Source organism: Camelus ferus, chromosome 1 (assembly GCF_009834535.1).
Source record: "Camelus ferus isolate YT-003-E chromosome 1, BCGSAC_Cfer_1.0, whole genome shotgun sequence".
Classification (NCBI taxonomy): domain Eukaryota; kingdom Metazoa; phylum Chordata; class Mammalia; order Artiodactyla; family Camelidae; genus Camelus; species Camelus ferus.
In genome coordinates, this window is record NC_045696.1 from 1,002,746 (window position 1) to 1,141,407 (window position 138,662).

The 138,662-nt window shown below is 60.7% G+C and overlaps 2 protein-coding genes and 1 long non-coding RNA gene across 17 annotated transcripts in view; 2 read left to right on the forward strand and 1 right to left on the reverse strand.

Moving 5' to 3' along the window:
• Positions 1-1,478: 1,478 nt before the first annotated feature.
• On the forward strand, positions 1,479-26,697 carry SLC19A1 (solute carrier family 19 member 1). Of its 14 annotated transcripts, XM_032489572.1 has the most exons (8): positions 5,153-5,172; positions 8,806-8,927; positions 9,514-9,673; positions 10,243-10,482; positions 14,492-15,251; positions 15,322-15,514; positions 17,984-18,125; positions 25,774-26,697. In XM_032489572.1, the coding sequence occupies exons 3-8, from the start codon at positions 9,662-9,664 to the stop codon at positions 26,041-26,043; spliced, it is 1,617 nt and encodes a 538-aa protein (XP_032345463.1). In that variant the 5' UTR covers positions 5,153-5,172; positions 8,806-8,927; positions 9,514-9,661; the 3' UTR covers positions 26,044-26,697. The 14 variants fall into 14 exon arrangements, 13 of the variants coding, with proteins under 13 accessions (XP_032345806.1, XP_032345679.1, XP_032345184.1 ...); XM_032489293.1 differs by lacking the exons at positions 5,153-5,172; positions 9,514-9,673 and adding an exon at positions 4,767-4,781; XR_004323415.1 differs by lacking the exons at positions 9,514-9,673; positions 25,774-26,697 and adding an exon at positions 17,064-17,229 and having other exon boundaries at positions 4,790-5,172; positions 17,984-18,119.
• Positions 26,698-29,182: 2,485 nt separating this feature from the next.
• COL18A1 (collagen type XVIII alpha 1 chain) lies at positions 29,183-75,242 on the reverse strand. Its single transcript, XM_032490134.1, is given in 43 exon segments — positions 29,183-30,907; positions 31,758-31,873; positions 31,999-32,196; positions 32,400-32,645; positions 33,830-33,862; positions 34,161-34,289; positions 34,666-34,739; positions 34,826-34,979; positions 35,550-35,672; positions 35,918-35,961; positions 39,491-39,553; positions 40,073-40,115; positions 40,678-40,746; positions 42,216-42,290; positions 42,598-42,651; positions 42,874-42,900; positions 43,848-43,922; positions 44,173-44,235; positions 44,482-44,508; positions 44,599-44,628; positions 45,146-45,235; positions 45,536-45,571; positions 45,903-45,965; positions 46,359-46,394; positions 46,917-46,943; positions 47,907-47,969; positions 48,159-48,290; positions 49,471-49,497; positions 50,051-50,113; positions 50,903-51,061; positions 51,283-51,336; positions 51,655-51,741; positions 51,848-51,910; positions 53,029-53,055; positions 53,336-53,521; positions 53,918-53,994; positions 57,100-57,229; positions 58,962-59,021; positions 59,798-59,893; positions 64,703-65,247; positions 73,798-74,254; positions 74,256-74,429; positions 74,431-75,242. Coding segments are annotated over 43 exon segments (5,283 nt in total). The 5' UTR covers positions 75,208-75,242; the 3' UTR covers positions 29,183-30,696.
• Positions 75,243-135,919: 60,677 nt separating this feature from the next.
• Positions 135,920-138,662, forward strand: part of LOC116666557 — a 3,377-nt gene continuing 634 nt past the window's right edge. Inside the window, exons 1-2 of one of the 2 annotated variants that reach the window (XR_004323499.1) lie at positions 135,920-136,547; positions 137,168-138,662. The exon at positions 137,168-138,662 is cut by the window's right edge and continues 634 nt beyond it. This is a non-coding gene — a long non-coding RNA (uncharacterized LOC116666557). Of the gene's footprint in view, positions 136,548-137,036 lie in introns of both variants that reach the window. The other variant, XR_004323514.1, reaches the window with a different exon arrangement.

Consider the following 138,662-nt stretch of genomic DNA (forward strand, 5'->3'; position numbering starts at 1 on the left):
ACTCAGGACTCGCACATCGTGCTTTTCTCTTCCAGCTGACAAACCTGTTTAAAAGTTAAATCCGTAAAACGTCTAGATCTGTGTTGTCCATTTGGGGAGCCATTAGTTACATATACTTACATTTAAATTAATTGAAGTGAAGTGAACAGTCTGTTCTGAGCCACACTTCTCATGCTCACCTGCAGCTGGTGGCTGCCTGTTGGACAGGATAGAGACACGGCCCGTCGTCTCTGTCATCAGAGACGTCTGCTGGTCAGCGCTGTTAGGGATGAAAACATTGCAGCAGAAAATTTCCCCAGACTCGGGATGGGCACATATTTCTCAGGATACAGCAAGCAATATTCAGGGCAGAAAAAACGGATAGACTGGACTTAACCAAAATTAAACGCTCTACTCGTTATTTTTCTAATTTAATTCTTATTTTAATTTTTTAGGGTGGAGGTAATTAGGTTTATTTTTTACTTTTGGTGAAGGTACTGGGGGCTGGACCTGGGACCTCGTACATGCTGGGCGTGCACTCTACCACCGAGCTATACCCGCCCCCTCCAAATCTGCTCTTTAAAAGACACCATTAAGCAAACGAGAAGACAAGGCGCGCCTGGGGGCGAACATTAGTAACAACATTCCATGTATCTAGCAGCCGGCTCGCATCCAGAATACTTAGGAAGCCCTGCAATTCACTGAAGAGAAGACAAATACTCAGGTTTTAAACGTGCAACCGATTTGAACAGACACTGAACACAACCTACAAAGACTAGCCGGCAGGTTGGAATACGCGCCACATCACAGGTTTGCCGTCGAGGGAAGAGGCGCCACATCACGCCCACTGCAAAGGCCAGGTGAAGAGCTGACCGCACTGTGTCCACAAGCGTGTGAGGCGGGCGGCGCCGCCGGGCAGGCTCTCGCCAGGTTAAACGTACTCCCACGACAAGGCCCCCAGTCCACGCGCAGGCATCCACTCACAAGAGGGGAAAACGCAACGTTCCCAAGAAGACTCCCGCGCAGATGTCTGCAGCGTATTTTTAGCTACAGTCCTTAAAACTGGCAACCACCCAAACGTCCGTCAAGGAACGAAGGATAAACACAGGCGGCGCATCCGCACAGTGAAAACCACTCAGAACAGCAACGAAAGAACTGCCGAGGGCGGGGCCCTGCCCCGACCCCGCGGGGGCCTCGCTGCCCTCACAGCTCTGCCCCAGGGCCGCGCTCGGGCTTCCGGCCGCGGGGGTGGGGACCGGGCGGCACGGGGAGGGGGCGCTCGGTGGGCGGAGGCGCGGCGCCTGGGCGGGTGTAGGGCGGGGGCCGTGCCGTCGGGCCGCTGCGCGCGGCCCTGCCCGCGGTGCGACCTGCCGCGGGTGGGCTGCCCCTCCCGGAGCCTCCTGCTGGAAGCCCGCACTGCCCGGAGAGGGTGCAAGGCCGGGGACCCGTCTCCCCCCAGCTCCTGGGGGTCCAGGCCCAGCCTGTGGAGACGGGGAAACAGGCATCGGGGGAAACGGCCGTGAGTCGGGGCTTCGAGGGGGCAAGAGGCTGGGGCAGGGAGGGGCCGTGGAGGTGGGGAGGGGCGAGGGGGACGGGGCGCCGGCCCGGGCCTCGGTCGCAGGACCGCGCAGTGCCCCAGAGCCGCGAGGCGCCTTCGGGGAGGGTCAGGCGTGCTCTGGGCTGAGGCGCACTCGCGGCCACGCAGCCTCCACGTGACCTCACACGTACCTCCTGGAGAACCCCGGCCCCCTCCTCAGCCGCAGGGGCCGCCGCCCAGGCTACAGACCCCCGGATCCCTCCTTGCACTTCGGGGTCTGTCTCTCTCCAGGACTCGGGTCGACCGGTGCGCATCCCGGACCCTCCTGCCCCTCCTCCCCATCCTCCCGGGCCTGGTCTCCCCAGCTTTCCCTCCGCGTCCTCTAGTCCTCTGAATCCTCCTCCTGCTTCCTCCCCGGTGTGGGGCCTCCTCACTGGAGGCAGGGCGCCTCCCACCTCCGTGTGCCCCACGCGGCCCCGTGGGACCTGGCTCTGGGGGCCCCTCCTGGGCGGCAGCAGTGGTCCTCGCCGGCGCCCCCGTGTGCCACGCGCCGGACCCCTCCTGACACCACTGCCGGGCAGAGTGACTCATGAAGGGCTCTTCTTGGCGTTTCCTTGGTTTTGTCTTAGTCTTAGAAATGAACTTAAACTTCTATTTGCCAATTTCCATAAAACAGAGGGGAGCAGAACTGCAGTAAATGAAGAGGCTGACGTCGGGCAGAGGGTAGGAGCTCCAGGTGGGGGCAGCCTGGGCTCCCTGCAGGTGCCCCCCTCCCTCAGGACGTGGGTTCCCCCCCCCACCACGTGGTCTCTGTCAGTGGTCCTGCGCAGGCGCGGGGGCTGCGCTCAGAGGCCGTCCTCCAGGACATTCGTTTTTACTGTTTTTGGTCAAATTGACCAGTGCCATGTGATTTTAATTTTTTGAGGAATTATAGTTTCGATTTTAAAAAAATCAAAATTTACTTGCTTTCCAATTAGTAAATTTCTGCTTTTCTCCTCATTTATTTCATCCTACTTTCTTTTGTTCGTTTTCTTTTAGGTTCTGGTTTCTGAGTTAACTGTTGGGTTTCTTTCAACAGCAAAACCAGGACATGATAAACATCATTTAACAGGAATGCTCCTGGGGCGCTTTGTCTGAGGGTGGTGGGTGTCACCGAGGCGAGCTTGACTTGCTCTTTGACCCCATGACTCATTTGGAAGAACCACTGAAATTGTTTATCCAGTCAGGGTGGGCTGCACTTTTTTGTATCGTTAATACTTAGTTTTATGGAGTTAAGACCTGAGAAGGTGGCCTAAGTGATTTTTCATTTTTTTGAAATCCATTTGAGCTTTGATTTGCACTTTACCTTGGGTCATCTTTTAAACGTTTCTATGGGACTTTAGAAAAAAATGTCTTCTATCTATGCGTTCTGCAGTTCATATAAAAAATAAAATCAAAGTCGTTCACAGTGGGATTTAAGTCTTCTATATGCTCACTATGTACGATCTATGTCATCTCCCCTCCGAGGCTGCTGTGGCCACATTTTCCTTGCGTGTTTCTGTATTTCTGCACAAGACGGTGTCACTCTCAGAACTTCTCCACCAGGCCATGTCTGAGTGAGAGGCAGGAGTGCACAGGCAAGTCCCGCCTCAGCGCACAACCTCCAACCAGGTTATCGCCTGTCATCCTCTGGCTGGAGTCAAGTGGTGGTGACCCGCCCCTGGTCACGTGCACCTTCCAAAAAGACCTCTGCTCCCGGCAAGTCTCACCCTGTCTGCTCCTGTCCTGACACAACCCCAACACCAACAGAGGCTCCGTGACCCTGGGGTGGAGGTGAGGGCACCCAGGCATCCATCCATCCCACCCCCACCAGGGCCCTGGAGGTGTCCTGACCCTCACTTCTCTCTTCCTGTGAAGTCGCCTCAGTCCTTCTGATACCCTCATCCGAGTCTTCAGGTACCAGAGATGCTAGCACGGATTTTTTGTGAAAGACGAATGGATGTGCAGGACGCATGACCCTTGGGGCCTCTCCATCCCCGCAGACCAGTGCCTCAGGGTCAGAGCCCAGATCCCTGGCCTGACCCTGGGGCAGACACGTCCTTGGGTGCCTCTGGGGGAATCTTCCTGGAAGGTGCTTGTTGGGGTGCCTCTGGCACTGGTGTGTGTTCATGTGTGCGTGTGTCTATGTGTGTTGGCATCTGGTCTCAGCTTTGCTTCCAGAGGTGATGGACAGCACCGTGGTGGAGGCCTGGGCGGGGAGGGGGTTGGGGAAGGCATGGTCCATCCCACTTGCCTTCCAAGCCACAGGCCATAGACTCCCCGAGGGGTCCTGACACTGGGGTGGCCAGGGTGTGCTGGGCGGGTTCATGGCCCTGCGTCCCTCCAGCACTGAGCACGTCCCTCCAGCACTGAGCACGGGCCTGGCCTGGCCTGGCCCTTCCCCCTACCCCCATCTCTGTCTCTCAGTCTCTAGCCCTCCCTCCTCCCTGATCTCACTCAGCAGAAGTCACCTGGGCTCCTGTTCCCCCTCCCCCTCACTATTGGGCATTTTGCTATTGAGGAATCAGCTCCTTGCTTCTCCACCCACTCCTCAGCACAGCTCAAGGCCACCCCCAAACGCTGTCCCTTGGCCACTGTGTCCTGGCAGAGCTGGAGGGGCCTGGGCAGGAGCCAGAAGCCTGGATGAGTCCACCTTCCACCTCCTGAAGCTTGGGAGGAGCCCCTGTGGAAGACTGGGCACCGTTGACCCCCCAGGAGGAGCCTCTCTCAAAGTTCTCCTCCTAGAAGGAGGGGGGCCCCAGAGCTGGACGCTGGCAGGCCCGCCTAGGTAGCAGTGGGCAGACCCCTCACTGACTTAACCTGCCTCCCTCCAGAAGCCGAGCCCCTCCGTGTCTTGCTGGAGCCCCACATGATCTAATGTGTTACACACCTCCGGGAGCCGATAGAATTCCGAGGCAAACACCCGACCAAATATGGGTCAGGGTGACCCGCAGAGGCAGCTGCGTGGCGGCAGGGGGACTTCTGTCCTGCCTGGCGCAGTGACCAATGTTCCTGGCTTGAGTTTGCGGCTGGCTAGGGAAGGCATGGCTCTAAATGAACCTAAAAGAAAAAGTACACGAACTTCTTGCTCAGGACGGCAGGGCGTCAGGCTGCACAGAAGTCAGGGGGCCGGCACTGGTCCAAAGGGGCGGTCACAGCTCCGGGGTGCCTCTGTCCAGGTCTGGTCCGGGAGGCCTCCAGCACAAGGCAGAGCTGTGACCAGCGACCAGGGCCCGGCGCTGCGTGGGTAGGCCACGAGAGGAGGGCGAGGAGACCGGGAGGGAGCTGCGCGGTGCGGTGAGGGCTGCGGCCGGGACCTTGGACGCTCCGGGAGTGGCAGGCGCCCCGAGCAGGGGCGTGTGACCAGGGGGCGGCGACGGGGTGGGCTGGAGTAGGGGCTGAGTGCGGAGTCGCTGGGGCGCAGGGCGAGCGCGCGGGCTGCTGCGCCGGTCCGATGCCGATCGCGGGGTCAACCGTGCAGAGCGTGTCCGAGATCCTGAGCGGCGTCCGCGGTGACGCGTGGCGGGGGAGGGACCAGGTGAGCCCCCTCCCCCTGCCTCCCGGAAGCGAGCGGCGCGGGGCATTGTGGGCACTGTGGTCCCCTCGTGCACCCAGCGGAGGAGGCCGGGAGCGCACAAGTATTCGGGCTGCGGGGGTCTCTGAAGAGCGCAGGGACGCGCGGGCCAAGGGCGGAGGGGAGCGCGGGGGGAGGGCGGGGCGCACGGGAGCTTTGGGGCCCCGGAGGAACGCAGGGTGCGTGGGCTCTGAGAGCCGGGGTGGGCGCGGAGGCGCGGGCGGGGGCTGCCAGGCCCGGGAAAGCGCGGGGTGCATGGACTCCTGGTGCTGGGGTGGGCGCGGAGGTGCAAGCCAGGGGCTGCGGGGCCTGGGGTGGTCGCAGTGGCGCAGGCGCGGAGAGCTCTGGGGTCCTGGAGGAGCGCGGGGTGCGTGGGCTCCTGTGCCGGGGTGGGCGCAGGGCGCGGGCGGTGCGTGCAGGGGCCGTGAGTCCCACGCGCTGTCTCGTGCTGAGTGGGAACCCTGGCGCCTGCTCCGAGCTTCTGTCACCTTTGGTCCTTGCGCACGTGCAGAAGTCCCTACTGCGCTTCTGGTCTCCAGCCAACTCGTTGTTTCCTGCGCCCAGAGTCTGTAGGTGTCAACAACTTCCCCTTGGAGCAGCCCTTGGGTGGTTGGAGCCAAGCGCTGGAGGTTGTCCAGGGCAGTGGGACACTTACACTCTACCCCCGGAGAACTGTTCCCCAAGTCCTGTCTGAAGTGCTTGACCTGGAGAGTCCAGGGGGTGACCAGGCACACACCTGTGTGTGTGTGTGTGTGTGTGTGTGTGTGTGTGTGTGTGTGTTTGTGGAATTCCTCACCGTGTCGGCCCCACTCTCAGGTCTTAGGATCCGAGTTAGGATCTGGGCCGGCTCAGAAGAACATGCAGATGCATCTAGAAGCTGTTTTGCAGGCTGCCCAAAGTGCAGTCAGATAGTCGTCGGCGCTACCTGCTGGGCGCCCTGCTAAGCAGTGACCAGGTGCCCCCTCCTACGGGAGACTGGAGGGCTCTCCTGCAGCCCCATGAAATCAGCAGGACCCCCTCCCTCTGCAGGTGTGGGATCCAGGTGCCCAGACCCCAGGGGTCCCTGGTGGCATCTCCCCCTACCTCACCCTGATGGACTGTGTCACTCAGCCTCTGCGTCATCTTGTGTTGTCACATCCTTACTTTCAGAGGGGGCTCTGGTGGGTTTAATAACCCCAAGTATTAGAGTTACCTGTGCTGGGCAGACATGACCAACACCTCCAGGGTGCTTTAAACCTGTGGGTTGGGTGTCCAGAGCAGTCCTGCCCGGAGGATTTTAGTTTACTCTTTGGAACACAGAACTTTGTTATCTGATCTGGGCAGGCGGGGCTTAAGGCTTTTCTCTTTCTTACTAGCAATGTTAACCTAAGAGAGAGGTAGCTGCTTAAAAGCACCTAATGAGAGAGATGGTGTTTGCTTTTCTTTTGATCTTGGGCCTCAAGCCTTCCCCCGTGCTGGGGGGCAGGGCCAGGGGCACAGCTGGTGCTCCCCCCAGGGCAGGTGCGGGGGGGGGGGTGATCTGAAGCGGCCGGAGGTTAACTGTCGGAACTTTCTCCTGATGGTCCTTGTCCTCCCCTTGACCCTCCTGGCTGGCCAGCGGTACTTCCGTCGGTTGCCCTGAAGAGGCTTGAAGGAGCACAGGGCTGGGCTGTGGTCAGGACACTTGGGGTCCAGCCTGCCCTGCCGCCTGATGCTCCTGAGCTCGGGCACCTCACTCGCCCCCTGTGCTGTTTCTGCGGCGGTGAGCACCTGGCTGGGTGCCTCCACCTCCCCTTCCCGGGCAGCATGTGTGGAAGCGGACTTTAGTCCTGGCTCTGGTCGCTGACCACCTCGCCTGCAGAGCTGTCACTACACTCACCTCACGTGAGGCAAATGAATGAACAGAGAGATGATTCCGGAGGCCAACAGTCGCCACCTGGAATGCGGGCGGAGACCCCGGCTTCTGCGTCTGCCCTTTCTCTGCACCCCCGTCGTCCCACCCCAGGTCCCCACACTTGTGGCCTTTCCTCCTGGTGGTGCAGGGTGAACAAGCCCTGCCGTTTCTGGGTGGCAGCCCGTGCTACTGGGATGGGGCTGAGCCCCTCCCCGTGACCCTGTTGTCCAGCCCGTGGGCACACAAGCTGGCTGCCCCCGACCTGTTTTAGAAGTTTTGGAAAGCGCGTGCAGCGATGCCGAGCCAAGTGTGGGTGACGCGTGGGAGAAACGCCCGCATGTCCCGAAGTGGCCCGAGCCTCCTGTCCCTGGGGTGTCTCTTTAGTTCAAATAAATGCCATCGCTCCCAGCTTTACGTGGTGGCGCTGCTGTGGCCACAGTGCCAGCCACTCCAGCCCCACTGTTCTCTCTTATGTGGTGCCTGGTGGTGGCTTTTCAGCCCGTGAGGGTGACCGGGGTCTGCCTCAGGTGCCCCTGCAGTGGGGCCTCATCGGCGGGGAGCCAGGTGGAGCTGGTGAGGGAGACCTAGGACCGTGACCCTGCCCCCACCCCACCCCTGAGTTTAGAGGAGGGCCTCCTGTGGGTGGAAGGGACAGGGTTTTTTTAAACAACACTCAGGAAAAACTTGAAGCAGGAATGAATGAAAGGGGCCATTTCTGCAGGGAGCCCCTCGAGGGCCTGGCCCCTTCCGTGCTTCTCAGCGTCCGCCCTGCTGTTCTGCCCCCCGGCACCGGGCAGGATGAGGCTCTGGGGGTCACTGGGCTGGACACGGAGCTCTAAGTTCTCTAGGACAGGCAGCTGCCTTTGACCAGGGCGGGCATCTCCACTCACATCCTTGGAGGGTGGGTCCCTGGCAGCCGGGCTGAGGGAGAAAGAAGCCGAGGGAGCTTCAGTCCCTCCTGGTGCAGTCGATGCACCTGGTGGGTGTGCCTGCCCCTGAGGGCTTGGGGGGAGCTGCCTCCCTGCAGAGACCTCTGCCTGGAGCCCATCCTGAGGCAGCGGTTCCTTGAGCAAACATTTACAGAGATGGCGGGTGGAGGGCTCCCCACGTGTGCCTGCCTGGGAGACTCGCCAGCCAATAGGCTGCAGCCCAGAGGCGAGACCCGTGTGCACGTGAGCCCTGGGTGAGCCCTCGGCCCTTCGCATCCTGTGATCCAAGAGCAGAGGCGGCCAGGAGGCTGGGGGTGGGGGCGCCCTCCTTCCTTCCAGCTGTCTTGTGACTCAGGAGGAAGGTGGGGAGCTCCTATACTGAGCACTTTATGGTCAGGTTGCAGGGATGGGACTGGACAGACAGCCTGTGAGGTCCAGCGCTTGATGGGGTTGGCCCTGAGATGGGCTGGGAGGGAGGGAGTGCAGCTTGCAGGCTGACCTGAGGAGCCGGCTTTGGGTGCCCCAGGGGAAGCCCCACCTCCTGCCTGGCTCCCTGGGCGTCTGCAGACACTACAGAGCTCCTCGGCTGGTACGGGGCTCCCTGGCCCTCGCCCGGGGTGGTTCCTTGCGTATCCGTGCTTCTGGGGAGTGAGGTGGTCTCCACTGCATGGTGGTGACCCTGGGGGATCCTGGGGCCCGTCTGAGCCTTGGTGGGGGCAGGCTGCGTGCTGGCCGGAGATACCAGTAGGTGGAGCGCCTATCACTGAGCAGCCGGGAGGCCCGAGGCAGCCTGTGTGGGCGTGCCTGGGGCCGTGCTGGGGCGCAGAGTCTGTCCGCCCAGGCTGTGCCCCAGACCTTCAGACAAGCTTCTGATAGGCTGTCACTGTTGTCTCAGAAGCACCGCCTCAGGGTTCAGGAGCCGTCAGAGTCCAGGACGTAGCAATGAAGATGGCAGTGTGCTTGCCTGGCCCTGGGCTCTGGGACTGCTCCCGCTGCCCCGGGATTCGGGGGCACCAGGTAGGGGAAGTTCCCATCGCCCCAGAGATGATACCTTTCAGGGCCAAGTGCAGGGGACCGGGAGGGTGGGACCCCCTCCTGGGGACCCTGGGCTTGGTAAGTTCTTGGCTGTTCACCCCAAGCCGAGTGCTGGGTGCTCAGCTGGTGAGTGCGGGTTTCCCGGCGTCCAGAGAGCAGCACACCTGGGAGCACAGGGTGAACGTGGGGGGGTCCTGGGGTTGGAACGGTGGGCGGGGCGTGTATGCACCCTTCTCTGAGGCCACGCCCCTCCAGCCGTCTCTGAAGCTCCCAGGGGCTCAGAAACACAGGCCAAGGAAAGCAAACTTCCGAGTCTCTGCTGGAGCCGCTTGGCCTGTGTGCCCTCCGGGGGTGCGGGGGGAGGCGGGTTCCAGCCCCTACCTGGCTGGTGCTTCACTTGGCCCGTGAGGACTCAGGGGCTGTCCTAGGACCCTGTAACTCCTGGGCCACCGTTGCCCCCTCACGCCTACCCTGCCCCTCCTTGTAGCCTCAGGGACAAACCCACCAGCCCCGGCTTCTTGGGTTTTCCTGTTGTTAACCCCCCACACCCGTTTTCCCTGAGTCATAGAAATAGACACGGGAGTGCAGAAGGAGGAAGCGGTCCTGCTCATCTGACCATAGTTCCCTGTACTGAGGCCCGGGCCTGTGTTGAAGTCGTCAGACGCTGGCGTGAAGTCTCGCTCTCCATCTGTGGACCTGGGAGGCCTCCGCCCCCAATGCTGACCCGGGTCTGTGACCAGGAGTGTGCCCACCAGGCGTCCCCGCAGGGCCCCTTCCTGCCGCATCCTCTGGGCCTTCCCGGGGGCGACAGCTTCTCCAGCTGCTGCGTCCGGCACTTGGACGCGCCCTGTGCTGTGGCACTGACGCGGGGACCCCGGGCACCGGAGCAGGCTGACAGACCTGGGGAGGGCAGTGTGCGCAGCCCCGCAGCCTCGCCCCTGCTGTGAGCACTTGAAATGAGTCAGGTGTTGCCAAGGAACTGGATCTCGATTGTGTTTGGTTTTTAGTAACGTAACATTTTCTGGCCTCACATGGTTGGCGGCTGCCATCTGGGGAGCCCCTGGAGGTGGTGACAGCCAGGTCTGTGTGGACCTGGCACCTGGACTGTTAAAAGCCCCGGGCTGGGAACGGGTCTGGGGCCTGGGGGCCCTCTCGCCCTCTGGCATGTTGGATCCAGATTGAATGACAGGGCGGGCGGTGGGTGGGGAGCTTTCAGCGGAGTTTCTGGGGAGGCGGGTGGGGGGAGGCGGCTGTGGGCTGTTTGCTGAGCTCCGCTGACTCTGCCTCTTCTCTCCAGGTCCCGCGTCCCCTCCCGTCTCCCGCAGTGTCGCGCCGGGGGCCTGGCGGCATGGCGCTCTCGGGCCAGGAGGCGGAGAAGCAGGGCCCCGCAGAGCCCCGGCCGGGCCGCGAGCCAGAGTCCTGGTGGTGCCTGGTGTCCTACCTCTGCTTCTACGGCTTCATGGCTCAGATGCGGCCAGGGGAGAGCTTCATCACGCCCTACCTCCTGGGCCCCGACAAGAACTTCACGCAGAAGCAGGCACGTGGGCGCCGCGCTGGGCGGGGGGCGTGCAGGCTGCAGGTGCTGGGGCTCCACGCCAGCCCCATGGTCACCTTCACCCCAGGCCGCTTAGAGCGAAGGCAGGTCCAGCAGAGGAGTCCGTGGGGCTCTGAGGGACGAGCAAGAGTGGTGCCCCCCACGGGCTGGCCTGCCTGCCCAGAAGCCCCCGCCCGCCCGCCGGGCACTTGCTCCCAGCAGAGGCCGATTTGCCCAGAGAGATTACCGAAGGGATTTTCCTTCTGCTCAGCAGCAAGGACACAGGGTCTCACTGAGACCTGACTAACAAGCCCACGCAGGACGTGAGTCTCAGGTCGCACGCAGAACAGAAGCAGCTCAGGCGGTGTCCCCGCTGGGATCCGTCTCCATAAAATAAAACAGAACAGGACTCAGCGGCTGGTGGTTGATGGAGCGCACGGTCAGGGCTCCGGTCCGAGTCCCGGTCACCACCCTGCTTGTCCTGCCTGAGGACCCACCCGCGCCCCATGGCGGGGTCCCTGGCTGCCTGTGCCGTTTGCTCCCTGGGCCACACACCCTCGCCCCCAGCTCTGTCTGTCCCCTCCCATGTGGCCACTGGTCCCCACACCCCATGTCCTGGCGCTGGACCCCACCTGCTGGGCCCACCTGCCACCTGAGTTCTCCAGGGGGCCCCTGCCTGTCTCCGTGGCAAGAGCTTAGCCCCCAGCCCTCAGCAACCCCAGAATTAAGTCACATGGAGGTGCCGTGCAGACGAGGCCTGTCCCCTCTAAGTCGCCCTCGTGGGAAACAGGCTCCCAGCTGCATGTGTGTGAGTGCGTGCCACCCCCGGCCAGCACAGCTGCCAGAGGGGTCACTTCCCAGGTGAGCCCGGGTGGGGGGCTCTGCCCATCAGCTGGGACAGGCAGGGCCCTCGGGTTGCCTCCTGTGCCCCCCAGGCCCTGGCCTCCTCTTTGGAGCCACCGTCCCTCACACCCTGGCTCACCAGACAGCCTGTGTCCCTGGAAAAGTGCTCTGTCCTTAAAGGGGCTGTCATCCCACCACTGTGACTACTTAGGAGTGAGCCCGAGGGTGGCGCTCTGATAAAATAATACGGGAAATCTCTAAAGCAAAAGAGCGACGAATCCTGCCTTCCTGCCGTCTCAGGTCACATGTTAGCTAATCAGGTAGTAGGTTTCAGAAATTAAGCCGCCCACCAGGCTTCGGACGTGACCGTAGGGGCGGCCACGGCCGGTCCGGGGGGGGGCCTGGTGGGTCCGGGCCACCGCTGCCACCTCACCCACACGGGTTCGGGCAGGTCCCGCCTGACTCTGGCCTGGTGGCATCAAACCCCAAGGGGCCCACCCTGTTCCAGGGTCCCCAGGGGCCTCCAGCTCGTCCTCCCCGGGCAGCGCCGCTGCACGTTGCTGCCCTGTGGTCCCCAGGTCGAGCCTTGCTGCCTCTGTGGCGGGCGCCCGGCTTCTGACTCCCTCGCGCCAGCGTGGCGAGGCGCTGTTGGACTGGTGCCCACCTGATGGGCAGCAGAATGGTCTCTGGCCACTGGAGGAGCTGCGTCTCCTTGACTTCTGCCCCGGTCCCGCGTTCCCGGCTGCCTCTGGTGCGTGGCCTCCACCGGCCTCCCCTCTCCCTGTGGGGCTCCTGGCACTGGCGGGGTCGGACTGCACGTGTGCGGCTGCCTCTGGTCTGCACCAGTCCCCTCACTTTGCGTCAGGAGACCCCTTTGCTGCAGCTTTGTGTTTTAATTCAGCCAGAGTTTACTTCTGGTTTGTGCGGAGCCTTGGCCTCCCCAGCTTCACGAAGCACCTCCCGGAGGGTCCCAGGCTTGCTGTTGCTCCTTTGGACCTGTGATGCGTCTGCATCCAAGCTGCTGGGTGGACTCCCCAGCCCCACGGGCCCGCCTCCACAGTGGCCCTTCCATTCCTTTCTGGCCCGCGGCTGACCCTCCCCCCATCTCTGGTGGGACCATGGGGTATCCTCGTGGCAGCCCTGTCCTGGCTTGCTCACTTGTCAGGCAGGATGCAGCGCCCCTCTAGGTGCCCCCAGGTGTTGGCTCGTGGACACCGCTCCTCTTGGAATTTGGATCCTGTGCCCTGGCCCTGCCTGCTCCCTTCAGAACCCCCGGCACCCCTCCTCCTGCCCTGAGCCCCACCCCAACTCGTCCTGGCTGCCGTGTGCCCCTGCCGAGCCTCCTGACTGAGGCCGCCTGGGCCCCGATCTTGGCACTGCTCCTGACTTCTGCCTGTCAGCCCGACCCGACCTGTCCAAACAGCGGTGTTGGGACCGTGGCCCAGTGATGCAGGGCGGAGCCAGTGGGAGGCCAGCCTTGTGCCACTTGACAGACGCCGCGTTCCCCAGGGTCTTCATGGGCACCGTGCTCCCAGCAAGTCCCACAAGCGTGATGTGGATCAGACTCCCGCCTGGCCCGAGGCAGCCAGCCCCAGGAAAGCAGATCAAGGAATGCAGAGGAGGGAGTGGGGAGGCGGAGGAGGAAAACTGGCTGGCCTCCCGCGGCACTGACCCCATGGTGCCGACCCCGAAACCTTGCAGCTGAGCAAGCCATCTGCCAAGAGGTCTCACCAACTGAGGGGTTGTCTGATGTTCCTGGAATTTTCCATAAACAGGGTCCAGCCCTGCAGCTGGCCCCGAGGCTCTGGGACCAGAGCTGAGCAGTCAGCTTCCCGCGAACCCCATGGACCTGCCCCGAGGCTGTGCCGGATGTCCTGGGGGCCTTTAGTGCTCAGTGTTCTGGGGGCCGCAGCCTTTCAGGTCAGCCCTGCCTCCTGGTGGGCCCGTGGGTCAGGAGGCCACCTGGCAGAGGGCCTGGGCAGGAGGGCAGGCTGCCTTGCAGCCCTGCAGGCTGTCAGGTGGGACCCGAGGGAGGCCGAAGCCTCTGAGAGCCCAGGGAGGCCCAGGGCTCACCTGATGCTACCCCGGGGATCAGGGCAGGGTCAGGTGGGGTTAGGAAAGGTAGGTGGACCCCCCAGGGCCTCGGGAGGAGCTCTGAGCACAGGGCACCTTCAATGTCCATCCCCTAGAAATGGGGCGAGGCCGAGAACTGTGCCTCTCCTGAGCTGGTACTGCTGCTTGCAGAGTGGGCCTGGGGTGGTCCTTCCCAGGCCACCAGGGGGACATCTGGCTCTCGCCCTGAGCGTGTCTGGCTGTGCTCCTGCCCTGCATGCCCAGGAGGGAGTGTCCTGCCAGGCTGGCTCCGTCTGTGTGGAGAACTGAATGGTCGAGGCTGTGGGCAGCCCCCCTGGCGAAGCCAGGAGTCCTGGCCCCATCAGGACGTGTGTCCTAGTTTGCCTGATGAGGTGGGGGCAAGGGCCCAGCCCTGCCTGCTGTGTGGCCAGTGTGGGGCGGCTGTGGGGCCCTTCTCCCAATTGTCCCCTGTGCCGTCCCTTCCTGTCCTCTGCCCTCTTTTCCTCTGTCATTCCTTCCCCTCCTGCGTGTTCTGCATGACCCGTCCCATGAACTCACCCTTTGTATTCCTGGCCTCTTCACTGCCCCTCGCTTTTGCCTCTCCTCCCGTGACCGAGGCGGCCGTGTCAGTGTGAGCGCGACTTGGTTATGACTCTGTTTTCCTTGCTGTTAGACTCATGTCGTTAGGTGAGATCACATCATGTTTTCGTCTCATTAAGACAGCTAAGCCTGGATTCGCACGATAACACGTAATTACCAATGATTCGCAGGGTAATTGCAAGCTCTCTGTAGGCAATTGTGTCCTCACTCTGCGTGGTTTACAGTGGGAGTCTGCAGGTGTCAGTACTGAGCTGCTGTGTGAGAAGCATGCCCATGGGGGTGGGTTCAGGGCAGAGCGTGGTTTGGGGGTCAGGCTTTTCCCTGGCTGCCCTGGACGGCCTGAAGGGGCTGCACATTTTCAGAGGCTGGCTCCCGTGGTGTAGTTCTGGCAGGGGGCTGCGTGCAGGGCACAGGGGGCAGTGGGGTGTGGGCGGAGCTCTCACGTGGCAGGTGCCCGGAGCGGCAGGGCGGGGTCACGAGCCTCCGTGCCACGCAGGTCACCAACGAAATCACGCCGGTACTGTCGTACTCCTACCTGGCTGTGCTGGTGCCCGTCTTCCTGCTGACCGACTACCTGCGCTACAAGCCGGTGCTGCTGCTGCAGGGCCTGAGCTACGTGTCCGTGTGGCTCCTCCTGCTGTTCGGCTCGTCTGTGCTGCACATGCAGCTCATGGAGCTCTTCTTCAGCGTCACCATGGCTGCCCGCATTGCCTACTCCTCCTACGTCTTCTCGCTCGTGCCCCCCGCCCACTACCAGCGCGTGGCCGGCTACTCGCGGGCCGCGGTGCTGCTCGGTGTCTTCACCAGCTCCGTGCTGGGCCAGCTGCTGGTCACTGTGGGCCGCGTCCCCTTCTCCACGCTCAACTACGTCTCGCTGGCCTTCCTCACCTTCAGCCTGGTCCTTGCGCTCTTCCTGAGATGCCCCAAGCGCAGCCTCTTCTTCAACCGCAGCGTGCCCGCCGGGGCCTCGCCCTCCGAGCTGGACCAGATGAACCCGGGCCCCGGCCAGCCCACGGGCGGCAGGCCCGGGCCGGCTGCGGCCTGGCGGGACTCGGCCCTCGCTCGTGTGCTCCGGGAGCTGGGCCACAACCTGCGGCTGCCGCAGCTGCGCCTCTGGTCCCTCTGGTGGGTCTTCAACTCCACCGGCTACTACCTCATTGTCTACTACGTGCACATCCTGTGGAACATGGTCAACCCCACCATGGACTCCACAAGGGTCTACAACGGCGGGGCCGATGCCGCCTCCACTCTGCTCGGTACGCCCACCCGCCCCGCCCGCCCCGCCGCCCCCGAGGCCGGCCGTGACGCGCTCGTCTCCCCGCACAGGTGCCATCACCTCCTTTGCGGCGGGCTTCGTGAAGATCCGCTGGGCGGTGTGGGCGAAGCTGGTCATCGCGGCGGTGACTGTGGTGCAGGCCGGGCTGGTCTTCCTCATGTACAGGACGGACAGCATCTGGCTGTGCTACATGGCCTTCGTGCTCTTCCGCGGCTCCTACCAGTTCCTGGTGCCCATCGCCACGTGAGTTGGGTGTGCGGGCGGCCATGCGGGTGGCCGTGCGAGGGCCTGGGGCCTGGCCGAGTCGAGCAGATAGAGGTCGTGTGCTGTGTGTATCGAGAGGCCTCCTTCCAGAAGATTCCGGGGGAGCAGCAGGAGCGTGTGCTGGGCAGCGTGGAGCGGCGTCTGGGCGTGGTCCCAGTCAGCCGGGAGGAGCATGAACCCTGGGCGCCCTTAGCCAGGGAGCCACTTGTCCACAGCACCTCCTGTCCCAGCCACTGTAACCTCACGGCTAGGCAAGGAGCCTGGTCCATGTGGATGTCCCCTGTTCTCCCCCCGAGCCACTCACTGTCCACAGGGACCAGACTTCGGGAAGCCCTTCCTCCCAGCCTCCGGGCCCTGCGTCTGAGTTCCCATCTCAGGTAGCCCTGTGGCCATTTTGAGCCTGTCCACTCCCACTCTGGGCACGGTGGCTCATGCCCAGGAGTGACTGGGTGACCCAGCTGGCCTTCTGCCCAGGGCAGCTCTTCCCCTGATGCCCTTGCGTTCCTCATGCCCCTGGGGGCAGTCCTGCACCCGCCCAGGGACGTCCCAAGAGCTGCCCGCTGACCTGCCTATGCCTTCCAGAACCTTCCTCAGCCCACGTCCAGCTGACTCCCTGCTCTCTGTGTGACTCCCTGAACCAGACCTCTCAGACAGCTGCACACGCGTGCTTCACGTGTTCACACCACACGCGTGTGTTTATCTCTCACGTGTTCACGTGCAGTCTTGTACACAGCACACACGCTCACACTGCCAGCACCTGGCAGGTGGCCTGACTCCCTTGTGTGGCCTGGCCTTCCATCCTCCCCTCCTGTCCACCTTTCCCCCTGGCTTTCTCAGCCTGTGAATGTCCTGGAAAGCACTTCCTTTGGTCACGCACTCCCCTCTCCTGTCACCGTCAGCCTTGTGGGAGGGGCGCCAGGGCCCCAGGTGTTCCACTCCCTTCTCTCAGGACCACCTAGTGTCCTGACTCCTGTTAACTGTAAGCACCGTAGGTGTGCGTGGTGGAAAGATCAGACAACGCAGGAAAGGTCAAGTAGGACACAGAAGAGATCAAATGGGACACAGAAAGGCATAAAGACGACGCGTCCTCCTCAGACCCGGGTCCTCACGCTGACACGCGGGGGTCGCTCTGCACCCCTGCCCCGCACGTAGCCGCGTGGCTCCGTCCGGAGTGCGTGCGTAGTCGGGCCTCTTGGTGATGGACCTGCCCTGATAGTTTCCTAGGACAGACGACACTGAAGCCACTTCCTCTCACCTACATTTTCCTTCCCAAATTCTGATAATGGCCTCAGGCGGGTCCTAGCAGGTATTGGTGAGGTCAAAGGGCATGCGCTTTAGAAGGAGGGTGGCAGAGATGTCGCAGGTGCCCGCCCGGCCAGTGCGCAGCCCCGGCGGGTGTCGGAGGGTGGCCGGGGCCAGTCGTCTTTCCTTAGTGACAGCAGGGCTGGCTCCCCGCTGGTGTCGTGGCCAGTTTGTGCCTGTGGGTTCTTCTTCTGCTGAGATTCCTTTTTTCCCTGTTTATCTGCAGTGTGCTTATCTCCATATGTGGTAGGAGCTTCTGTCACAGACGTGACCCAGTTACTGTGCCCTCAGTCCCACTTCCGGGCTGGAGGAGCACCATCTGAAACCACGTGTGGGTGGCGTGGTGTTCTGCCTGTGCCGGCGGGACCTGGTCCGGCTCCGGCTTCCCGGCAGTGAGTCTGTCGTCGGGGCCCCTGACCCGCTCTCTTCTCACCGTCTGTTTGTCTGTCTGTGACCCTCATCCTGCCTTTTTGTGTATTTCTTCCCCCCCCCCCCACCTCCGCCCTCTCCACCCCAACAGAAGCTCCTTGGCCTCGGTCGTTCTCTTTAAAGACTTCCTTGGGTATTTTTGTTCGTTTTTTCTTCAGAACTTTAGAACATTTGTTGTCCGGTTTGTTTTTTCAGGCACTCTGGGGATTCTAATTCGAAGTACGTTCAAATGTTAATTTCTTTGCTGAGGACTGGAAGCTCTGAGCATATTAATTCCTCTGGCTTTCCTTCTTTGTTTTCTTGTTCTTTCCCTAATTTACTGAATCATTTAACGACAAAAGACTTTGATTGAGGAATTTTCTTTGTGCTCTGTCTGTGCCTGTGGTTCTGCTGGTATCTTGCTCTCACGAGGGTGATTTTCTGAGACCTCTATAGTGATTATGATTTACTCCGTCCCACAGTTACTAGGGGACTTTACCCATCTTCCCAAGGTTGCATTTTGGACTTGGTTTATGAGTTGTTGTGGGAGAGGTGCCCAGCTGATCTAACCAGTCACCCGCAGCCTCAGCAGGCTGGCTGATCACTGGACCACACGGCAGTTCTCGCAGCCACTGGCGGCTTGGGAGTTTCTCTCCGAGCTGGGTTCCTCTGCGCCTGAGGTCGGCCTTGCCCCTCACTGGGCTGGACCCCTGACCACGGCCTGCTCTTCCTGTTCAGTTTTCAGATCGCGTCTTCTCTTTCTCAAGAGCTCCGTGCGCTGGTCTTCGGAGTCAACACATTCCTCGCCACTGTTCTCAAGACGATCATCACCCTCATCGTCTCGGACAAGCGGGGCCTGGGCCTCCCAGTCCACTCTCAGGTGAGCCCCAGTGTCGGGCTCACTTCCTCCAGGAGGGCAGCCTCTGGGGGGATGTCCTGTCCTGGCCTGGCCTCTAGGGGCCCACACAGCCAGTGGTGTTGCCTCTCCCCGGCACCCAGACCACAGATCTGCTGCAGTATGGGCATCTCCAGCTGGACCCTCTGGCCTGAGTGGGAGCAGGAGCAGGAAGGGAGAAGCCCCAAGCAGGGAGGGAAAGGTCAGGGGCAGGGGCCACAATCTGGCTGCTGCAGTGCCGGCCTGTGCGGCTGCTGCCTGGGTCCAGGCAGGACATGGTCGAGTTCAGTTAGGACGCTGGGGCCTCCGAGGCTGGCCCAGGGCAGGTCCCTCGGCAGGCACGCTCACTGGCCCTGGGTGTCCCCCACACGGGCTGGCATCCCGCCGTGCTGCCCCAGCCCTTGTCCTCATGCCAGGCCTCTGCCTGGGACGGGCCCTGGTGCTCGTGACTGCCGTTTGTCTCCTCTGTGGAGGGCCGGCGAGGGTGGAGCTGGCGAGGCTGGCGTTGATGTGTGTGGCCCCTTTCCAGGCCCTTCGTCTGACCCTGGGCAGGTTCTGTGCCTTCTGGAGAGAGTTTGAGAATTCCTGTCTGCCGTGATACTGGGGGGCACTCACTGTGTGACTCCAGGTGGCTACAGCCAAGGCAGGACCTCTCGGAGTGCGCTGGAATTTGCCAGCGGACAGGCCCACGGCAGGGCCGGGCCCGGGCTCCCCAGGGGCCATGCTGCCCCACCCTCCGCTGTGGGCGCGGCCTCCTCTGCTGGGAGCCTGGGCCTCACAGGGGCTCAGTTGACCTTGTGGAGAAGTCCTGGCCTCTGTCCAAGGGTGCCAAGTCGTCCCTGCCTTGATGACCCCAAAGCTGGCCAGAAGGGGAGTTCTGAGCAGGAGAGACCCTCTTGCTTGGAGCCGGCTCCCGGGGCAGGGTTTAGAGGTGCCTTTCAGGGAAAAGCATTGCAGCCTCTGGCCCTCCGTCCACGCAGGCAGGCAGGTCAGTCCTGGCTCTGCTTCTCCGGGCTCACCGTCCCCAGTCCCCAGGCTGGAACCGGGGACTGTCCAACCAAGCAGGGTGGGCAGAGCCCCCCGTGGCCATGTGGGCTCGGGCCACGGTTGCGTTTGCAGCTGCGCCTGTGGGGCAGGGGCTGTCCTGAGGGCACGGCCCTGCTGTCCAGGGACGGTGGGTTGGAGTCTCCTTCACAGGGGAGACAGTGCCCTGGCCGGTGGGGCCTGGCCTGGCAGCTGTCCGGCACACCGGGGGCCTCCCTTCCCTGGGGCCCCCAGTTGTCTGGGCTCTGGGCCCTGGGGATCCGAGAGGCCCAAGGCTGGGGAGGGTCTGGAGAGCTCTTCCCCACGGCCTGGGCTTCCTTGCCTCCTGTCCCTGGCCCTCTTCACGTGGCTGCTTCTGGCCACATCGGGTCAGGTTGACAGCAGTAGATTGATTTTTCTCTGGCTGGTTTAGTTTCCCAGTTAAAAGGTAACTCCAGAAGTTTGTTTGTAGTTAGAAATACTGGCGGCACCAGAAGGAAGGGTCATCTCGCTGACCTTCCCTTGTGCAGAGCTATGCGTGTCCCTGTCCCTCCATCCTCACGGGTGAGAACGGGGCAGGTGTTCAGACCTGGAGACTGGTGGGGACTGGGACGGAGCATGTGGAGAGCTGGCCTGGGGTGGCTAAGCTTTATTTTTGGATCACGATAGGCTCACTGGCAGTGTGACCGGGACACGTGCCCAGCCTCCCCATGGTCACGCCCTGCACTTCTCTGGTGCGAGCACTGCCGTCCCTCCTCACAGGGCCCCTCAGGCTCCCGTCCGTGGCCACACCTGACCCACCCCGCGTCCTCCGGGCCCCGTCTCTATGGTGGTCTCATCTCGAGTGCGGCGTCTGTGGATCCTGCAGTGGGTGGATTTGGGGCTGCCTGTTGCCCACTCCCCTCGACGTGCACGGTGTGCCCCCCCCCCCCCCGTCTCGGTGCTGCAGGGGCTGGTTTACCGCTCCCTGCAAACAGCTCTGGGTCGGGGCTGGGAGGGTAGAGCCGCTCCTCACGCTTGCTTATGGCTTCTGTGAGAGCCTAGGTCTTCGTGCGGCCAGACGCCCCGGCGTGCAGACGCGGGCTCCCACGGTGGCTGCCCGTGTTTTCAGATGCTGCAGACTGTTTTGCACGGCAGCTGCCCCGTCGTGCGCGTTCTCGTCTGCGTCTGTGTTGGGCGTTGTCGGGTTTCTGTTGAGCAGTTTGGGAAGCTGTGGGGCAACGTTTCCTGTGGTTTTAGGCTGCTCTTCCCTGGGGCCGCCGACGCCCCACCCCCGCCGCTCTTCCCTGGGGCCGCTGACGCTCCCTCCACCCCCCGCTGCCGCCCAGTCCATTCTCTTGGGTGAAGTGTTTCTTCACTTCCCTGCCGTTTCCCAGTTGGGTCCTTTTTTCTCTCGTGAGTTTTGTGCACTGTTTATATGTTCTGCATGCGAGTCCTTTGTTGGGTGTGTGGTTTGCAGACGGTTTCCCCCGTCCGTAGTTGGTCCGTCTTCACGGTCATCTGTGCAGCAGCTTTAATTTGATGAGGTCGGAGTTACTCATTCTCCCTCTTTGGGATCTCAGTTTTGGTGTCGCACTCAGTGACTCTGCCTGGCCCCGGGTCCCACACGCTTTCCCTTAGTTTCTCTGCAAAAGTCGTGTAGTGTCACATTTAAGCCTGTGACCGATTTTAAGTTCACTTTTGCGCAAGGTGTGAGGTCTGCATCCGGTTTCATTCTTGGTGGGTGTCCAGTGCCTGCGGCGCCGTCTGTTGAAAAGCCCGGGTGCTTTCCCACCGCTTGTGCGCGCCTGTTCCTGGCTGCCCTCCACCCCGCTCCGCTGAGCAGGGGGGCCCGCCCTGTGCCCCCCGCCCCCCTGCTGGGGGCAGGGGCTCAGCCCTGAGACCGGGTGCCCGGGTTCTCCAGCTTTTACATTCCTTTTTCAAAATCATCTTAGTTGTTATTGTTTCTTTGCCTTTTCCTATAAGTTTTAGAGCCATCTCGTCTGCATCTGCAGACCTCCTTGTTGGGGTTTTGCTCGGAGCCGCACTGAGCCTGCGTCAGTTTGGGGAGGGTGCTGCGCTGAGTGCCCCAGCCTGTGGCCGTGGTGTGCCTCTCCACTTGCTCGGAGCCTCCTCGGTTTCTTTCAGCATCTTGTTGTTTTTCATGTGCAAACACTGTACTGCTGTGCGTGTTTTGTTAGATTTATACTTGAGTGTTATTTTTTGAGCAATTGTAAATGGCACGGTTTTAATTTTGAGCTCTATGTGCTGGAGCTTCCATGACAAAATGCCAGCCTGGGCGACTCAAACAGCAGCATTTACTCTCTGACAGTCGGGAGGCTGGAAGTCAGAGGTCAAGGTGTGGGCAGGCCTCGTCCCTCCTGAGAACCTCCTCCTCAGCATGCCGGCCGCCGTCCCCTCCCTGTGCCCTCGTGTGGCCTTTCCCTTGTGCGCACAGGCACTCCTGGTGTCTCTCTCTCACAGGGACACCAGTCCTCCCGGATCAGGCCCCACCCTTATGACCTCATTTGACCTGCCTGTTTGCAAGCACAGTGCGGGCTGGGGTTCCAGCAGGCTAATTTGGGGGTCACAGTTCAGCTCACAGCAGTGTCCAAGTGCTCACTCTAGCGCGGGCAGGCCTCACTCTTGCACTGTTGTGCAGACATTGCGTTTTTACAAATTGAAGATTTGTGGCAACGCTGCATCATCAGATGAGGGTTAGCTTTTTTTAGCAATTAAATATTTTTTATTAAAATATGTGCATTGTTTTTAGACCTAATGGTATTGCACACTTAGTAGACTATACAGCAGTGTGTGCACAGCTCTCATCGTGCCCCGGGAAACCAGTCTGTGTGCCTTGCTTCATCGCAGCGTCTGCTCTGTCGCCGTGGCCTGGACCTGGGCCCGCAGCGCCTCTGACGCCTGCTTGCCTCGGACATGCTTCGGCGCCTGTGTCTTTTCTCGCATGATCTTGCTGAGGTCACACCGGTCACTTCTAGGAGGTCTCTTCTGAGTGCCCTTCGTGTGTTTTTCTTGCGTGACTGTGCTGGCTCGAACTTCAGTTGTTTCCTTTCCTCTGCTCGCTTTGGATTTGCTCCGCTCGTCTTTTTCTAGCTGAGACCAATGCCTTGCGACGCCGTCCCGTCTGATACGTGTGTTTCGTTGCCGTTCACGTCCCTCCCAGCCTGGCTGAGCTGCAGCCTCTTAGATTTTGATACGCTGCGTTTCACTTCCGCTCACTCAGCGTGTTTTCCCCTCCTTCCACACTTTCTCTTTGGCCTGTGGTGGTTGCGCAGCGTGCTGCGTGGTTTCCAGGTGCTTCCACGTCTCCCTGTGATCCTGCTGTTCCTGACTTCTGCTTTGCGACCAGAGAACAGTCTGTGATTTCAGTCCTTTTCATTTGCGGGGGTTTGCTTCGTGGCCCGGGATGTGCTCTGTCCTGTTACGTGCTCCGTGGGCACTTGAAGACTGGGCACTGCTGGTGCGGGCGGCATGCCCTGAAGCTGCTCGGACCCTGCTGCTGGGGGCGCGGTGGTTTGCTCTCTGTCCCCGCGGGTTTTCATCTGGTCTGCTGCTGAGAGGCGGGTACTGACTTTTGCATTTGTTGTCGGGAACTTGTCTGTGTCTCCTTGCAGCTCCGTCACAGTTTTGCTTCGCATTTTCGCAGCTCTGTTTGCTGCGTGCACACTCGGCATTGCTGCGTGCCTTGCTGCATGGGGCTCTGCCTGCGGGTGTCTCCTTCTCTGTGAAATCTGCCTGATGCTAATATAGCTGGTCTGCTCTCCTTTGATTAATGTTTACATGATGGATCCTCTTCCATCCTTTCACTTTTAGCCTAACTATTGTATTTGAAATGAGCTTCTTGCAGACAGCATACGGTCGCCGTGTTTTTTAATCCACTCTGCTAATCTGTTATATAAGGTTTATTTAGACCACTGATATTTAGTGTGGTTGTTAATGTATTAGAACTTATGTTTGCCGTTTCATTTTTTGTTTTCCCTTTATTGCCTCTACTTTTGTTTCTGTGTGTGTGTCTTTCTCTAGGTTATTCACACATTCTTCAGGATTTCGTTTTGGTTTCTGCGTTGTGGTTTTGAGTGTATCTCTTGGAATAGCTTTCTTGGTGGTTGCTTTCCGTGTTAGATGGCCAGTTGGAGTGCAGTATTGAGGCCTCGCCTTTGTGTCACCTTCCCCTCCACCGTGCATAGTCCGAGTGTCTTCCTTTCTCCACATGCCGTCAGAGCCACCTGAGGCGAGGCTGCAAGCTTTGCTTCAGGATCACGCATTTAGGAAACCGGAGAGGTGGGCGTCTGTTTACCGGCAGTTTTACTCACTGTGTTCTTTCTCCTTCCTGATGTTTCAAGCTTCCTTACTATTTTCTTTCTGTTTAGAACCTCCTGTAGCCATTCTTTTAGGGCAGGTCTGCTGGTGACAAATTGCTCTCTTAGTTTTTCTTCATCTGAGAATGTCCTGATTTATTTTTAACACCTGAAGGACATTTTCAATGGAATAGACTTCTGGGTTAACAGTTTTTTTTCTTAACAGTGAAAAATGTGTCATTTCCTTGTGACCTTCCTGGTTTCTGATGAACAATCCACTGTCATTCTAATTTTTCCCCCCAAGGTGTCATTTTTTTCCGGCTACTTTCAAGATTTTTCCTTTTTCTTTTTCTTTGTGCTTCGCTTTCAAAATTTGAAATGGTATGTGTTGGTATGCTTTGTTGGGGGGGGTCCTGTTTGGGGTTCCTTCAGGTTCTTGACTCTGTAGATGCATGTCTTTTGCCAAATTTGCAAAGTTCTCAGCCACCTTAGGTACTTTTTCAGCCCCCTCCTCTTTCTTCTTGTTTTACTCCCATGACACAGTGTTACGTCTCGTATCATACAGTCCCCTAGAGAGTGAGGCTCTTTTTTTCTTTTCTTTTCTTTTTTTGGTCTGCTTTCTCTCTGTTGCTCAGACTTGGTGATTTCTATTGTTCTGTCTTCCAGCTCCATGCTGCTGTTGAGACCATTTGCTGAGTTATCATTTTGGTTATTGTATTTTTCAGTTCTAACTTCTCCTTTATCTCTCCTATTTTCTGAGACTTTTTTTTCATTTGTTTCAAGCATGTTTGTTATGATTTTTTGAAGCATTTCTATATAGCTACTTTTAAATCATTCTCAGATACTTTAAAAATCTCTGTCACCTTGGAATTGATGTCTGCTGATTGTATTCCATTCACTTAGAGGTCTTTGTGATTCCGACTATGCTGAATGACTTTTTTTATTGAAACCTGAACATGTTGAGTCCTATGTCACGAGAACCTGTTATGAGGTGTTAATTTCTCTGTTTTACCTGGCTCTTTCTGACACTGCCCTGGCGGAGGGGAGGGGGGCATGCACCTCCATACAGCCAAGTGGTGGGGACGTCCCGGTCCCCTGCTCCGCCCTCCTCACACTGAGGGGTGGGTGGGGGCTCCTCCTTCCTGCTGGTGGGGATGGGAGGTCCAGCCCCCACGTGACCTCCAGTGACACCACTGGGGGGAGGGGCATTCTCACGGTGGCTGCCGGCAGGTGAGTCCTGACGCTGCCAGGGGAGGGGCACCACCTGGTGGGAGTGGAAGTCCGAGCTCTCCTAGTGGTCTCTGCAGGGGGAGCACTCCGTCTCCCCACCAGGCCGTGACCACCTCTACCCGACAGGGGTGGGGGCTTCATTATAGCCTGGGTCGTGAAGGTGGGGTCTGGCTGGAGTAGAGTGGCTCCCGGCTCTCAATGTCCTGTCCTGCTGGGTGGTGTGGTCCGTCTTCTGGTCCTTTGGCCAGAAAGAGCTGCTTTTGTTGTTTTTCTTCCTGTGTCTGGCATTTCTGGTTTGCTGGCTTCCTTGGACCCTTTTAAAATACACGCAGCAGAGAGAAAAAAGCCCAGGGAACACAGTGCTGTTGCCCCGGGCTTCCGGGCCCGCGCTGGTCTGCCCCGCCCGCTCTCAGCATCACCTTCTCACGTGCGTGCTCTGTGCTCTTACCTGGTTCGGGCGTATTTGGGGGAGGAACAGACAAGACGCGCCAGCTGCATCCTCCTGGAAGCAAAGTCCCCGATGGCTCGTTTCCTGGTTTTTCTTTTGAAAATGAACTTTCTTAGAGGGGCCAAGCGTGCCGGTGCGGAAGGGCTCCGGGAGACCACCAGGGAGCAGAGGTCTGGGGCTGTGGGCAGGACTCGCATCCAGTCTGGCCCACAGGCAAGGGAGACCACCCTGGACCCCTGCCCCCAGCGGCCTGAGGACCGGGAGGGACGTTCCTGTGAGCAGCGCTGGTGGGCGGCCTCACTGGTCAGGGTGGACGTGGCTCTGTGCAGGCCGTGGGGCCCCGGCCGGGCGACCTGGGCTGCCTGTCCTCCACCAGACTGCACTGTGCGGGACGTGCCCACCTGCGCGGGTGTCCGGGAGGACTTGGCCCCAGAGCAGAGCACACGTTGCTGTCAACAAATTGATCACAGTGCCCTGGGGCAGATCGCAGAGCACTGGGTGTGCGGACCGCTGAGCGAGGGGACGGGCTGGGCCTGCTCCCGCCCCCATGACCCCCGGCGCCCAGCCTTGTGTCCCCACGGCCGCTGAGTGGGGTCTGGTGTGTCCCGCCCTCACTTCGCCCTCTCTGTTTCAGTTTCTCGTCTACTTCATGTACTTCCTGGTGCTCTTTGTCGCCTACTTCTTCGCGGCCCTGCTGGTGGGGCTGCAGCACCTCCGACGGGGCATCCACCAGCCCCTGCCGCCAGCCCAGGAACTGAGGAGCCCCGTGCAGGAGAAGGCCGTGCAGGACGGGGCCCTGGGCAGCCTGCAGCCCGGAGCCCGGCCCCTGGCCCTGGAGGACGGCGTGGAGGCCGCGGGGCCGGCCTCCCCAGAGCAGAGCCAGCAGCCTGAGGCCAAGGCCTGACCCTGACCCACCTGAGCTGCTCTCCCAGGCCCGCCTGGGCCGCCAGGTTCCTGACGCCAGAGGCAGCCCGAGCTTGGGGTCTTGACCTCTGAGCCGACACATCCCTGCAGCCGGGTTTTTTGTCATCGTCCAAATTCCAGTGTTGAGATGGTGGAGCCAGTGACTGGCGGGCCCCGAGTGGTCTGTCCCCATGGCCCCCACCTCGAGGGCCACCCACCTCAGTGGGGAGCCCTTGGCTGGTCCCGTGGCAGCCTGAGCCTGGCAGCCCGAGCCTGGCACCCCGAGCCTGGCACCCCTCAGCCCTGGCTCTCACCCTGGCCGTGGCCCACCCGCGGCCAGGGATACTTGGCCAGCTGCCTGGCCACCACTGGCTAGTTTGCTGTCGCTGCCTACATGCAGCCAGTAGTGGGGCTTCACGTGCCCACCAGGCCTCCCCGCCTTGGGAGGCAGATCCCACTTGTCCCCAGGAGCAGGCAAAGTGGTCCCAGAAGCCAGCCTGAGGACCCCAGCCCCCCACAGGGTGTCCTGGGCCCCGCAGGCAGGGGGGAGAGCCCTGTTCCTGGGCTCATGGCTAAACTGTGGTGTTTCTAGTTGTCCAGGTGCTTGCAGTTTAAATGATTCTCTGTTCCTTTTTTAAAAAAACTTATATGAGAACCCTCGTTTGGCGTGTTTCTCGGGGAGAAGCCAACATGGGGGGTGGTGGTGTCTCCCATTGGTGGAAAGCAGCCCAGTCTCCTTGGTCCCCCTCTTCCCCTCAGGCCCCCTGTCCCTCCATCGCACCTGACGTGGGTTGACATGATTTGCCTCAGATGCCCAGAGGGGACTTGCCGGTGCCAATGGGCACTGCCGCAGGGCCTGGAGCCAGCCCTGCTTCCTGAGATGCAACACAGCCTGCTTGTCCCCAGATGCGTCATTCGGGTTCCTAACTCCACGTGGTCCATCGGGAGGCCAGGAGAGGTCCCCGCCCTGCCCCCAGCCACAAGCAAGGACCCACACCCTGTCCTGAGCTGAGCCCTGCCTGTCCCATGACCTCAGCCCTCGTGCAGGGCAGGGTCCCCCTTGGGGTCCACAGGACAGGCGCTGCGCCGAGTTCAGAGCAGGACCCTTGGTGGAGGAGGGGCTGCTGGACCTGGGTCATCTGGGGTCAACTTACGCGAGGGGGGCATCTCGGACACCCTGTGGGTCCGGAAAGAGGCCCAAGTCACGGCCAACAGTGGGGGCTGCGCAGGGCAGGTGCTCCCTAGGCTTGTGCATGTGGGCTTGCACAGCTACCCCAAGGCCCTGCTGGAAGGGGCCACGCGGAGTCCAGGGTCCCAGCTCCGCACCCCTCCATGCCTGGAAAGCTGGCAGGGCTTGATGGGGAGGGGGGCTCGCCTCTGGCTGCTGACCGCAGGAGGCGGGCTCTGCTCTGTGCCCCTCCCCCAGCCTCCCCCACCCCCACACCACCAGCACCCTCCTGGCAGCGGGTGGTTGGCGCCGGGTCCTCCAGCTCCACCTGCTCCCTCTGCAGCCTCCCCACCACCGCCAGGGCCCCGCGCTCGGCCTCTGCCAAGCCGACATTTCTCTTGCTTCCGAGCTCCTAGTGCATCAGTGCCCACGACCTCTTGGGGTCAGACACGTCCTGGGCCCCAGCGAGCTGCAGCAGCCGTGGGGGGATGCGGCGCAGAGTCTGGGAGCCCAGGGTACAGACCATCTGCATGGCTCTGACAAGCCTGTGAAGACTGCTAGCCACCCCCAGGGGAGACCCTGAGAGAGAAGAAGGTGTGTGTAGGGCACATCCATGCACATGTGTGTACACCCATGTCTGTCTCATGCCGCTGTACACCTGCTCACATCCGTGTGCCTCTGTGTATACCCACGTACACCAGCACACCCCGCTGTACGTCGCACATCCGTGTGCCAGCGTCCCTATGTAACAGCCGTGTGCCAGCGCCCCTATGTAATCTGTGGGTTCTACAGCTGAGGATTCAACCAACCACAGCTTGAAAATACTTTTTAAAAATTCAAGAAAGTTTCAAAAACCAAAACTTGAATTTGCCATGTGCTGGCCACTAAGTACCTGGCCTTTACATTGTATTTACAACCATTTACGTAGCATTTTTATTGTATTAGGTATTGTAAGTAATCTAGAGATGATTTAAAGTGTATGAGAGGACATGGAAACAACGTAAATGTCCATCTGAAATACTAAATATTAAATACTAAAAATAGACTTACCCTATGATCCAGCAATCCCACTCCTGGGCGTACACCCAGAGGGAACCCAAATTTGAAAAGACACCTGCACCCCAGTGCTCATAGCAGCACTATTTACAACAGCCAAGACATGGAAACAGCCTAAATGCCTACTGACAGCTGACTGGATGAAGCAGCCGTGGTGTATGTACACAATGGAATACTACTCAGCCATAAAAAGAATGAAGTAATGCCATCTGCAGCAACATGGACCTAGAGATGATCATACTGAGTAAGTCAGAGAGAGACAAATATCATGGTATCACTTATGGGTGGAACAACAAAAAAAAGTGATACAAATGACCTTATTTACAAGACAGAAGCAGACTCACAGACACAGAAAACAAACTACAGTTACCAAAGGGGAAAAGGGGGAGGGATAAGTTGGGAGTTGGCAGATACAAGCTACTGTGTACAGAATAAATGGGTCCTGCTGTCCAGCACAGGGAGCTGTATTCAATACCTTGTCATTAACCATAAGGGAAAAGAATCTGAAAACGAGTATGCATGTGACTGAGTCCCTTTGCTGCACATCAGAAACTAACACAACATTGTGAATCAACTAGACTTCAATTTTAAAAACTAGGAAAAAAGTATGTGGGAGGCTGTGTGTAGGTTATATGTAAATACCACACCGTTTTATATAAGGCCTTGAGCACCTGGGGTTTTGGCATCCACGGGAGTCCTGGAGTCAGTCCTCCAAGGATACTGAAGGAGAGCAGTTTACCTGAACACCGTGCAAATCCACACGTATCTGTGTGTACCCGCGAGCACCTGCACACCCGTGCACGCCCGTGTGTACCCGAGTGCACCTGTACTCCTTCTGTAGGGTCGCCCGGCTGGGCTATCCGGGACAGAGGCTCCCCGAGTTTTCGTGACATGAAAACTGCTTGCAAACCAAGCATCAGGGTAAACAGTCATTTTTATTTGGAGCCTGTTTGAAAACCACACACACAGTTAACATGACCAGCCCCTCCAGTGTAGTCACAGTGCTCAGACAGCACAGTCTGGGCTCTGGCCACCCCACCAGCTCCCCCAGAGCTGCCTGCATGCACCCTAAAATGTCCCCTTCATTCTTCCCAAGAGAAGGACGACCACAAAGATTTTCCTGTCACGCTGGAGCAGCAGTCGTGAGCAGGGGCCTGGGCACAAGCAGCCTTCACCCCGCCTGCACGGGGCCCACCCGCAGACGTGGCCCCTTCCTGTCCCGGGCCAGCTTTGACCCCTCCGTGCAGCCTCGCCCATCCTGAGGCTCTGCTGGGGAGGCCCGGGGGCTGTGAGCCATGTCCAGGCGGGGCACGTGTGGCTGTCCCCTTTGTCTATGAGGTTTTCTGAGCTCCGTGTCCTGCAGAGGTGAACCTGAGATGCTGGCGCCAAGCCCAACAGAGAGCGGTTTGGACCCAGGGCTTTTGGGGTGCCCAAGTTTGGCCCAGCTGGGCCCCAGGATGTGCTCCTGAGGAAAGCTGGGCGGGTGCTGAGCTGGGGGTCCTCGCCCTGGGGGAGGAGAGCTGTGTGTGAGGTCAGGGTGGGGCACTGCCACTCCCTGGTTCACGGACCCTCCAAACTCCCCCAGCACAGCCAGGGTGGGGGTCAGGCCCTTCACTGGGTGTGGCCACAGGGGTCACCCGAGAAGCCAGCATGGAAGAGAGGCCCGCAGACAGCTCCATGTGGCAGAGCTGCCCAGGGGACACACAGGCTCTGCTCCCAGCAGCGTGGGGGGGGGGCAGGGGTTGGAACCCGGGGTCAGCAGTGGGGCGCTGAACTACACGAAGCTAAGAAAAGGGAGTCCGTCTTCCCTCACATGCAGTGACTGAGCTGTCCTGCCGCTTGTCAGCTGGGGAGGGAGGGAGGGCCCCTTCTCTGCTCCTGCACAGCTCCTGGGCCTGGTGGTGAGAGGGAGGATGGGGGCTGGGGGGCAGCTCCCAGCACCTCCTCACGGCTGTTCTGCAAACAGGCCTGAGATTTGTGCGTGAGGAGGAGGGCGGGACAGGATGCCTGGGGTGGCCGAGGGCCCTGCTGGGCACCCGGGAGGCCCTGGGTACACGCCTCCCTGGGTGGTAGGTTCGAGTCGGCCTCCTGCAGAGTGAGGGCCAGGTCTGCCCCTGGTCCAATCATGGCTCCACCAGCACCGAGGCCCCCGCGTGAGCAGCCTGGCCAGGGCCCCGGGAGGGACGGAAGAGTCTTGGCACCAGGCTGTTTTAAACTTTTTAAGAAATACACTCTTTGGCTTCCTTTTATTTCTTGAGGGTTACATGGAAGGTGAACCACACAGGGAAGTGTCCCAGCCAGGTCCCTTCCCTGGGGGCGCCGGCGAGGCTCCCTGCCCTGCCAGGGGGCACCTCCGTGTCCCCGGCCTGCCGCCTGGCCTCCTCTCTGGCCATCTGTCTGTCCGTCCTGTCCGCTGAGCCAACAGAGGCCCTACTTGGAGGAGGTCATGAAGCTGTTCTCGATGCAGAGGACGACGAAAGCGTTGTGGCAGCCCGCGGCCTTCTGCTCCAGCAGCCGACCCGCCAGCAGCGAGGAGGCCTGGCCGGTGGCCGTCCTGGCCTCGGTCCGCCACGTCTCGCAGTAGCTCTCGGTCAGCCGGCGCCCGCTGGGGTCCGAGCCATGCCACACGCTCTTCTGGGGCCTGCAAGATGCAAGGGCCTCCGTCTCACCTGGGCCTGCCTATCCAGGGTGGAGGCCACCCTGGGCAGAAAGGGCGTCTCCCAAAGGTCGTGGTTTGGCTGGATGTAGGGCCGGTGGGAGGGCAGGAACTCGAGTCAGGCCCCCTGGTCACTGGGCTCTGCCTCCCAGATCATTGCCCCCCCCGCCGCTGTTTCCAGGCACAGCTTGGGGAGCAGGGCCCGGTAACCTCTACGCTGGCCCTCCCGGGCCGGGCAGCCTTGGCTTCAAGTGCCTGTCCTTGATAAAGGCCACCAGGCGAGCCTGGGGTTCCCACCTCCGACCAGCCCCTCAGACTGGGAGGCCCACAGCACGGCCCTGGGCAGTGCTTCTCTGGGAAGGCAGGACCACAGGCGTGTCCGACGCCCCGAGCTGCCCCTGGTGTGGGGGAGCAGCTGCCCTCACACCTGCCAGCAGAGGGATGAGGGGGTGAGGCCGACTGCAGGGCGCCTGGCCACTGCCGCCAGCACAGTCAGTGCAGTGCGCGTGTTCCCTGACCTGTGAACAGCATCTGAGGGATCTGCACAAGTACCGTGCGGTGACGTTCACAGGACAGACAGGGGCTTGAGCCTGCCTCCCGGCAGCAGGTTGGGGCGTGTGCCGGAAGGCGGGCTAGGAAAGGTGTTTCGTAGGACACCACGAGCAGCGCCCTTCACTCTCCCTCCTGCTCTTCCGGGTTCTCTGGTTGCTGAGCCTCAACTGGGTACCAGGCGCCGGGTCAGCCCGGAGGCTCCAAGCCAGCAGTGCCATCCCTTTGCTCAGGGCTCTGGAGGTCCCGGGAGGCCCGAGCTGCTGTGCGCACACGGCAAACCTACCAGGCGGGGTGCTGCAGGACGTCTCGGCCGTCGAAAGAGAAGATGCGGGCGCCCGGCTTCAGCTGGCCCCCGGAGCCCGAGAACAAGGCCTCCCAGCTGGGAAACAGCGCCTCGTCCTATGGAGGGAAGTGGGGGCACCCACCTCTGGTCACCTCCACGTGGGGGCTCCGCGTGGTGCCCAGGGAGGGGTCCTAGGACCTGACCCCAGGCTTCTGGCCCAGCGGGGTCCCCGCACACCCACCCTGAGGTTGACGATGGGCACGGCCGCGCGGTCGGCGCGGCGCACGACGCTGTAGAGGTCCTGTAGCCGCGAGGACAGGAAGGCACGGTAGGTGCCGGCCAGCCCCACAGCGCGCGCCTGCTGGAAGCACTGGAAGTCGGCCCCGCGGATGCCGCGCAGGCCGCCTGACTGCGGGCTGTTGAGCGCGACCAGGTGGAGCTGCGGGGAAACCACGTGTCAGCCCTCGGGGGGTCTGTCTCCGCTCCACCACCCAGTCTCCCAGGATGCGAGCAGGGCTGGACCTCGGGGGCCGAGCCCAGCCCCAAAACCCTCCCCGGCTGCTCTGGGGTCCAGACTCTCCACCCCCAGCGCCATGCGGGCTAACAGGCTGGCCAGTGTGCGCCCACCCGGGGGTCACTCACCACTGGCTGGAAGTCCTGGTGGGTGTGGGTGGGCGAGCCTGTGGGGTGTGCCGGCTGGCGGTGCACGTAGGAGCCGTGGTGCGGGGCTCCGGGGTAGGGCTGCGGGTCCGGCAGGCGCGGGGGCTTGGCTAGGGTGTCGTCTGCCCACCAAGGCCGTGCCGTCGGGTGAGGGAGCTCCCGGCGGGGGTAGGGGTTGCCCTCATGCAGCTGCACCACTGGGGGCTGCAAGGCGGCCACCTCGTTGTCCTGCAGATGGAGAGGTGGACAGCACCATGGGACCAGGCCTCCTGCACCCGCATTGGCCTCACAGAGCGGCCTGTGGTGCCCGGCCCCAGTGCTCCCTGAATTCACCTGCACCCTGGCTCGTGTGCCCAGGTGGGCACAGGCTGGACTGGAGGTGGGGAGCTGGGAGCTGTACCCTCAGACCCTGCGGGTGCCCGAGTGTTGAGGGGAGCCAGCCTGTTAACACCTTAGTTGGGTTGGATGGCCCTCTGCTCAAGCACCCTGGGTCCCTGGCTCTAGAAACAAGCTCCTAACTGTGGCCAAGGGGGCCTCTGGGCCAACCGCGTCCCCCGGCCTCGTGGCCTCCTCCTGCTGCAGCCACGACACCCACAGACCCGCTCTCAGCTGCTTTAGCCTTCACTGGTCCTCACTTCAGACAGGTGGCCTCCACCTTTCCCGCCCCAGCCCCTGTGGCCGCCCCCCCTTCCCCATCCGGTCCTCCCCCCCAGCACCCGCAGCCTCTGACACCACGTGACTTCCTCCCTGCTACCTGCATACCTATTACCTGGCACCTATTACCTACTAAGAACTCCTAACGCACTTTATGTACGTATATAAAACGTTCACACTTAGTCACGATATACTTTACACAATGTATTACCCACGTTCCTTATCACCATTAGTGCCCATTTTCCCCAGTGTCACCTCCGTGGGGCAGGGGCTTTGCCTGCTTCAGGCATGGCTCTACCCAGGCCTAGAAGGGCGCCCAGCAGACGGGAGGGGCCCAGGACTGCGTGCTGAGCGAGAACGACCCCCCGGGCCCCGTGGGCAGGCCGGCTCACAGAGCCCCCGACGCCCACCACCCAGCCCGAGCCTTGCTCCCGAGCCTCGCTCCCGAGCCATCTGAGAAGTCGTGAACTCCACTCAGAGAAGCCACAGCAGTGGGATGTGACGCCTCCTTAGGGAAACTGGGGCATCCCCAACACCCCTTCCTCCACCTCCCCCCCCCCCCAGCACCCTGAAGGGTCCACCTCCAGGGGAGGGAAGGCAGGCCAGGACTCAAGGGAGATGTGGCTTTGGGCCCAGTATCCTCTCGCCCAGGGAGGGCGATGAGTGTGGTCTGCGCACCCCTCTCCCCGGCAGGGCGCCCCACCCTGGCCGGGGGATGCCCGCCTCTGATCCTTGTGGAAAGCAGGAAGGCTCCTTACCGTCCCAAGCGGGAGGGGCGTGCGGGCCCCCAGCTGGAAGAGAACAGAGGGCAGTCACCCCAGGACCTCTGGCCCAGCCGGCGCCACTTGCCCCCTCTGTCCCCCAAGGGAGCCAGCGTGGCTGCGTCCCGGCCGGCACCGGGCGCATGGTGAGTGCGGAGAGGCTGGCTGTCGCGCTCGCCCGGCCCTGCACCCCTCGCCCACGCGCGGGGCCGCCCTCCTGGACGCAGCCCTCTCTACCTCCCATCTTCTCCGCACCCTGTGCCCCAGGAGCGAGGGTGGGAAGGTCCCCCCACTTCTACGTGCAGGAGAAGCTCTGTCCAAAACTCACCAGAACCTTCCGGAAGCCATTCCGGACCCGGACGTACAACTCCTCCCTCTCAGCCACAAAGATGAGCCAGCCCTCCGGCACCTCGGGCACCTTGTCTAGCATGGTCTGGTATGTGGCCCAGACCCTCACCTGCTGGAAGCCCAGCCCAATGGGGTCCCTGCACAGAGGCGGCCCCTGGGCTCACGGGGGCGGGGACTGTACAGGGACAAGGTCCTGACTGAGTGGGGGCATCTCCTGACGAGGAACATTCCTGAAGACCTCAGTGGCTCCTTCTTCCTTGCCAGGCTGTGGGGCCCCCGCCCCCACGTCCCTGGGCCACCACGGCCTCTGCACGGTGGCCCCATCCGTGGAGACACCCTCGCTTGCCCAGCTCAGACCCAGCCACCCCGGGCTCCCCACATCCGCTGTGGAAGCCACGTCTCAGGGCCCTTGTGCTCCACTCGCAGACTCCAAAGGGAGGCTGCAGGCGGTGAGGGTCCGACAGGCAGGATAGGCAGGTGCTTACCCCCGAGGAGGCGCCCATGGAGCCAGGGGGGCCGGGGGGCCCGGGTGGGCCGGGGGGCCCGGGAACGCTGATAGCTGCGAGAGAGGCGCCAGAGGTGGGAAGGCCGGCCCGGCCAGATGAGGCTGGAGGCCAGGACCCACCCCACCCCCGCCCAACTTACTCTGTCTGTATGGGCCCGGGAAGGAGGGGGGTCCTGGGGGCCCTGGGGGGCCGGGGGGCCCAGGAGGTCCCTGGCGTCCCTCGTAGCCAATGCCAGGGGGCCCCTGAGGCCCAGGCGGGCCAGGCTGGCCTCGGACGCTCTCACCCTTGGGACCCTGGGGTGGAAGACAAAACCCGCAGCACTGTCACCAAGTCCCTGGGCTGGGACAAGCAAGCTTGATGGTCTGGGCTGCACCTGCCACGAGCCCTGCAGGAGCACAGCCAAGCCCCGATCCCCTCCCTGCCCACACTGGGGCCTGGGATATCCGGCCTTCCCACCCCGCACGTCCTCTGCTAGGACAGGACCCTGGGATGAAGAGGAGGGCAGCCCAGCCCCCCAAGAGGTACAGCCCCAAGGGCCCTCCTCCTCCTCCACCTCCAGACGGAAGCTGGGCCTACAGTTCCCTGAAATCTTTCAGGACAGTGGGTCTCCCCGAGGGGGTTCGGTGGAAAGGCGCAGCAGCAGCAGGAGACAGGAGGCAGCCCCAGGGCGCCCGGTCTGGGAGGGCAGGCACTGTGCCCCCCCACGCAGGCAAAGAACCAGAAGGGGGATGCTCAGGGCCAGCTCGCAGGCGGACCTGCCCTGGCTCCACACCCAGGGACCCCAGGGACCCCAGGGACATGGGCGCCGGCACAGGCCTGGGCCCGTGTGGGGGCGCCTGCGGGGGCCTGGGGCCCAGACTCACCGGAATCCCAGGGTGCCCTGGCGGGCCAGGGGGGCCAGGCACACTGGAGCCGAAGAAGCCACCGCCCCCGGGCTCGCCTCTCTCCCCTTTCTGTCCAGCGACCCCGCGGTCACCCTTCTCCCCCTATGGGTGGAAGTGCTCGTCAGGGACAGCCCAGCTCTCTCTGTCGGCGTGGGCAGGGGCAGGCTGGAAACTCCTGCAGCCCAGGCCTGGCCAGCCGTGCGGGACCCCTCGGCCTCCCAGTCTTCTGCCACATCAGCCGCATTTCCGAAAGGCTGAGCCCTCCGGGGCCCACGCAGGGCAGACACGGGAGCGCTCCGCAGGCAGCGGCCCGCGCCGGGCTCAGCCTCAGCCCGGGTGCCACCCACCTTCAACTCGGCGCCCAGCGGCAGCAGGTCCAGCGGGAACTGCCCTGCAGGGGGGAGATTTGGGGTGGGGCCTCAGTGAGGCGCCCTCCTCACCGCCTCGTCCACCGACGCCCCCGCATTTACCTGAACCTCCGTTTTTCTCTGTAATTCCCGCATTTCTGCATAGAGATCCCCTGCACGCCCTGTTACACTTACGCCCCGCTACTTGATATTTTTTGGTGTTTTTGTTAATGGTGCCTTTTTCGTTTTGGTTTTATAACGGACACTTCCCCCATTTACACAGGGGAGCACAGTGAACAACTTACATTTACTGTAAAATGACCCCATGGACGGACACACACACAAACAGGAAAAAAATGTCTCCTCCCGCGCGAGACGCCGCCTACAGTGTCACGTCAGCTGCTTCTGGGGGCCTCTGCGTCTTGTAACTGGACGTCGCTGCCTTTGGCCCCTTCACCCAGCACCTCGCCTCTGGGAACCGCCTCATCTTTTTCCAAATGGTGTCTTTTTCAAAACATCGTCTGTTTTACGACTGGCATTGCTTTTTGTGAACTGTCTTGTGACCTTGCAAAACTGATTCAGTAATTCTAACGGTTTATCCGCACATCCCTTCGGGTGGCTGACGTTCACAAAGGTGTCGTCTGTGAGAACACTGGGTTTGTCTTCCTCCCCGCCCCGCGGGCTGGCTGGCCGTGCACCCGCGGTGACCACCGGCCGTCCCGCCTCGGGCCGCAGGCCACGGGGAGCTGGCGTCTTTCCTTCATCAGTCCCACAGGAGGGGCGGTGGTGTTACCCATCTTTCCAAGGACCTAACGTTTGATTTTTTTGCTCGCTTGACATTTCCTATGTGCACCATCTTCATTCACTTCTGATCTCCACGGCCTCTCCCGTTGTTTTCGTGGAGCTGGATCCGTTTTCCACCCTCCTGAGTCGGGTACTTACAAGCTCAGGCCATTTAACACTGTCACCTTGTAAACAAAGAGCCACAACTCGTGCTCCCTCCAGGTGGGGGCGCGACCTGGGCTCACCCTCCTCCCACGACCTTTCCCCAGAGACCCCCTCCTCCCACACCTTTCCCCAAAGGTGCAGGCTGGACCGCTGGCGGAGGAGACCGCTGCGGGGCGGGGACCTGGGGACCCCCACCCGGAGCTCCGCCTCGGCTGTCCCAGGGAACCCCATGCCCGCCCAGGGCCCGCCCAGCTCGCGTGCCGTGGCCAGGGGCTCCATCCTGGGTCCTTTGAAGGAGCGAGACGACCCCACTGCCACTGCGGGCCAGAGTGAGGGCTGAGACCCTGGCCGCACCCTCACCCTTGGACACGCCCTTGTCCTTCGCTCCGCTTCCAGGTCCCACGGTGGTCTCCTCGCCCGCGGGTGCCTGTCTGGTGGGCACGTCCCACTTGTGTGTTTGATGCCGGTTTCCTGCACTGTCCCTCGTGGAACGACAGGCTCTGGGACGTGCCCTGTGCCCGGCGCGAGCCCTGGATCCCCCGTGTGGGTGCTGGGGCTGGAGGCCCAGGTGTCTCCTGCTGTTCAGATCCTCCCCCTGCCGACTGACCCGTCCTTTAGTCCGCTGCCCTCACTTTCAGAGAGCTGGGTTACAACGCCCTCCTCGTGCACGACTTGTGTGTTCTTCCTTTTGCTTTTGTGTCTTGAAGTCATGTTGATAGCGGCATATACGCTTAGAATTGCTGTGCTCTTCTGGTGGGTTTACCCCTTCACCATCATGGGCTTTTAAAAATTCCTGGCAACAACTCCTGTCTTAAGATACAGTTGTCTGATGTCTCAGGAGCACACGCAGGTGCACGTGCTCGCACGTCCGTGCACACTCACGTTTGCACACTCACACACCGACACACATTCATACGCGTTCTCACACAGGCTCCCTTCTCATCAGATCAGTCACCCCCTTCGCCCTCCTCTCGCGTCCTTACTGGGGGGGGGGGTCTCCTGTAAGCAGCACGCAGTTTTGTCTTCGTCCTGTTGGCGACATTTGTCCTCTAAAAGGAGAAGCAGCCGGCTCGCGCGGAACCTGCCCACTCACAGGTCTGGGTTAATCAGCCACCTCGCTCCCCGTCTTGTTTGCTCCACCGGCTGTGCTCCTCTCCCTCCCCTTTCTTGCCGTCTTTGGACTCAGTTTTCCCTACGCTGCTCTTCCTCCCCATTGGGGGCACACTCCTCTCCTCCTTGGCTGGTCCCGGAAGGGACAGGTGCGTCCCTGACTCGGGTCTGATGTAGTGAGGGTTTCTGCCTGTTTGAGGCGTGGCCGGGGCCTCGGGGATCCGGCCTCCCTGCCGCGTTGCTGAGCAGGGCCACAGGGTCGCCCTCTCCCTCCCGCTAGCCCGCCCCTGCGTCATCTCACCACCTCCTTCTCCCGAGGGCCCTCGCTGTCCCCTTCCAGGCTGGCGTCCTGGCACGGCCCCCTGGCTGCCCAGCTCCTCGTCCTTCAGAAGGATGTTTTCCCTGCACGTGGAATTCTGAGCCAGCAGTCACCGCCGCTGACCTGTAGCTTCACGCCCTGGCGCCCCTCGCCCTCGTGAGCGAGCAGCTGTTGGTCGTGCTGACTCTGCGTGAGGGGCTCCTGGGCTCTCTCCTCAGGATTGGAAAGCTCGGCCCCGATGCTCTTCTGTCTCACCCGCCCGGCCTGTCCTCACGCCGGGACCGTCTGACCTCCGCCAGCTGGTCCCACCTCCCTGAGCGTCACGACTCTGTGCGGGCCCCTCCCCTCCTCGGTCCTGCCCCACTGCCTGGAGTCACACCGAAGCCTCGCATCCAGAGCAGCAGTTCTCAGTCCTGGAGTCAGGCCCGACTCCTCCCCGCGGGCTGCAGCTCCCCGCGGCTGTGCCTGTCGCTTGCTTATGTCTGAACGTCACTGCCGTGTGGAGTCCGAAGACTCCGTCCGCTGGGGTCCCGGGGGGCCCCCCCCCGCCCCACTTATTACTTATATGAGATCCTAGGTCCTGGAGGAGCGCAGCTCCCTCGAGCGAAGGGTTTATTTCTGCTTCCAGCTGCCCGGAGGGAAAACGAGGCTTCGGGCCTGCCTGCTGGTCTGTCGGGCCGCCCCGGCTCTGGGTGCAGCCCCCGCCCCCCGGAGGCCGCGGGCCTCAGCCACACTCTAGTCGGGGGTCTGTGGGGTCAAGCTCCTCCCCGGGTCCTGCCCGGCCACTGCTCACCGGCAGCACAGGCAGGATTCAGTGGGGGACCCCTGCCACCTCAGGGAGCATCCGAGGTGCTGGGAGTCGATCCGGAAGCCCCGGCCCAACAAGGCTCCTGCGCGGCCTGTGGGGATGGATGGGCGTCCCGGACCCGCGACACACGGGGTGTCTGGTCTCCTCTGGGAGGCACACCCTGGGGCCCAGCCCTGCCTCTGGGAGGGGCGACGGGACACCCTGCCCGTCATCACCTCAGCCCCAGCCCTGGCCCCAAGGCTGTGGGGCCACCAGCACGTCAGGTCCCCGTGAGCCCAGAAGGGGCCTCCTTCGTCCAGTCCAGGAGGTGGGCGGGCAGCCACACACGCAGCCCCACAAGCCCTTGGTGTCGCAGCCCATCACCCAGGGCCACCCCCAGCACTCTCACCTGGGGGTCCGGGCGGGCCCACTTCTCCTCTGTCACCCTTCGGTCCAGGAGGTCCCTGGTATCCTGGAGAGACAGACACACCAGTGCCTGTTACTCAAAGTGTGACAGGGCCTCCGGGACAAGCCCTCCTGCCCTCAAGCACCCCCGACCCTGTGGGCACTGTGGGCACGGTGGGCCTGGACCAGGGAGGGGGCGGCACGTGAGCTCAGGGACGCTCAGAATCAGAGCTCACGACCAGCAGAAGTGCCCGTGGCTGCGCCCCAAGGGCTGCACCCTCTGCTCCCACAGGCCAGACCACTCCAGCAAGGAGGGGCTCAGACAGCAGGAGGGGCTGTTTCTGCCCTTGCTTGGACAAGGAGCTGGGGCTGGACTGTGGATGGCAAGTGGGTGGCCGTTCAGTGTCCACTCCCGTTCATGGTTTGGCCTCCTGGAAGGCGGTGCTGTGAGGAACCTGGAGACCTAGCAATGGGGGCTGAGATCAACTGGGAATGGGGTGCCTGGGCCACCAGGGGCTTCAAGTCCTGGATCCGAGCTGTGGTCAGAAGGGCAGACCTGCCCTCTCCAGGCCCCAGGAGCCCTCACCTGGCAATCCCGGGGGTCCAGGGCGGCCAGACTCCACGAATGCCTGCGAAGACAGGCCAGAACTGGTCACTGAAGAACGCCTTGAAGAGTAAGGCCACCACCCACCCCAGGGTCTCTGTGCCCAGATGCCCCCAGCACCCTCTGCAAGGCCACACAGGCACCTCCCACCCCGCCAGTGCCCTGTCCCCCAAGACAAGGGAACAGGGAAGGGGAGGGAGAGGATGAAGGGGTTTGGAGTCGGGAGCCCTGGTCATGATATGACCTGCCCCATGTGGTCACTTCTCGTCACTGAGCCCTGTGACACGAGTGTCCATCCCCAGGAGCCCATAAAGCACTCCCTGCACAGCCTTCACCCCCTGGGGGCTTGTCTTTGAACCAGCTGCCCACCAGCTGCAGCCCACAGGCCCCACCACCCCTCCCAGAGGCGGGTAGCCACACACGCAGCCCCACCAGCCCTTGGTGTTGCAGGGATGCAGGCAGGGACGCAGAAGCCAGGGCTCAGCTGCCCCTGCCTGGGGGTCGGCCCTCCTGGGGTCAGCGGAGGGGACACAGGGCTGTTCTCCAAGGGCCCGGGCAAGGAGTGTGGGGAGGGCGTGGAGACTTACGTTGCTGTCGTAGACAGGAGTCCCGGGGGGGCCCGGGGGCCCTGGGGGCCCAGGTGGGCCAGGCGGACCCTGCGCAGGGGAAGAGAAAGCTCCGGTCAGTCACGTTCACAGCCAGGCCATCGACACTGCCCAGGATGGCAGGCACGGGCATCCGCGCTTCTGGCAATCACAGCAAAGTCAGAAAACAAAATCGAGGCTGCGTCCAGTTTACTCTGTGGTCACGGGCTCCCCGAGGACAGAGCTGTCCCCGTCCCACTCCCAGATTGGAGTCGGCTCATAATGTCCCAAGGGAGGCAGGCAGGAGGCCATCTGGGCTGGACGCGGCCTCGGACACGGCTCGTGTGGCTCCTGACTGCCAGCTGGGGGAAGGTCAGCTGCGTGTTTCCAAGGTAAGAGGGGGCCCAGGGGGCCAGCGCTCGCAGGCTTTTCACGTGGGAGCGTGAACCCCACGGGAACTCCACCAGTCATTCATTGCTCATGGAAAGACAAGGGACAGCTGGATTCAGGTCGTGTCAGAACTCCTTGCTCTGAAAGTAACGGCTTACCCGACGAAGAACCAGCACATGTGATGGAAGGTGCCATGGGGAACACGGCCCCGGGACCTCCCCCTCCCTCATGGCACTCGCTCTCCAGGCCCCTGGGCACCTTCACTGCCCACCTGCCCTGTGACCACTCCCCACGGTGTTGTCCACTGCGGCCAAGGAGGCGGAACGGAGGTGGGAGCTCAGGCCCATGAAGGAGCCAGTCCCAGAGGACGTGCTGACAAGGGCGTGCGCACAAGCAGCCTTTCACGTTCTGCCGTCACAACACAGAACTGCAGGAAGGATTCGAGACCCCATCTTCCTGCTTGACAAAAGTGGCCTAGTCTATCTCCATCTCAGAACTGTACAAAACGCTGCGTTCCATCGAATTTTCACGAAACGACAGCCCAGATTCATTCAGTCCACCAGGAGGAGGGCAGCCTCGGTGAAGGACCAGCAGTGACGGAAGTACCGGAGAGCCCGGCCTGCAACGCCAACCTCAGGACCCCGCGTTGCTGGGGGCTGGGCGGGAGGGGGGCCGGGGGAAAAGGCTCAGGGAGTGGCGGGTGGGCCCGCGGGGCACCTGGAGGGGGCATCCTGAGTCTGGCCAGCGCCGTCTCGGGTGGAGGCGGTAACGGGTGTCTCATCCACTGATGTTAGCAAACGAAGACCCTCAGCTCAAGGGTGCAGTCTCCGCGACTTACAGGCGGTGGAGGGGATCGCCCCACAGGCAGACGGCTCCCGCCCCAGCGCCCACGTGGGCTGCAGGCCCTCCCGAGAAGACCATGCTGGGGCTCTGTCCGGTGGCCCTGGGCCACGCGCACGTGTGCACGTATGTACGTGTGCACATGTGTACGTGCGCGTGGGGCCTGCATGTCTGAGGACCCGCAGAGCCGGTCGCACAGAGAGCCGCTCAGAAGTGGCCTCCTCCAGGTGAGCTCTGGGACCTGAGCTGCTGAGGCCCAGCCCTCTGGTCTGGGGTCCTGCCCCGCCCCGCCCGCCCTCTGGGACACTCACCCTCACGCCGAATCCCACGCTGGCATCTCCCGGCTCCCCCTTCTCCCCTTTCAATCCGTTCATCCCGGGGCGACCCTGGGGCAGAGCACAGTGGGTGGGAACTGCTGGGTGCCGGCCAGCACCGTGGCTGCGGGCCCTGGGGGGCTGGCCCAGCAGCTCCTGCCCCTACCCAGGACACTGCCGCCTCGGGGTGTCTGTCCGTCTGGGACCCGAGCTGCCCGAGTGGGGCTGGGAATCCCTGGCCTGAGTTTGGAGAGAGCTGTGCTTGGGGGTTGGTCCCTGGGAAGGACAGCAGGGGGCCTGCAGTCCACTCCGCTCCGGGTCCACTGTCCCCCCAGCCTGCGCTGCTGCCCACACACAGCACGAGAGCCCGGGAACTCACCGGCCGTCCAGGGAAGCCGATCTCTCCCTTGTGCCCTGGCCGCCCATATGGGCCCTGCAGGGGGAGCCAGGTTTTAGGTTAGCGGAGACCAGCCCCTGCTCCGGCGGTCTCCCTCCCGACACCTGCCCCCAGGTCTGGAGGTGCAGCTGGGATGCAAACTCGGCCGCCCACGCCCACCCGGCAGCCAGAAAGGAGGTGGTGCCCTCGGCAGCCTCGCGTGTCCTTTCACACTGACGCACATGTGTGTGCACTATGGGGAAACCCAGGCCTACTCACCGGGGGTCCTCGAAAGCCAGGCTCACCCTGAACAGAAAATCAGAGAACCCATTAGGTCACTGAAGGCTATCCCGCACCGGGCAGCCCCCAAGGGGTCCCTGGGTCCATCTGGATGCCCCCAGTGGTGCCCAAGGCACTGCCTGAACCCAGGGAGGGAGGGCCACAGCACAGGAAGAAGGCTCTGGGTTGGGGCACGTGTCCTGGGCACCTGCACGGGGCACACGCTGGGGGCCCTGAAGCCTGGGGGGCCGCTCCTCAGGGCCCGGGCTGGGGTGTGTGGGCCCCGACCTCAGACATGATGCCAGGTAGGGCTGGCAGAGTTCTCTACACTTGGGGCCCCACACAGGCCTGCCCCCCAACAATCCTAGAGGGCTTTGGGGCCCCCTGCAGGCCTGCCCCCCACAGCCACCCGATCCCAAGTCCAGCTCCTCTGCCTGCCTGAGGGGTCATCTGCTGGGGTCGGGGGTCCCAGAGCACAGCCCCCCAGGAACCCATTCCCAACCCCACCATGCTTGGCTCCCTCCTGAGGTAGGAAGGTTGACACGCCCACCCCCAGAGGCCGAGGGCCAGCCAGACAACACAGGGTAGTGGGGGAGCTCCCAAAAGGTAAGGCCCAGGCCCAGGAACAGCCCAGAGCCGCGGCTCCCGAGAACCCCCAGCTTCTCCGCAGGGCAGGCTCCGCCGACAGGGGCAGAGGACCACCACACGGGGCTGGTCAGGCTGAGGCCAATGTGAGCGGGCCAGCTCTGGGGCCCTGAGGACCCTCCCAACAGGGTGGTGGGAGAGGACAGACAGGGACAGGCGAGGGCCCAGGCTGCAGAAGGTTCCGGAGCTGAGCTCAGCTGAGGTTCTCATGCACGGGCGGGAGCTGGCCCCTCTCGGGAGGACAGACACCTCCGTGCTGTTTCCAGGGCCCCCAAAACTGTTGCCCTGCCCTGGACAATGGCACAAGCTCGGCCCAGACGCCCCCTCACCTTGGCTCCCTTCTGGGCCAGGGACGTTGCTCTCCCGTCGGGGCTGAAGACCATGCCCGGCTCACCCTTCTCACCCTGAAACCGGGCAGCGCGGGTCGGGGGGGTCAGCTCTGGAAAGAGCGGGTCCTCCCACCCCTGCAGTAACCCATGAACTCAGGGCACCGATGCCCCAGAACTGGAGCCGTGAGCAGGGCCCCCCGGGTCAGTGGAATGACCAGAGGAGAATCCACCACAGGCCCCAGGCCCCTCCCCCACAGCAGTCACCCGGCGGCCCCTCTGGGCAGGCAGAGCGGCTGCCCCTAAGCAGACGTGCCCAGCCCCTCACCTTGGGCCCCGGGGGGCCCTGCTGGCCTCTGGAGCCCAGGTCTCCCTTTGGCCCGGCAGGTCCCTGCAGAGAGACAGGGTGGGGCTGTGGGCTCTGCACAGCCCTCAGAGGGCTACCTGGAACGCGTCTGCCTGGTCCCGGCCAGCTCGGGCAGAGAAGGGTCAGTGACCCCCACCCCTGCCTCAGACATGTGCCCCAGAATCCTTGCTATGTTGGGGGGTGGGTCTCTGCTCCGGAGTCATGAGGTTCCTCAGTCTGAGAAGCAGACCCTGCTCCCGGCGAGGGTGGGGTGGGGCTGGAGGTACTTACGGGAAAGCCTGCAAACCCCGTGCGGCCCTGGGGGAGAGAGCGACAGCGACAGCAACAGTCAGACCTGGCCGGGGGAGGCCGCCCAGCGCGCCCAGCGCCGCCCAGGGACGCTCATACCTCGGGGCCCGGCACACTCGCCACCGCCCTCTGTCCGCCAGTCGGCAGAGGCACACAGCCACAGACAAGAAGGAAAGGAGACCACGTTACAGTTAGAACTCAACTCCCTGTACGTCACCCACACACAACACAGAAGCCAGACATTAAATGTGAAAGTCAGTTTTGCCATCAACAGCCTTTTTGACTTTGGCCTCAGGGTCCCTCGGATGAGAAGTGGACCCACCCCTGGGGGTCTGCCTCCCACACCACAGAACTAGCCTGCGACCCTGGGACCAGGGAGCCAGTCCAGTGTCCCCACCTCGCCATGCTGAGCATGGGGGCCGGAGGGGACACATCACATCCGGAGCAGGGTGACACGCAGACAAACAGCATGACCCAAGGGCAGCTCAGGAAGGCCTGGCTTCGACAGCCAAGAAACCCCACAGAACCAGCAGATTGGGGCCCCGGTGTCTCTGGGGGTTGCCCCACGGGGGGCGGCTGGTGGCCCTGACTGCAGCCAGTGCTGGGGGTCCAGGCTGAGCGAGTGCCCACCCTGCAGCGTCCTTACATCCTGCTCCGACACGTAGACGACAGGCCCAGGGGGCCCGGGGGGGCCGGGGAGGCCTGGCTGTCCCACTCCATCCTTCCCTGGGTCGCCCTGGAAGAGAAAGCGTTTTCCGTGGGGGATGTGCTGTCACGGCATTTCTGGCCGGGACCCCAGAGCCCACCCAGGAGTTGGACAGAGCTCCTGGTACCCACAGGGTGTGAGGAGGCTCCTGGGGGCTGAGCACAGTGGCCCCAGAGCGCCCCCTCACCCCAAGCAGGGCAGGCTCTGAGTTGGGACCCCCCACTCCCAGTCTCTGAGGCCACGTGAGTGGGTGTGGGGGGTAGGGCAGCACCCTACGTGCCACCACGCACCTGCTGCCCCATCTGCGGGCCCCCAGGCCCCCAAACTCACTTTCTCTCCCTGGGTCCCTTTTTCTCCTTTGGGTCCCTGTGGAGACAGGAAGGAAATAGTTCGTCAAACACAGAACACGGCCCTCCCCCCATCCCAGCGGCTCCAGGTCCCCGGGACTGGCCCTCAGTGAACATGTGGAGTTCTTCCTTCACTGACCAAGTGGGACCTAGGGTGGGGGTGGGAGCCATGCAGAAGACCCCTCTGGCAGCCTGGACCCCGACTCCTGTCCCATGGAGCTGGGCTTGCTGGAGCTTGTGGGGCACAGAGACCCAGTCGGGGGGCCCTGAGAGGACACAGCGTGCCAGCTCTCATCCAGGCGTGGTGACTTCGGGGGTGTCGCCCCCAGCAGCCCCTGGTGGTCACTCACCTGGGCTCCAGCCGCGCCCTCTCTGCCAGGGAGGCCGGGAGCTCCGTCTGCTCCGACTTCTCCCTGCAACAGACACGAGGGGAGCACGCGTATCAGCCTCGGCCCAGGGAGCCACGGCTCAGGGAGCCACGGCCCAGGGAGCCGGCCAGGCGGGGTTTCTGCTGGCCTCCTCAGCAGCACCGTGGGGGCGGGGGAGAGGGTGGGGGTCAGGGGGCGCCACTGCGGAGCTGCACGGGGAGGAAAAGTGTCCCGTGGGAAAACCTGGGGACCTCCAGAGGGGACGGGGGACAATAGGAGAAGACAATGGTCCTGACATAGACTCATCTCTGTTTACTGTGGAGCCAAGGGGGCCACAGCCCAGCCAAGCCCACCTCCCTCAGCCTGGGGCCCCTCCCCACCCCCCAGACCAGGGCTGCCAACATCTGCCCATTTTCTGAACAGACAAAGTGTTCTTACCTTGGTCCCTGGTGGCCCTGTGGCTCCAGGATCCCCCTAGAGTGGACAAAGGGCTCTGTGGGGCCACAAGTGCTGCCCACCCCTAGGCGGTGCCCACTCCTCCTCCGGGTAACCACGCAGGAGGCCCCACACCACAGCTCCCACTCAGACCTGGGGGCCCCGGACCCAGAGGACATAAGCTGCCGGGGGTGGGGATGCTGTCCTTCAGGGATGGGGTGGGAGCAGAGCCGCCAGGGAGCTGGAGGGCCCAGCAGGCAGCCAAGAGGAGCGACCAGACCCTTCTGCAGGGCCATCCACTGCCCCAGCTGGGGCACCCTCCCTAGACCCCTCACTCTCCCCAGGTCGGCACACACCTCAGATGTGTGGAGCCAGGGATCTCCATTCATGCGGTTAGAAAGATGGGGTGGCCACCCCCCCCAAACCAAGCTCTGGGAACTATTTAGACTTTCCCGTATTTTGCAAATTTCCCACGAGGGGCTCAGGGCCACCGGGAGGCAGCTCCTGGCCGGGACAGGGTGCAGCAGCGGGCACGCCCGGGGTTGCTGATCTCTCACTGACCTTGACTCCGGGCAGGCCGGGCGGTCCCTGTGCAGGCAGAGGAGGAGGGCCCACGTCAGTGCCGCCCCTGCCCCGGGGGGCAGCCTTCCCCACAGAAAACAAGGCCCCTAGTGCTCGCAACTCTCAATCGAAAACAGGGAAAAAACGAGTTTGCCAACAGGGGCCTGCACACCCCAAAATCCTACCAGACACCGCCTGGAGCCCCAGAGGCGGCACGCAAACTGGCCGCGTGGGGGCAGGCGTGCTGAGAGTCACCCCGACACAAAGACACTTTCATTTCATTTAGCTAGAAACAAACACATCTGAACACTGAGCGGACAGGAAGCCACCTCTGGCCCCCCCGGGGCGCCGGCTGGTTCACCTCGCACTGACGCCAAGAGTGCCCATCCCCCCAGAGGCCCCAGAGCAGCACGCTGACCGCTCCGGAGGTCCAGGGGCACTGCAGCGGTGTCCTGGGCCCTACAGGAGGGCCCCCTACCCGTCCCCTGCCCCCTGCAGGGGCCCAGCCAGACACTGGCTCCAGGTCCCCCCACATCCCTGCTGGGGCTGTGTCGACCCCCCCGGGCTCCTGAGGGGAGGAGCCCTTTCTCTGTCCTTCCTGGGAGTCCCGCCCCCGGACGCGCCCCGTGCGCTTCCGTCTGGCCTAAGCCCGGTTATTTCGGGATGTCCAGCGCTCAGCTGAACCTGTCCTGACCAGTGTATGCGTCAGCGGCGTGACAAACTGGGATTCCACAGGAACATCCCCACGTTTTTTTAATTAAAATTCTGATCGGGGTGAAACCAGGTAACAACGTGCCCAAATCAGAGCCAAAAAGAAAGCTGCACTGGTTTTCCCAGGAAGGTCCACCTTCAGGGCCCAACCTGCCGCTCATTCAGCTGGACCACCAGCTGCAGTTCCCAAAGGCGGCTCGGGGGGCGGACAGGGCCCGGACGCGGGCTGCTCCTGGCTCCCGCTGCTGGCCAGTCCCAGGGACAACCCGGCCCCAGTACCTGCGGCCCGTCAGCACCTCGGGCTGCCGACCAGAAGGGTCCCCCGGAGCCTTCCATGTCGTCCTGCAGGAGAACCCACAGGGACACTCGGGTCTGTGTCTCTGGAGATGGGAGAGACCCTGCCAAGGCTGCCAGTGGCCCACGGCAGACACCAAGTCGTGCCGAGCAGGGTAGATTCTGGGGGGGGTGGTGGCCACTGCCCAGCAGTGGGGGTCAGTGGGTGCCCAGGGCCCAGGAACAGCAGGTACTCACAAATCCTGCAGCGAGTCCTGGTCCTGGAGGCCCGGGGGGGCCCGGGGGCCCTGGAGGTCCTGCTGGTCCTGGGGCTCCTGCCAGGCCGTGCTCCCCAGGAGCGCCGATGGGGCCAGGGTCTCCCTTACTTCCCTGTGGGTGGGAGAGAATGTCACTGCTCCGGGCTAAACCCCGGGCCCCTGCGCGTTCTTACAGGCACCTCATGTCTGAAAAGCCAGGGGGTGAGCAACACACCAGGAGCCGTGCAAACCCGCAGCAGCTCTTCCTTCCGGCCTCCCAGCTTTATCCACTTCACCGGGGGCGCCCGCAAGACCCAGGGACGGGGGCGGGGGCCCGACACGCCCCTTCTGGGCAGTCAGGGTTCGATGTGCTGGGGGTGGGGGGGCGAGGCCGGGGCCCGGGACCCCGCTACCACGAGGAGGGGCTGGCAACTGAATGTCAGACTGTGACATGGACCCCGGCCTGCGTATCTCATTCAAGAAACTCGAGTGGTCTTTTCCAAGTCGAGTTACCGTCACACCTGAGTCTCTACTTGGGGTCCAGGGTCTCCAACTAGAAGTGGAACCTGGTCTCACCTTTGCTGAATTCCACCCCCACCTATACCTTCTCCCTCACCAGTGTTTCTTGTTTACCCCCCAAAGCTCGTACCGCTTGTGAGCACTCGGGTGTGACCACACACCGGAGCTTCTACTCTGCACCTCGCCTCCCCTTCAGGCCCCTCCGGACCTTCTAGCCGTCGCCCTCCCCCGCCTCCCCACGGGGTTTCCCTGGCGGATGGGCCTGGAGCTGCACCACCTCGGGCAGCTTCCCTGGTGACAGCCCCTGTCACTCCCGGAGGGTTCTGGTTAGTGCCCACCGGTCCAGCCCACGGGGGGGTCTGGGTTCCCCAGGGGCCTCAGGGCGGCCGCGATGGGAGGGAGCAGATGCAGCCATGAGGCCCTGCACCGAGGTGGCCTCCGCAGGGCCAGCCCTGAGCGAGCGCGCGAGGGACCCGCTCTGGAGCGCCCCGGGGCGCGGCAGCACCCGACCCCCTCCAGCCCCGGGACCTCTTCACCACGCAGGGTTTGCTGGGCTGCCAGCTTCTGAGAGCATCTGGCCTCGTTTCATCCGCAGATCAAAACAAGAGGACACAGTGTCAGGACAAGCGTGTTGCCAGACGCCGGGGCGACTCCCGGCCGAGCCCCACCACCGGCGCCAAGGGGAGCTTGCTCTCTCGGCCGCCAGCCCCTACCCCCGCGCCCTCGCGAGGCACTCCCACCCGCTGGGCCGTCCCCGCTTAGGGACAGGGCAGCAGCAGGCCACGTGTCTGTACCTTGGGTCCTGGGGCGCCCACCTCGCCCTGCGGGAGGAGAGGAGAGTTACCGCCCGTCAGACGGAGATGCCGACGGCCAGAGAAAAGGAAACAGCGTCTCAGTTCACCCCGACCCACGAGGTCACGTTTCGCCTTATACCAACTCTCCCGCCCAAAAAAGGCTCCGAGTGTCCCCTTTGGCCCTGGCGCACCCCTGGCTGTCCCCCCTCACCCCCACTTCAGCGGGGGTCGGAGGCCCCTCGAGCTCCGTGGTGCAGAGCAGCGGCTCTGAGCAGAGGCTTCACTCGGAACAGCTGCCTCTGCTGAGCCCCAAACAGCCAGGCCCTCGCGGAGGGACCGCAGGGAAGCGCGGCTCCTGACGGCTAACCGCTGGGAACAGCACCAGCGAGGTCCCGCTTTCACAGGGGCCTTGGCAGCCGGCTCTAAGCAAGCGTGGGAAGCCCCAGGCAGGCTGTCGGGGCCACCGCAGCAGTGCCAGCGGGAGGGCGGTGGCTGCCTGTCGGGGCAGAGCGCTGGCGGCCCTGGGCGGCACCACCCTGCGGGGTTTCTGCCCCCTGGACGCCCGGGGGGGGTGACTTACCAGGTTGCCTTTCTGGCCGGTCTCGCCTGGTTGCCCCTCTTTTCCTGGAGGACCTGGGGGTCCCTGGGGAAGAAAAAAGCAGAGTGGAGGGCCAGATGGAACTCCCCCGCCGAAAAGGATCTGCAGGTCAGCGGATTGCCCGCACGACCACAGGTTTTCTGGACGAGAGCCGGAAGGTCCCCAACAAGGCCCAGCGTCCCCGGCTCCCAGGAGATCCGCCCACGGTGCGCGGTCGAGGACCCTCAGACAGCGCCCTCTTTTCAGTTTAAGTTGCCAATCAAACCGGGAGGATGAGAAGGGCTGCCAGCCCCGAGGGGAGAGGGCGGCCTCACATGATGTTGGGGCCGTGGCCCTCACTAAACAGGTCTGCGGGCCTTCAGCAGGGGGACCCATGTGCCTGCAGAACTTTACGTCCAGAGCACCTCACCGGGTGAAAACCGGGCCACACATGGCTGGTTCCCTGGGCCCCCGTGACAACAGTGAGCACCTGCGGGCCCCGTGAACAGTGAGTCAGCCAAACATGGGCTCTGTGCAGCGGGGCCCACCCCCACCCCACGAGAATCACCCCTGGAGGTGGCCTCTACCAGGTCAGCTGACCACCCAAAGCCAGGGAGGCGAGCGGCCTTGCATCTGGGCACCAGCAGGTCCACAGCCAGAACCACAGGGCTGCCCACTCAGGCCCAGAGATGGGAGTCCCCCATGAGGATGTAGGGGCAGTGGGGAGGACTGGGAAGTGCAGAGGTGGTAAGGGAGGCTTGTGCCCAGACAGGGGAGGGCCCCACGCTCACTGCCCCCCCAAACCTGGGTGAGCCCAGATGCGGACAAGGGCCAGTGAGGGGAGGCAGGCCTTACCGGGGGCCCAGGAGGCCCGGGGGGCCCATCTCGCCCAGGCACTCCAGGAAGGCCTGCGGGTCCGGGGACATCCGAACTGTTCATCCCGAAGCGGCCCGGCTCTCCGGGCAGGCCTGGGACGCCAGGGGGCCCAGGGGGGCCGGGGAAGCCTCGAGGGCCCTGGACACAGAAGAACACAGAACAGTCACTACACGCAGCACAGCCAAAGGATGACCCCCTCCTGCCAGGCCTCGTCCCCCCACGGGGAGCACTGGTGCCCTGGGATGGCGGGCAGCGGCCACAGGCTGAGGGTGACCCCCTGCCGCCCGGCCTCGTCCCCCCACGGGGAGCACTGGTGCCCTGGGACGGCAGGCAGCGGCCACAGGCTGAGGGACACTCACGCGGAGGCTCTCCGGGTCGCCACCAAAGCCGGACCCCTCCATGTCAATGAAGGTCTGAGGGGAAAGCCCAGAGTCCTGTCACCAGGAGCCCAGACCGTCCCCTGCTCAGCCTGCGCCCCTGCACTGCCCCGTGGCCCTCACCACGCAAGACTTTCACAGTGAGAATCAACGAAGTGACCATGGGCTCCCCGGCCAAGAAGAAAACACCAGAGGGAAGGCAGGCAAGGCCCCGGCCCCTCCCCGAAGTCAGAGGCAACTGTCCCAGTCCTGGACATCCCGCCCCGGGAAGGCCAGTGCCGGATCTGAGCACGGCGGGAGGTCCCTCTGCAGGGGACAGCAGGCAGACCCTGTGGTGGAACAGGGAGGGCTCACCAGCTTGTCGTATCTGAAGGAGGGTCCCGGTGGCCCTGGAGGCCCTTGGGGTCCTGGGGGTCCCCTTGGCCCAACCCCAGGATCCCCCTGGAAACAGAAGACCCTGGTCACATCAGGTGCACGACGCCACCTCAGGTCAGCAATGGAGACCAGGCACGCGCCCGCCCCACGCCCAGCCAGGTTACTCTCTCACCTTCTCACCCTTGGGGCCCACGTCCCCTGGGGTTCCCGGGAAGCCCTGTGGCCCAGTGTCTCCCTGTAAGACAGAGGCCAGGCAGCTTGGTCAGGAGGAGGCCCCTCCGTCCCCTCCCTGGCTGAGCCACCAACGTGGGGCTCCGTGCCCCCAGAGCAGTGCCGAGCAGACAGGGCTGGGCCCTCCCAAGGCAACTAGGACATCGTGGGGGTCGCAGGTGGGCACCACCGATCTCGGAGACGTGAGGCCCCCCAGCGGGGTGACTACAGCGTCCCACAGACACCCCGCCGGAGGGTGGACGCTCTGCCCATTGCATGTGTGTGCGCGCCCACGTGTGCTGGGGGCACCATGGACTGCAGTGCTCACGCGTACACTGCCCGGGTGAGCGGGCAGAGGCCGCACGGCCTCAAGGACCTCAATGCATTTGAGCCTCCACGCCCCGGGCTCCTGGACCGGAGGCTCCAATGCACCCTGATTCAGCGAGCTTGGTAATCCTGGGTCCCGGACTCCGCGTGCTCACGCGCACACGTGCACACACGTGCGCTCTCACTCTGCCCGGGCCCCCACCACGCTGAGCAAAGCTGCGTCCTCAGGTACGAAGAGGCTGGGGCGAGCCCCGTGTCAACACACAACCCCCCCTCCTGACCTCCCCGCAGGCCCCCCGCCCCCCGCCACTGTTCTCTGCGCTGTTGTTCCCCAAACCTCCGCTGGAACCTTCCTGTGTAATTTTTTTGTTCCTTGGAAATAGCACTTCGATCTTTAAAAATCTGAACTGAGTGTTTTACGGTGTGAACTCTCACACTGACGTGCCCGAGACGCCGCCTGCGAGCACCTCTCTCCCACGTGTCGTGCCCCGACCCCCACGTCCATCTCTGTTACAGGCTTTTCTCCAAGAGCCTGGAAGCTACACCTTTTGTCTGTCTCCTTGGCTTCCTGGGAGTCCGAACATCTCAGCACACATGCATAGCTTGGTATTTTTCCATCAACACTTAAACTTCTATTTTCTTAACAAATATCAAGTTGCATTTTCAAAATGGCTTCACTCTGAAATCTCTCAGTGCGGTGAGTGTGAAGACACACGGGGGGTGGGGGCCGGGGCCGGGGCCGGGGGTGTGGGGAGAGCCTGAGGGTCTTGCAGGAATGTCACTTACAACTGAGGCTCTGAAAGAAAAGCAACTTACAGGTCTCCCATCTTCGCCGGGGTCACCCTGAAGGCGGGAGAGAGACCATTAGTGCCCAGCCTGAACATGGAAACGGACCCCCACCCCAGGCCCCTCCGCAAAATGACTCCCCCCCGGAGGGCGGCTACGCGCACAGAGCTGGAGCACCTTCCGTCCGGGCGCTGTGGTCTGGGTCTGTGCCCGCTGGCCCTGAGCTGGCTCCGCCTGGACCCCGACCACCCTCCAGCTCTGCCCCGGGAATGGAGCGGCCAGGATCCTGCTGCCCAAGCGCCCACCCCCACTGGACAGAGGGGAGACGGGTACTCACAGGCTCGCCATCCCTTCCAGGGGCGCCATCTTTCCCCGGTGGTCCTGGGGGTCCAGGGGGTCCCTGGGGCCCGGGAACAGGCTGTGCATCAGGGCTCTGCACCACTGGTCCCGCAGGACCCTGGGGACCCGCCGGGCCGGGCAGACCCTGAGCGCCTGGCTCCCCCTTCTGACCCTTCAGGCCTCGCTGGGGACAAAGAGGAGAGGGTTCAGGCTGGCAGGAGCCACACACCTGTCCTGGGCTGGGCATGGGGTGGACAGGCACGGGGACACACGCAGGACATGCAAGGTGGACATGTTCAGCGGACACACGTGGGCACTGGCGGGGGGGCTGCCTGCCGTCCCGCAGACCCGTCTGATCATGGGTTCCCCGTGCTTCAGCCCGGGGGCCTCCCCAGCCCTGGACACCTGGTGGCTGCAGTGCTCATCACGACCCACCACAACCCACCATGCACCGGGTGTGGGAGAGGGCACAAAGGACACTGTGAGCCCCAGGGCTTCAGCGGGGGCCCCAGTGGGCAGGCCCAGGACACCGACCACCCTGGGGTCCCCGTGGTCCTGGGTCACGGGGAGGTGGCCTCACCTCTTCCAGGCTGCCCCCAGGGCTCCACACGCTCCTGTCCCACGCGGTGACGGCGCCTGAGCTGGGGAGGGTCTGAGCTGGGGGAGGCACAGGTGGCCATCAGACCCCAGGGTGGCCTCCGCTCACCGCCCCTGCTCCCAGGGCTGCCCCTGCCCATGGCCCGGTGCTCAGTCCCAGCCGGGCCCAGAGCAGGCGCCCCAGCTCCCTCTGCCTCACACACTCAATCACTCCTCCTCTGGACGAGTCCTCAGAGTTCGGCTGCTCCCATCACAGCCCTTCTCCCCGAATGCCACATGTCTCCCGAGAGCCAGAGCGTCCGAGAGCCTGACTCGCCTTCGGGAAATGCAGCAGCGTTCTGCGTGGTGACCTAACACACGCAAGTCTCCCGCGGGCCCTGGGGACCTGCCAGGCCCGGCAGACCCCCTGCGGCTCCTCTTGGAGGGGTGACGGTGGGGGTTTCAGGACCCGTCGAGGGTCTGCCCGCGGGCCAAATCCACCCCTAGCCTGAGCTAAGGGTGGTTCCCACAGAGCTGTAAAAGCAACGGAACATGGAGAAGAGCGCCCGCAGTATGGACGCCCGCAGTGTGGACGCCTGGCCCGACACATCGTCCTGCTCGCCTCCCCTCCCCCGCCTGCCGGTTCACACCCGACTGGGTGTGGTGTGGCATCTTCCCCTTCGCGATGGAGTCGAATCTGGGGCTCCCCGAAAGCTTTCCTCCAATAGTGTCAGCTCTGCTGAGTCAATTACAAGCCAGGATTCACGCCACTTTTAAACGTCACGTGCTCCTGGGGGCTCTCTGCCCTCGCTGAGTCCTGGTCCTGCTCTGACAGTGCTGGACGCTGAGCGTGGGGGCTGGACGGGACACGAGGCCCTTAAACCGAATATGGATGGGCCACCCGCGAGGGGCACACCTGTGGCCGCTCCACGGGGGGACACCCACCACTGCCTTCGGCCAGCGCCTGCCCCCGGGCACTGCTCAGTGAGCCAGCCTCCTGTCAGTGCCTCCTGGGTGCCCAGCAGCCCCAACCAACCCCGGCTGCACCCACCGCGGACCCACCATGCATCCCCAGTCGGCCACCAGAGGGCAGCCCTGCCCCGTGCCCGCGTTGGTGGAACCCTCCCAGGCCTAAATGACCGTGATTTAAGGCAAATTTAAAATCCCTGCCCCAAAGAGCATCTAGAACTGCAAACACATCGCTCAGAGAAAGCAAAGACCTAAATGGACAAAAGGAGAGAGGCCCTGTGTTCTGGAGTCAGAAGACAGCGTTGCCGGCCGCCCAAGACCGTCCCCCAAATTTACCTCCAGCATCAGCAACACTCCAGTCAAAACCCCAGCACGCCATCTTGCAAAACCTGACAAACTGAATCTAAAATTCCTGTGAAAACGCGGACATGGAGCACCAGAGCAGGTCTGCAAAGGAAGAGCAGAGCCGGAGGCCTCACAGCGCCCGGTTTCAGGGAGATTACAAAGCCAAGCGATGGGACCCTGAGGAACAGCTGTCAAGACGGTCAGACGCGCCGCAAACAAAGCAGGGTCCGGAGAGGGCCCGCACACGCGCAGTCCTCAGCAAAGGCACGGATGCAACGCAGCAGGCAAAGCATGGCCCTCCCGGCAGACCGGGCCGGAGCCCCTGGGACGTGGACCCAGCGCGGCGTGTGGGGCCACGTCCAGGGTCCAGGCCTGAGAGGAAGCCTCACCCTGTGGGACAGATGTGACACCAGCGTGAGAGCCTCATCTAACTGCACCAAAGCCAAGACCTCACTCTCCTAGGTCACTGCCCACAAAACGACGAGTCAGCCCACAGACCGAGCGTGGTGCAGGAGGCCTGCCTGCCTCGTCCGACCAGGCTCCGCTTAGCTCGACGACCTCCAGGTCTGACACAGCGCTGTCCGTCAAACACACTCTGATGAAACCTCCAAACAAAGGCGAACAAAAAATGACCCCAGACCCGTCAGGCAGCCTCCCAAGGGCCCCAGATGGCCCCTGAACCGGGACCCAGGCCGCAGGGCACAGCGGGGCCGGGGCAGGCGGACCCTGCGGCCCGGGCGGGGGCGTCCCTCACTCAGGATGCTGGGGACCCGGCCGTGCCCTCGAGAAGCGTCAGATACAACAGGCACACGTCCCCGAGCACTGATGGAAGGACACAGGGCACGAACAGCGGGGACCCGGGGACAGCGAGCAACTCTCTCCTGTTCTTTCCTGCTCCTGAGCTGGCCGCACTGACACACATTGTTTCAGTGATTCTAAAAAGCAGTACGTGCTCTTCTCCAAAGTTACAAGAAGTCCGTGCAATCTCCTAAACCTCTGGCGTGAGTGTGGCAGACAGAGCTGTGCAGCTGTCTCCCTAAGCCCCCCGTCCCCTGGCTGCTGGGTCAGATCTAACCCTGGCACTGGTGCGCAGGGGCCTTGGAGAGTCGTTCACAGGTCACACCTGCTGAGGTCAGGACAGGAGAGTGTGTGGAACCCCGTCCTCACATCAGGCCCCCACACAGAAGAGGAGGCGGGAGAGGTGGTAGGGAGATCCGGAGGGTGAGAAGGCCTCCACCTGCCTGGGCTGCTGGGCCGGGAGCTGGGGGTACGGTGGCCTCTCGAACCTGAGAGTGACCCCTGGCTGACAGCAGTGAGGTACCCAGAACCTCTGTCCTACAGCCATGGGGGGCGGGACCCTCCATACACCTGAAGGCCAGGAACCCGATCCTCCCGGAGGGAAGGCAGCCCCAGGCGCCGTGTGGGCCGACCTTCCACTCGCGACAGCGAGGCAACTTTGTGGCCGCCTGTCACACGGCGACAGGCTGTGCGCTAAGGCACGTCCACCTCCACTGCGTCCCGGGCTCCGAGTCCATAGGGGCTTCCTGGCCCCAGACACCGGCCTCCTCGCGGCGGCCCTGGGCAGAGGCATCCCTGCACCTCCTCCCTCAGCACTGGCCTCACGTCCGGGGACTCCGCTGCCCCCAGGCTGGGAAGGGGCGGCACCCTCAGGCCGGTCCCGCCAGCCCCTCGGAGGCAGCAGAAAACACAAGGCAGCGAGGGGTCAGGTGGGAGCAGACCCCGAAGTCCGGCATGAGTGTGACGGGCGGGAGCCCCTCGCCTGACACACAGAGACACGGACACACGCTGGGCACACACTCCGCGCACACGCACACACCGCCGAGGCGCACGGCATCCCCGGAGAAGCTTTACCTCCTAACCAAGACGCCGTGGCTTCCTCCTCGATTTCGTCAGTTCTGGTCTCTTCCTCGCTGCCAACTCCAGCCAAGGGTGGAGAAGTGACCGGGGGAGCCTCGGGGAGCCTGGGTTCCAGGGGCACGCCCTGCAGGACAGAGGGGAGAACAGCTCTGTAGCTCAGTGGCGCGGGTGGCCCGTGAGGGCACGTCCTGGTGAGAACGTCAGGTTCAGATGCATCTGATTACAAAGTGAAGTATTCACGTATTTTAAGAAAGGGAAGAAGAAACCATCAGACTGCTCCTTAGACAGAAGAGACCAGCACCTTCCAGAGCTGTGTTCTTCTGAAGGGCTCATGGGGGTGGGGTGTCCTCGCCCCGTGAGCTCCTGAGCTCCGCGCACCTGGAGGAATGGACGAGCCCGCCCCCCACCCGGCCCCTCAGAGACCCTCAGGAACCCTGGCTCCTGCCCGTGGTCTGGACAGTGAGGGGCAGACGGTCATCTCCATCACAGACGCCCACAGACGGAGGGAGCCGCCCGCATTCACCGCACAAGGGAAGCTGTGGCCGCGACACGTGCTTGGTGAGGACCATGACGCGGTGACTTCTGCCCACCCCCGACCTGAGGGGATGAGGCCGGCTCTGCTCTGAAAACTGGCTTCCCTGTCCCCAGAGGCACGTGGAGCCTCGAGGACGTGGGCACAGGTGCACATTCCTCTGTGCAGTGAAGGTGCTTCTGCGACCACTGCTCCCCTTGTGGCACGGGCTCCCTGGCGACACTGCTTGGGAGACAGTGCGGGCCTAGGTGCTCGGAACCAGCATCCCTGTGAGGCCGTCCGAGGGCTCCCAGAGCCGGACACCCAACCTTCCCGCTACAGCCACAGCCCACCGATTCAGCGAAGGTCCCCGGGGCCTTCAGCTGGTCAGCCAGGCCAACACCCCAGAGAAGGAAGCCCGCTCACTGCAGCCTCTGCCAGGTTTTCTGAAGCAGGAGCTGGCCAAGGATGGCTGGCAGGTCAGGGTGCGGAGGCTGGGGGTGTGTGACAGGGACCCCACTTGGCCTCTGACCTCCTCCGTCTGCTAAGAGAGGCCCTGTGTCTGCAGCACCTCACTCCTCGGCATCGCTGGGCACCACCGTCCCCGTGGTTCCCCGCGTCCAGATGTGCTAGTCTGTGCGGAGGCTCCTGGGTGCAATGGTTGAGGACATGCTGGCCACGAGACCCAGGGCAGGGCCGCTGGGGGCATCCACTCACTGATGCCGTGCAGGGGGCTGCCAGGCACCAGAGCCAGCACCCCAGCGCTGCTGCCCGGAGAGCTGCTCCGGCCACGGCAGGGCCAGGGAGCCTCTCCTCAGGTGCGTGGAGGCCGCCCACTGTCCGCCCCAGGGCAGCTCAGCACCCGGCCCGTCACGGCCCCTCGACGGCCAAGCCCTGGGAGGAGGCGACATGAGCCGGGTGCTGGGCGGTGGGCGGGGGGGCAACACGGCTGTCCAGCGGGAGGAGGTGCCGTCCCTGTTGTACCCGAGATGCCCGGCCCTGCCTGTGTCCCGGGGGCGTGAGCTGCAGAGCAGGGCAGGCCTCACCTCCTGCCCGTCAGTCCCTTACGGCCCCGCAAGCCAACGAGAGATGCAAACACAGGTCAAGGTCACCCCAGACACCCAAGGAAGGTCCCGACCAGAAACCAGATGGCAAAGAACGTTCCCTCGAGCAGCCGAGAAGGTGCACCCTCGACAGCCTGAGGCCGAGCTCCCAGCTGGCTTCCAGCCGGGGGTTTGTCTTCGTGACACAGGGAGCCCTCAGGAGTCCCACGCGTGTGCGCACACACATGCCCGACCGCGCTCCACGGGCGCCCGGAGGGCGGTCTCGGCCTCCTAGCACTCACCGCCTCCTCCCCGAGACGCTCCCGGGTCCCCTCGAGCCCGCTGCCGAAGTCTCCGGACACCTGCAGGGTTCAGGAGACAAGCCGGTGACCAAAGCCCCTCGCAGGGCCCGGGAGCCCAGGACGGAGGGAGGCCGGGGTCTCGGGGGCCATCAGGAAGGCACGTGCCAATCAGACGGACCAGAGTGGCCCCTTGGAGACCAGTCTGGCTCCTGGCCAGACACACAGGGCCACAGAGCAACGCCTTCCTCTCTTGTCACCCTGTTCCTGGGACGCTGTTCTGGGACACGGCCAGGGAGGAGAGGCCCTGCAGAGGGATGCACCCCTCACGTCCCGCCCGGTCCGTGCACGTGGCTGGACAGCCTCGCTCTGTTCCTAACGCTGTGGTCATGGGGCACTGCTGAGATCTGAGGTCCCCCGGGGACACGGCCTTCCTCCTCCTCACCTGTCCTGCACACCTGAGAGCCGGGGTGTTCCACGCCTTAGGCCCCATGTGACTACACTCAGCACACGTGCCCACGCACACTCACGCACGTGCACACTCACTCACACGTCTGTTACCGACTGTGTCACCCGCTGGCTGTTTGAGGGGTGGTTCTAACTTAACCTTCACTCTGTGTCCCGTGTGTGCTTCTAAGTGGGAAGTTCCAAGCAAGGGAAGCTCTTTCTGACGTTACAAGGTAGATAGAAACCTGACCCCGGGTTACACGGGCCTGGAACGCCTCTTTCAAAGGAGGCCTTTCCAGTCCCATCACCCTGGGGTTCCAGGAAAGGCCCCACCCCCAGCTGTGTCCCCGCCAGGGCAGGGAGCCCTGCTCGACTGCAGCAGGGCCACTCACCCCGTCGTCCGCGTCGTCCCGGTCGTCCCCGTCCTCCGGGCAGTGCAAGGGTCTCACTTGGGGGTCTCCGCGCACCCGCAGCTCTGAGATCAGCCCCTGAACGCAGAGGGAGAGAAAGGTCCCCAGGGGGCCGGGGGCAGGAGGCACAGGGTGCAGGCGGCTGGCAGCCGGGCCCATCTGAGGGCGACTCCAGCAGTGACGTCACTACTCCCTCGTCACCACTGTCAGCGGCACGTGCTCCCAGCCCCGCGCTGGTGCCAGGACCCGGCGCTGCAGGCGTCCGTGGTCTTGTTGCAGGGGAAGGTGTTAGGGGTGTGCGGTGCACCCAGGTAGGACAGTGAGACCAGGGCGGGCGGATGGTGTCCCCGCAGGCCAGGAGGTAGACGCGCTGAGTCGGGGGAGACCAGCCTGTTGTTACACCTGGGCCAGCGCAGACGCTTGTGTCCAGAGCCTAGCCTGCCTGGCAGGTCCCTCTCGTACGCTCATGCCCCGCCAGACGTAGCTCCATCCTGGCCTCCCCCAGGCTCCTTCTAACCCGAAGGACCGCTTTGGGTGGGTGCTGAGAGAGCATCCAGCAGGCACGGGGGCCCCTGGGCCCCGGGTAGACCCCAGGGCCAGAAGCCTGGCTGCAGGTGGGAGAGGCCACCCGGGTCTGGAGCTCCGGTCTGCAGAGGGGCAGTGCCCCAGCCACGAGGAGGGGATTCGGCCAAGGGCAGTGGCTGCCTTGTTCGACAGGTACGTGTCCTTCCTCCCTGGAACCCTGGGATGCTCCGACCACCACGGAGGGCGTGTGGAGGGTGTGCGTGGGAGAGCACGTAAGTGTGCGTGTGCGCGAGCACACGTGTGGGGAGCTGCAGGCCAGGAGCGGGAGTCCTGCAGTCAAGCCCCCACCCTCCTGTGTGGGCAGCACCCTCCCCCCCACCGTCCAGGCTCCAGGAGCGCCCCCGCCCACGGGGAGCGCAGGCCACACCAGACTGAAGAACGAGGGTGGCCTCTGGGCTCAGGTGGGTCAGCACTCGCTTCATGCTTGGGATGCAAATTCTCAGCCCACCCAGCTGTACTGAAAGAGGAGCAGGGCGGCCCCAGGTGACAGTTACCAGGCCTGAGAACCCCAGGGAAGTCCCGAGGGGCCAGATACTAAAGTTCTAGAAAGCCACACTCTGAAGCTCCCCTGGGGGCACCTGGTCTGTGGCCGTGACTGGGTGGAGGGCACGAGGCTCCTAGCAGGTGGGGGTCAGGGTGCCCGACATCTGTGCATGACTGTCCCCACACAGACACTGTCCATGAGGCTCTGAACTTCCGGCAGGCCAGGCCCACTGCAAACGCAGGCCAGCAGGGCTCCGGCCCCCAACACCGCCTGCCTGTGCAGCCGGAGGTCTCCCGAGGACACGGTGAGCTGGGGAGATGCCAGGTGCACAAAGGCCACGAGGGCCCTTGGCCCCTTGCAAACACTGACGGACTTGGAACCAGATGTTATGAAATCCAGACCGTTTGAAATGTGTCCCGTCACTGCCCTGCTAGGGCGACTGGTCTTAAAAGTTGTGTGCAGACGATCAGAGCCTGAGAAAGCCCATCTCTGGTCACTGGTGTTGGGGCCACCTCCCAGGGACCTCGGCTCTGGGGACCTCCGACCCACCCCTCCTGCTCCGTCTGGAAGGGCTGTGTCCTGGGTGGGAGCTGCTGCACTCCTGGGCCCACCTTGCTCCTCCCTCCTCTGCTGGCTGACCCCCGGGTTGGCCCTACCCCAGCTGTGGGCCACACTGTCACTGTCCCATCTCCTTTACACTTCCTGTACCAGCCTCGACGATTTACGTGAAACTCTCTTACAAGCACCTTTCCCCCCATTCCTCCGTCCCATTAAGTCAGGAAATTACACAAATGCTGCAGCACTGTGACCAGGTTACACTACTGGTACGTGCGGCTCCAGGTGGCCGAGAGCGCCAGGGACAGGGACCTTAGTGCCCCGAGCTGCCCCTCAGTCAGGAACAGCAGGTCTGCCGTGGCTGGACTTGGGGGCCACAGAGGGAGGTCTGGGGGCAGGGTCAGAGGGGGCTGGCACTTTCCCTGCCTGCTCCACACGACCAGTCCCGGCACCGAAACTGCCCAAACCCAGCGCGGCTGGTGGGCACCCTCTTGGCTTCAGGGGTCCAACTGGCTCACTTCTTACAGAACGTGGCCAACAAAGCCACCTGCTAAGGAAAACTCGTAGCCTCCAGCACCCTCGTGACAGAACAAAGCAGTGCGCGGTCACGGCGAGGCGCACGGCCGCAGTGCAGGCCCCGGAAGGCCAGGCCACGACTCTCGTCCCCAAGCGCCTTCCTGCCCCTGGCCCAGGACAGGGGGTCCCAAGGGGTCTCAATAAACAGACAACTGAACCAAACAGAACCTGGGTAAAGAGGAAGGTAGTTCCATGTCAAGAAAAGTAAACAAGAAAGAGGAAACAGGGACACTTTCAAGAAAGAGAATCAAGTCAAAAAAATTGAACTACAGAGTACGTGAAAAAGTAAAAAAAAAAAAAAAAAAAAAAAGGAGTTTGCTGACCACTGAAGAAGAGTTGGAAGCAATGTTCTGAGCAAAATGTTGCAATGACTGGGTGGAATTAGGGATTTCCCAACAGACACTTCTTACCAAACTGACTCAAGAAAAAGAATGAACCTTGAACAAGGTCGCGCAGACGTTGTTCTGGTGGCAGAACACAAAGGACCTGCAGGGACGTGGGGACCGGCGCTGGGCTGCGGGGTGGGCTGCGAGCTGGGCTGTGGGGCCGGGCGGTGGGTGGGCGGCGGGCCAGGAGGTGGGCGGGCTGAGGACCGGGCTGCGGGCCGGGTGGTGGGCGGGCGATGGGCTCGCCACTCGTCTCTGCCAAGGCTTACAAACCACACACGGGAGCGACTCTCTCCCAAGAGCCTCGCCTCAGAAAGGTGGACCAGCCTTGTGCTAAACCCACCTCGTCCCGGACCCCCACCTCGGAGACAACATGGTTCTCCTCCCACCTGGCCAGCAGTCTGACCGAACACCCACAGGGGTTCTGAAGCATGAGTGTGCGGGGCCGTGAGGAGCCCGGCCACACGGCTGGGAGTGGCACACGTGAAATGTGCAGCAGCGCCCACGGGGGCCCAGCTGGAGCCAGACAGAAGGGCCTGGCAGGCCTCTGCTTCTCTCCTAACCTTCAGCAGTTTTTCTGGGTGTCTTCTCCAGGCCGGATTTAACCACATAGACACTTAAAATGTCCCAATGGTTTAAAAAAAAAAAAGACAAGGTGAAAAAGCAAATGAAAAACTGGGAAATAAAATTTGCAGCAAGCGTGAAAAACAAACGATCAGTGTCTTTCATACGTAAAGAGTTCATACAAACCAATAAGAAACCGAACCCATTAAAACAAACACACACAGAATGTAATAAACAGGCCAGTCACAGAGGAAGAAATACAAATAGCCAGTAAACACATGAAGTAGTAAAGTCTGCCTTCACTGACAACCGAGAGATGCAAGCTAGAGCACGCAGACAGGAGAGCCTGCACTTCCTCTGGCAAACTGTGCTTTGTACAGATGACACCAGCCTGGCACAGCCGAGAGCAGAGGCACACTGGGTGTCCTCGCTGCATGGTGGGGTGACCTGTCAGCGCCGTGAGGCAGGCGCCCCATCCCCCCTTTCCTGTGAAAGACACACAGATCCCATGGGGCGTTTTCCACCTCAAAGAGGCTGGGAAATCTCGCAACAAATCGCCAGTAAACACAGCGCTGCCCAGACAGCAGGGCTCTCTGCCTTTTCTCCAGCTTATCATGTTTGAGGATCAAAATGGAAACACAAAGAGGCCCAGTTTGGTACCAAAGTCCTGCTGGCTCCCAGACCCCATGGGGCAAAGTTCCTGCCAAAGGTGAAAGGTCAGCTGTCAGAACCGCGTCACCCAGGGTTTAGAACAACTCTGACCAAGCAGTCTTTGTCTGGGCGATAATTAGCCTTCTGTCCCCGGGCAGACGTCCCCCATTTGCACACACAGGGACCCCTGTCCTGACAGCCCGGCAGGGGCGTGCTAGCTGCAGACTGGCCGCAGTGTTGGAACTTGAGGACGTGAGAATCAGCGCCGCTGAGGGTGCCCACGCGCGACCTCCAGGAGGCGGGATTCCAGAGAAGGGTTCCAAGAGGCGTGGGGGCTGAGAGCCCAGGAGAAATACTTCACTAGGATCGGGGATCTGCCTGCCCCCTAAATGAAGGCAGGGCCAGGCTGAGGGGGAGGGGGCTCCCTGGGGACATTGTGGAGACAGCCACATGCCGGTCACTGGCGGGGAGATTCTGCCCATGCTGCTCTGAAGGGGAGGCCTGTCCCGGGGCTCACTGGCCATGGGGCACCACACAGCTGGGCAAAATAATCATCAGCACGACTGAGGCCAGCGCGCGGCATGAACCCCCGGGCCCGCCCGGCAGGCGTGAGCCGGACCCAGAAAGGCCCCCACTCGGTGCTCCGCTGCTGCTGACCCGAAATTCTTACTTTTCTCTGTGCACGATATGAAGCTGAGCCTGGACCCTGCCCCCCGCTCGGTGATGGTGCAGGGTGGGGCCTGGAACCCACGGGACGCTGCACACACGTTCAGACACACATGCGCACACAGGGTGGGGCTCCTGATGGTGGCAGGGGTGGGTACCCAGTTAAGAAGGTGGTCCAAGGGGCCACTCGGGCTGGCTGGGGCACAGAGAGGCGGGAGCATCAGTGGTGTACAAGACCCGTGGAGACCCTGCGCTGGTGGCAGAGCGGTTAGCATGGCTGCCTTCCAAAGACCTGTGGGAGCTGGGCGGCCTGAGGGCCCAGGCCCTGACCACAGGCAGGCTCACTCCATCCTGTCCCCGGAGCCGCCCTTGTCCCCATCGCCAGCCCCTGCCCCGGGCGCGGATAGCCATCGCGATTACCTGGAACTTGTCGGGGTCCGCTCGGCCAGCCTGAGCCACGAAGACGCGGGCACCGGGCTCCAGCTGCAGGCCGCGCAGGGAGCGCGCCAGGGGCTCGCGCTGGACCAACTCGCAGTCCACGAAGAGCGCGGCGTGCGCGCCGTCCACGCTGAGTGCCAGGCGCGTCCAGCGCTCGTCCAGCGCGGGCAGCGCGAAGCTGGCGGCCGTGCGCGTGCGGGCGGCGCCGGGCTCCGTGTACAGCAGCTGCACCTGCTGCTGCCCGCCGCGCGCCGCCGCCAGCTTGACGCCCACCGAGACCACCGCCTGCGCCGCATCGGTGACAGCGAACAGCACGCCCGCGCGCGCCGAGGCCGGCCGCACGCGCGCCAGCAGCGAGAAGTCGCGGAACAAGGCGCCGGGCAGGAGGCTCTCGGCCGCCTGGCCGCCGCCGCTCTCCGGGCCGAACTCGTAGGCGGGCCCCACGTCGGGGTCGTGCACCAGGGCGACCTGACGGGGCGGGGGCTCCCCGAGCAGCTGCTGGAGCCCCACCTCGAAGCCTTCCCTGTCTGCAGGAGAGAAAGACACCAGTGAGGCCGCGCGCCACGGCGGAAACCGAGGCGGGCTGCCCTCCCGCCCGCACCGTCCTGCTCCCCTGCAGCGCCAGCAGGGACTCGGCGGCTCCCCACAACCCGCGTCCATCCAGGCGCTGCGCAAGGATACGGCTGCCTTGAGCCCCGCGCCCTCCCGCACCGGCTCAAGGCCGCAGGTGGGGTACAGCAGATCCTCGGAAACCAGCGCGGTGGGAAGCGCAGCGGCAGGCCAGGCCAGCTCAGCGACCCGACCCCATTAGCACAAGGAACCCACGCACACCCCACATTCAGACCCACGGCTCACTCCCATCCTCTTGCTGCAACCCCACACTCGTGCTTGGACGCCGCCCCTATCCCATGCTGGGACCCCGCCCCCATTCCGTGCTCGGACCCCCGCCCCCATCCCATGCTCAGACCTCGCCCCCATCCCCATGCTCGGCACCCCATGCTCGGACCCCGCCCCCATCCCCATGCTGGGACCCCTAGGAGAAATGCCCCTGGCACTGGTCCCCGCACCCCCGCCCACCCCAACCCCACCACACCCCAGAGAGACTGCACACAGGATGTGCCCTGAGCTGTGTCTACACTAGCAACAGCCCCAAATGAACAAAACCCCCAGGAAGGGAGGTGGTGAGCGGGGCTGCGGTTCTAGGGGCCCTGTTTAGCCCGTGTCTTCCTTGTCTGCTCACACTCGTCACAGCAGACCCCACCCAAGCCCCCAGTCTGGGGGGGTTTTACCCGGCAGCGGCTGCCTCACAAGGCTCCTGGGAGGTGGGGCTCCTCGCTGCCTCCGCCCACAGCAGATGCCACGGCCACCTGACCAGATGGGGCTGCATGATGGGTGACCCAGGAGGGCCCCGCTTTCCCCGTAACCAACTGCTCACACTCCCGGCCCCATCCTCCCTCTCCAATACCCGATGGGCTCTCCTCCCCCTCCTCCTTGGTCGTCAGAGTCCTGGGGCCCCCACCATAGGCGCCCCCTCCGCAGTGTGGGCCCAGGCTCGGCTATGGTGCCCAAGCTGACCGAGCGCCTGGACCTGGCTGAGCCGTGGGTGCAGCACAGGGTGGGCTGCTTCCTAGGCGTGCAGGGGCCACTAGCAGCCTGCATCGACATCCTGGGGGTTCTGACGATCTCTGGGACCAGGGGTGTCCAAGGTTGGGGGGGGAGGACGGGGCCTACCTCCCTGTCTGGGGCTGAGGCCACTGCCAGACACAGGAGAGGGATAAACCCAACTCAGGGAGAGGCCTGCCCACCAGCGCCCTCCCTGAATACCTGTGCTGCCAGGCAGAGCTGTGATTTGGGGCGTGGTCTGGCCACGGGCCCCACAGAGGCCTCTCCTCAGAGGACCTCACCCACAACCTTGGAGGCGGGCACACGGGGAGATGCCCTCCTGGGAAGCGGCTGCTGGCGTGTGGCTGTCCTGAGGAAGGCTCGGCTGAGCCCGAATGTGAATGTACTCGACGGTGTCAGTGTGTCAGCACGCGTCAGTGTCAGTGGGCACCCGGAGCCGGGTCCCAAGTGTGGGGTCAGGTGGGTCTGGTCCCTCCCGGGACAGAGCAGAGGGGACAGGTGCTGACCCCGCCTTCAGAGCCCCGGCCGTCCATCAAGATGCTGGCTGCTTTGGGTCCCTTTGCGTAAGGAGGGCCCAGGGCCCAGGTGGCCGCCCAGGAGAGGCTCTGAGATCTGGAAACAGGACTATCGCCAGCCTGGGTGCCAGTGGCCCTGGCGTCCCGACTCAGCTATCCCCAGAGTTAAACCTGGATGTGCCTCAGCACCGCCCTTCCTCCCAGGCAGCCTGCACTTTTCCAAATCAATTAAGAACGCGAGACGCAGCAGCCGCTGACATCCTGGGCTGGAAGACAACAGCGCATTCCAGGGGCAGCCCCAGGGACCCCAGAGAGGCCTGAGCAGCTCCTCTCCCAAGTTCTCCGGTTTCCGCTCCACAAAATTCTTCATGGTTCCCTTCGGGAGTAAGCGACCGAATGCCGCGGCCCTAAGATCACCGGTCCACCCTCCGGTTACAGGCATCCCGAGCGGGGCCGTGGGCCCCCCGCCCGCCAGCCTGGCAACGGCTCTGCCGGAGGCGCAGCCCCCAGACCACGGAGTCGGGGCGTGCCTCGCTGAAGACAGTCTCCTTTCAGCAAACAGGCCAGCCACGACCAGGGGGGCTTGAGCCCGGGTCCACAAGGCTGGTTCAGCATTTGACGATCGATTCCCGTCGTCACATCAACAGGCTAAAGAAGAAAAACCACACGGTCATAGCACTAGACGCAGAAAAAAGACTGTATAAACTCCAGCATCCATTATGATGAACGCTCTCAGTAAGCTAGGAATGGAGGCTGTCTACAAAACACCTGCAGCTGGCACCATACTTCATGGTGAGAAGCTTGACGCTCTCCCGCCGAAACCAGGTACAAGAAGCAAGGCGGCCCTCCCACTGCGTCCTTTCAACATCCTGCTGGAGTTCTAACCATCGTGAGACAAGAAAAGGGAAGGAAAGCACACAGACTGTGAAGGAAGAAATAAAACAAATAGTTTGTAGACGACATGAAAACCCAAATGGAGAAACTCCAAAATGATGGCCTAGAAAACACTCCTGGATGAGCAATGACGGGGGGTCGTGGGGCACGAGGTGACTGTACAAAGCCAAGCATTTCCCTACAAACCAGCGATGAAGCCAGACACACACACCACTTACCCCAGCAGCCCCACGATGACATGCTTGCTTCCACCTACAGTGGGTGTAAATACAACAGCCGCCTGCACAAGAGCTGCACGAGGAAACCTGCGGGACTGATGAGCAAACCAAAGAACTACAGGGATGCGGAGGGGTCCCACGTTCACGAACAGGACTCAGTGTCGTCCATGCGGTGCTGCTAAAGGAACAGGCGAACAGACGAGTGGAACAGAACAGAGAGCCCAGAAACAGACCCACTGGAACACAACTAGCTAATCTTTCCTAAAGAAGCAAAGGCAATACAACGCGGAAAAGACTGGCTTTTCAACCAGTGGTGCTGGAACAACTGGACACTACGTGCAGAAAAAGCAATGAATCCAGACACAGACCTCCCACCCTTCACAAAAATTAACTCACAGTGGGTCACAGGCCCAAATGTAAAATGCAAAACTGTACAGCTCCTGGTAGGTAACGGGGAGAAGCCCTGGATGACCTGGGGTTCGGCAGCGACGTTTTAGACAACGTCACAGACACGACTCACAACAGGGCTGACATGCGAGGCTTCCTTAAAAGGAAAAGCCTCTGTTCTCCAGAGGACACTGAGGAGGATGAAAAGACAAATCACAGGCTGGGAGAAAATATTTGCCAAACACCGGTTAGATAAAGGACTGTTAAGCCAAATGCATAAAGGACACTTAAAACTTTAAAATAAGGAAGTGAGGAGCCCAATTAAAAGTGGGCAGAAGATCTGAACAGACGCCTCATCAAAGACAGCTGGACGCAAATAAACGCACGGAAAGGTGCTCCACGTCCGACGTCGCCGGGAAATGCAAATTAAAAAAATGAGTTACCACGACCCACCTCGTAGAAGGGCCAAAAGCCAGACGCCGACAACACCCAGTGCTGGTGAGGACGGGGAGCCACAGGAACCCCCAGGCCCTGCCGGTGGGAACGCAGCACCGTGCAGCCTGCTTTGGAAGACAGCTGGGAGCTTCTTACAAAGCTAAGCGCACTCTGACCGTAGGACCCAGCAACCAGGCTCCTGGGTGTTTCCCCAAAGGAGTCGTGCATGAAAACCTGCACACAGACATTTCTAGCAACTTAATTTGACAAAACTTGGAAGCAACCAAGATGTCTTTTCCTCAGTAGGTGAACGGATAAATAAACTGTGGTCCATCCAGACAGTGGAATGCTATTCAGCACCGAAAAAGAAGGGATTAAGTCAAGAAGACATTACTAAGAAAGAAGCCAGTCTGAATAGACTACAAACGACATGATTCCAACTTTACAACACTCTGGAAAAGGCAGAACTATGAGAGAGTGAAAAAAGAAACAGTGGTCTCCAGGAATTGGGGCGGGGGAGGGAAGAGCAGGTGGGGCACCGAGGGTCTGCAGAGCGGTGAGAACACTGTGCGTGGCACTCACGGTGGCCACATGTCACGGCACATCTGTCAAACCCGCAGAGCGTACAGCGTCAGGAGTGAGCCCTGGTGTGAACCATGGGCTCTGGGCAATGCCGCGCCACTGCAGCTTCTCCAACAGCCACGAAGGCCCGTCTGGCGGGGCTGCTGGTGGCGGCGGGCAGGAGGGGTTCGGGCACTCTCTGTACCTTGCCCTCAAGTTTGCTGTGAGCCCAAATCTGCTTTTAAAAAAATAAACTCTTCTTTAAAAGTCAGACAAATGATAACAAAAAGTAAACAAATATTGCACCACCGCTATCAGATACAACAGAAGTCAAGCTGAAACCCATTGAGTGGGACAGAGTGGAGGGCAACTTAACAACCCACAGGTGCACGACGCTCCAGGCCCCGCCAGCCGCGCCCGACCACACGTCGGAAGGAAGTCTTCGTTGTCCGTGCAGACCCCAGCCGGGGCCTCTCCCACCCCATCTGCCCGTTAAGATGGAACGTGGCCACCTCAGGGAGACAACCTGACTACGTGCCTGGAGGAGCCCCTCCAGCGCCTTCCCACTCACACAGCAACCGAGTCAGGGCGGCTGCGGCCGGGGCCCTCACCTCCACGTCCCAGAGGAGACAGAGGGCAAACACCCCACAAACACCTAGTCTGTGAAGCACCTCAAACGGGGAGGTGACCCACGACCCTGTGGACGTCAACACGCTTACAGCACGTGCGTCTGCACACACGTGCAGCACAGCTCACTCACACCTCGGGGAGTATTTCTGATGACCTAGAAGAGAAGACCATCCCGGGCGTCTGGATGCCGTGAATCCCCGACTGGGGCGCGTCACCCAGCGCCCAAAGCTCTCAGGCCTTGGGCCATTAATGCACAAGTGAATGGACAGGGGACAAAGAAATCGGGAGGGTGGGCAGGGCCACCGGCCCTCTAGTGACACAGGGAGACTCCCAGACACGGGGCAGACAGAGAGGAACTTTCAGATACACAGAATGTGATGCCACATCCGCAGAGTAAGAACACACGCACGTGTGGGTGTGCGCACGTGCATGGCACACACACTATGGTAGCAGAGTCACAGGCCCCAGAGGTGTCCAACCCGTGACATCCAGACCTGTGGGTGTCACTTTCCTCAGCAAAGGGGACTTCGCGGAGGTGACCGTGGTCACGGCCCTTGAGATAAGGTCACCCACTGTGACCACACCCTAAGCAGGGAACCTCTCCCAGCCAGGACAGAGACACGGCTGGCTTTGAAGGTGGTGGCAGGGCTCTGAGGTGCCTCCAGATGCTGGAAAAGGCAGACGTGGTACCAGGCCCAGGGCCCAGGAGGGACGCAGCCAGCAGATAGCATGCTTTTGGCTCAGAGAGGCTGATTTCTGACTTCTGACTCCAAACGTAATGCATTTGGTGTTGTCTTGAGCCACCGAGCGTGTGGTCACTTGTTACAGTGGCCGTGGGACACTCATACCACGTCTCTGCAAATCCAGAGACGCCCTGTGCTCAACAAGGGAGGCGCGGGAGCTGCGTCCAGTGCAGCCTCCTGTGTGGCCTGGGTGCGTGTGTCACCAGCTAGTTCTGGGATAAAAACCTCACACAGGGAGAAGCAGCCAGGATGAGGTGAGGGGCAGAGTGGCCCTAAGGGGTGGGGGAGGTCATCTGCAGGTTTGCAGGAGGAAGGCTCCTCGGAGCGCTGGCCTCTGCGCACACTCCCTCCTCAGGACCGAGGCCGCCCACTCTCTTTCGGGAGGGGCCTCCCCCCACGACCCCCACACCCATCCTTCTGACTCCTTGATCACTGGGGGACAGCCTCCTGCTGGCCCACCCACAGGTACACCAGGGGACCTGGGACGTGTTCCCGCCCTCCCCTGTGTAGGGCCTCACTCCCTTTTCTCTGGGGCCTGGGGGACAAGAGACCCTGCCCCAGGTCCCCCAGAGTGTGCTGCTCCCCACGGCACCATGGCGGGGCAGGCGAGCAGGACACGCAGAACCTGACCAGGACCCCCAGACGGGCCAGGCCTGCAAATGCAAGCAGGGAGGGGGCTCCGCTCAGGGGCCCAGCCCCACCCGAACACAGAGCGCTGTGGGGCCCAGGAGGCTGTGGCCACGTGGTGCTCGGGGGTGGCACGGGGGCTCCCTCCCGAGCCCCAGCCACTGGCTGTGTGTCCCACCAGCCACATGCGGGTGCCAGCCCCTCCCCCTCACTCTCCTTGGCAGGGGCAGGGAGGGGGCAGATGGGGGGACTCTGAATGGGCTGCGCAGAGCTGGGCTTTATGGGCTGGTGTGACAGGACTAGGTGACCGTCCACATCCCACCGTCGGGGGACACCTCTGCCCTGGGGTCGGCCTGCAGGACACACGCAAGAGGGACAGAGGCGGTGGTGCCATGTGAGTAGGGGGCAGCTCTGACTGGGACCTGAGAAGGAAACAGCACCCATGGCTCGGGCCTCCCGCCCCCCCACTGTGGCCTCCCTCCCCCACAGGCCCCGGCACACGGGGTAGGGGTGCCTGGCCCAGCACAGGAGATCAGCAGTGGGTGGTGCCCCTGCCGCGAGGCCAACCCTGGTCCTCTGGGACCCTCCCCAGCCAGGCCACATCCAGGAGCGGTCCCGGGTGTGAGGAACATCTGAGCCAGCTGACAGAAGAATCCCCAAGCCTTTTGCTAGGAACACAGCCTCCCTCACAGGCCGAGGACCTAGCCAGTGTGTGCAGATGTCCAGTGAGAAGTCCCCTTAGGGCCACTGCGCTGACTGGGCCAGCTGCGGTCAGGGAAACTCCACGCCCCGCGCAGCCGCGCCTGGGCCTGGCCGCGTGAGGACCACCTCGCACTGGCTCCCAGCCCCGTGCCCACTGTGGCTGAGCTCCCCGCCAAGAGGACCCGGGCTTGGCCAGAGGCCCAGCAGCAGGGTGGGTATGTGTTCAGGGCCCTGGGTGGGCAGGCCTGGCCCTCCCCTCCCTCCCCGCCTCACCCTGAGGAGGAGGAGGCGCTGGGCTGTGTAGGAGCTGCCCGGAGCCCCTTTACATGGGCCGGGGGGCCCTCCTGGCAGGACACCTCACCCCTGCGGGGCTAACCCTGCCCCCACGCCAGGCGGGGACGCAACACAGAGGCTGGAGGAGGCCCGTGCTGGCCCAACCTTCGGGTGTTCTGGGGACCGATGTGTGTGGGATGTGGGGACACGTGACTCACTACAGCCCCCCACCCTCTGGGTGAGGTCAGTGCCCATGTTACCAATAGCCCTGGGCCCCTCCCTCCGCACACACCGGGCCCTCCCAGAGCAGGCCCTGCATGAGTGTTTCCCCAGGATGCCCTCCAGGCCACCTGGCCCCACGCAGGGCTCAGCCGCCATCGCCTGCGAGCAGAGGCCACCGTCCCTCCTCCCACTCCACTCCAGCCTTGGTTTGCTTCTTCCGAGGGGTGGGCACACCTGTCATGGGCACTTGTCCCTGCCCCACCCCTACCTGGGCACTGGCGGCCACCTCCTCGCTGTGCCCCTGGCCTGGCCATGGAGTCACCCACACACATCCCCCAAGGGCCCTGCAGGGTGACACCACCTCTTGGGGTCCAATGAAGCCACCCCAACCCCACCAGCCCAGCTCCAATGCCCAATGACTTTGGGAACCAGTGACCAGGTCAAGGCTGCTCCCCATGACACCACAAGGGAGGGAGGGGGACATGCACAGGCCGAAAAGGACGGGCCAGGCCTGCAAGTGCAAGCAGGGAGGGGGCACCACTCAGGGACCCAGCCCCCCGAGGACGAGGACGCAGATGGAGCTGGGTGGGGGGTGCTCGGAGGCTGCTGCTGCTCTCCCCCCTCCACTCCAAGCCACATGGTGATGGGGGTGCGGTCCAGGTGGACGCAGCTCCCAGGGAGGAACGGCCCTCCCGCTGCCCTGGGGTGGAGAGGCTCTGCTGCTCAGGCACTGGCTGGGGCGCGCCCCGCCTGCGCTCCACAGACTAACTGCTGGATGGTCAAGACCTCGACCTTCAGAGCAGCAAGCTGCTCCCTCCCCTTGCATCCGGCCCTGCAGTCCCCTCAACCGACCGTGCAGGCTGGGGCCACAGAAGGGATTCAGACGCTGCAGCACAGTGGCTGGGGGCAGCGGCCAGCATTTGGTGGGAATCCCGGCTCCTTTGGGAGTTGGCGTCACCGTTCTGTGCCTCAGTTTCCCCTGGTGACGGGAGCGCACTGAGCTATCTAAGAGTCATGGAGGGTCTGCCATTGACACACACGGAACCTCTGGTCTCAAGCATGCCTCCCACCCTCCCCAGACCTCAGCCTCCCCCTGCAAAGTAGGCATCACACCCCCTGCAGGCCCCTGGGGTAGCAGCAACACTGGGGGCCGGGTGGGGGTCCTCTGTGCCGAGTGCACACAGCCCCGGCCGAGCTCGTCTGGCTGGGCCAAGAAGAAAGGCAGATGGACCAGGCCGGCCGGTTACCTGCAGCTGGCCCAATGAACACGCAGTGCCCGTCCTCCCGGGCCGGGAGCGAGGTGCAGGTGACCGGCAGCCCGCCCCCGTCCAGGTGGCTCCAGCACGCGTCCTCCAGGGCCTCGCAGAACTGGCGGCAGGGCGGCGGGGCGGGCAGCGGGCTGGCGCTGCAGGGGGGGGCCAGCAGCAGGCAGAAGAACCAGGCCAGGAAGCGGTGGCAGTGGGTCTGGAGCAGCGCCCCCCAGGCCCGGGCCGCGGCCTGCACCTCCTCGCCGCTCGCGTGGTGGAGGTGGTTGGGCAGCCAGGCGCGCCCGATGCCCAGGTGGCCGCAGACCGCCAGGGAGGGCGGCAGGGGCAGGCAGCGGCCGGCGGCAAGGCCGACAGGCTGCCCGGCGGGGGTCAGCGGGTCAGCCCCGAGCAGCGTGGAGCTGTTAGCGAGACCAGGCCCCACAGAGGCAGCCACGTGGGGCAGCCCAAGCACCAGTGCCCCTGATCAGAGCTGAGAGGAGGATGTGAGACAGCTTGGCGGGGGGCCCCGAGGAGAGAGCCGAGGGGGCAGCGTGCGCGCCCAGGGAGCCCATCACCAGGGGAGGCGGAGGCGGCGTGCGCTCGCGGACGTCGGGGTGCCGGTGCTGCTGGCCTAGGGTGGGCCGCCATGGGCAGGAGTCCTTCGCTGTCCAGATCCCAGGGCTGCCCCAGGGCCTGCCGGCTTCCCCAGGGAGGGGCCCCGCCTGGCGCGGAGGAGAGGGAAGTTCTACCTGGCGACGGCGGGGGCACCAAGGTCTCCCTGAGTGGTGCCCAGGGCCCGCCTGGGGAGGGCGGCGGCTGGGTGGGCACTGGCAGGGTGCTGGCCTCGGTCCTCTGGGTGTCCGGAGAGCTTGGGGCCTCACTGTTCAGCCAGAGAGCGATCCAGTTCTCCTGGGGGGCGCTGGGAAGTCCAGGGGTGGTGAGGGGTTCCGTGGGCGTCACCAGAGCGGGCGTCCCCGCGCTGCTGGAGCTCTCGGTGGGGGCGGTGTCGCCCCACAGCCGGACGAAGCTCCGGATGCCCTGGGCCACGCTCAGGATCTCGGCTCCAACGCCAGCAATGTTGTCCCCCTTTGCGTCCGGGCTTGCGGTGGGGGCTGTGGGGGCTGGGGAGGTCCAGGCCTGGCCCGCCTCCAGCATCTCCAGAGGCAGCTCAGGGCTGGCAGGGGCTGTCCCCTGCTCAGCGGGGCCATCCTGGGGGACCACGTGCGTGGTGGTGTCCTCTGTGGGCGGCACAGGCGAGCTGCCAGGGGGCACAGAGGCCAGTGCAGCCGTGGGCTCAGCAGACTTAACGGACCACAACCATCCTATCAGGTCAGCCCGGGCGGCCGCGAGGCAACAGATGAGCAGCAGCAGACCCCAGGGGCCGCGCCAGCCGCTGGGGTCGGGAGCCATCGGGCTGTGTGCACCGCAGAGCAGGAGCAGCGGGCCGCCTCTGCCGTCCGGAGGTGGGGCCAGCCCGCTCCGCCTCCCGCCCACAGGCCGGCAGGCAGCTCCCCATTCACACATCTGGGTGGCTCCTCCTCTTCCCTCTCCCTCCCACGGGGGGAAGACAGACAGGAGCCTCCACCCAAGGTGCTGGGCACACTTGAGAACCTCTCACATCTCCTTAAAGCAGCTGCAGACCCCTGGGGCCAAGGGGCACAGACAGCATGCAGTGGGGGGTCCCACCTCCCTCCCCTGGGGCTGGAGGAGGCCCTGGGCCTCGCAGACTGCCGCCGAGTCCCTGCGCAGGCGCCTGGGCACAGGGGCTCCCAGCCAGCACCCTGGTCAGTCCCCTGGGGTGGGGCAGGGGCTCCTGGGTGCTCTGAAGCTTTGAGGAAGAGCTCCCTCCTCTCTCTGCAGCCTGCAGGGCCTGGCACCGAGAGAAAGCGCCTGGCACAGCCCCACAGGACATCTGCCCTGGGCAGGCCTGGGACCCTCAGGACACCGCGCGAGCCCCCAGCACACCCCGCCCATGGCCCTCTGCACTTGGAGCCGCTCTGACCGAGAACAGCCCGGAAGCCTGGCCATGGGCCACCACTCTGTGGCCAAATTGGAACTGAAGCAGCTCGACTTGCGGCAAGTCCGTCCTCCTGTCCCAGCTGTCCCACCAAGTCCGAGAAGCTGCGCGGGCGCTCGGTCCCTGGCCCCCGGGGGCCTACTCAGAGCTGCCCAGCCCCAGCCGGCTCCCCTGCAGACGCCCGGCCTGCCCTCCCTTCATCTCACCGGAGACCACCCGCTGGCTGGGAGTGTTGGCCTCTTTTCCTGTTTCACTCCTCAAACACACTCAGAGGCACGGGTCCTCTGTCTCCATCGGCTAGAACCCTGCTCTCGGGCGGCCACACCAGTGTCAGAGTCCTCACCCGGGCCTCCAGGCCTGCAGGGGTTTCTGACTGACTCCTGAGAACCGGTCCAAAGGCCCAGCGCACAGGAGCAGCTGGGAGCCAGCATGAAGCCAGAGTGAGATCACGGGTCTCAGCAAGACCGACGGTCCCAGACAGACAGACGTCCTCCCCGCTGAACCCACACCTCAGAGCTTGGCTCGGGGGCTGTGCAGAGGCCACAAGGCGGGGCTGGGTGAGCAGGCCCAGCCTGCAGGCCCTGGGCGCCAGCTCCCTCCAGGCGTCACCCGGCGCCCCTCCAGGGCACCCCGCTCCAGGTCAGCCAGGCGGGCCTGCAGCTGGACCCCTCCCGCTGTGTCCCAACTCCTCCCCTCTGTGCAACCTTGGCCAACACAACTCTTCCATCCAAGACGCTGAAAGGATGCTGCCCTGTGGCCTTGAGCCCTGCAGGCACCTGCTTCGGGGTTTGGGGAGGAGGCCCTGGTCGCCCGGCACAGCCTTGCCTGGGACTCCGGGCTGTGTCCGCATCTGACTTTGATGGCTGCTGCCACCCTCGCCACCCAGCGCCCACCCTCAGTGCTGCCCCAGGAGCTCCCCCCCACCCCAGGAGGGGCCCCAGGCGGCCGGGGAGGGGGGTGGGGGTGGGCTTTCCCCACAACCCAAGGACCCCGGGGGCAGGGCCGGCTTGAGCTCCTTCCCAGCCTGCCCACCCAGCAGCCCGTCTGTGAGGCAGGGCCCACGCACCACGGGGCTGGCAGCACTTCTGGTAAGGAAGCCACGGCCGGGAGTCCAAGCTCCAGGTCAGAGCCCAGGAGAGGCGTCCACGCTTGCCCAGCACCTGCTTGTACAAACACCCGTGCCCACGCACTCACACGCTCACACAGCCTCTGCCACCACGTTCCCCGCCAGACCCCACGTGTGCCCCACGCGCCAGCCGTCCAGTCCCCACAGCGTGCCTCCTCCGGGCTGCGGCCGGGGGTCTCGGCTGCCCCTCCCCAGGGCTGGTCCTGGCAGTGAGGGCAGGTCAAGTGAGACAGCCCTGAGCACGTGCCCCCCAGCTCAGGACACCGAGGGTGCCACTGATGAGTCATCCAAGGGGCAAGGCTTGGCTGCCTGGGATCAGAACTCATGTCTCAGGACAGCTGAACACTGTGTCCCCTCTCAAGAGAAAGGCAGGGGGCACCCCATATGCCAACATCTGCGTCTCAGCGAGGACTTTCCCCGTCATCAATCCTCCGATCCCAGAATTCTTGGAAACGCCCAGAAAACAGTCTCTGCTATTCAGTGCCGCTAATGTGATGTTATGCCTCAAAGTCTCCGGAAAATCTCAGGACAGAAGTTCCAAGGGCCCTTCCCCTCTCCCAGTATGTACGGAAGAAGGAACTCTGGGCCACTGGAGGCAGAGCTGCTGACACACCCAGGAGGGGCCCCCCTCATCCACCCTGTGGTCCAGGGCCCTCGGGCCCCGGGACCACTCAGAGGGGCGGCCCTGCATTCATTCGTGCAACTCCCCATTCTCGGGAGGAGGGACCACGTTCCCGCAGGGGCTCTGAGCGCCCACCCCACGACCCTCCAGACCCTGCCCTTCCTGCCCACCTTCCGGAGGCCAAGGTCACCTCCAAGCCCTTCTAGAGCTTCAGCGTCGACCTTCCCTGGAAAACACCTGCGCAGCTCGGCCCCAGGCCTCCACTCCCACCAGGAAGCGGCCTGTCGAGTGCTGCTCACTGGAGCTCCCTGCACACGCGTGCACACTCACGTGCGCACGCGTGTGCCCGCACGCACAATATGTATGCGCTTCTGCACACGCTCACGATGACATGCAGGCCAGAGTGCACACACAGCACACTCACACATGCAAAGACACTCCCACACGTGTACACGCTCACATGCTCGCTCACACACACAGTGGCACCCAGAAAGCCTGTGGTGTAGACCAGGCTCCCGGGGCGGGCTGTGGCTGCAGCAGGCCCCGCCCCGGCCCAGCCCCTGGGGACACAGGCCGGAGCCTCAGGGCCCTGGACGGAGCTCCCGTCCAGGAGGAGGGGCCGGTGGGCGCTGGCTCCTCTGGGGTCTGTGCTCATCGCGGAGGTTGAATAACCTTCCCGAGTCGCCCGTGGGGACGGAGGCGGGGAATCGGATTCCGAGCGGGGAATCGGATTTCGCGGGAAACCGTCTGAGACCGTTGAAAAGCAGGTAACTGGGAAAGAGGCTGCATTTCTGAAAGAACTTTGTCCTCCCAGGTCCGGGCCCAGAGAGCCCGCGGACGGGCTGAGGGAGCACCGCAGGCCCCGGGTGGGGGGCCCGCACCCCTGCCCCTGTCCCCCCTCGGTCGTTCCTTCGTTCACTCACTCATCCACACGCCCTGAAGAGCCAAAAGGCCAAAGGGAGGACTCAGTTGAGACGCTGAGGGACACACAGGCCACATTCCTGAAAAGAGCCCCTTGCGAGGGAGGTGCCTGCCCCCACGCCGTGGCCTGCCGCCTCCCCCAGCCCTCTCCCCACCCCACATCTGAAGGGGGTCAGAGAGGCGCATTCAAGTGCACTTCGGAGTGTTTCCAGGTGACTTGTGCTGCCCACTCAGAATGAGAGCTCAAGACCCTGCCTCCCCTCCCCTCCTTCTCTGCACCCCCCCGCCTCCCCCTCCACCCCTCCCAGAGCAGCCCAGGCCCCTATTTCTAGCGTCCAGTGTCCCTGAGGCTCCTCAGGCCAGGATTAGAAGGGAGAGAGCCAGGTCCGAAGGCCCCTCGCCCCATCGCCTCCGGCTGGGACCGCCCGCCCAGCCTGGCTCTGTGCACCCTGCCCGTGGTTCCCATCCCCCAGGGAGGGCCCCAGATGCAACTGCCGTGGGACCACATCCTCAGGCACCTCACGTGTGCTCAGGTAACAAAGCAGTGCCTAATCATGACCCCCACAAGCACCTGCAGAAGGACCACCCCCCGGAGCAGAGGAGGCGGGTGCGAACGCCGCCGTCAGACCCCGGGACCCTGGCGGCCCCGCGCAGCCCTTCTCTGGCCTCCAGGGCCCCTGCGCAGGCCCCCTACAGACGGCCGGCTGCCCCGCTCAGCCCGTCCACGCCTTCCCGGCTCCTGGGTGACTCCAGTCACTGCGTGGTAACCTGGGCAATGGTGTCGGTGGGGCAGCGGCCCACAGCACACCTGGCTGGGCCTGGACACACCCCTCAGAAGCCAAGGGGGAGGGGGTCCCTGCACATGGTGTCAGGGCGGGCCCTGGTGGGCCCTAGCCAGGAAGCCTGCTCTTGTGGGGCCCGAGGACTGTGTGGCCCCCACGGGAGCCATGCTCTGTCCTGGGCCCTCCAGCTGAGTGTGGCCACGAGGGTCCAGCAAGTCCATGCATCTACCTGGGCCTGGAGGACCCTGGGGGCGCTGTCCCACCTCGGAGAGGCCTTGCAGGGCTCTCCCTCTGAACAACACCCCAAACCCACAGCCTTCTAAGTGGGCTCCCTCTGGTGGGATGGAGCCGACGGCCACCTGTCTTTCACACTCCCACCTCGGGCCTCACCGAGGGACCCGGGCGCCATCCTCACAGGACCAGTCTCTCTGGCTCAGAGTGCTGCCCACTCCAAGCACTGCGGGGCTGAGGAGCCGGCCACCCCCCTGAAGAGGTCCCAGCACCCAGAACTTCCAGAAGGTTCTGCCTCGGGCAGCTGTGAGACGCGCCCACCTCTGCCCCGCCTCCCGACGGCCCTACCCTACGCCAGGGTTTGTCCTGTCTTGTTGGCCGGTCTGCTTCAGATTCCTGAATAATGTGGTCTTTTATTTTCATTTGTTAGAAGCACAAAACACCCACATGTGCGCAGAGAAACTCCGAGGGACGCAGAGGTGAGCTGCCCGGGGCCGACGGCCTGGCTGCGCTCTGGGAGCAGCCTGCTTCGCACAGCTTACAGGACCTCTACCGCGGGGCCTCAGCGTCCAGGGCCCACGGCGGACATCTCTCCTGAGGCCCCTCCAGCGGGCCTGCCCGGGCTGCCCACACGCGGCCCAAAGGCGGCGGGACAAGGGGTTGGAGGAACCACCGCAGCCACCGGCCCGCGTCCTCCGCCCCACCCCGCCCACCCCTCGCCAGCCCCCGCCCCTTGATGCCCCCCTAGCCAGCAGTGTCCCTCACAGACCCAACCCAGGTGGCCCTGGGGGCCGCTCTCCCTCGGGGACCAGAGACTACAAGGCCTGAGAGCAGCCAGCCAGCCCTGGTAGGTGTCCCCGAGCCCCCAGGGAGCCGGCCTGGGAAACCACGGTCCCAGCACTCCCAGCTCGGGGACAGGCTCTCCAGGGTGGTGGCACATCCAGGCAAGATAAGTCCACCATGGGCACATTTCCAGTCCTTTCCAAATGGAAAGTGACTTTTCATCTTTCTGTGGTGCAACTGGCTTAGAGTTGTCCAGAGCATCTGAATGTTTGCCCCAACTCCGCATGCCATGGTGACTTTCTCGAGCCACAGTGGTACTGGCCGCAGCTCCTGAGATGCCTGTGGAAGGCTCTGCTGCTGTAGGGTCTGACGGCATTCTGGCTGGGTCACCTCACCAGCCGGGCACCTCGCCAGGTCTCCTCTCCCAGCCTCTGCTCCTGGCCACGACCCGCCCCTGGGTTGCCCTGAAGACTGAGTGGCACGAGGTGGCCATCGGGGGGAGGCTGGGCAGCCAGGGTTGCAGGTCAAGGCCACGGGCACCTCCCCTTCCTGGGGGTGTCGGGCATCCGAGGACCCGCCTGGCCCCACCGCCAGTGAGACCGACGGGGACGTTGCGACACTGTCTGATGTTTAACCACCAGGCGGTCCAGGCCCCTCCCGCTCATCCTCAGGTGTGGTGTAGCCCGTCTCCCCCTGGTGGGGGTGAGCAGAGACTCCGTGTTCACCTCTCCCCCAGGGGCACCGCCCTCCACGGAGTCCCCCAGCCCTCCTGAGGGTGGTGACCCCGCTGCCTGCACGTAGCACAGGGTGGGCGGTGCTTCCTGGTGGCAAGAAGGCTGTCCCGGCCCCAAACCCAAATTCCTCTACGGGGGTAACAGAGGCTCCCAATAAACACCAAGCATTGCCCAGCACTGAGCTGGGTGGGTGCTCCCATGACCCCACCGCTGGCTGATGGTGACACACAGGAGACCCTTTGGCCCCCGCAGAGCTGGCCCTTGGAAGGTGGAGGCTTCTTGCTGGAAGGGCCACCAGTGGAGGGGAAAGGTGGTCGGATGGCAGAGATCCTGAAGGCAGATGCATCCTGGGGAAAAGGCACCTTCCCTGGGCCACCTGATGGCCACCAATGGAAGGCCACACGGAGGCTACACGGTCCTGTCCAGGGCACGCACCAAAAGCCTGAATCCAAACATGAGGAAGCAGCTGGGACTGTGGGCCATTTCACAGAGCAGCTGGCCGGGCTCTCCGAAAATCTCCAAGTCAGGTGAGACGGAGCCAGGGGGTGTGCTCTAGAGTAAGAGGCCGAGAAGCTACGGCACCAGGTGCCACGTGGTGCCACATGGTGCCCCGATGCTCCCTGGCCACCGAGCAGAGGCAAGAGCCGACTTCGTAAAGGACGTTACTGGGGTACTGGAGGCTGTCTGGACATGACCCGTTTGTCAGGGGGCAGGGAGGAACCATTGCGGGTGTCGGCGCAGCGATCAGGACGCCACCACTCACTTCACCAAGGAAAGCGTGTGTGCACCTGCACGGGCTGTGCGCACGCGTGTGTGCGCAGATGGGGCCGTGTGGACAAGCATGCACACGGTCACTCATGTACGGAGTTGCGTGTCCGTGGGCACAGACACGGAAGGCGACGAGAGCACCTGGGTAACAAGGTGGTGGTGTTACAGGTGAGTCAAGGTGAAGGACGCACCTGAGCCAACACTGCACCAACCTTCCTGCAGGTTTGAGACACTCTCCTAAGGAAGTTCGCAAGGGAGGTGGGGGGCTCCTCCTGACGTCCTCTTGGAATAGCCTGTCCATCAGCTTGGTCTGCAGAAATGCAGGTGACTCAGCAGAGGCCAGGAAGGACGGCTTCCCAGGCACCAGTCCTCATCCGGGGGGCTGCGCGTGGGCGTCAGCCCTGCTGAGCCTTCAAACCCCCCTGGCAGGTTGCCCGGAGGGCCAGGAGCCGCACGCCACCTCCCCTCTTCCGACATCACCAACTTCTCTTACTCGACGAAATTTAGGTTCATTTTCGCGAAACAAAAGCTCTAAATGTGCAGTCAGACTTTGGACTCTATGTGAATCATCTGAGCTCCACCCAAAGCAAAGGGGGTATGTTTACAGGCTCTAAAAACTTCTCGAAGAACTGAGGGTTCCTCTACTTCGTTCTTTTTCAAGATCGGCTGTTCTGGGTGCCCTACTCCCCGTGAATCATTCCCCGTGGACACTGGGGATCGGTTTGCCAATTCCTACAAGACACCAGCTGGGACCTGACGGGGCTGCATTGGCTCTGTCGGCTGTTTTGGGGAATGATGCCAATTTTTTTAAAATTGAAGTTTAGTTGATTTACAATATTGTGTCAATTTCTAGTGTATGGCACAGTGATTCAATCATACACGTGTATGTTTGTTTTCATATTCTTTTCCATTATGGTTTATTACAGGATATTGAATGTAGTTCTCCGTGCTAGACAGTAGGATTTGTTACCTATTTTATATATAGTGTATCTGTTAATCCTGAACTCTCAATTTATCCCTTCCCACACCCTTTTCCCTCAGTAACCATAAGTTTGTTTTCTACGTTTGTGAGTCTGTTTCTGTTTTATAAGTATAAGTTCATTTGTATCATTTTTTTTCAGATTCCACATGTAAGTGATACCATGATATTTGCTTTTCTCTGTCTGCCTTTATTTAGTATAACAATCTCCAGGTCCATCCATGTTGCTGCAAATGGCATTATTTTATTCTTTTTTATGGCTGAGTAGTATTCCATTGTGTACATACACCATATCTTCTTTATCCAGTCATCTGTCAGTGGACATTTAGGTTGTTTCCACGTCTTGCCTGTTGTAAATAGTGCTGCTGTGAGCATTGGGGTGCAGGTGTCTTTTCAACTAGAGTTTTCATCTTTTCAGGATATGTGCCCAGGATTGGGATTGCTGGATCAAATGCTAAGTCTGTTTCTAGTTTTCTGAGGAAACTCCATACTGTTTTCCGTAACGGCTGCACCAAACTCCACTCCCACCACATTGGGAGTGGGTGTAGGAGGGTTCCCCTTTCTCCACATCTTCTCCAGCATTTATTATCTGTAGACTTTTTGACGATAGCCAGTGTGAGGTGGTACCTCGTTGTAGTTCTGATTTGCATTCTCTAATAATTAGTGATACTGAGCATCTTTTCATGTGCCTGTTGGCCATCTGGATGGTATGTCTTCCTTGGAGAAATGTCTATTTCGGTCTTCTGCCCTTTTTTGGTTGGGTCGTCTGGTGTTTCGTTGTTGCTGTTACTGAGTTGCATGAGCTGATTCTGTATGTAGGAAATTAAGCCTTTGCCAGTCACAAGGAGTGATGCCACCGTAACGCCGTCTCCCAATTCATAAACATGGAATGTTTTCCATTTACTCTGATCTCCCTTATTTTCCCTATACATCATTTCTTAGTTTTCAAAATATGTATTTTGCACTTCTTTGTTACATTTATTCTTAGATATTTTACTTTTTGATGGTTTTGTAAATGAAATTTTTCCCTTAATTTCATTTTTCAGTTGTTCATGGCAAGTTACCAAGAAACACAACTGGTTTTTTATGTTGCTCTTGTATTCTGCAACCTTTCTGTGTTTATTCATTAGTCTGAATAGTTTTTTACTGGATTCCTTAGGACTTTACATGTGTAAGATTGTGTCACTTGTGAAGAGTACAGAAGTGCTGAGAGGGGACAGACGTCCCTGTCTGGTCCCCGATCCGGGGCGGGGTGGGGCAGCCTGTCACTGGGGAGGGCGGTGTTAGGCCGGGGCTTTTGGAGATGCCTTCTGTTGGCTTGAGAAAGTTCCCTTTCTATTCCTAGTTTGTTGAATGTTCCTACCATGAAGAGGTGTTGGATTTTTCCAGCGCCTTTGCTGTGTATATCGACACGACTGTGTGAGTTTCATTTTTTATTCTTCTGACTGACATGGTGTAGTACATTAACTTTCAGACACTAACTTGCATCCCAGAACAAAGCCCACCGGTCACCGTGTGCGTTTCCTTCTGCGTTGCTGGATTTGGCTTGCCAGTACTTTAAGGATTCTTGTGCTCGCGTCATGTGCGATATTCGTCTGTGGTGTGCGCGCGCGCGCGTGTGTGTGTGTGTGTGTGTGTGATGTCTGTCTAGTCTTGGTAACCAGGTAATACTGGCCGCACAAAGTAAGTGGGCAAGTGCTCCGCCGTCTCTTTTCCGAAAGAGTTTGTGAGGAACTGGTTTTGATTCTTTAAATGGTGAGATTCAGCAAGGAAACAGGGCCTTCTTCATGGGGAGTTTTTGGATTATTAACTCAATCTTTTCGTTTGTTACGGATCTATTCAAACCATCTATTTCTTACAGAGTTTTAGTAATTTGTACCTTTCTAGGAATTGGTTCATTTCATCTAAGTTATTTAGTTTGCTAACATACTGCTGTTCATAGTATTGGGTCAGAACACTGTGTAAGGTCGGAATAAAGCTGGAGGAACCACGCTTCCCAATTTTAGAACTTACTACGATGCTAAGTCACCAAGACAGCACATCACTGGCACCAAGGCAGATAGATCAATGAAATAGGATTGAGAGTTTTGAAATAAATTCCCGCATATAGTCAACTGATTTTTGACAAGCACACCAAAACTATCCAGTGGGGGAAAAACAGGATTTTCAACAAAAGGTTCTGGGACAATCGGACTGTCACAGACAAAAGAATGAAGTTAGACCCTTATCTCACACCATATACAAAAATTTAACTTAAAATGGATCAAAGGGCTAAATATAAGAGCTAAAGCTGTTAAAGTCTTAGGAGAAAACATGGGAATAAATCTTCATGACCCTGGGTTTGACAAAGGAGTCTTAGATATGACACCGAAAGCCTCAGCAACAGAGAAAAAATAGGTAAATTGGACTTCATCAAAGCTGAACACTTTTTCACTTCAAAGGACACCACAATAAAGTGAAAAAAAAAACACACAGAATGGGAGAAATTATTTGCAAATCACATACCCAGTAAGGGTTGTGCGTCTAGAATACAAGAAGAAATCCTACAACCCAACAATAAACAGACAAATCGTCCAGTTTTTTAAAAACAGGTGGAGAACTGGAATAGACACTCCTCAGTGAAGCCCTACCATGGCCAGTAAGGCACGAAATAACGCTCGCTGCCATCGGCCATCAGGGAGGCGCCACTGAGAACCACAGCGAGACACACTTCACACCCACTAGGATGGCTGGAACCAAAAAGCTGCACCAAGCGGTGGACTGACGTGGAGAAGTCACGCCCTCATCCTCTGCTGGCAGAAGTGTCAGACGGGGCAGCCACGGGGGAAACAGTCTGGCAGGTCCTCAAATGATTAACCAGTTACCCTACGTCCCAGAAATCTCCCTCAAGGTGTATACCAAAAAAACCGAAAGCACATCCACACAGAAACTTGTGCACAAAAGTTAATAACAGCACATTAGCCCAAACGTGGCACAACCCAAGTGTCCCTCAACTGCTGAATGGATGCAGGAAGGCGGTCCATCCGCACAGCGGAATATGACTCAGCCATGAAAAGGACCTTGAAATCACTGTGCTCAGGGAGAGAAGGCAGACACAGAGGTCACATACTTACAATCCCGTTTACATGAAATATACAGACAAGGAAATCCACAGAGCATAGATTACTGGCTTGGTTAGAGCTGGGGTGACAGCTAAAAAGGTTTCCTTTGTCACTGAAGGGTAGTTGCTGTACCATGCTGTATGTTTCAGGAGTCGCAATTTTTAAAGGTTGTACACTTTATAGTTATTATTAAAGACTGGCTGTGCCCCAGGGGCACATTATACCCTTGTAGCTGACTTTGTGCCTAGTAGCTTGCAGGCTCTCACTCCCCCACTCCTGCTGCCACCCCCCCACCCCCCGCCGGGAACCACTGATTTGTTCTCTGCGTCTGTGAGTCTGCTTCTTTTTTGTTGTATTCACTAGTTTAGCTGTATTTTTTGAGATTCCACACATAAGTGATGCCATACAGTGTCTGTCTTTCTCTGTCTGGCTTATTTCGCTGAATACAAAGCCCTCCGAGTCCGCCCGTGTAGTTGCAAACGGCGAAATAAAGGCTGCTTTTTCGAAGTGATAGGAATGTTCTACAACGCACCGTGTGCTGATGGCTACCCACGTCTCTGAACATACTAAAAACCACTGAATCGAAACACTGGAGGTTAGCGAGTTTATGGCACGTGAATTATAGCTCAGTAGAACTGTTGGGAACAAGAGCTGAGGGGACTGCCATGCTGTTCAAACCGCACAGTCCTGATGGCTGCTTCATTTGCATTTATTTGTTAGTGAGATTGATGTTTTCAACACATTCAATGAAAGTATTTCTTTCCTTTATAAATTCCTAGGCACTTTTACTCATTTTTAGGACTGATAAAAGGGAGGATTTGCAATTTTTAAAAAGCCGAGGATATGGACACTGCTGTCTTTGCTGCTAACGGTGTTTTTCAAGCTTGCCACAAGCCTCTCACAGAACACAGGGCCTCACGTTTAAGGGGCTTCGAGTTCTCCAGCTCACAGTGTGCGCACCGGGGCCTCTTGTGGTCCTTGACGCCCTGCACCCCGCTCTGCAGCTCCTCACTGACACTCACCGGTGCTCACTCTGCACGAGGCGGGTGGCTGTCACACTCCGGCCCTGGGGACCGCCAGCCTCTCTGCCATCCTGCACCATGTCAGGAGCCGGGGTGGGAGGTGGGCACCCACTGGCCGGCGCGGGGAGCAGGGACCCTCCCGCTCAGGGCCCAACCCGGAGCCACATCCCTGTGCGTTAATTCTTCACCTGGTTCGTGGGGACACAGTCCCTTCCTTCATTCAACAAATACATACTGAGCCCCAGCGGTGCGCCCTGCCCTGCTCTCGGTGCTTGAGACGCGTCAGCTGCCGTGCAGGAAGTCCACCGTGAAGTGGGCCCAGGAGCTGAAGCAGGCGGGGGAGCAAAGGACACGGGGAGCGACGGCCCCGGACACGCGACAGAGATGGCGCCTCTCGGAAGACGACAAGCCAGGGGAAGCGGGTTCCCCAAACACGGACACCGAAGTCGTGTGCAGTGACGTGCCTCCCGCTTGGGAGGGCCAGACACCCGCTCAGCCACCTAGGAGGGGACAGGCAGTCCTGCGGGCCCGTGGGGAGGACGGTCCCCTTTCCAGGAGTGCTGAGGTCAGCCAGGCTGGCGTCGCTGTGAGACCTGGATTCCTCGGCAGGTGCAGAGTCCTCTAGTGTCTGCACACATTGGGGCACCGGGGAGCCAGCGTTTCAGATGAAAGCTCTTGATCCAAGACATTAATATCTGACTACTGTTCCACTGAGCGCCCGGGGACCTGGCACCACAGAGCGTCACATTCCTTAGTGACAAGGGGAGAAAGGACACTCTGAATGTGGGTCCATCCCCTCAACCTTACATGCCGGCACAGGACAGCCCCAGCCCCCGGGACCTCCTAAAATCCACAAGAACACGTCAGGAGCCGGGGCTCGCTGCCAGGTAGGGTGGGTGGATGGGGTTCAGGCACCACAAGGGCCCCCCACCAGCCGGGAGCTGGGCTCCTCGGGGCGGGGCTGCACGGGGAGCAGAGAGGACAGAGAACCCGCAGAGACCTTCAAAGCAGTGAGCAGCCCTATTACTTTTTAAGGGCCTGGCGGGTTGCTCATTAACTGGATTTTTACTGGGAGGCTGGAGGGCAGGCTCACATGGGGGGTTCCCACGGGGAGGGGTGGGAAGTGGCCGGCCTGCCCAGCCTCCATCTGTGAGCACCGGGCTTTGGTCTGGTTGGGGTTGCAGGTCAGGCACCTCTCACGTGCCGACACCCTGAATCCACCAACGCCCCAGCCTCCCTGCAGGACTGTGGCCCCAGGGCAGATGAAGGCAGGCTGGACCCGGGCGCAGTGGGGGCCCCGGATCCACTCCTGACCCTGGATCACCGCACAGGCGGCACCCGGCCGGCTCTGTGCCCCCATCCGCACAGGAACCACCCAGGGCCAGCCGCCCAGCAGGGAGGAGGCCCCACAGCCAGCTGCCTCGGCAGAGCCATCCCAGACCCTGGGCAGACCCGGCCCCAGCCAGCCTCTGCGGGGTTCAGGAGCGGCGCACCCCACAGGGGCCAGGCTCTGGGGGTCCCGGTGGGTCCAGGCAGGAGCCCAAGGCTCCAGGGGCTGCAGCCCCCTCCTCGTTTCTCAGCGTGCCCTCCAGGAAGGGGCTGCAGACTCGGCAGGGTGGGCGACCTGGCCTGGGCGAGCTCGTCCACCGGCGGGTCGGCCCGCACGCCGCTGCCTGATGCCTGCCGACCCCAAGCCACCAAGGAAGTGGGGGCCGGGGGGAGGAGGACGTGGGGTGGCGACACGCTCACAGGGAGCGGTGGTGCCGTGCTGACCGTGACGACAGAGGACATCCGGGTGCCATCTTGTCCCTGTTCCTGTCGCACGCCCGTGAAAGTTATAAACGCAGACTCACAAGCAGGTAAAATCAAGCAGAACGAGAGGAACGCGCAGGGGCGGGCAAGGCCCGTGGTTTGTTTCTCACAGTCGGGGGGGCAGTGCCCAGCGGGGCCCGGGCCCAGGGCAGTGGGCCCAGGGGGCCGTGGTGGGTGCCCAGGCCGGCCCAGCCCACGCAAGGCCCCACGAGGATTTGGACGACGTGGTGAGCATGCCTCCCCAGGACAGCCGTGACCTGGGCCCTCCCCGTCCGGACCATCCTCCGGGTCAGTCCTGGCCCAGCCACCCCCTACCCCGACCCTCCATCCCCCACCCCCAGGCCTGGGCCCGGGGCCCCCTCCCCCCCTGAGCGGCTTCTGGCCGGGGCCTGAGTGCGTGCGGGGCTCTGTGGGGTGGCTGGGGGGGCAGGTGGGTGAGGCTGGCGGCCAGGCCGGTCACTGTGGACACACTGGTCCGAGAGGGCGTTTCTTGTCCTTTCTGCACTGCTTGGTCACTGGGTGGTGTGACCCGCAGGCTGACACATCCATGTCACGCCCCGGGGGCCAGAGAGGCTCACAGGATGGCAGGACCAAGTGTCAGAGACACCACAGCATGTTCGGTGTCCCCAGAAGACACGCCCACGCCCTAACCCCCCACGCACACGGCCTTGTTGGGAAGGTCTTGCAGGCACGGTCAAGGATCTCAAGATGCGGTCATCCCAGCTGGGCCGCGGAGCCAGCAATGAGGGGCCTGGACAGAAAACACAGACACGGGAGGGGCCACGTGGAGACGGAGGCAGGGGTAGGAGCGATGTGGCCGCAAGCCAGGGACGCCTGGACCCCCAGGAGCTGGAGAGGCTGGAAGGACCCTCCCCTGAAGCCCCGGAGGGGGCGCAGCCCTGCGACTCCTTGGCCCCAGAGCTGGGAGAGAATCGGTTTCTCTCATTTTAGGTCCCCATCATGTGGCGGTTTGTGACGGCACCTCCAGGAGCCCCCAGGGTTACCAGGGACAGGGGAGCAGTGCGGGGCAGGCCTGTGGGAGCGGCAAGCCCCCTGAGCAGAGCTTTCCCGAGCCGTCAGGGCGCACTGAGGGGGCTCTGCCCAGGGTCTCGGAGGCATAGACTGCCTTCTGCTGACGCCTCCTCCTCCGAGGAAAATAAAGCCTTCTTTGTTCCCTGTAACACCGCAGGTGGGTGTCAGGAGAGACACAGAGGGGCGCGGGGGCCTCCCAAGGGCGGGGACTGACGAAGCTCAGCTTCCCCCGAGAGAACGGGGGTCCAGACAGACCCTGCCCCAGAGTGGAGACCCAAAAGGGGGCTCCCCCGAGGATGGTCTGTTTAGCCCCCAGGGCCCGGCCACAGGAGGAGGCAGGACAGCCCCCAGGGTGCCCATCCTGGGGTGCGGTGAGGACGCCCAGCGCAGCCAGCAAAGCTGACCCATCTCCTTCAACGCAGGTGCGATGCCCCTCCCGGCCCCAGCCCTGCTCCTGCCTTCCCAGCACCCAGGGCTCTGAGGCTGCACTCGGGCCGGGGGCCCTGGTCTCCCGGGCCTGGAGTGGAGTCGGCCTCAGGAGTTGGGAAAGCTCTCAGGTGAGTCCTACGGGCAGGTGGGTGGAAAATAAAATCACAGCAGACCCTGGCTGCCTCCAGAGGACGTGTGAAAAAGACCCCAGGCCTTGTTGGAAGAGACTGGCCCTAGTCTGGAGCCTGGGTACCCCAGGCCGCTCTCTGAATGGGCCACCCACTCAGGGGCCCACCTCATGGGCTGAGAAGCCAAAGGGGAGACATCAGCGCCCCTAACCCCCGGGGGCTTCTGGATGCTTTGCAATCCCACCCCCCACCCCCACCCTACCAACTGAAGGGCACCTGCTTGGAGATACATCAGTTCCACCCAGAATCCAGGGGCCTGGCTGGTCGGTACGCTGGTGCCAGAACAGTCAGGAAACAGCTGGTCTGGGCCACGACCTCCCTCTCCACCCCCAAGATATCCCGAAAACCAGCGACGGGCTGTCAGCCAGCCCACCCCGCGGGCGCCTGCTTCCTGCCCTTCCAGGGCTGCTGGCGACAGGGACGGGTGGAAGGACAGGCCCGGGCTGGGGGTCGGGGCCACCAGCCTTCACGGGGTTGTGCAGACGCTTCGGTCCAACTTTGCTTCTCCCTGAACACAGACCGGACGGAGCCCATAAACCCCTCGCAGGCCCGTGTGCACGAAAGCCCTTCAGATGCCAGGCTCTGTGCAGACAGACTGCCCGCCAAACCCAGAGCCTCTCTGGGTTCACGTGCCCAGAACGGTCCCAAGTAGCAGTAACTGAGGAAAACTACGCTCCGCGTGGAGACGGGTTTTGTGCGCAGAGGACACCTTGGGTCCCCGAGCGCAGGGCTGTCATGCCAGGGACCAGCCACCGGGGGGAACCGCAGACCCGGAGATGGGAGACCCGATGGGCGATGGAAACAAAAGGCTTACGTTGTCAGATTCTTTGAAGTGTCAAAGTATCGCACATGTATTGCAACGCACAAGGGCGAGGACGCAGAAGCCGCCAGGCCCTCCCTCCCACGGCCCAGCGACCACTCACTCCCGCTCTGCCCCCACCCTTGGTGACTCTGAGCCCTACAGGCCGCCCTGAGGGGACCCTGCTCTGGCCCGCTCCCCAGCCCACCTGGCGGTGCCGGTACCGGGCCCCCCAGCATCTCTGGTCTGTGCGCTCCTGCTGCTGAACTGACCGACGGCAGGTGCTCTCCAAACAGGGGGTCACCGGGTCAAAGAGACAGGCTCCCCGAGTTTAGGTAACAGAGAGGTTGCAGTCATTCCAACAAGGATGCGGCATCCACATGGCCCTGGGCACCGCCAGCCCCCGGCGGGGCGTGTTTCGTGTTTCCCTTGTGCGGGATGCGTGTGGGACAAACATGCAGTCTGCGGGGCCAGAGGCAGGATGGGAGCAGGCAGAATGGTGCCTCCCGCCCCCAAGACAGGCACATGCTGCCCACCTGGGGCCTGTGACCATGTAGAGTATGTGGCAGGAGGGAATTAAGATGCAGGCAGATTAAGGCTGCTGATCAGCTGATCTTAAAATAAAGAGATTATCCTGGATTATCTGGATGGGCCCCCATACTCGTAAGGGTTCCTGAATGGGAAGAGGAAGGCAGAAGTCACAACCAAAGGGACGGCCCCATGAGAAAGACTGAGCTGGTCTGGTTGTCACCAGCTCTGAAGGTGGAGGGGCCAGGAGCCAAGGATGCAGGCGCCCTGAGAAGCTGGGAAAGGCAGGAACAGGTTCTCCCTTGGAGCCTCAGGAAGGAGTCAGCCCTGCCCACACCTTGATTTTAGCCCAATGAGACCTATGTCAGACGTCTGATCTCCAGAACGCTAGGAGAACACTTTGTGTGTTTTAAGCTATAAATCTGTGGCCATTTGTTAAAGCTGCTGCTAGACCCTCATCTGCTCTGCACTTCCTGCCGGCTCTTCACCTCCATCCTGCACCTGCATCTCCAAGTTCGGGGGCCCCTCCCCCACCTGGACCCCATTCCTCCACACTCGGGGGTCCCCCCTCCATCAGGGTGGCTCAGGCTGCAGGCTCCCCCTTTCCTCAGGGCACAGGCTTCCTTCTGTCTCGGCGTTGCACGCACTTTCCTCTGCTTTGTTCTCATTTTCCTTCTGCATTTACTTTCTACTTCCACGCAGTCAACCCTCCGTCCTTCCCCCTTGCCCTCTGAGGGTCCTTTTTAGCTCCCCCCTCCCCGGGAGGCCACAGACTGATGCCTGAATGACAATCTGCCTTCAATTCCCTTCATCACCTGGGGGCCTGGGGGCCATCGCTCCACAAACTGTGGACCAGGACATGCTTCCCCTAACCTGTCATGGCCAATACTTTGCAAAAATGTTATGTGATGCGGAATACAGGAGTGTTAACACACAGGGACTGCTCAGTGTCCTGTCCCCAAACCGCCCAGGAGCTCCAGGCTGCCATCAGGAATTTGTTTCCAGTCCTGCCACATGCAGGGGTGCCTAAGTCATTTTCTTCCAGCTGCATGGACGGACGTGCCCCCCGCCACTGGGCAAGCTAACTGCTCCCTCTCTCCAGAACCACCACTGCGGCCCTCCCTCCTCCTGGGGAAGCACTGTCTGCAAACCAGACCCACCAGCCCTAGGGGAGAGCAGAGCCCAGGGCTGCGGCTGGAGGGGCCGCAGAGAACCGGGAGGAGAGGGGAGACGTCAGCGGGCGGGGCAGGGTGGGTGGGCTCAGGAGATCCCCCCCCCCGGGTGTGTGTGTAAGTGTGTGTGTGCACATCTCCCCCCCGCCAGAACTCAGGCAGCTGGACCGGCCCAAACCTGGAAGGGGACAGTCCTTCTCGGCCCAGAGCCGCTGGGGTGGACGCCAGGAGACAGGTGTCCACTCTAACTGCCCTTCCTGGAGCAGCCTGGACAGCGGCTTGCGTCCACCACCGCCTCGGCCCAGACTGTCCAACAAAGACGAGCCTTTTGCCTAGTTAACAGCCCTTCTTCTTCCAGATAAAAGTTGAAAATGGGTATTCCTCTAAGCTTCAAAATTACAAGAGCTGTGATCTGCAGGAAGTTATACAAGTGAGCATCAGGCCGCTTAAGGCAGCTTGTTCCACTGGGGCGCCAGGCACTGCCCCCCCGTCCTGACCCCGCGTCACTTGGGCCGCTCCCCCCACCCCCGCATGGCTGGACGTGGTCCTGGGCGGAGGGTGGAGGGCGGCTGCTCCCACGCCGCATCCCACTGGAGGAGAAGGACCAGGGTATGCGTCCCTCCACACCGCCTCCTTCCGGGGGTCGCTGCTCAGACCAGTCCCCACGCGTGCAGCCCAAGGAAATCAACTGACGGTTAACACCAGCGTCACCCAAGAGAGGACAGGCTGCAGGGGGCACTGCAGGTGGGCTGCAGACCAGTTCCCTCTGAAACGTCCTGTCTCAGAGGACGTCGTGGTCTGCAATGCCCCCACATCGTCCTGGCTTAGAGGGCACCCCCAGAAGAGCCGGAGGCCCCAACATGACCCACACTGGGCGCCACCCAGCCCAGGCCACCACCTGCTGCAACACTTGGTCAGAAAAAGGCTGAGGCAGACAGTCCGAGCTGCTCCCTCTGGGGGCCTGTCGCAGGGCAGGCTGAGCAGGAGGGACAAACCTCCCACTTGGACGTGTCACCGCCGGCCTGGGGTCAGAAGGGAAAAGCTCCTGGTCTCCAAGTGAGACAGCAGTTTCAGGAGCCGCTGCACCTGCGTCCTGCTCCCCGAGGCCAGTGTCAGGGGGCAGAAAGGCTGCCACGTCCTCTGGGTTCCCGAGTGCTCCCCCGGGACTGGGGTCCCCAGAGAGGGCCACCTCTCAGCGCCTCTCAGAGCCTCACAGCCACCCCGCGGCCAATGCTTGTGACACTCAGCCACCGGCAAAGCCCATGGGAGCCAGGCCTCAGGAACAGGCCCTGCTGTGGCCCCTCACGGGGTCGGCCCGCACCGCTCCCCCTGACCGGCCCTTCTCAAGTCAGCCCAGGACGGGAAGCCACAGAGGCCTCAGCCACAGGGCCTCCTCACAGGTGCTGGGACCAGGCCTGTGGGATGAACCTGAATCCAGCCTGGATGCCGTCTAAGGCCAGGGCGTCGGAGACCCGCCCACCTCCAGGCAGACGCCTGGGCCCCTGGACGGCCCAGGGGAGGCCCCTCACAGCTCAGACGGCCTCCGCCTCCCTCAGGACCCGGATGGTCCCATTCACACCCGGCAGGTAAGCATTCGTGATGACCTAGGAGTTTCAAGTCTGTTCAGAACACACCTATGAAAGTAAAGGATACTTTAAATTTTAAGAGATTGAACAAAATGTTCTGTTCCATCAGCCAAACTTCCTACCGACATCTGAACAAATTCAGCATGTTTCTGCCTCCTGGTTCTTCTGCAAGACTCAGAGCTCAAAAGAAATCAAACATTAAAGAGAGTCCACGACCCCTTGCAGGACGCAACCGCTGGAGCTATTTCCTTTGGCTGAACCGTCAAGTCAAGTTTCAAAGAGGATTAACATCTGTGAGGCTGCTGTTTTTCTCGAGAACCTTTTGGCGTTTTCTCACACAGTCCTTATGGGAAGGGGGCCCAGGACCCACCAGGGGGCATTTCTGGGGTGTCCTTAATGCACGGTTGGCATCTCTCTGGAAGTCGGGCGGGCGGCCGACGAGGTCAGTCTGATCAGTGCAGTTTCCGTCCACGGAGACGTGAGCGAGCTGTGGGCAGGAGGGGGCAAGGCTGCATCCTTCCCCGGAGGCACCTCGGGCGGGGCCCACGGGGCAGCGCCGAGCCACCAGCCGGCAGAGAGGGGTCCTTCCCAGGTGACCTGCCCCAGGGCTGCTCAAGAAGGGTGACGCCCTGTCGCGGGCGCAGCAGGGCCTCCGGGGTGGGGGGGTGCCTCATGGGAGCCCACCCGGAGATCCACCGGGTCGGCCAAGCTCACAGAGGCCCCTCTGGGCGCCCCCTCCATCCCCAGGGCTCCAGGCCCGGCAGGCCGCCCTCCCACTCCGAGGCCGTGTCCCTCGGCGCGGGGGTCTGGAAGCAGAGTGGGCACCGGGCTCTTGGTCTGCGTCTGGTCCAAGTAAACCTGACAGCAACCCGACTGGACCAAACTCCCCAAGACAAGGGTGGGGTCCCCGAGGCCCTCCGTCACGCCTCCCCCCGGGGACCCGCAGGGCCAGTGGGGCATCATGGGCAGCCCTGTTTTCTCACCTTCCTCCAAGGCCCACCTCTGGCCCCTGCCGGCCCCGTGTTTGTGCTGGGCCTGTGTCTGAAACTGCTTCAAGTAACAAACACTGACAGCCCAGAGAGCCGCTGGGGCTCCCCCGGGTCTGAGGGAGAATTCTGTGGGGCTCAGAAACGTCCCCAGCACAGCCGCTGGAGCCCTGGGAACACGACCAGCCTCTGGAGCACCGGGAGGCCTCCATCAGACCGGGTCCCCCTCTCCTTGTGCCATCAGGGCCTGGCCTCCAGCCCGGGTGGCCGCTGCGCGGGGTGGGTGCTGTGAGCAGCGTGAGCTGGGGGCGCCGCACAGGGCCAGCGCACAGCGGAGGGGTCTGTAAACGCCCCCCGCCCCGCCGCCCTCGGCCCCCGCCCGAGCTCTGCTCTGTCTCAGGCCCCGCCCAGGCCCGCCCGACAGCCCAGATAAGCTGCTGTGAATGGAATGTGACCTCCTCCTCCTGGGGTGTCAGGCCCCAGCCTAGCAGATAAATCACCTGGAAGACAAACGCCTGGGCGTCTGCAGGACGGACACACAGCCCCTGCAGGTTAGCGGACCTGGCGGGTGTGGCCGTCCCCGCCGGCTTCAGTTTGCTCATTCGGACCTCCCGTCTCAGTCCCCAGGCTGCCAGGCGGACCCACCTCATGGGGCGACCACGTGGGGTGACTGCGCACAGAGCCTCGTGTCCCTGGCTCTGCAGCCCAGCCAGACCCACTGACCCAATGCCTACTTGACGGAGGGCTGGGCCAGGGCTTCTGTGGAAGAGTCTGCAGCCATGAAGGCCATAAAAGGTCCCTCCACGTGGTCTCGGCCTTCCTCCTACACCGAACACAACCAGACCTGCGGCCGGGATGAGCCATCTCCACGTCCCTGGGCCCTCAGGGGCCCAGGAAGCCCCCCAGGCCCTCCATCCATCTCTGTGACCAGACCAGGGTAACCGAAGGGCCCCTGGCCTGCCTGAAGCCCAGCCCCTGTTCTGCAGCCTGCAAGGGCCCAGGTGTGGCTGAGCCCAGGGCACTTCACCTGGCACCCCCTCCCCGGCACCCAGGCAGGTGGCTGAGGACCCCCTTCCTGCCTTGTCAATCACTTCAAACTGCCTCCCCAAGGTGGGGCGAGGAGTGATCGGAGCTGTGGTGGGAACTTCCACCTGCTTGGAACTTTACCTGGGACCCAGCACGGAGGGTCCTGGCATCCGCAGGGACGTGACCATACCCCCACTACGTGGTCACACTGTCGCCCACCCCGGCACCAGTGTGAACTCGACGAGCAGGCCAGCAGCCAGGGCCCCAGGGCAGCAGCAGCCACATGGCTCAGAGAGGGTGCGGAGGCCGCGGCCGAGCGCTGCTGACAGGGTAACAGACAGGGTAAGCAGGAGATACACCAGCAGTGCATCTGGCCCAACAGAAGAACCACCGACACAGACAGCTGTCGAGGGGACAGCTGGAGAGGCCGTGGCTCCAGGCTCCACCTGCCCCTTTCCCACTCTCAGGTGCTCCATCAGGCCTGTGGGTCCTAGTTGCCGGCTCGTAGCTGGTTCATGGGCTCAGAGCTTGAAGCTGGAAATAGATGCTCCGGCCGCATCATGGGACCCCAGGGAGGGAAAGAGGGGATCTGGGACTGAGCCCCCCGGACGCAGGTCCGGCCCACAGGGCCTGCCACACTGCACACAGTGGGCGGACGAGTGAACGGACAGGTGGATCATGAATGAACGGACACCCCGAGCCAGCCCTGCGCCAGGGAGCCTCCAGCTAACCTGCGCTGCCCTCTCCCACACAGCGCGCATCCTTCCATCCGTGTGCACCTCTGTGAGCTCAGGGCCAACGGCAGAGGACAGCCCCCCGCCACTCCCTGCTGTCCCCCTGGGTCCTCAGAGAGGCCGCCGCCCACTGGGGAGGCTGTTCACACACTTGCCGGCAGGATTTGCAGAAGGAGGCCCTCTAGATCCAGCCTGGGGCCTTTTTAAGGGAAAGCCACTGTCCTGAGTCTGCAGATGGTTCAGCTACACAAAGTGCTTTCAAAGCCAAAGGACCCATGCTGGAGTATTATTCAGCTGTTAAAAAAAACTCAGCACGGACACACGACGTGGATGAGCCTGGACAGGATGGTGGCAGTGAGAGAAGCCAGACACAGAGGGATAAACACCAGGGGATTCCATCCACATGAAGCGTCCAGAGCAGGCGAGTCCAGACACAGGAAGCGGGAAAGTGGGAGGCAGGCTGGGGAGGGCGGCCGGGGAGGGACGGCCAGCGGGGGTGGGCTTTCCCGACGAGGTGAGGGCTGCATGACGCGGTCAACGTACGGAATGTCACTGAACTGCTCACTTTAAAGTGGTTAGTTTTACGCTATGTGAATTTCACCCCAACAAAAAAAGTTAAGGAATCTGGTTGTCCCCCAGCGCACATAAAAGAGAGCACATGACACTCGTGGAAACTGCCCACCCCGTGTCCTCGAGTCTCCTGACCTCCAGTCCTGGCCGCTGGCCACGCCCTGCCAGTCACCACCTTCCCCAGTCTGCTCAGCCCATCCAGAGAGGCCACCCCATCCCACAGCACATTCCCAGCCCTGGCCTCTCACCCACATGCTCCTGGAGCCCTGAGGGACAAAGCAAGGCAAGATGCACTCTCAGAAGTGCTCCTGTGGGAACAGTAGGGGCAGTAGGAGGGCTGCATGGGGGAGGTGGCATGGGCATGTCCACCTGCGCTGGCTCTGACCCAGGAGCCCTGGGGTCCTCTGGCTCCTGGGACAATGCCAGGAAGCAGCCACAGAGGCCAGAGTCTGGGAGGCCCTGAGGCCATGAGTCACTGCACCTCATTGCTCAGTCGTGAGCTCATCACTCAGGTGCCAGGCTGCGCTCCCGAGGCCGCGCCCTCTCACTTTCCTGTCAGCCCCACGGCTTTAGCCACGGCCCGGAGCCCCAAGCCAGCCGCAGACAAGCCAGAGCCAGTGTATGGAGATGGAAATCAGAGCCCAGATCCTAGTGGTCCTCAGGTCACGCGGCACGTGAGCAACTCCACTCGGACACGCCCTGCCGAGCTGGCGGGGCCCCAGCATGCAGGCTGGCAGGCAAGGCCACGCCAGGCGGGCATGGGGCAAGAGGAGGCCTGCCTGGAGGAGGCGGTTCTCTCACCACGCAGCACCCCAGCGGCAGGCCGGGATCTGGGGTCTGAGTGGCGAGGCAGTCAGGGGAGCAAGGAGCCCCTCGGGGCTGTCCTGAGTGAGGGGACCCCTGCGCCCGCCTCCTGGGGTCCCCGCCCCAGAGTGAGCAGGGCCGTGGGCAGGAGGGGCATGGGGCCTGCCATCCCTGGAAACGTTATGCACACGTAGGAAGGAGAGGGACGGTGGGGAAGGGAGGCGACACTCTGATGTAAAAGCTCTGGTGAGAAGGAAGCAGACAAGGGAGGAAACACCGGGACGGGAAGTTCTGTCGTTCCCAGCTCATCCCACAGTCACACGGCGTCCGAGGGCTTCAGCGGGCCAGCCCTGTACGCGCCCCGGCGAGGCCCTGCTTAACCCGATGCGCACTCAGGCACCGTGCACACGTGCGCGCGCCCTTAGGCGCCCAGCTTTGGAAAGAGGTCACGCGGCGGGGCAGCGTTCTCCTCTTCCATGCCCCCCAGCACAGGACGGAGACGCCTGCTCGTGCGTCCAGCGCCCGTCACACCCTCCTACCTCTGCGCAGCCCCGGGCACCTCCTCCACCACCGGGGCCGCCGAGTCCCTGCAGCTCCCCGGGCCTGGGTCCTCCCGCCCCTCGGCCTGTGGCCGCCTGGGCCGCCGGACACTTGGAGGAGGAGGGCAGAGAGGCGGCGCTGAGCGGCACGCGTCTGCAGGGGAAGGAGATGCGCCGTGAACCCACGGCCAATCCAGGGACGAGCTGTCACTGAAAGGACGTGGTACCCGAGCCCGGCAGAGAGTAGGAGGGGCTCACACACGCAGGGAACCGGGAGCCCTTGCTGCTCCAAAATCTGCCCCAATTTCAGACACAAGTCTCCACTCGACTGTTCATGGGGGCACGTCCTCCCCCAATTGCGGGGCCCCGTGCACAGTAGGTGCACAGAGAGGGAGGAAAGGACACAGGAGGAAGCCCAGCCTCCCCCCCAGGCCAAGCGTAGAGGGACCGACCTCTGGAAGGTGACCGAGTGCTTTGGAAAGACGTGGTCAAAGACCAGCGGCTTAAGATGAGTTGCTCTCCATCCACACACGGGCAAGGCACCTGCAGAGACGGGACGCTCTCGCCTGATGTTAAAGAAGCGAACGGGCCCACGGACGACGCTCCCCGGCATTCTGGAAGGACAGCGCCGAGTCGGGCGGCAGGTGCACTGCCACCAGGAGCCCGCAGGCAGCCCCACTGTGTGAGCTCCCACATGCGAACAGGAGTCCTGGGGTCTGGGCGTCCTGGATGCTCACCAGCCCCTCAAGTCATTAGGGCTGAAAGTCAGACAGAACCAAGTTCAGAGCAGCGTGCGCCAATCCCTTCCGGGGCGGGGAGGAGCCCTCCTGGACCACGTGCGGAGCAGGGCCCCCGTCACCCCAGGCTCTGCACCCTCCCCCAGCCAAGGGGCCACGGCCGGGAGAGGCAGGGAGGCAGGACATGCTGGGGGAACTTCCGGCGTCAGCAACGGGACATCCCGCCCAGGCCCCCTCCCTTCCCAGGGCCCCTCAGCGCCGTGAGGCGAAGAGCGCAGGAGGGACCCTTCCAACAGAGAAATGAGTCTGGAAGACGGGAGAGCACAGGCAGGGCCGGGACCACACACCCACGCTGGAGGCCCGGCGTGGGGATCTGGGGGCCAAGAGCCACACGGCTAAATCCTCCCCACAATGACGGTGAGACTGACAGCGTCCAGCCACAGCCTCTGGCATCTGGGAAGCCTCGAGTTTGTGGCTGTCATCACTTTAATCCGCACGGGGCCTGTGGCCCTCTGGTGAGCTCATGCGCGGAAACAAACTCACAGACCAGGAGGACGGTGACAGCGGCGGGCCGGCCCCTCACGCTGCCTCTGACACCCGGCCTGAGCCCCTGGATTCAGGGCACTGGGGATCGTGGCCGGGTCTTTGTGGTTTCCACCTTGCAGTTTGGAAGGACAGGGATCCGTGCTCCGCCCACAGCTTCCCCTGGGCTGCTCTTGGGCCTAACAGTTCAGCCTGGGCCCGCCCGACGGCCTGGCCAGGCCACCACCAGGGGCTGCAGGCCCTGCCCACGGGCCTCAGGGACGCCCATGAACTGAGCGGTGTCCCATCCAGGGCCAGTGCCGGCCACCTCCTCCAGGCCCCCACTGGGATGCTGGGGTTTTCAGGGGCTTTCAAGGGGGCTGCCTGGAGCGGCCGAAACGGATGGTCAGCAGGTGGGAGGCAGGAAGGACAGCCTCGGGCCTGGTCAGACCAGTGGGAGACCGGTGTGTCCGAGAGCAGCAGGCCCCAGTGGATCCTTCAGGGCCCAGCCACCCCAGGGTAGCCGTGGGCAGAGGACGGCCTCTCGTGCCTCCGGTACAAGCAGGTCCCCAACTCTGGGGCCCAGAAGATCTCGCAGGCCCTCCCAGCCCCTGTGATGGGCACTGCCTATTCCCGGAGCCGGCAGCAGCGGGAGCTCCATGTAAAGAGGCACCAGACACAAGGGGCCAAGCTTAAACAGTGTGAGCCCCGGTCAGCTCCGAGCAAAGACGCCGCCTACCACGTCGGCTCCCCACCCCGAACTCCTCGGGAAGAGCCGGAGGAAGGACGGTTTCTAACCAAATGCAAACATGCTCAGCTGAAGAGGAGAACCTGCCTCCTCACTGTGAGCGACTTTCAAGTCTGCTAACTACAGATGGTCTCACCTTCAGGAGGGGGCGTCCACTGGACACCAACCAGAGTCGTGCCCAAGTCCCCGCCAGCCTCGCATTCAGGAGGGGGCACAAGCGAGGCACCCCTATCGCCACCCCCACCTCTCGGGTTACAGCAGGGGCCACCGGACGGGGCCAGGGGAGGGGAGCGTCACCTGACTGAGGCCCCAAAGGACGATCAGACAGAGGAGGGCGGGGCCGACCCATGCGGACCTCTGCCCCCTGGGAATGAAGTCAGGACTCTTTGCTACTCGGCACAGCCTTGCTGCTCTCACGCACACTCAACCTCAGCCTCCCACCCTCACCTCCTTCTCCCCCCGACCCCATCCAGCCACTGCTGGCCCTGCAACCCCGGGCCCGAGGCCATCACTCCTGGTTCAGAGGCACAGACCCCAAACCGACCAGGCCCAACCCCGGGTGGGCCTCTTGTCAAGGGCCGCTAAGTACGCGGCACGGGATTGGACATTCAGGTTAGGACGAAGCGTAAGGGCTGCTGCCAGGGACAAAGTCTGGTTTTGCCCAGAGCCTGTCTGTGCATCTGTCCCCAGGGAGCCTACAGGGCGCTGCGGGGACCCACACAGGCACCAGCTAGGCTGATGCCGGGTAGGACCCAGTGTAGACAACACTGGGGGCCCGTCTGGAGCCGCAGGAGGGGCCAGCCTTCCAGGGTGGGGCCACACTGGGGACAAAGGCCGCTCGGTGGTTCCTGGTAAAAGGCACGAACGTGCAGGCTGGACCACGGAACCCTCGCCACGCACACCTGCCCACTGAGGCCCCGGGCCCGGGGGTGCTGGGTCCCCCTCTGCTGGAGGCCAGCACACTGAGGCCTGAGGGCTGCGGGCCTCCACGCACCTGCCCTGCCCACCCCCACCACTGGCCCCAGAAGGTTCCGGAGAGCAGGAGGACCGGGGACCGGCGCTCCAGGGCCTCGGGAGTGCCACCCACGCCTGCCGTAATCCTGTTGCCAGGATATGGGCGAGGAAGAAAGGCAACGGTGCTGGATTAGTGTCTAGACAGTGTGACCTTTCCCCTCCTTCTCCAGATACAACTGGACGCGGATCGCAGCATCATGCGCTGATAGCGCCAAGAAAGGAGGAAGGTGTTCAAGGTGCCCGTGGGGACATTCTCGAGCAAGAGGACCATCCATACCTGTTCCGAGGCCTGTGAGCGCCAGCCCGGGGCAGAGCCGGCCGCAGGTGCACACAAAGGGGCTTTCATGTGAGGGGGCCTCGCGGCCTCAGTTAGTGATGAGAGAACTCGGACGTCGAGGCTGCCAGCCCCTGGCTCCCCACAGGGGCCTTCCGCTAACTGTGTGCTGCCCACAGTCCCTGGCGGGCCGGGGACAGACAGCTGCCCCCCACGCCCGCTCAGCACACGTCCCACCCTGGCGTCCTCCCTCGCCTCCCCCCGGGGTCGGGGGGCACCTGAGCAAGTGAGGCCCTGTCACCAGCACACGGCATGACCTGGGGCGTATGCTCTTTATGTCCAATTTCATTCTCCTCCAGAAGATGGGTTTTAGTTCTTCTTTGCACCCATACAAGCACCTGAACAATTCCTGTTTTGAGTCAGCCCCACCTGGGCCCAGCCCCCAGGCCGCAGGACGGGTTAAATGTGTGTGAAAACAAGAGACGGTGAACAGAGACGGCGGGGGGGGGGGGGGGGGGGCCTTCTCTTCCCGTGTCCCGGACTGTTCAGGGTTTCAAATACTAACTGTGCCTTCCTGCTTGCCTTGCTTAATCTTACAAAATAAAGTTGTTTTTAAAAACATGAAATTTGCACTATACAGCCGGAGGGGCCCAGATCCCTTCCCTAAAGACAGTGCCCAGCGATGGCTCGGGGGGTCCCACCGGCCCGTCCTTCAGTACCAGCCTTTCTGACATTTATCTGGAGACATAAATCTTGAGAGAAACTCTCGTCCTTGGTGCAAAATACAGTCGGTGCCACCTGCAGCCATGCCCATACCCAGGGCACAGACGGGGCCAGGTGGCCGCCCCAGACAAAGTCAGAGCCCACCATGGGTGTCCCCGCACCCCCAGCCAGCCGCCAGTCCCAGGAACGGCCCGGCCCACACAGCGGCACCTCAGTGAGTCGGTGGGTGTGACGCAGGCTGGCGGCGGAGGTGGTGTGGCTTCAGCTAGGCTGCCGTGACCACAACTTACAAGGACCTAACTAACCGAGAGCAGATTAAACCTCGGCCTGGGCGCTGTCTTCCCTGACACGAGCTCCCAGGTCCTGGGAGAGCTAGAAAGTTCACTGGGGGCGGAGTTGGCACATGTGAAGACTGAGGACATGGGTGGACGGCAGGAGGCAGCAGGCCGGGGGACGGCACACGGCTCAGACTCCCTGGCACAGGGAGGGTGGCCGGGCCAGGACCCGGCGCTCTGGGCGGGGTCAGCACAAGGACACCCGGTAAGGAGGTCGTGGGGACCCCAGGCCCCAGCACGTGGACAGGTGGGGCCAGGACCACCCAGGGGGCTAGTTAACAGCCACAGGGAAGGAGACCTGGAGGCCCGAAGGCTTGGGCAGTCACAGCGAGCGACCGTCACAGCTGGCGCAACAATGTCCGACCAGGATGCCGCCGCACAAGGAGCGTCTCCTGCAGACCCCTGCCCTCAGCACAAGGAGCATCTCCTGCAGACCCCTGCCCTCAGCCCAGGCCCAGGGTGAGGAAATCCGCTCTCCCGACATCAGGGCTGCCCCTCACGAGGCGGCCTCGTAAACTCACGTCCTGGGTGAGCGCGGCCGGGAAACAGGAGCAGCTCCGGCCCGAACGGCCCTTCCGAAGGGGCACATCAAGGCACGGGGACTGTTTCTGCTGGAAGACGAGGGCAAAGGTCAAATCACATGCAGCGGGTGACACACGCAGCGGGTGACACACGCGGAAGCACATGTGGGTTCTAGAACGTTCTGCCAGCCAACTCAGTCCCGAGGAACGGCACGTGTCCACCGAGGAAACGGGCGGAGGGGGTGCAGAGGGTGAGGAAAGGGGCGAGAGAATACCGGGGGCCTGGCCGGGGGCCAAAGTCCAATCAAGTGGGCGGGTGGGGGGCTCCAGCTGTAGAAGTCAGCCACTCACTGTCTGCTAGCCAGTTAGGACTCAAAACCCAAGTCAACCAGCATGGACTTGCTGAGCGGGAGCTGGGGCTGAACAGACCATGGGGACCAGGCCGTGAAGGACGACGGGGTCCCCCAGAACCATCAGGCCCTGCCCAAGGCCCTGGATCCCAGCAGAGCAGTGTGCCTTGCCCCCCCCGCCCCCCCCACCCCTGAGGAGGAGCCGCTCAGACTCCCCCAGAGTCCCCTGAGGCGCCCGCCACGAAGTGACCTTTGGGCTGGGCCAGCCCTGATGCTCCTGAGATGGCCCACAGGCCTATATAGGGCCCGGGGGGGCCTGTCCACTTCCGCGGGTCAGGGGACAGGGTCCTGGGCAGAAGACCCCCCTCGCTCCCGCCAGCAGCCCCCACCCCCAGACGCCAGGCCTGCGGGAGCCAGGCTGAGCTCTCAGCCACATGCTCTGCCTGGATGTCCCTCTGCTCATGTCAAACGCAAGACATCTCAGAGAGGCCCCTGTGCCAGAGGCAGCTGACAGCATCCGACACATGGAGGCAAACGAAGATGCAGGTTACCCGTCAGGACCCCGTATCACAGACTGTCCAGTTTGGCCGTTTTCGTAAGTTAGCCCAGTCTGGCCACCAGCTCCCACTGGGCATCAGAGGTCTCGGCACCAGATAACTAAAGGCCCACCACAGCACCCCAGGTGGCTGAAGGCTGATGAGCACTGGTCCACTTGACAAGCACTGAGTCCTGTCCACCTGCTCAGCACCTGGTCAGCTTTACTTTACAGAACTCTTTCTGGGGCTCACTGGGGCACTGGGCTGCACCGGGCCGCACTGGGCCACACCGGGCTGCACCAGGCTGCACGGGGCCTCACCGGGCCAAGCTGGGCTGCACCGGGCCACACTGGGCTGCACCGGGCCGCGCTGGTACTTTCTAAGAATGTGCTTTTGTGCCACTCGCCTCATTCTCCAAAAATAGAACAAAGCGAGTCTCTGTCTGACCTTGTAGACAATGACACCTGCCCCCGCCCTGTGAGGGCCTGGCCGGCCTTGAGTCCCAGGAAAGCCCCCAACACACGGCCGCCTCACCCGCAGGCCCGTCCAGGCACTCTCCGGCCACCCACTGGCATGGCCTGACCCCCGCTCACTTGCTCTCTGCCTTCCTCCCCTGTCCAAGCTTCCTGTCCCTTCACTGGGGCCCGAGACAGCCCCTCGGCAGCCGGCCGGAGCCCGGCCCCAGCATGTCCAAGCCCCTGGCTGCCACCCGGGGGCATGCGGAGGTCATGCTGGGTGCCTGAAAACAGGGGTCCTATGACCGCTGAAAGGTTCCTAGGACAGGGTCGTCTAACTTCTGCATGGAGAGCCCACAGCCCAGGGATGCTGGGTGCACAGGACAGAGAGTTGACCCTTGGGCCTCAGGGGTCAGGAAGGATACTCCAGGGGTCCTGCATGGGGGTGGCGGTCCCAACGCCTTAGAGCATATCAGAGGTTTCACACTGCGGTGAAGCAGCACTTCGCAAGTGAGAGCGTTTGCCGTTCCCATAACCCCACCCCTTTCAGAGACCTGACCACACATTGCACAGTGCCCTGGGGCTGCCGGAGTGAATGGCCACAAGGTCAGGGGCCTGAAACAACACAGTGGAGGGTAGGGGTCAAAATCTAACCCCAGGTGTCAGCATGGCCATGTTCCTTTCCGGAGCCTCCAGGGGAGGGCCCATATCCTTGGTTCCAGGCCTGGAAGTCGCCTGTGTTCCTCGGCTCGTAGCCCCTCCGAAATCTGATCTCTCCCTGCAACCTCCCTCCTTGTTCTGCCCTGAACTTCCAGCCACCCCTGTCCTTTACTAGGACCCTGGGCTACAGGCGAGGCCCACCTGGATAATCCAGCATCCTCTCCCCAGCTCAGGAGACTTAATCCTATCTGCAAAGTCCTTTCCACCACGTAAGGCAGCGTTCGTGGGCTCTGCGGATTAGGACGCGGATGGCTCTGGTGACTGACGCTCAGCCGACCATATGTCACGGGAAGTAAAGTTTAGATGGGGGATTTTTATCTAGGTTCTTAAAGGTGGGCAGTTAGGTGTCAGGAAGGCCAGCTCACCATCTGCCTTCTCTCTCACTGGCAGGCAGGGCTGCTTTCCGTCCGGGAAGCCGATTCCGGGAGGCCCTCGGGCTTCTGCAGCAGAGGGGCCGTCCACATGGGGCCAGGCAGAGGTCGGAGTCTGCAGGGAGGGCAACCCCTATCTGTTTAAAATGTCCGGTTTCCCACAATGACAGTAAAGACTGTGGCGGCATGGGTGCTTTAACTTCCTTGTTTGCAAACCTCCGTGACATTTAATTATTTCCACAAAACAAGGTTCCGAGGGTAACCAGTGCATCACCAGTTCTGAGTCCGCTCCGGCCAGACCCGAGCCCCTGGGGCTGGATGCTCATTTTAGCCAGAGAACAGGAAGGTCCTAGCTGTCCCAAGGACACTGGTGACCTGGACCAAGATGGGCTCCCCCGAGAGCCACGAGGGGACAAGGCTGAGATGCGAGGACCCAAGACAATCAGAGGTCACCGCCGAAGTCGGTGCACCACGACCCCACAGCGCAACGTGGGCCAGCCCCAGGACGCGGAGAAGGGAGCAAAGTGACGGCCAGAGGTCAAAGCAGGGCCAGAGGGCAGGCCCTGGAGGGGCACCTGGGCTCAGAAAGGGCCGCCTCCTCCCCGGGGGCCAAGAGGCTGAGGAGCGGCAACTGCCGCTCAGTGCCAGGTGCAGACCTGCCCCACGGGGCGGGAGGCTGTTTCGTTAAGACAATTTTTCACAGCACAAGAAGCCTCTCCAGGCCCCACAAAGGGCTGCTCCACAGGGCCCCTGCCGACCTGCACCTGGGTGGTCCAGCCCTCTCTTATGGGACCTGCCTTTCAAAACCCTCCGGCCGCGTGTGGGGGGAAGAGGGTCTGAGTCCGGCCCTGGAGAGCGGTACCCGGCGGCCCTAGGATGGAGGCAGTGGTCAGAACGGCTGGAGGCCAGGTGGGGAGACCCCGAAGCGTGGACGGGTTGAACGGTGGCTCCCCTTCCTTCTGGTTGGAAGGCCGGGTGACTCAGGGCAGAAACGAAGGCGTTCAGTCTGCTGTCCTCTGGGCAGGCGCCCCCGGACGGCACCACATGCTGGGCCCAGACTCACAGCGCAGACGGGGCGTCGATCCAGGAGCCGGCCTGGCCTGCAGAAAACAAGAGGCCAGACGTCCTCGGCCTCCTCACAGCCCCGTGGAGTCTCAGTGGGAGACTCTTTCAAAATACAGCAGCCTGGTAACAAGATCCAACAGGCAGAGGCAGGTCTGCGCCACCACCCCCACGCCCCGATCCCCCCGTGGGACGCGTGGGTGGGCGTGACCACGCCGGCACTGGGGCCGGGAACACTTGGAGGACCTGAGGGCCGCGGGAGTGAGTGGGCTGCTTTGTCTAATGCAAATGATCATTTCAGCAGGCACAGCCCGTGGCCAAGTAAGACTCTCACAAAACCCTGTTCCGGTCACGCGGACCCGTTTCCCACTCCCGGCATACACCAGGTCCTCCTCCCAGGCCCGGGCCTGACGGCTGCGTTGGGCCGTCCCCGACAGGGTGCTCCCCAGAGCCCAGTGAGGGGCTGTCAGGACACATCCCAGGAAGCTCCCTGAAGGAATGTCCCATTCAGTCCCACAGACCAGAGACAGAGGCACAGAGGGTGAGTAACCTGCCCAAGGTCACACAGCGCTCAGAAGCAGAGCTGGAATTAAAGCCAGGAGCCTGGGCTGCAAACCCTCCCCGCAGATGGTGTCCCATCCATAACCACAGAGTGGCGGCCAGACTGCCTGCCAGCCGTCATACTCCACGATTTAGCGACCACACACTTGTCTTCTACAAGGACCAGCTCCAACTCCACGCCCACTGAGATAGACTGAGGATGGTGACAGCTGCAGGTAGCACGTGGCACCCAGCCCCGCACAGCTCTCCTCGCACAGCCCTCACACCCTCCTCCCCCGCGGTCCCTGAGCCATGATGGTCACGCATGTCCCACCTCAAAAGGAAAAGGCCATAAAATTAAGGCGAAAACAACTCCGCGCTCTAAGACATTCCACGCCCGCAGTTAAAGCCTAACCACAAACCAGGAAACTATGCCAAACATGCCCCCCGAGCTGTGACACCGTGAGCAGACGCGCCGACGGGGACGCTGCGCAGGACAGAGCAGGAAGGCAGAGCAAGGAGAGACACAGAGGCCAAGCAGCGCTCGAGGGCCCTCACTCAGAAGGGAACGAACTCCAGAGTGGAAGTCCTCTGCTGAACAAGTGAGCCGGCTCTAGAAGGTGACAGTGCGAGGGTCCTGGAACATCGCCCCCCTCCCGCCAGGGCCCGTCCCCCAGCAGCACAGGCCGGCGGCCAAACCCTCCTGCCTTGTGCTGTCAAAGCACCCCCGGAATCACGCGGTTCCTTCCAAGGTGAATTCCCGCTTGCCTGAATGGAGACGTGGAGGAAGGGTCTCCCTTGGTGCTGGAGGCCACGGGCCTCCGTCGCAGCCCCTGCAGAGACGCACCCAGCTCCGGGCGGCGGGCTCAGCGCTCTCCCGGGGACAAGTCGCTCGCTCTGCAGTGCGCAGCAGGACGGCTAGACCGCCGAGAAGCACCCTCCAGGCGCTGCTCTCACACGGGGGGCTCAAGTCGCCCCCACGCAGAACGGTACCTCTCACGTTCACTGAGAACACGTGTCAGAGCCTGGAACTGTCTCCAAGATTTCTGAGCTTCGATTCAGATCAAGGAGGCCTAGCCTGCCTAATTTTGAATCTACTCAAAGGAACATGCAAAAAGTAAAAGTAAGTACTTCCGACCAAAATCAAATGAATGACCGAACCAAAAAAAAAATAAGTTAATAACACGTGGTATCTGTAAACGTTCAGCCTGAACTCCAGGGAAACCACCAAAACCAGTCGGTCAATAGCCGTGGTCTCCGCGGTCTGAACCCGGCCCCGCCCCTGTGGCCGTCACGGAGCTCTCACACACAGCTCCCGACCCGTCGTCTCGCAGCCTCGACCCCCAGCCTTCAGCTCCAGTCTCATGTCCTTTTCGAGGAAACACTCAATGAAGGTCAGCCCTCACACCCAGCCAGTGCCTGGGCCAGCTGGACCCAGCACACAGCCTCCTGCTCTTCCAGAAACCAGGGGTGGCCGAGAGCCCCGCCCGTCACCCCAGCTCAGGGCCAGGTGCCCCTGCCCTGTCCTGCCCGGCCTCGTCACAGTGGATCAGCCCGGGAGTGACCCCGTCTGCCAGGACGGAATTCCAGAAAGATGTATTGGCCTGGAACAAGTTCTCCTCTCTGGGGCTCTCGCTACAGACAGCCAGGAAGGCCGTGCTGGGGCTTGTCTCCTCTGCGGGGGTGCCGGGGTGGCAGGATGGCTCCTGCAGGCAGGCGGGCGGAGCGCAGACACTGCCCCGGGCCTCCAAACTTCATCTGACTCAGCGCGCCCGTGACCTGAGGTTCCTTCTGGCAGCCCCTCTGCGTGGCCCAGACCTGCTGATCTAAAGCATCGCCCCAAGGGCCAGCCAGCATCACATCTCCACACCCGCCCACACGGGCAGTGCTGGGGAGCGGGGCACAGGAAGCTCGCTGCCGGCAGGGCGCCCGGTCTCCGCGAGCCAGGCAGTGGGTGGTGCGGGGTCACGGGCGTGTGCGGAGACGTGTGGCACCACACACAAGGCACGTCTCACCTGGGGGCGTGAGGAGCTTTACAACATGACCCCCAGGAGGAGGAGGGGAGCTGTTCCTGTCCCAGGTTAGAGGGGGAACCGCGGCAGCGAGGCGAGGGGCCCGGCCTGTGCCCACCACCCTGAACGCGGGTTCCCCCGAGACTGGCAGGAGATCACAGAGGGGCTCAGAGGCCCAGTCATTCTTGGAAGGAGCTGGGATCTGGGCACAGGGCCAGTCCTAGACCCTAAACCATCAGGGTCGGGGCGTGCGGTAAAGCGGAGTGTGTGACCGGACAGGCGGGTGGAGCGCCGCCCCCCAGCGGTTCTCACCGTCTTCCTGGGTCACTGCTGTCCACATGCACCACGTTCAATCACCTTATGAGCGTGCCAACCTACACTTCCATTTTCCCAACACCTTGCCCCCCGCCTCCCCAGCAGCGTCAAGTTTCCACGTGTCACATCCTGCAGAGTCCACCTTACACCCAGACCTCAGACATTTGGTGCTTGGCCAGCTGTGTTCTGGGGAGAGGCGTTCCCTCTCAGATGACAGCTGACCCAGAGCCTCCAAGGAGCACGACACCTGCAGTCCGTCCCCGCGGGCACCAGGGTGGCCACGCCTCGACCAGGGCTGCAGAGGGGCGCCCGCTCTGCGCTGATGGCCGGCCTTGGCCGACGGAGCCGGGCCTGGGGCTGCTCATCACACAGCCGCAGCCAGACCAGCTGCCCCTGGCCTGCCTCATCTGACTCCTGAGTGCTGGCGGGAAGTCAGCCTCCGGGCCTGGAGGAGGCCACCGCCTGAGCTGACGGACCCTTCCCAGCAGTGCTCAGGCCACCAAGGCAGGGGAGGTTCTCGGACATCGTATCAGAAGACTGGGTTTTGCCCCATCCCACCATGAGCTGGTAGGTAGGTTCTCTGGAGCCCGGGAGCATTTCAGCAACTCAGATGAAGAAACAGCCTCTGGTGGAGAGAGCACGAGCGCGTGCACGTGTGCGCACATGAGAGTGTGCGCGTGTACTGTGCGCGTGTGCGCACGGGTACTATTCAGGTGAAGCGGGGCAGGTGGGGCAGGCTCCCGGCTCCCCTCACTCTGGGTGGAAACAGTTTCTCTCCTTCTAGGTTTCCTTGCAAGGGCTTCTCCCTCCTCCTTCTCTTAAAGGAAAACAGGAGTGCCTTGAAAAACAAGTTTTGCTGAAATTTAAAACTATCTTCAAGGTTCTGCGCCTGAACCCTGAAGACTCTCAGCAACAGCTTCCCCTAGAAACAGGCCTGCCTTGAACAAGAGCTCCTGCCTTTGGCTTAGGTCCGTTACCCAGTGCCTGAGACCCCGGGACGACAGACCCCCTCCGACACGGGGGCCCACGGGGTCCTCTAGCCCAAACCCTGCAGGCCCACCGAGGGAGTGGGGCGGTGAGGACACCAGCAGTCGGCCGAGACCGGACCCCACCGATGGACGGTGGGAAGGCCTCGGTGTGAGGAAGGGCAGGACAAGTGCCAGAGGGGGTGCAGATGGAGCCTAAGACTGAGGTCACGTGTAGGAGGGGCCAGAGACAAGGCGACGGGACACAAGGCGCCTGGCATGGCCACACGCTTCCTGTGAGTGCCTGCAGGGCAGGGCTCTTCTACCTCAGCCCTGAAGTACTGCCCATGGGCAGATGGCCCCTTGAGCACCTGGGAGTCCTGCCCTTCCACCGGGAAAGGGGACTGCAGGCAGCTCTGAGCCTCCAGGTTCACAGACCACTCGGCCCCGGTCCCCCCAGGTCTGGTCCCACCAGGTTTCTGGTTATGCCAGCGGAGGCCAGACCCCTAGGGGAGCCCCCAGCCCCAAATGCACACAATGACATTCAAGGGTGTCAGAATGACAGTGGCCAAGCCTTAAAACAGGAAAGACTTTTTTCTCTGGGGGGTGGGTCAAGTGCAGCACAGAGACAGACGTGGAAAAACCCATCGTTTGGAGTCAGAAAAAAAGCGCCAATCAGCAAACTGGGCGTCACGCCTTTGATTCCCAGGGGTGATCTTCAAGGGTCTCTGGAGCACACTGGGCCCCTGCTAAGTCTGGATTTCACATACACGAGCTCTTCTCCAGTAACACCCAGAGGGGGCAGCGGTTATCCCATCCCAAGGGGACTGGCTCCCAGCAGGGGGTCCCAGCTGGGTTCTCCCGGCGCGGGGGGGGGGGGGGGGGGGGGCAGCCCCGCTGAGCCCGCTTCCTGCTTTAACCTCCAGGGAACAGACAGAGTCACATTCCATTAGGCACCTTGCAAGGGGCCTGCCTTCCTTCCCAGAGGACCTGACACTGCAGCAAATCCCTCACTTCAGCCACGTGGGGAGAAGCCCGACTTCTACAACAGCCGCACCCTGCCCAGCACTCCGGGGGGTCTGCGCCGGCCTGAGCACCCCGCTAGATTTCACCTCCCAGAGCTCGCGGACGGGCAGCCTGCTGCTGCTTCTCTGAGGCTGAGTAAATCATCACCCCGGACTCCCGCTCTGCGGCCTCAAAGCTTCAGAAGCTGGGCTGTGGACGCTCCCTGTCTTTCCTCTTCCCCGTGATATATAATTACAAAAGAGGCCTCGGGATACAAATTCCTGCCCTTGAGCCCCCATCTGGGCACGTGGGTATCTTGTTCTCCTAGGACTTTGAGGGGATGGTCCCTGAAGGCATAATTAACAGCCCGAAGTGGCCGTCGGAGGCCATAAGACCCCCCAGGGACCCCAGGGACCACCCTGTAAGCACAAACACTCGGCAAATGCTCCCTGGAGCTAACACAAATAAACGAGGGTCGCCTGCCCCCTACACAGGCGCTTCGGCGGAGGTACTTAAGAGAAACTTTAAAAAACGTGCTGCTGCTTAATCTAGCAACTAAGCCGACTGGAAAAAATGAAACAAACTATTACTGCTGTCTCCCCAGAAAGACTTCCCTCCAGCCCTGCCCTCCTTCCTTGCCAGCTGTGGCCAACAGGTGTGTGGCTGCTGTGTGACCACATCAACATTCAACCTGGCCACAAGGCGCGGGCTGCCTGGGACCAATGTCACCGCCCGGCCGCTACCTCCACCTGCGCTAGAACGGAGGACTCCTTGGGGACCGGAGCTCCTCTCGGATCTGGCACCCCCGCCAGCTCCTCCCGGACCTTTGTTGGGCCTGTTGGGAGGAGGACCTGGGCGGCCGCGTGGTTAGGGACGGGGTCCCAGAAGCTGGTGGCAAAGGAAGTTTCAGCGCGGCCGGGACGGCCTTCCTGCCGCAGGCTGCAGTCCACGCGGGAAAGGCAGCGAGCCGACGCCGGGCAAACAACGGACTTCTGCGCATTGTTCTTTCTCTCCGCCACTGCGCTCGGCCGCATCAAAGGGGACCGCGCGCAATCCGACACCGCGGCGAGCGCGGGGACAGAGGCCTGGCGGCCGGGGCGGTGCACAAAGGCTGCCCCGGGGAAACCTGGGCAGTTTTGCCTCAACAGGTTGTAAACTACACGGCTGCGCTCCGCACTGCCCTGTCCTTCCCGGAGACCTGCCAGACTCCGCGCGCGGGCACGCCGGGGCCCAGAGGTGTGACCCACTGCGGCCGCTCAGGCCCTGGGAGGGACGAGGCCGGTGACGGATTCACAGGCCCGGCGGGCCGGCGTTGGATGTCCGGGCGTCTCCGAGCCACTGCGCGGGTAGTAGACGCCACCACGACCCTAGCCTGGAGACCTCGCCGGTCCTCGGCCAGCAGCGCTGTCTGCCGAGAGCACCAGCTTCCCCGCGAAGTCGCCATAGTTTGGTCACGACACGAGGGACTCTGGACGCGGACGGGTCGGCACCATCTCCAGCCCAGCCCGCTCCCCGGGTCCCGCGGCGCGCCCAGCTGGCGCGAATCGCCGCGGCCGAGGAATGAATGGCCGGCGCGGGACACTCGGGACACACAGCCTCTGCCCGACCCCGTCGCCCTTCAGACCGCCGCCCGCGGGCCACCTGCGCGCGTGGGCAGAGCCGGGGCCGCCTCCCGGGAGCGAAGCTGAGACAGGCTGGGCTGAGGCCGCCGCCTCCCGAGACCGGCCAAAGACCTGCGCAAAGTGCGGCGGGAGGCGGGCGGGCCTGGTGCACACACTCTCGCGTCCCCGTCGGCTTTACCTGGCTCGGCGGACGCTGCGCTGACTCCGAGAAGCAGGACCAGGAGGCCGAGCAAGTCCAGGAGGCGCTGCCGCCGCGGCTGCAGCCAGGGCCACCTGCGGGCACAAGCCACAGGTTAGGGAGCCGCGCGCGCCCCCGTCCCCGTCGGTGCGACCCCGTTGCCCCTGCCCGCCCGCAGCCCGCACGGCCCGCACCTCGGCGCCATGCTCGGCGGGCCGGAGCGTCTGTACCGCAGGATGCTGCGCCCTCCACCACGGTGCATCCGCTCGGCCAGCCGCGCTCTGGCCGCCGCCGGGACCAGGCCGGGGGCGGGGCTGGTCAGGGGGCGGGGCGGGTAGGCCGCGGGGAGCAGGGACGGGCCAGGGCAGTGGGCGGGAAGGGGGCGGGGCAGAGGGCAGGGTGGGGCCCGAGGCCCGCGGCCCGGGTCGGGCGGGGTGCGCGGTGCTGGGGCCTGGGGCGCCGAATACACGCGGAGCAGAGCGGGGTGCGGACCCGGGATCTGGTCACCGGCTGTTCCCCGGGTCCTAGCACCCCTGTGCTGCAGCCGCTCTTTCTCCCCCCACCCCCAGTCCCCAGGCAGCGTGACCTGCCCCCGCCCCGGTAGGAGCTGCCCGCTGCCTGCCCGAGGCGGCGCATGGGGTTCAGGGCTGCAAACCCGGGGCAAGGTCCGCGCACACGCAGTGTGTCCAGCCTGGCCTTTATTCGGGAAGGGGATTCGCCCTCAGGCCGAGTTCCGTGGGGTCAGCGGGAAGGCGGGCGATTTGAACAAAGACGTTCCTGGACAAGGGACAGCGGATGGAGGAGGAGGAAGCTGGGGTCCTCCTGCCCCGCCTCGTGGGCGCCGCGGCAGCTCACCCCGCCTTGCCTCCGCCTGGGGCTGGGGCCTGGACGGTCGAGCTCCCCATGCCCGGCTCCCCACGGAGCGCCGCCGCCTGAAACGCTGCTGGCAGATGGGCCTGCTCCCCACGAAGGTTCTGGTGGCCGCCCTGGCGCTCTCCTGTCCCCAAAACCTGGCCCAGGAGGCCCCGCTCCCTGCTGGAGGCCCAGCTGCCTACCAGGGCCTTGCAGGCTCCCTGCAGCTCAGAGCTATGTCTGGCCTTCTCCATTTCCTCAGGCCAGTGCTGGGAGAACCCCCCACCCCCGCCTGACCTGAGGCCTCCAGCTCCTTCCTCCAGGCAGCTGCCCAACGGTCAGTCCTCAGACCACCCAACAGGCCTCTGCAGGCAACCAGAGCCCCTCACATCTGACCCCTCAAAGTAAACTCACATTTCCCTGGGCCTGGTCCCCTAGAGCTGACCGGAAACGGCCCTTGGCTAGTAACTCAACTAAACCCTCAGGATTTGCCCCCCTCCTTCCCCATCGCCCCTTCCTGATCTGGGTCCATCTCCCGCCTGGACCCCCTGCCATGCAGCATCTGCAGTGTAGACTCCTGCCTACCCAGACTCTAGGCCTCTCCACACCTCTCCTGCCCACTCCTGAGACGTCCTGCTGGCCCCTCCCTGAGGCTCCCCTGACCTCACGCCCAAGCCAGACACCCTCCACACACCTCGCATATCCACCCATTCTCACTACCGCTTCCCTGGACCTCAGCCAGCGTGCTGCTCCTGGACCATCCTGACAGTGGCCCTCAGCACCTCCCCCTGCCCCGGCTGGCTCTCCTGGCCTTGCCTCAGCCTCAGCAGAGGGGCTGCTGGGATTCCAATCCGATCGCGTCACCCTCCCCCACCCTGTCTGCTTTAGTCTTAAAAGGCCGTATGGATGCTGCTCTGCACCCCCAGGCCGCGCCTGCCCCGTCTTGCTGCGCCTGTCCACCTGCCCACACCAGCATCATTACCTGCCTTGGAACCTGGAGTTCTTCTCCGGGTTAGATGAAAAGGGAGCTCGTGGTTCACGGGGAGGAGAGAAAGCAACAGAGGACTGTGATCACATCTTTTAAAAATAAAAGAACAGCATCAAATAGAAATGCCAAACTTCTGCTTCATGGCAGGGTGGGGTGAGGTCCATGTGGTGTGTGTGTCTGTCCATGTGTGTGTACAGAGGGGTGGAGGTGCGTGAGTCTGTGCATGTGTTGTTTTGGGATGATGTGTGGTGTGTGCACGCGTGTCTGTTGGTGTTGTCACCCAACCCAACTGGGGTCTGCTCGCAGCAAAGCCAACCCACTGACACTGGGTTGTGGTGAAGGACAGCACAGTGTTGATTTCCGTAGGGCGGGCAGCTCATGCCCAAAAGACCCGAACCCCCCGACAGCTTCCAGGGAAGGCAACATTTGGGGTGAGGGTTGCAGCTCATGGACTATCTTCTGATTGGCTGGTGGTGAGGTAACAGAGTGACATTTTGGAACCTTAATCATCAACCTTCGGGTTCCAACCAGTCTGGGTCTGCGTGCTAGTTATCAGCATGTAGTCACCATCCCGCACTGGGCGGGGGTCTTCGTTCCTGCAGAGGCGTTCACAGCCGTGCACTGGATTGTTGTCCGTGTCTGAGAGGAGGAGCTGGACTGTTTAATCGCCGACTATTGTTCTAAGCTATCATTGCTTTTCTTGATCTGCTGCTTTTCCTCTGCTCTGCGTTCCCTTTCTTCCCTAATTGTTAACTTCTGGTGTCTGCCCTTTGGAACTCAAGGAAGGCCTAAGGGACTAAAGCTTTTTCTACCAACAAGAAAAGGGACACAGAGGGGCTTCTGTACCTGGGAAGGCCCTATAGGGTCCGGCCTGGTTTCGGTGTCCACGTGCACCTGTGTGTGTGGTGTGTTCACATGAGTGGTCGGTATGTCCTGGGTCCTGATGTCGTCCCTTCTTGTGGCTCACAGCCCACCTGTCCACCTGTCCAGGGGCTGCAGCCCTGCTTCTAGGGGAGGAAGCTGAAGGGCACGTTCTCTGACCTCTTCCGTGTCACCTGCCCTCCAGGCCCGTCTGACCACGGGTCGGGGAAGGAGAGGCTGGAACAGGGCAGGCAGCGCTGGGGCCCTGACCACCCTGGGGCCCGGGGTTTACCACCTCTCCTCCCTCTCAGGTTAGAAGCTCCCCAGGCAGGGGTGAACCCACCTTTGTGGGCTTTGTGGGGAGGCCCAGCTTCCAGGGGCATCTTGTGTGATTAAAAGTGCTACAACACCAAATACAAAAATAGGACTTTTCAGTGTGAAACATTTGTGATGGTGTTACTGAGTCCAAACTTGTTCTGCTCGCCACACGACAGGCCAGTAAATCGGGAGATGAGGTGTTGGGGCAAGGAATGATGACTTTATTAGGAAAGCCAGCAGACCGAAAAGATGGCAGACTACTGTCTCGGAGAACCATCCTCCCCAAGTCAGAATTCGGGCTCCTTTTATACTAAAAGGGGGAGGGGTGTGGTTGGTTGGTGCAAACTTCTTGGTGTAAGAATTCTTTGTTCTTGGAATCCTTTGTTCTTGCAGCTGTTCAGGTGGGTCAGATCATGGTGTCCCTATAAACCTCCAACAAAACAAACGTTATTTTCCATTCTGCAACTTGTTATCTTTATATGAGCGCAAACGTTTTAATATCCTTAAGGTCAGAGCCTTGAGAATGGGCTCTCCTGTGTATTTCAGCCTGATGGCAACACTCTTTCACAAAAGGTGCGGAGCCAGCGAGACTAAGCCTAGGAAACAGGGCACAGGGTTAAAGCCAAAGGGACGGATGCAACATGGAGTCAGATTTGTTCTTTTCTTTTATAATGGCCGAACTCATAGCTGTGAAAATACGTATTTTGTGCTCTTTTTTTTCCACCGATCTCTGTGTCTCCACACGTCCTATGGCTTTCACATCTTTTTCTTAGATTTTTATTTATTCACATATATATACAAGTAATATGTGATCACGCTAGAAAAATACACACTGTAGACGTGCACAAAGAAAAATAAAACCCCAGACGTCAGCGAGCAACATGAGCAGTGCATCTTCCTGCCCCGTCCTCCTCCACAAAGACCCCGGGGTGGGGGGAACTGTGTGGGGCTGGGGGTGCTGAGGCCCTTGCGGGCTCCTCAGTGGGGCTCAGAGTGGGCGGGATGGAGACAAAAGGCAGGAGACATCCAGGAGTTAAGGGCCTGGGGGTAAGCGGGCCTGGGGAGAGGGCCCACTTGAGCTAAAGGTGGTCTGGGACACTTGGTGCATTTGTGGGGTGAGCGGAGCTTAGAGAAACCGGGAGGAGCCGGCCTGAGCGCCATCCGGCCTCTTTCTTCTCTGTTCCCTGTGCTATTTGTCATCTCTCTCCACTGCTGAGGGTCTCACAGCCCCTTCCACAGGGAGAAATGACAAATGACAGAGAAGTGTTGTGCTTGTCCCAGCTCGTCCTGGTGAAACACAGGGTTGGGGTCTCCCGGACACCTGTCCAGCAGGGACCCACTAGCCCAGGATGCTTGACAGACATCTGCCCACGGCAGGGAAACAGAGGCTCTGCCCAAAAGTTTTTGATTTTATTTTAAATCAACACAAGGTTTTCCAAAACTACAGTGGATCTACTGAAGTCTGTGGCCTGCCTGCTCCATGGGTGCATCCTGGGGAGGTCTTTGATTTGTGCAGGGAGTTGGGTGCACACAGGGCCAGCCACACAAGGCAAGGCCGGGGGCAAGGAAAGGGCAGGACATCTGACCTCTGTCCAGGCTGTCCCTTCTCCCTGTGTCCAAAGGGACACCACCCAGCTCACTGTGCTACAAAAGTAACTTTTCATCCGGAAAGGAAGAAGAGTTCTGCGGTAGGCAGAGCCGGCTGTGAAAAGCTCAAGGTGTGTCCCAAAAGCGTATCTAGTTCCATACCGGGTTCCTTAATCACAGGGCCTGCCATGTCTGAGACACAGTCGCACGACCACCAAGGGACCAGCGCACCCCTGGCCCCTCGCGCTGGCCTCTGCTGGCCTCGGCCCCTCCGCAGCTTCCTCCTACCGCCCCAGTTTATTCTCTCCAGCACACTTGTCCCGACATGACTGGCTGGCCCCCTCGCTCACTGCCCTCACAGCCGCCCCCACCTGGTGCTCAGGTGGGGCACTGGGGAGTGTTTTATCTTTTTTGTGCTGCAGCTTTAGAGTGATGCCTGCCTCTGGGGGATGATCAGGGATGACCTGCCAGATGAAAGGCGAGAGTTGCCACTCCCTCTTGCAGGCCTGTGGATCTCAGCCCTGCCCGCCAGCCTCACCGGGACCTCGCCCTTCGACCAGCCGGGCCCTGGGCCCTGGGGCAGGGCAGCCAACGAAGCGGCGGGGGGGGGGGGGTGTTGTTGGAGGGGGTCCTGTCGGCAGAATTCGGAAACATGCAAGTGAACAATGAGACCTACGTGCAATGATCTTACTTACGTCCCCGTGAAAAATCAACTTAGATGAGAAATGTTTATGAGGAAAAGCCACGCAGGCCACGTGGTGCTGTGATGGGAAACTCGAACGTGAGGCAGTGACGAGCACACTGGTAGAGGGGATTGTCTGAGTGTCACAAGGGGACGTTTATAGTGGTCTGGGGGCTGCCATTTCTCATCTCACTGCTGCACAGAAGTGCTTCCACTCTTGCTGAGTCACGGGGGGAAGGGGAGGGCCCCGAATTCTCAGGAGCATCATCTAGCTACCTCGAACTTTCCACGTCTTGAGGACCGCCTTGTCCCCACGGAGGCCCATCAATAAAGGAAACGCATGTTGCCAGCATACACTGATGGGAGGAAGGGGTCCGGCGGTTCAACCCACCCTGTTTCCTGCCCACCTGGCAGCCTTCCAGCACAAACAGCACCCCCCCCCCAGCCCCTGGGTGTGGCCATGGCAAAGCTGCCTCGTGTCACCCCAGCTCCACTCCTGCGTGTCCCCCACCCCCCGGGATGAGCTGGAATGACGGCTCCGTGCAAACCAGCCCCCACCTGTGTACACGCCGCCAGCACCACACAGGCAACACATTCAAGATCGGCCCTGGAACATTTCCAGCCTGAATCAAGTCCTGACCCCACTCAGCGAGGCTGCGACCCTTGCCTTCCCTGCCCCGTCCCTACCCTCTGGGTCGGCAGACCTCAGCATGACAGCCCGGTCCTCAGAGCCGCCCCCCGCCCACCAGCACTCGCCACCACCTCAGGCTCGTTTACTTTCCTGCAGGGCACCTATGGCTAACGTTCTTTCTCCTGTATTTGCTCACTTGTTCATTTATTTGCTTGTGGCCTTCCCACTTCCCTCCAGTAGAATTCAGATCCCCGAGGGTAGTGTCTTTGCTTTGTGCATCACTGGAGAGAATGAAGGGAGGGAGGAAAGGAAGAAGAAAGGCAGACGTATTTCAGCTGAGACTGGCATTTCAAAGTGCTCTTTGTCACGAGTGACACTGGGGCCCCAGGATGGAACCTGCAGGGTGGGACCAACTTGTACCACACAGATCCTCCAACCTCCTTCCCCACCACCCCTTGTCTGAGCATCCTTCTTCCACCCACCCTCGCCCCAATCAGAGCCAGAGCGGGCTGAAGACATACAGCTAACGCGATTACAGCTCACAGTAAAAAACCCAAATGTTACTAATAAAGATAACGTCCCCTGACCTGCCTCTGAATCTCCATCTCCTGCCAAGTTATTCCCTGTCACTATACTTCCGCTGTTTTAAAAATGCATTTTATAGTTTTCTGTTACCCTAGCAATGTAGAAAGTTGTTTTGCAAAAATTCAAAACATATATGAGACAATGCTCGTGGTTCTAAAACTTGTTTTATTAATACAATATGTGTTGTAGCTCCTTCCATGTCAGAATATGTGCCTTTACGCAAATGATTACACACATATTCCATGGAAATAGCATCCTTAGTGAGGCCATCATTAATGATATTTAGGTTGTTTTTAATGTTTCCTTAAAGCAATGTACTGCCTTGAAAGAGATGGAAATGGCGAGACAGAATAAAACGGGTGATGCGGAGAAGGGAAAGCACAGTAAACAGATGGAGGATGGTCTTGACAGGCTTGTCTGTAAACTCACCTCCGCCGAGGAAAGAATCAGTGAATCTGATAGTGACTCTATAGAAATTATCTAAATCGTAACACAGAAATGAGAGTTTCCAGAGATTAAATCCCGAAAGCCACATTAGAGCAAAAAATTAGGTGTTCTGATTTGATGCTTCTCACCTCCAGTTAGCAAAGAAGGGGGTCACATTTATATTTTTTCCCCACACAGGATGATACCTGAGAAGTTACGAGGTGAAGCACTATGGGCATCAGTGGGAGACACACCTTCAGCTGCTTCGCTTGAACCGTGGATGGGTGTTTACGACCAGGCACGTTAGCCGAGGCGTTAAGAATGTCACCTGCGAAGCACATCCCAGAGCACGCGTGAGGCTAAAGGCCAAAAGTACTCAGGGACCACTGATTGCTTCTTGAACTCTAATGGGATGGCTAAGGTAATTAATCTCCAAATAAAGGAAATGGGTAGAAGCTGCATCACTTAATTCAAAACTCTTGAATTACAACCGAGAGTTGTGGCCTCTGGGGACAGAATGGATATAAACCTGACCTCTAACTGGGAAATTTAAAATAGAATTTAGAAATGACTTTTCTACGGCTACCAGTGGGGAAAGGGGGTAGGAAGGGATAAGTTTGGAGTTCAAGATTTGCAGATACTAACTAATATATATTAAATAAACAAGAAGTTTATACTGTAGGGCACAGGGAACTATATTCAGTATCTTTTAGTAACTTATGGTGAAAAAGAATATGAAAACAAATATATGCATGTTCATGTATGACTGAAGCATTATGCTGTACATCAGAAATTGACACAGCATTGTAAACTGACTATACTTCAATAAAAATACATATACAAAATAAATTAAATAAATTGTAACATAAAGAATAAAAAGAGTGAAGAAGGAATGGGGCTGTGCATCCAAGAGTTGTGGGACAATATCAAACAGTCTGATGTCCATATAATTGGAATCACAGAAAGAAAGCAGAGAAAAGAAAAAGAAAGAAAGAAAAGAAACAGAGAGAAGATTAAAGCAAACATCTGAAGAAAAATGGCTGAACATTTCCCAAGATTAATGACAGTCATCAAACCACAGATCAAGGAAGCACAGAGCACACGCATCAGGATAAACGTCCCCCCAAAGTAAAACAAACAAACAAAACAAAACAAAAAACCTCTGCACATGACATAGTCAAGCTGCCGAGAGAAAAAGACATAGAAAAAAAATCTCAAAGGCAGCTAGAGAAAAAAATAGATACACCACGTGAACAGAAATAAAGATGAGTTATAGCAGAATTCTCTTCAGAAACCATGCAAGGCAAATGGCAGTGAAGGAATGTCTTTATAAGCCTCAAAGAAAAGAAGTGTCTGTTCAGAATTCTATACCAGTGAAAATATCTTTAAAAAGTTAAGGCTGAAAAAAAGACTATCTCAGACAAGCAAGAACTCCAGAAGTTTAATGCTGGCACACCTGCTCTAAGAGAAATGATAAATGACATTCATCAGTCAGGAAGAATATGATATCATTCTGCCAACTGGATCTTCACCAAAAAATGAAGAGTACCCCAAACGCGAGAAATGAAGATAAGATACACTTTCTTTTTTCCCCTTGTTTTTAATTGCTATAAATTATAGCTTCTATTTAGAGGAAAAACAATAGCATTGTTCTGTGTTGATAGTATAAGAGTAAAATGCATGGTAATGACAGCAGGAAGGGTGGGAGGGAGAAATTGGGAATATATCATTGTGAGGCCGTTAAGCTGCATGTGAAGGGGTCTAATGCTCTTTGAAGGTAAATTCCAGTTACTGTAAGATTTATATTGTAAATCCTAGCGCAACCACTAAAATGTTTTTAAAGAGGCAAAAGTAATAAATCAAAAAGACATAAAACAGAATGATAAAAAGTACTCAGTTCACGAAAAGGAGGCAGAAAATGAGTAAAAGGGAAACAAACAAACAAAAACAGGTGAAACAAATAGAAGACACCTAGCAAAGTTATCATTTTAATCCAATCACGAATGATCACATTAAACGTGAATGGCCTAAACACACCAGTTAAAAGGTAGAGATGGTTAGATTGGATTTTTTTGTTAATCTATATTATGTTTACAAGAAATCCATGTTAAATATAGGTAGATTTACATCATAAGGGGAAAAAATACAACATTCAATCACTAGCCAAAAGAAAGTCAGAGTAGCTATCTTGATATCAGCAGACTTTAGAAGAAGGAATATTTTCACAGATAAAGCAGGACACTAAATAATGGTGAAGGAATCAGTTCTCTAAGAGGACAGCACAGTCACAGATGAGCATGTACCTAAACAACAGGCTTCAAAATATAGGAAGCAAAACTGGAAGGAGAAATAGACAGGTTCCCAGTTAAAGCTGTCAACACTCTGCTGTTGATAATTGTTAGAACAAGCAGAAAGGAAAATACATCAGGGCATCGAAGACATGAGCAAAGCTATAAACTACCTAGACTTCACTGATATTTACAGAAAACTCCATCCAGCAATAATTCTCAAGAAGAAGAATATATTCTTCCCAAGTGCATGTGGACATTCACAAAGATAGACCATATTCTGGCCATAAAATGTACCTTAACAAATTCAAAAGATATAAATCCTACACAGTGGCTATCTGTGAACTTCCTAAATATTTGAAAATTTTAGGCAACATATTTCTGAATAAACCACAAGTCAGAGAGGAATCTCACAGAAATAAAAATATTATTTTAATTAACTGAAAATGAAAACACAACATACCAAAATTGGTGGAAGAAACTTAGCAGTGCTTAGCGGGAAACATGCTTATATTTCTAAATGTTCACATTAGAAAAGAAGAAAGATCTCAGAAAGATGGCCTCAGATTTCATCTCACAAAACTAGAAGGGGAAAAACAGACAAGTAAGCATGAAGGAAGTAGAAGAAAGCAAATACTACAGATCAGGACAGAAACCAATGAATAGAAAACAGACAAATAATACAGAAAATTATTGAAACAAAAACTAGCTTTTTTGTTTCTTTTGTTTATTAGAAACTCTAGCCAAATTGATCAAGAGAAAAGAGTGCTAACGTAATTGCCAGTATCAAGAATGAAAGGATGAACATTACTACAGATCTTGCAGGATTTCAAAGACAATAAAGAGCATCACAAAGAATTCCACCTTGGCTAATGTATTCTGTAGTTGAGACAGAGCGTGCCGGTTCCTTGAAAGACACAGATTATCCACACTGATACAAGAAGAAATTTTAGAACTCTACATAGATCTATATCTGTTGAAAACATTGAATTCATAACTCAAAATCTTCCTAGAAAGAACACCCCTAGCCCAATAGCTTCGCTAGTGAGTATTCTAAGATATTTATTGAAGAAATAAGTGCAAATCTACACAAGCTTTTCCGTCAGATAGAGGAGGGAACTCTTCTCAGTTCATTTCATGAGGCCTGCACGCCCCTGGCATCAGACAAAGACACTACAAGAAGAGAAAACTGCAGACCAATACCCTTCATGAATGCACGTGCAAAGGTCCTTAGCAACAAGTTCACAAATAAAGTCCAGTAAGATAGAAAAAGGATAGTACACCATGGCCATATAGGGTCTATTCCAGCAATGTAAGGTTGGCTTAACATTTAAAAACCAATGTGATTCACTGCAGTAATAGAATAATGGAGAAAAATCATAGGATCATTTCCCTAAATTCAGAAAATGAGTATGACAAAATTAAACACCTGTTCATTCTAAAAATTTCAGCAAAGGAGTAGAAAGGGACTTCCTCATTCTGATAAGGGACATTCACCAAAAGCTTATGGATAACATGATACTTCATGTCGAAAAACTGAATGCTTTTTCCCTAAGACAAGGAACAAAGGTGCTACTCTCATCATTGCCATTCAATGTTTTTCTGGAGATCTTAGACAGGAAAGCCTTAGTCAAGAGAAAGAAATAAAGGGTGTACAGACTGGAAGGGAAGAAATAAAAGTGCCTATTTGGACATGAGATAGATCATATATAGAAAATCTTGGGAATCTACATATAAGCTATTAGAAGTAATAAGAGAGTTTAGCAAGGCTGCAGGACATAAGGGCAATACGAAATTTGGTTGTATTTCTGTATTCTAGCAATGAAGTCTTGCAAATTAAATTTTACAACAACGCAGATACAGTAGCATAAAATCATGAACTACCTAAGAATAAAGTTAATAAAATACATGCAAGATCTGTATGCTAAAACTACAAAACACCATGGAGAGATATTAAAGGAGATCCAAATAAAAAGATAGTTATGTCATGTGTTTGGATCAGAAGACTCAATATTGTTAGGATGTCAATTCTCTCAATACTGGGCTAAATTCCAGCAGATTTTGTTGGTAATATTAGCAAATTGCTTGTAAAATTTATATTAAAACGCAAAGGATCAAGAATAGTCAAAACAATGTCAAAAGGGGGAAAAAGTTGGAAAACATACTCTGCCTGATTTCAATAATTTGTCATAAAGCTTCAGTATATGAAACAGTGCAGTGCTGGTAAAAGGATAGACATTCAGATCAATAGAAAAAAAGTAGAGAATCAAGAAGCAGATTCATGTGTGTATGGTTAGTTGATTTCCAGCAAAGGTGCCTAATCTTCTATGTCCCCCTCTCCCACCAAGTCATAGCTAGATGTGGGAGAGCAAGACCCGTGTGAAGCCACCTGGCTTAGAAGCCCCATGTCCCAAATATAATTCAAGAGAATTGGCACAACTTCTGTTAAGAAGTACATGCAGTTATGTATCAGGCATTGAGAGGAGCTCAAATCAATGCCAAGATAGTGCACGTGTGCATGCACACACACACTGAAGACTCGTCTCCCTCATCAAAATAGAACCCTGCCAAGTGGAGTCATCTGTGCACTCACTGAACGTTAACCTATTTCAGGAATTTAAGATGGGTCAACATCAGCACACCTATTACTGCAAATCTCCACTTTAGCAGGTCAAAGGGCAAAAGCCATGTGACCATGTGAATCAATCTCAAGCTATTTAATGGCATTCCATAACTCTTGGTAAAACCTCTTGTGATGTGGTGCAAAACAGACCTCCTTGTTAAATGCTACCTGTCAGACATCCGAAATTCATTGTAAAATATTGCACATTCCTTTAAAAATCGTTTTAAAATGGTAATCACTTGATAAGAATAAACATCTGACTATCCTTGAGATCCTAGACAATGTGATAAGGCAAGGAAAGAAATTAATAAGTATTGGAATTGAGTATTTGCAGATGACAGCATTGTTCATTCAGTAATTCCAAGAGAAAACAGTCGCAACACTGCAGAGATGTTAGAATAAATAAAAATTGAGAATGGGATGGGAGAGGGTGTAGCTCAAGTGGTAGAGTGTATGCTTAGCATCCACAAGGTCTTGGGTTCAATTCCCAGGACCTCCTCCAAAAAAATAAATAAATAAGTAAACCTAGTTACCTCCCCCACAAAAACTTAAAAATAAGTTAATTAAAAAAATTTTTTAATTGGGAATGGGGGCTTGAGATGAGGTCAGCTTAAAAACACACAAATAGTTTTCTCATAAGTCAACAATAATCAATTTTAATATGATGGAAGAAATGCCTTCACAACAGTGACAAAACCGTAAGATGCCTAGTGTGAGTGAATTACTAAGACATGCGTACAACTGGATAGAATGATTGCGATCTATTGAGGGTTTGAAAGGGGTTTCAGTGAACGTGAGGGCCCTCCCTGCCCTTGGAATAGTAATGCCTGATGGTCAGGAGCAGACTCCGACTTAGGAAGAGGGATTGAGCGCCCAGTAGCCACACAAGCTGCTCAGCTCACATCCTGTCATCACCTGCCATCTTTCCCTGCACCCCTCCTGACCCTGGATCACAGTTCCCATAAAGTACTTGGACTCAGCCCCCATCTCATGCTCTCTTTTCACGGGAACCAGCTAGGACATCCAACAAATTCAGGGCTAAGGGACTCACACCCAGGGCCAGAAGAATGGAGAGGGGAGAGCTCGCCACTAAGTCAGTCAAAGTATTGTGCTGAGTGAAAGAAGCCAGACAGAAGTTACGTACCAGGACTCCCTTAATGGAAGATCCTAGGAGGTGCCACAGAGTGGACCAGTCATTGCCTGGGCTGGGGTGGGGGTGGGGTGCCAGGAAGGATGGATGACAAAGGGGCCCAGGCCACTTCTGCGAATCACATGGTGATTTATTTGTTCACCATGCGGATGGTGGTGATGGATTTCCAGGTGTACACACACGTCACCTGCATCAAACTGTACACTTTATCTGCAGTTTACTGCATGTCAATTTCATGTCACTACAGCTGGTACAACGCTTTGCTAGAGACGGTTCAGGTGTCTGCTGCCTCAGTCTGCACCCCGCTGGGAGCACGCGGCACACGGCAGCTAGCAGGCATTTAATCATGCACCCCCTGTGTCACTGGTGGTGGCGGCGGCGGTGGTGGTCAAAATTAGTAAATTTTATTTAAGATTCAAAAAGTAAAATAACAGGGAAAAGGCAACTTTAGCTTTGCTCCTACAGAGGATCAGATGTAAAGACCCCAAGCAGGAATTACCCCAAGAACTTCAAATGCCACCTGGGGTCTGGGGCCCCGGGGTGGGGTAGGAAGGAGACCACCACAGTATGGAGAGCTGGGCTGGGGGTGACACCTGGGACATTTGGTGCTGGCACGGGGCTTCTGAAACCCGTGGAATTCCCTGCATGGTGGGGTGAGAGGAGCATCTTTTGTCCTTCCTAACAAGCCCTTTCATCCACACCTGGGCTTGTGCTGGTGAGGTGACACTGGGAGGGAGGACAGGGCTGGTCACCAGAGGGAGGAGCCACCGGATTAGAGCTCAGACCCTCCTTTCAGCCCCAGCCTCACCCCGGGGAGGGGAGGGGCCTGGACGTTATTTATTAATCAGCAATGGCCCATAATTTAATCAACCGTGCCTGCCCCGCCGTGGGGTTCCTTCCCGGGCTCCAGGTCCCACTGGCTGGGGCAGCACCCTGGTTCCGGGGCGTCGTGGCGGGAGCAGCCGAGGGTGTGCGGGTGGGTCCAGCAGCCCCTGAGCCGGACACGTTGGTGGGGTCTCCCGGTCACGCCTGCAGGCCTTCTGCAGCCAGTGCAGTGGGAGCCACCAGCCGGTACTGTCAGACGCCCCTCCACAGGGTGCTCTCCTCGTGTGGCCGCTCCTGTGAGCACCTCCATGGCTTCCCCAAAGAAACGTCTCACTGGGCCCAGTGTCCTGGAGGGTGCCTCTGTGTCTGGTGACGACTGTCGAGTGGCCAGGATGGGACCTGGTATCACACAGGAGCGCCAAGTGCCGATCACTGATGCGGGCGCCATCTGCGGGCTGGGGGCGGCTCCCACTGCGGGGCCCCTCCTGCGGCCCCTGGAGAAGCCGCGACCCTGGCCGCTGCCTTCCTCGCTCCTCACACCCTGGGAAGCAGAGCTCTCGTCTCCGTCCCAGGGCTTCTGGCCTTCCAGAACGATCCTGAACCACGCTGGGACACCAATGACAGGGCCATGGCTGGGGGCAGGGGAGGTGGCCCCTCAAGTGGCCCCGGGAGAGCCCAGGCCCTGCCCCTCAGCCCTTCCCCTGTTTTCTCCGGAGCACATGCCTGTGGCCCCTCCCGTGACATGACCTCTGAAGACCCAAGCCTGTCTCAGGCTCTCCTGACCCCGGGCCCAGCCATAAAGACCAGTCAGCTCAGGTGAGACACGTCCATCTAGGTGTGTCACAGCCATCGGGCATGTGAGTGTCCTGTGGCTGCCGTGACAAAGTACTGCAGGCCGGGGGGCTTAAACCGCAGAAATCTAGTGTCTCAGTTCTGGAGGTTGGGCATCTGAGGCCAGGGTGTCGGCAGGGCCGCTTCCTTCTGAGGCCGTGAGGGAGAATCCTTGCCGGTCTCTCTCTGGGCTTCTGATGGTTGCCAGCGATCTTGGTGTCCGCTGGCTTGTGGGGACATCACTCCAATGCCTGCCTCTGTCTCACGCGGTGTCTTCTCCCTGTGTGTCTCCTTCTCTCTTCTTATAAGGGCACCAGTCATGAATTTAGGTCCCCCCTACTCCAGTGTGACCTCACCTTAACTATTTATATCTGCAAAGACTCTGTATCCAAATAAGGTCACATACCGAGGTTCTGGAAGGACATGAATTTCGTGGGGACATCATTCAACTCAGCACACCAAGCGCTGGAGTGGCAAAGAGACAGTGGGGCAAATAAAAACCCTTTTTCCTAGAAGGCCACTTCAAAAATATGAGAAATGAAATCTTTGATTTGTGTCCACATGTGAAAAAATTAAAAGCTCATTGCAGCAAATAGGTGGACTTGGAACGGGCCTTGCGCTTGTAGGAATGCCTTTTTAACATCCTGCTCCTCGGATGTAGCAGACACCGTGGTGCCCTGTGCCCCCCAGACAGTGAACAGAGGCCAGGGCAGTTCAATGCCAGCACCTGCATCTCTTGGCCAGAGGGTTCCTCTGGACATGCTGAGGAATTAATACGCCCTCACACCCACCCCACAAGCAGCTTTTCAATCTTTTGAATACATTTATTTATTCAAACTGTTAAATAAATACATCAGATCCTTTCCCCCTGGAAATTCATCAAAGAAGACATTCATGAGTGGAGAGAAATACCATGTTCATGAATGGGAAGACCAAAATCTTCATAAAGATGTCCAGCGTCTCTAAACTGATGTCCAGACTCAGTGCAATTCAAACCACAGTTTTTTGGAACTTCACAAATTGAATCAAGATTTGTATGAAAGAACAAATGTCTAAGCATTGTTAAGATATTCTAGAAGAACCAGGTGAGGAATTTGCTTTGCTAGGTATCAAGATATATTAAAATATACAATAATTAAGACAGCGTTGTATCAGCAGAGGGTTAGACAAAGAGATTAACCAAACAAGAGTAGAAAGCTCCAACGTACACCCTCACAGATATGGAAACAGACAATTACAGCCCAGCAGGAAAGGATGGGCCTTACAAATGGTGCAGGAATGTTAGTTAAGAAGGAATTGAATCCTTCTCTCAGACCGTGATTCAAAAATGGTAATAAATTTCAAATACATTAAAGGAATGTAAGTGTAAAAGGAAAAAAATTTTGAACTGACTATGTAGACTATTTTGTGATCACAAGTGGAGGAAGAATTTCTTAAACAAAATGTGAAACATTCATCCATAAATGACAAGACTGATGCATGCAACTATCCTCAAGAAAAAAATTGTTCATAAAAAGACACAAAAATAAAAGTGAAAAGACAAGCTTAAAACAGAAAAGACATTTGCTACAAAGGATTAGTATCCTGAATACATGAAGAACATCTACAAATTATAAAAAGAAAAAATCAAACGACACAAAAGAAAGATGGGCTTAACAAATGTCACAGAAAAGATGGAGGAACAGCCCATAAAGAAATGAAAAATTACTCTTGCTTGTTAGTAAATAATGCCAATTAAAACCTACAATGAGATTCCACTGTGTCCTCACCACATGTTGGTAAGAATGGCAAGCTATTTTCTGCACTGCTGATGGGTACATGGAGTTGTACTGCTTTGGAAAGCTGTCTGACATTTCCCAGTAGAATGAAAGATGTACATGCGACATCATTACTACAATGCCATTCTTAGACAAGCACCCTGGAGCCGTGGCTTGCAAACTGCGTATCCATTGGTGAGTGATGAAGTTGATTTTATGAGATGCAGTGATGGTAATGATGATGATACGATGGTGGTGATGGTGGTGGTGATGATGGTGGTGATGGTGGTGTTGATGATGATGGTGATGATGTTGATGGTGATGGTGATGATGGTGTTGATGGTGATGACGATGGTGGTGATGGTGGTGATGACAGTGGTGATGACAATGGTGGTGATGGTGATGATGGTGGTGATGGTGTTGATGGTGATGACGATGGTGGTGATGGTGGTGATGGTGGTGATGACAGTGGTGATGACAATGGTGCTGATGGTGATGATGGTGGTGATGGTGGTGATGATGGTGGTGATGGTGATGATGGTGGTGATTATGATGGTGATGATGATGGCGATGATGGTGATGATGATGATAGTAAAAACAATAATAATAATAATAATAATAATAATAAATAGAGTAGAAAACACCAGCAGGTATCATACACCCTGAGGGTAAGTATTGCTTCATAAGCACTGGTTTCAGTTGTGTATTTGCCTTGGGTCATAATGAAAATACTGTGGTCAGAAAGTTCGGAAAACACTCTAGAGAAACAACTGCACCTCTCTGACACACGTCAGAGAGAAGACTGGAACCCGCCCAACGCCCCTCAGGCAGGGACACTGCACAGACGTGCACGTGAACTCAGACGAGGGCCGCTCACGCTCAGATCCATCCCCACCCTCCCCTCCACTCTGTGCTCTGAAACCACACTTCCTGGCTCCCTTGTCGACTGGTGTCCCTGAGTTTCAGCCCAGGGGAGGTGCTGGCTGAGACTGGAGGCGAGAGGAGGGAGCAGCCGGGGTTTGCCCCATGTTCCGCTCAGGGAGCCGTCAGTCAGCGGTCACAGCCACCGCCCCGCCCCCCCGTGGTCCCGACCCCCCCCAGCACGTCTCCCCCTGCCCTTGCTGGCCTCCGCGGCCTCCCTCCGCCCACTTGTGACTTCAGCCCCGCCCAGCTTCCCGTTACACCCCCTTGATAACCATGTGGACACGGTTAGTAAGCGACATACAGGACACGTCTCTATGAGGCTCAAAAAGTGAAACCAAACGACTTCCGTGAACTTGGGGTAAAACTATGGTGAACAGTGATGGGGAGAGTCCCGTGGTGGGTGAGACTGTCCCTCTTCTTAAGCTGGGCGGGCAGCAGACACCTCTGGGGTCCCTCCCAAGTCCCGGGCCCTGCCAACTCAGGGCAGCTCGCCCGCCTGAGGGCTTTCTCAGATGCTCCCAGCGGCAGAGCTGCCGGCTCCCTCCCCGTGTTGGGGATGGGGCCCCTGGGCCCCGTGGTTCACAGGCATCTCCAGGGCCCAGGATGGCCGCTGGCCTGGTCACCAGCCCTTGGATGGCAGACTCCCTCCCGTCGCCTGTGTCTCCAGGGGCTGCCTCCTCACCCGACACCCTGGTCCCCAAGTCTGCTGGAGCACCCCGAAGAGACTGGGCTGTATTTGGTGCAATTTTTATCTTATTACTCTTTGAACTCCACGTCGCCATCATAAACACACTTCTGGGTGTGTGTCTTTTACAATAAGAAAAGTAAATTTAAAAAACGTAAGAGCAGAGTTCTAAGGGGGTAACTTTCATACTAGAACGTGGGCTCCCCAGGGACGTTCTCAGTTGAGGAGGGACATCCAGGTGAGTTTCCCCTCCTGTGGCCTTGGGAGCCCTGATGGGGACACGTGAGCCTCCGACCCTGGAATCAATGGAGGGAGCATGGGGGCGGGCCACAGGGCGAGAAACCAGGGGCTGCAAGATCCAGGCCTGAGCCCAGGAGGGCAGATGGCCCAGATGCCCCCCCAGCCCCCGCCTTCCTCCCCCTTCCCAGCCCATTGTCCCCCTTCCTCTGAGCTCACACCCGCTCTCCCATCTGCCTCCCCCTTTCCTGTTTTCCGTTGGGCCCGCCTCTCCTCTCCTCTCTGCCTTGCCTCCCTCGGGGGCTTCTGGGATGAAGGAGGAGGAAAGGGCAGTGCAGGGCCGGGTGGGTGGAGGGGGTGCCAACGGCCAGTGGTGCCCTCTGCCCAGGATGCCCAGCACAGCCCTTCCTTCCGCCGACTTTGCTTCGGACCCTCTGGGGCTCTGCCTGCGTGGTTCTGGGAGAGGCCTGCGCCGCCCCAGCTTCAGGGCCCTCGTCTGTGCCACTGACAAGTCAGTGCAAAGACCCCTGAGAGACGCCTTCAGCTCATCTTGATTTTATTTATGGCAAAAGGAAAAGGAAACCAGCCCGGGAAACCAGCCAGCCCTGAGTCACAGGCTGCGAGCTACAAAAGCGCGGCGACAGGGAGCTGCCTGGGCCCCGGGCGGCCGCCTGCCTGGCTGCGTTTGGAAGGTGTGAGCTCATCTGAGTCCTCCTTCCTGGAGCTGGTGTCAGAGGCGGCTGGACCCCTGAAGTCCCCTGGAGCAGGAAGCACCAGGGAAGGTGGAGGTCCCTGGGGTGCCTGATGGGGGCAGGCGGGGGAGGACACCCCCTGACCACCTGGGCAGTCCTGGAGGTGGAGGGAAAGCTCCCCTCGGCACCGGCGGGGGCCCCGGGATCCCCAAATACAGGGTGGACACCTTCTGTGCCGGGTCTGGGGACTCAACCCTCCCACTGCCCCAGCACCTGCAGCAGCACCAGCGGTCAGCTCCCACCCCCAGCCCCGTGGGCACAGCGGGCATGGCAGCGGTGCCGGCCCGAGCTCTGCGGAGGGTGGAGGGGCCGCGCCCAGCAGTCGAACGGGCGTGAGTGTGCACGCGTGTGCACACGTGTGCTGCGTGAGTGTTTTCTGGTTTTAAGGCGTGAGGTCCTCCTTCCTACACCCAGAAACCCAACAGCCTTTCCTGGGGCCGCGTGGCCTGGTTTCTCTTTCGCTCTTTCCTTCCTTCCTTCTGTGTTTTGAGGACACCTCGTCGATAAACACTGAGTCACACAAACGTGCAGATTCCCTGACCAGCAATGTCGTTCCCGGGCTGACCCACACAGAAGTCGCTCCGGTGACTCCCGAGACACGTACAGGACAGGCTCAGAAAGACCCCTCAGCACTTAGGATGAAATTTAAGTGACTGACTACTGGAAGTCACCTGGCGAGCAAAGGCGCGGGGACAGAGGGGACCTGGCGCCGTGGTGGAGGTGACTGCGGTCGGGCCTGCGTCCTGGGGGGGCCGCGTCTGACGTGCTAAGTGAAAAAAGAACAGAAAAGTGAGTGCGTGGCACGGCTGACACTATAGGCACGTGTGGACGCAGGAAAACGAGGGGAGGGGGGCAAAGAAAACCCCGCAAGGCTGCCTGCGTGCCGCGGGCGGGACCCCGCCGCCTCCTGCCCCAGTCCCCTCGTGCCTGTGCTCCGTCCCCGCCCTCGGTCAGGAGAGCGGGCCTTCACTGTGAGAACTGCAGACACTTGCCAATCCTCGCAGCTCACAGCACCGTGGTTGGGAGTAAAGCGACGGTGACACTTCGATCTCCGGGAACGGAGAGCCGTGAGAGCCGTTACCTGACTCGTGTACAGGTCAGCAGTGACGGGTGTCACGACAAAGTCCTGATCAGCTGGGGCGACCGCGGGGCTCCCTGTCTGATCTGGGACACTGGGGAGAGTGCAGCGCTCACGGTTAAAACCTGCATCAGAAAAATCTGCATGACCTGTCCCTGGAGACCCGGACACTGGGGACACACCAGGGGGCAGCGTCGCACCTGGTGGAGGGTCCGAGAGGTCACGTTTGACCTGGACTTGCAGGACACACAGGTGGACGCCAGGTGGACCAAGAGACAGGGGGAGAGAGGAGGCTTCGGGTAAGAGGCAGCAGGTGGGGAGCTGCTTGTGAACCAGACAGCAGGCAGGCTGCCCCCGAGCACTTCTGGGTTCTGGATATTGGACGTCGACAACCATTGTCACTTCGAGGCCTCTGGGAGAAAGAAGGGAACGGGGATCTCAAAAAGGGGGCTTGGGAGGCACTTGGGTGCCACCTAGACTGGCCTTGCTTTGGCACCAGCCTTCGTCGTGCTTCCTGAGAAACGGGGTCGCCAGCCTCACCCGCTCCCTTCCGGAGGAACACGGCTGATGCCGCCAGGCCCCACCGCCCTGTGCTGCTTTATTGCTAGAAAGTTCCTTCTCCCATGAATTTTAAATCTGCCACCCTCTCGCTTCTACCCTGTGTAACACGCGGTGTGACTGCGTCGAGGACTGAGAGGAGGAAGGAAAGGTGCCCAGGCGCTATGATTATTTACGTTAAGACCCGAGAAAGTCTACAGACATCTTATAAATAACAGGAGAGCTTATGACGTCACTGCATGGAAGGGCAACGCACGGACGTCAGCAGGAGCCTGGCCCTGGGAGGCGCCAGTGAGAGTCGAGCCTGGGAGCAGGCTGGGGCGGCAGAGCTCCGGGTGGGATGGCCGGGAGCCCCGCTCAACGCGCCCTGAAGCCCGGGGAGGGGTGGGCAGGGGCGGCTTCCCCACTGTCCGCTTACTTGGCCGTCCCCCCACCCCCCACTGCCCGAGGCCTCTTCCGCCCCGGACAGCCCTGCCTGGGAAGGACACGGAATTCCTCAGAGCTGGAGAATGCTGTGACCTTTGGGGACAGGACAAGGTTCCTAGGGCCTGGATTCCCGCCTCCAGCTCCAGATTGGGATTCCCAAGACAGGGGTCCCCAGGGGAAGCTCCTTTTAAGGGCAGAGCTGCCTGGGGGCCAGTGGGGCCATTCTTGGGGATGGGGTTGGCGCTGATGGGGACAAGGCCGGCCCTGCAGATCCAGGAGCCGGAGGCTGGGAGACTGCACAAGGCCTGCTGTCCCCCTTCCCCAGGGGCCAGGGACAGTGTCCAGAAGCCCGGGGGAGGGTGGAAGTGGGCAGCAGCTGTCACCAGCCTCCTGCACTGCCCACGGCCAACCCTTGTCCCCACCCTCAGAGGCCCGAGGTTTTCAGGGAACATTCTGGATTCCCAGAGCCATGACTTGACTTGCAAACACTTCCTTCCGGCCCAGAGTGGGGGTCACGTTGCATCTTCTATTCCTCTGCTTGCTCAGCCGCGTTTGGCGGGCACAGCAGAGCTCTGCTCCGGCAGCTTCTCGCACAGACAGGGAGGGGCGGGCGGCAGCCAGCCCACACCCCCCAGGGGTGTTCGTGCCCCCGGGAGAACTCGCCCGCAGGCACACTCACCCACAGTCCGTGCACACTCGCGCCCTTACGCACGGCAGCCCCGGTTCTCTGTGGGCCCGGCCTCTGGCTTCCAGGCACCTTGGAGTGAACGGTGAACTAGAACGGGAAGTGGTGAAATCCGATGGATCGGGAGGTTGCAGAAATGGCTTGGTGTTTGCGGGTGGAGTTCTAGAAAGTTCTAGAAAGATTCAAACTTCAAACTGACTCAACCTTGGCTCCACGGGGAACACAGGGCAAAGCCCCATCGCACTTTTCTGTTTAAAATGTTTCTGTTTAAAGCCTCCTTATTTAACGTATTGTTGATGTGGTAACATGACCTACCCTGAAAGAGGCCTGTCGGGCGTGCGACTTCTCCGCCGGGTGTATCCCTGTCCTGGGGCCCAGACGCCGGCAGCGTCTCAGCACCGGGCCTGCGGCCCCTTTTTAAAATGAAACCGCCGGCAGACGTGCAGACCCCGGGCATGACCCAGCCTGAGAAGGATGCGACCCGCGGAGCTGGAACAGGCGGAGCCGGCCCCTCAGCCTCCGCTGGGGACGAGGCCCCGGGGGCTGGCGCTGTCCCGGCCCCGTGCGGTGACCCTGCCCAGTGACCGCGGGGACACACAGCACTGGTCTGCGGCTGTGCTCAGCTGCAGGGCGGAGGCGAACTGGCAAAGGCAGAACCTGCGCATCAGGGAACTGAGAGCGCTTTCCTTGAGGGAAGACTCAGAGGTGAGAAGGAACGCGAGGACAGCCTCAGGGAAGGCGCGCTTCTCCCGCTTGCGGGCGGCAGCCCTGGCGGTGGGTGTGGGCTCCGCCTCAGGGTCCAGGGCTGCGGGGGCCCAGTCCTGACGGGTCCCGGCGCGGCTGCTCCGACTATGCGGAGGCTGCCGTCAGGTTCTCCAGGAAACGGGCTTGGGGCTCCACCCGCCCACAGGATCGGGGGCCGGGGCACGGCCGTGGGGGGCAGGCAGGGACCTGGGCCTGGGCCGGACACGCTTCTTGTGCAAGTCACGAAGCGAGTTTCCACCCGTGTGCAAACTCGTGTGGTGCGGGGTTCGAGCACCCTCAGCCCACCGCGCGCTGCGTGCCCCTGGAGGGGAGGGTGCTGCCGAGGACAGATCTGTCCCCAGTGAGTCATCTGTGCGTCCCCTGAGAGAGCTCATTTAAAAATAGTCGGGACTTTCTCAAGGTCACAGTGACTCTCGAGGTCTATTTTAGGGCAAAGTCAGATCTGAGATGCAAGCGCATATGGGACGTCTGCGGAGAAGGCCCGCGACCCTTCCCAGCGCTGCGCCCGGGTCGAGCTTTCTGCCTTCAACGTCCTTCAGAACCACACCTTTTATCTGCAGAACACTTCGGAGCTGCCACGTGGAAAGGGGATTGAAAGCATGACGGTTCAAGGTCTTCCTGCAGAAGGGCAGCCCAGGTGGGTCCCCCACCTGGCCTTGCACACCTGACAGAGCCCCAGCCTGGAGCTGGGGGGCGAGGGCAGCTCGGGTGGCCGCCCCAGGCCGCCCCCGACTGCACGCCTGCCTGCAAGCCCTGACTTGTGGCCGGAAATCCCTTCTGAAAGGATGTGCCTGACCCCGCGGAGCCCGTTCCCAGGGACAACCTTGCTGCTGCGCGCGTGGGGGGCTGCACCGGCCTGGATTCCTCGCATAGCTCTGCTGGGAGCCCGGAGCAGGGGCGGGGCTTGGCACTCGTCTTCCCCACGGCCAAGGGCTTCCTGGGAGAACACTTCTGTGCATTTTAAACTTGCTCCTGCGCCCCGGGCCTCGGGCCCCCCACCCCCACCGCACAGTCGGCCTTCGTGGGCCCCAGCGACTGAGATGCAGAAATAGATACATTCTGGGGGAACCAGCCTCTGTGTAGGAAGTCGTCCCTCCACTTTTGTTTCCACTCTTTTGCAACAAAGTCGTCCCTTTCTGTGGAAAGAGAAACACAGCTCGCGCAGCGTCGGTCTGCACCTGAGCCAGCAGGCCTGGCGGGCAGGAGGGCTCGCCATCACCTCTGTAGCTCCAGGGACCATCCGGCACGTCTCCCTGCCCAGCAAGGCGGCCGCGGGCACCTCCTGGCTGTGGCCTCTGTGGAGACGGCCACCCTGGGTGGCTCACCAGGCCGGGGTCCCTGAGGAGCACAGGCTGATTGGCCGGGGCAGTTTTCAGGCTGACTATATAAGGTCACGTGGGGGCAGTGGCCCCATTCCTGGGAATCCCCCCTCCCCCAAAGTAGTTGGAACAGCCCTCCCCGTGTCAGCGCAGGGAGTTGCTCAGTCCATGAAGGCTGGCCCGCCCCCGCCTCCCAGCCTCTGGCCGCAGCCTGCAGAGACGGCCGCGCTCTGTGCGGGCTGTGTGCCTGCCTTCAGCTACCCTGAGCACCCACCCCGCAGCACGTGGCCGCGCGCTTGCCTTCAGACACAGCCTGCACTCTGTCTGGGGGGTGTGTGTCTCTCTGAATACACCTACCTTTACTCACCTGTGGCTCCCCCTTGAATTCTTTCCTGTGAAGCCAAGGACCCACGCTCAGTGGGGTGTGTCCCAAGGGCCCCACCGAGACCTGGGACACGGCCCTCCTCATGCCCCACACTGTTCCTGTCACCTGCTCTCCCTTTAGCTCTTTCCGATCATGTTTATCATGAACAACTGACCTCAGAGGTGGCTGCAGACACTTCGGGGCTGGGCTACGATGGCTAACCCAGCCCATGGCTTGGCCATAGTCACCACAAACAGAAAAGGGCAGAGCCCAGGCCAGTCCCAGGTCTCCAACTTCCACCCTCCCCCGTGTGGACGCCTGGGGCTGCAGCCTGGGCCCTGGTGGGGAGGCTGGGCGCCACAGAATCGGTGG

Bases quoted from the DNA above. Each gene is read 5' to 3' on its own strand.
- SLC19A1 (XM_032489293.1), top strand. From the start codon at position 8,853: ATGAAGATGGCAGTGTGCTTGCCTGGCCCTGGGCTCTGGGACTGCTCC. The intron at 10,483-14,491 runs GCACGTGGGCGC...CGTGCCACGCAG, and splicing joins AGAACTTCACGCAGAAGCAG to GTCACCAACGAAATCACGCC. The intron at 15,252-15,321 runs GTACGCCCACCC...CTCCCCGCACAG, and splicing joins TGCCGCCTCCACTCTGCTCG to GTGCCATCACCTCCTTTGCG.